This window comes from Hylaeus volcanicus, chromosome 3, assembly GCF_026283585.1.
Source record: "Hylaeus volcanicus isolate JK05 chromosome 3, UHH_iyHylVolc1.0_haploid, whole genome shotgun sequence".
Classification (NCBI taxonomy): domain Eukaryota; kingdom Metazoa; phylum Arthropoda; class Insecta; order Hymenoptera; family Colletidae; genus Hylaeus; species Hylaeus volcanicus.
This window is the reverse complement of record NC_071978.1, coordinates 3,442,070-3,586,248: the sequence shown is the minus strand read 5'-3', so window position 1 is coordinate 3,586,248 and position 144,179 is coordinate 3,442,070. Positions and strand designations below refer to the sequence as shown.

Sequence of the window (144,179 nt, the reverse complement as noted above, 5' to 3'; positions counted from 1 at the left end):
GAATTTCCTTGGTAGATTCCATAGAGGCTTTCGACGGAAGCGACAGGAAGGAAGGAAGTCGAGGCAGCGCAGTGCAGTCGACAACAGGACGACAACCACCCACGACGCCTTATCGTATCTCGTTCCGAAATATGCGCGTTCATTCAGCCGGTAGCCTCGCATCTGGCGTATGTCGGTTGGACTCGTGCAAACTGCCTACGCTCAGCTGCGTTCCATTGCACTTCCCTCGCTCTCTTTCTCCAATCTGGCATCAGCAACTGCTTCTTTCCTCTGTCACGACGTGCCGGTCGTACAGTCTGGCTAACGATTTCTCGCGGTCTTAAAGTACGCCGGGAGTTAGAATGGACAGGGTCGGCCTTGAAACGGGGAGCACTTTGTCCTTGGCCGACGAAATGATGGTCGACCAGCGGTATCCCCTGTAATCGCGATGGGAAAGGGTGCACATTCGATTAGTTGGACAGATTCCATCGTTGAATCGCGAGTTAAGCAATCGATCCCTGGTCCGATGGCGAAGGTTTTGCGCGGTTTCAGCAAATTTTCGTGCTTGAAATCGTGTAAGCGAATCATCGACGTGTTTACTTTCAGAGGTGAAATCTAACACAGCCAAGAAGGAAACAACGAACTGCTGGTAATAGCGATGCGCACGAGACGAGATAAATCTCGATCTCGTCTCGATCTCGTCTCGATTTCTAGATGCGATTCGAGATCGAGATTACTTGTAACATTCGAGATCGATATCGAAATTTTTCGAAAGCAAGATCGAGATCATAAAAATCTCATCTCGTCTCGTCCCGTGCGCATTACTAGCTGGTGAAGCTTCGAGGAGTCAATTTTGGCTTTAATCCTGTGGACGAGTGCCAAGATGTACTGGACATATCGAATTAACGCGTATATAACAGTCTATTAAGATGGAATGAAATTTGTTACATGGATACTCTGCTCCAAACCTGTTCTGTCTTATCTAGCATGCCTGGTTCAAAATGATACGTAACGCGCACTATTCCAAGCATCGCTAAAGCAAACGAACGCTGATCCTCGTTGGGAAGTATCGAAGGGACTCGTGGAGACAGATTGAGGATACAGGCGAACCGTCAGTGTCCATTAGAAACTGTAGTCGCGGAATAGGAAAAGCCCCGGGACTTATTGGATTAACGTTCTTGGAGTAGTGTAGATTCCTAAGTAATCGTAGAAGACCACGAAGTTACAGGTGCCGTGGTAAAACGTGGCCCGGAAAAGAATTCAGGTCGATGGACTTTCTGGCTGATGCAGAATAGGGCCGACGATCAATACGTTCGCGCGACGATACTATTTCTAACTTGCAGCGAATTATTCTTAGAACGTAACTTCCCCTCCTGTTGGTTCGATTAAGATGCGACGTGCCTGGGAAGCTTATGAATTGCCACCGGTACTTGTGTTTACACTCGAGACGTCTCACGAGATCAAGAAGGGTTGTTGGGTCAAGAACATCATTCGCAAAGTGCATCCGTGAAACGAGATTATTTTTGCGTCATGGATTGGTCCTGGTTTACTGGTACTTGGTGTCACGACAAGTGTATAATTATTTCGATCTCATTGGAACACGTGTCCTGCGGCCTTTTACGTCAAAAACCAATTGAGCTTTGCAATACTCGGCTTTCCAGACGATTCCAGGAAAGATCATGCTACGAACGTCATCGACGCAACAAAAGAGAGACGTCAAGATTACGGTAAATGAAAACCGGTCCTATTGATCAGCGTCTTTGTGGCCGGTCCGCGGTAGATCGTTACTGCATTTTTAATGAATGTTACCCACGTCACGGAGTATAACGTTTTTGTCTGGTTTCATTTGATGCGTTTTTCTCGAGAACGATATTCATGAATATGAACGATACTCTTTTGTGTTTCTTTGAACAGAAATTGTAATATATGCTTATCGTAATTATTCGATGAAGAACGATGAGATAACAGCGACTCGATAAGCGTGGCGATTGATGGAGTCGGCCTACATTATCATCGGCAGATCGAGTTTCCAGGAAAGAAATGAAACTTCGCAAAATCACGATGCCCGATCGATCATGGAATGATTCGTAATTATTCGCGCGAACACGCGCGAGATAAGTAAGTCGTATCGCTTGAACTCCGTTTCAGAAAATGCATGACGTAGCAAGGCCGCGTTACATTTTACCAATTCTGCGGCTTAAGAAAGTCCTTGGTCCTTTACGAGCGAGGGAGCCTTGAGTTAAACGGATGCAGATCGAAACCGTCGCAGAGAAACCCGCGGTAACGTTTGGATCTCTTTTCACCGCGCGATTATTTCGCGCGGCCAAACAAATCCCACGCGACGAAGTGAACAAAGGGAAACGTTGAAAAATCTATTGAAAATTTTCCATTGCCACGACTGAACCGAGAGATAAGTGTCACGAGCTTTCGATTTTTGCTTCGCTCAGAGGCGACAACGCCGTGTCGTTGCATTACAATTCTTAACGGCGCGGGAGTAAATTATGTGTACGATGGCCTCCAGGTTATCGAGAAGCATTATTGTCCCATCTTCGCTATTTATTGCGACAAGGAAGCAACGTGCACATCTGCAACGCGACGCGACTTATTTCTGTTCTTATCTGCATGATTGTTAATAATAACGTGTGGCTATTGGCGCCCGTCACTGAACGATAATACACCAGCTGACCGTCGGCGGGGTCGATGGGAAAATTTGCAGCTTGCAATAACATGTTTGTCATCGCGGCATGTCGGTATTGGCGCCTAGTTTAGCAACCGGATTCGTTTCTGCGCGATTCCGACCGTGTACGTAGGAGAGAGTTGGCTAACGCATACCGATCGCCTATATCGCGCTTCTCCGGTTTCTTTAAAATTTAAATATAGAAAACGTTTGCAATTCCTTTATCGTTACTGAATACACGCTCGATCTCGCGATGATCACATGTACGAAACGATTGAGCAATGCGAAGCACTGGCAAAAAATTGACGGATGATATTTCGTTCTGTGCATGCGGTGCATAGTTCGAACGATCAGAAATGAATGACGCAATTTTATTTTACATGTTTTATATTCTGTAAAATTCTATCGAAATCAAGGACTCTTTCGCGTCGCAGGCTGGTTGATCTAATCTTGTTGATCAAGGTATTCAAAGATGGAGAATAGGAAGACTCGATTAGAAGCTAAAGGCCTATTGGTATCGTAAATTCTATTTCGAACTCCTGGCTGAGCACGATGCAGTTTCTCACAGTCTCGTTACCGGAAGGCATCCTTGTTCGATCCGTGACCAGATCGTTTAGAAACAGTCTCCGTTCTCTACCGACGCCAGATCGTCTACAATCTTTCCATACCCTTATCTAGTTTAAACAGTGTCATTTGAGTCTTGATAACTATGTGACTGCAAATCGCTAACCATCCCCTGGCGCCCACCCACACGAATGGCTCTATTCGATCCTTGACCCAGTCACAACCATTCGGAAAGAGAAATAGCGTCGTGCTATGTCTTCCAAGCACTATCAAAATACGCCAACGGACATCAGAGGGATTAGTCTCGGAATAGAACACGTCTTTGCTCTCCAAAGAAATTTACAAAATATTCCCTGGTGTACGACGTATTCTGTTTCGTTAAGATTTCTCAACAATGTATACACGTTGGAAAGAGTGGTTTGAAATGTAACAGCGAAACAGGATCAGGTTCTCTGTCCCTGGTAATTGTAAAAGCTTGGTGTCCATTGTGCAACGCGGTTAATGTTGATTTAAAGACATGACCCACGTCATGTTCGTGGGTTGAAAAAGAACACTTTAGCTGGATGCGTAGATCCCTGGGCGTTATCAAACGAAGCAAAGGCATTCAGCTTGCTCCTATTCACGCGTATTTTTTTTACCGACGGTTAGCCGGCCAAGCTTATTTCATTTTCATTATTCTCTTCTCTGTTCGCAAATATTTATGCGTATTATGTATCGCGCCCGTGTCACGCTTTTGTGCTATTTCTAGTTCAACAAACGCAACGTTATCGCGTTGCATTTGTAGCGGTAGCTCGTCTCTGTCGGTTCTGCCTGTTACCGATGCCAACGTCATGTTCTCCTTTGAAGCAAGATCCGTGTGCAAGTTTTAGATTGCAAGACGAAAGATCTTGTACCGGCTCCCTTGCGATCAGGCACCGACTTGTGCGCTTCTTCCTCGACGAGTTTATTCGGCGAAAACCGGAAACGATTAGCGGTGGGAATGTAAATCCGTGCGCGCGGAGGTTGAAAGTTGCTATCTTTGGAATGTATGCAGAAAATACAGGCTGATGTAAGAGGGAGGTTGCAGAATTTAGATGCGGTGGATTCCGGAGGAATCGATATGCAGATAATTTTAGTTGAAACAATCTCAAACGCGAAGCTTGAGAGTGCATCCTTTACTTCCTCTTCTAAAGAAAAGAACAAACGGTATGCTGGAATTATGGAGTGTAAAGAAGATTCTCTTTATCCGGCCGCGAGGTCCTCGACGAATCTGTATCGACTTGTGCGTCACAAGCTTACGATACGCTAATCTTAATGTCTCTGCGTACGAGAGTATTTCCATTTATAGCGAACGTACTAATAGGCGCTAATTTCGAACGACAGTCTAACCCGGCTAATAATAAAACTGCTGGTACTTTAAATTATGAGAATACGTAAACAAGTCCCAAGAATCTTACGTTGGATGAGGCGGAAACATCGTTGGCGCAAACAAGCACAATGCTTGGCATAGAGTGCTAAGCATAGTAGAGATTCTAGAAAATCGCCGCGGATTTCCACGAATTACCAACGAGCAGTTACTCAGGTGCAATCGCAATGTATCCATTTAATCTGTATACAACATCTGACTCACAAACACCGCGTCATCTTATCTTCCGCGTCTTTCGGGATATCTACTCATTAAAGATTGCTTCTATGCTATCGTTCCCTCTGTTACAATCATAAATCATCCAAGGTAATTATGCACATTTCCCCAAGCCAGAATACCGGGGCACTTCTACATCGTTCAACAACCAAGTTCTACTCTCGAAACTTGGTAGACGTAGCGATTCCTACGAAGCGTCGAGGATCCGTTGGATAATCGCCCGACATTGAGACCTTTCGCGATGTCACGCGTGAAGAACGTGTACGTGTCCAATCGACATACGCGTCTGTACTTATAAGTATGCCAGTCTACCCTGTTATTTTCGGCGTAATAGCGACGCAGGTCGTCGCAGAGCGCGGCGCCTACGGCGTCGTGACGCGCCGTCTCGACACCCACGTGAACATTTTTGAAGGCGCATACTGTCACGATCGCTGCCAAATTGTTCAGTTCATCGGCAGCTGGGCCTGGGACAACAAGAGACCTATCGCAGGGGCAACGGATGCGTTTGCGTGGGCGTAGCGATTGTGCAGCGCTGCAAGGCCGAGTTACGTTTAGAATAGACAACCAACGTGCTCGATCGTCGACCGGTACTTTTTCGTCCTGACTCTAATCCTTGCACGACCACGCCATTCTAGTCGGCGTAAAGTGTCGCGACGATAAAAATTACTTCGTTCGACGCGACATAGGCGTATTCTTAGATATATTCGAAAATACTTTGTTCCGGAATACAGAGTGTATCGGTTCGGTACCAACGACGCGGGGAATTCGATGCGACGTTCAATTTTCGCGCCAAGAGCGCAGGACGTCCTTGGAGAAGAAGCCAGGGTGACCACGTTAACGAGGGTGTTCGAATTAAATATCGCCTCGTGATTAGATTACACGCCAGATGAAGGGAGCGACGTAATTGGGACGAAGAAACGCCGATTCCTTTCGATTTCGTCTTGTAAATTCAAAGAAAAAGTAACGAAGATGTGTAACGATTTATAAGTATAAGAAATAGAATTATAAGCATCGGAATAGAGGCTTAACTGAGTATAGAGAGTCGCATGTTTCGCGGATATAAACACGAGGATACGATCAAATCCCATAATCCTACGACGGTGGAAAGATATTACAGATATTACAGACTGTTGTCTCGATGGAGTAAAATTATATAATCGATGACGTAGAATCCTGTATTTTTGGTTGCTACGTGGTACGAGACAATAATAGACTGTATTCCTCGATAAGCTAATAAGTAATAACGATACGTGCTGCTGTGACGCGTATTAGCCTGTACTCTTGACGCACGTTGCTTGCTTGGACAGCTGTACGCGCAATTTTCCTGGATCGAATAGTTTACACGTTAATTTACACTGACCTATCCTAGCTCTAACTCCACCCATGAATAGGGCGAATGACGCAGATGCAGAGATAGGCAATTGTTTATCTAAACGATCCTCCTACACCCTTCCATGGTTGCGAATATCGCTACAATTTTACCTCTGCCATGCTATCCTATTTGCAATCGAACGGAAGACATTCAATTTCAGCGACTCGACTCGCGGATCTATCATTTCTTCGACTGACGTGTCAAAGTTGTACGCGTCGAACAGTACCACCTACGAGGTACGCACGCGTGAACCAGGTATGAACGAAAGGGACACCTCAATGGAAATTCGTACGGCCAGATATACCACGCACGTCGAGATTCATAAATATGAACGTCTGTAGTTAATTCAAATTTACACATCGACGACTCAATCGATAACTATTGCAGCACGTGCAATCTAAACGAGGAGAGTACGTGCTACGAAATATGTTTTGAATCTCGTAATCTTACGTCTTCAAGAAAATAAAAAAAAAAAAAGATTGACAACGTCCATTCGTACAGAGCTCGATTTCGTTTGATCGATACGCGTACCCATTTTACACATTTGTGAAGTTGATCAATCGTTGAGACGTGCGCAGTTGGCGTGGACAATTATGTCCGCTTCGCATTACGTTCCCCAATTGGATTCGCGCGTACGCGAGAAGTTGGCATCTGACACTTCGAATTGTTGGTAATATCTTCATAATTGATTCACGATTCTAATCGCGTACAGCAAATAACTTCGATGCCACGATCGTTTATAGACTAGTAGATCCGATCATTGAGTCATACATGGAAATATCGATCGGGTGATCGTAATACGCGTCCGACATGCATTCAACAAACATTTGAACAGAATCCATGTTGGCGTTTGAAGATTGAAATTTCGATGATCAAGTTTCTACCGCTTAAACTATTCAACAATTGCACAACTGTGATATAACAAGCGTATTATTGTTGTTATTATTATATAACAGAAGAGCAAACATAATTCTGTAGGCGCCTCGCTCGAACAGCAGACTATAAATCCGTAACGAATACTCAGATGTTGGCATTTGATGTTCGAACAATGTTCTTACACTGTATTGCGGCGCAAAACTATTGTCTCGGTCATCGATTGAGACGTAAATAGTCGATATCCTCTTCGTCTCTGCAATGACAAATTTCTTCGCATCACGCACGCGGCACGCTGCGCTTCGCGATCGCGCGTAAATTGGTCCCTGAAGATTAGCACGGTCGCCGATTGTGAACAGTTTGGCACGATTCAGACGCGATAAATAGTTAACGGCGAGCCATGCTTATTGCCAAATATCACGGTGCTCGCGCGCAGGCGTGCATGCATTTTTAAATAAATTATCTTGGCCAGCGGCGTCTCGATAATCTCGTTAGCGACGATGTACTTTGTAACGCGTGAGTTTCCTTCGATTCCAAACCCGTGTCAATGTTCGATTCGAAAAATTTATTCCTCCTACAACGCGTTCATTTTTGTCGACCTCGCGGACGAAAGGTTTAGAAACTTGAATAGGAGTTTGAACTTTGTGCCGCAAACAGTTAAGCGATAGGAAGACACGTGGCACTCGCAGAATTGCTTAAGTATCATCGGGCTTTGATCGTGATAGCAGAAAGTTCGGACGGGCTGATAATCGGATCAGACGGTTCGTCAACGAAGCGACCAAGAGGCAACATAATCGGGCGAGGTTGTATCGACCTTGGTACGAGATCTTGTTGATTCTCAGCAAGGACGATATCATCTGGCTGGAAATTCTCCGTTGCCGTCTACCGCGGCCTATTCGCTCTTTTCAAGGGAAACCAGTCTTAGCCGGGCTTCTGCATCGGTTTTCTGCCCTCCGCACAGATGTCGGTGTAAGGTTCTGCCATCAACCGGTTACCGACCACTCGACCAGTTATGCAGCAGTTTAAAACTCTGAGATCGCAGCACGAGCCAGCGTTTTGTTTGCGAGGTATCTTGCAACCGGTTTCGTTATGAATGTCGCATCAGGAAGCACGCGTCCACGGTGATCCTTAGATAATTTACAGAGAATAGAATGCCATCGGTTCGAATCAATTGAACCACTTTTAATACACGAACAACCATCCATCGACGCCGAGTCGATCAGGATGAAAATCGACCATCGCTCTCGCTTACATATTCCTCTCCATAGAGTACACTACGTACGTTATTTAATTATTCAATGTTTCGGTTATCTTCAGGAATATAATCACGTGTATTATTATATAAAGATTTCCATTCTTATCCTTATATTAATTTTTCATCACCGATATCGTACTTTACCTTAAGGTTAAGAATGAGAATCTTTATATATTGATACATGTGTATACATATATTCCTGGAAAAGGTCACGAAATATGTTCATATACGTTTTCATTTTACTCTAGAACTCTAATGACATTGAATTGTACCGATAGACGCCACGTGGACAAGATTCCAGATTAACCATTCGAATCTGTACATGTTCTTCTCGTATTTCAAAGAAACCTCTTCGATTCCCCGTACTGTCACGCCTTGCAGGCAGATTACATTGCCTCGCGAACATAAACACCGAATTCCCAGTAAACAAAGATCGCAATGTACACTCCACGTAAATAGACTTAACGGAGCGGCTTTTGTTTACATCCCTTTCTTTGTCGAACGATAGATTCCGTTTGTTGCGAAAGATGACTACACCTTCAATTTTATCGTTCAATTCTGTAACCGTCGATACAATCCGTTCCTAGTCGATGCGCCGGCGCGTCGAGCTTAAGTTTGCTAGACGACTTTTGAGGAATCATACATTGCGTTTGCCAAAATTCCACACCGATCTAGGCTAAACATATCCCTCAAATTTCAATCGGTTTCTATCTCTGTTTCATTGACAATTTTAATCATGTTGCATCTATAACTTAAGTAATAAACGATCTATGACGTAATATTGCGTTAGCGGTATCTCGTGAGGTGGTTTCTAGAACGAATTGCAAAGAACGGTACGCTTGTTCAACTGCAATGTTGTAACGGTTCCGAGTACATTTTCTTACAATTTTTATTTAAATACGCAGAACGGAGTTTTCCTGAATGAGAGCACCAGCCTGGCCTCCCCTCCGATCACCTTTCTACCGTATCTACGTCGTACTCAAATGACACTGAAAGCGCGGATGCAGAGAGCTCCGACCGACCGAAATCAATACCACGTTGGCCTACTACGCCGTGGCCTTCTTTTCATCTAAATCTGTTTGCCATGGAAGACAATAAAGGACAACTAAAACGGTCATCTGTACTAATTTCGTTCAAGATTTCACCGAGTCTCGTCATTGAAATTCTCGTTTAACTCAATTTAGGACAGCTATAACAATTGTTTATCTTTCTCCACTCTTCTACGTATCAAAAACAAATCAGATTACATCGTAAATTATTCGAGAATATCCAGCGTCAAACTACAGTGTTAATCGTTGCTTATGCCAACGGTATTTGAATAAATTTTTAATATCGTGACTAAGCGAATACTTGCTAAGTCTAGACTCGTGTGACTAATCTCTGCCTCTAAATGCTGATCATTCGTCGATTGCACGATTCGCGTTGCCGAGGATTGAGTAATTTAAAGATAAGAATGTTACGATGCAGGGATAAGCAGATCGAAAGCTTCCAATCATTAACGTAAGGTTTCTTTGGAGAAGCTCAGTCGAGAGCTTACAGAAGATCTAACAGAAGCGATGAAGCGTACGAATCGAAACTTTCCAATGAACAAACCACGAGTAATATTAACGACGATTACTCTTTGAAATTTCGAAACAAATTAGCGACAAGGAATTATATATTGCGATCCAAATTCAAATTCTTATCGTTCCTTCGAATGAATCTGACCGTGTACCGCTTTGAACGTAGTGTTGTTAATCAAGGAATGCTTCGGGAAGGTTAAGGAAGTAAATACATGGAAATAACACGACTACGAGCGGTTATTATCCTTTCCCGCGCCATCGATCTTGGTCAAAGAGTCGCATGGCTAGGAACGACGCAATAGCAGGACCGTCGTCGCGACGTCCTGGCGCCCGCGACAATGTCGTCGAACCGTTTTATGTAATCCAATTAACGTCAACGATTAGTGTTATCCTTGAAAAATTAATTTCATCCGTAAACAAAATGCGACACTACCTCAAATATTGATTTTGTTTCGCAAGCCGATAAATGTCCCTGAGAATTAGGATCGCTTTACCTCTATCTTCTCCCACCTTTGTTTTACCTCGTGTTATCAGGCCTGTAATTAATTACCCAACGACCCTTTATTTGTTACGTTCAAACAGAAAAAGACTGTTTCATTAACTTTATAGTGGATATTTCAAGCGACCTCTTTCCAGATGTCGTGGAAAGATATGTGAAAAGTATTCGTCGATAATCGAGAATGGGAACATTTTCATGAATATTTAATAACATTCGATCGTCCAAAGATGTCGAAGAGACATCTATACTGGTATATATAGATTACTGGTATATAACCCAGCCAGTTTAAAACGTGGATAATAATAAGTTTTCATTGCCCCTAGTATTGTAAACAATTTTACACGAAGGATGTGACCGATCTTGGTGAAAAATCGTGTTCTGAAGTTTAGAAAATTGTAAAGAAATTGCGAAAATAATAACTGTTCGTGTTATCAAAATAATTCAGTTATTCAAATATTTAACGAGAATCTATTTGAATAAAAATAGGTTCGTAGATTGTTTGTACGCTCCTGAACCTAGCATTAATGCAAGGTGCAATTTTCATTCATTTTCAGAATAATTCCATGGTTATTGCTTACGATTTGAAACTCCTCATTGTTTAAATAACGAATCGAGTAAAAGGTAGCGACCCCTTTGGATGGAGTTACCCGTTAGGTAACCAGCAAATTACATTATTGCTTAGGTAGGAGGCATCAAGAGCTCCTTGCATCCAGTATTATTCCATACGACCGGGTCGTATATTATTAGAATACCCTAAATAATTACTTTGGCTATGAATATACACTCTCGTCATCTGTTAATTGTCAGCTTCATCAGCAGTTATATGCACTCGCAATGGAAACACACATTTGTTTAGCAATATTAATAAGACTGAGTTGTTAATTACAAACCACGTAGATGACATTCGAAGAATCGTAATTGTGCAATTGTGTACGTAACCAGTGGTAGAATAGGTTAACTCGTTACTGTCACTTTGACAGTTCGCAACTATAATAAAAACATACATACCTGAACGACCTCCTGTCCCATAGCCATCTCCGCAAATGGTTTGTTATTATTTTCATCGTCTCGCATAGAATTGTCCTTGTGTAGTTTCTTATTTCTTTTCACAAAACCCACGTCAAACATTACTTCGCCATTCGATTTTTCAGGCAGCGTTCCTCACGATCAACCATCGATCAATCGATACTATCGTTACTGGACCCATCGTTAATTCGATAAATAGTTGACACGGGGGCGCCTCAGTTTAATGGCGTTCGACTCAATAGAAAGTGGTGTTGTCGAATTTATTGTCATACGAAAGCAATTAGATTAATGACATCTGTGGATGATTTCGAGCTCTTCGAGAAATTTAAAGTGTACCGTGATTACCGACCGAGGCAATAGTCAGGGTGTCGCTCGAACGATAAAACGCAGTGGTCGCTCGTGCTGGAAGACAGCCCTTATGCACGTTTTATCGTGCAGACGCGCACTTTCGAGTTCTTTCGGCGCTCGTTCACGGTAGTCATGCCATCATGTGAATCGTTGGCAGGTTGCAGACAGAAAACAGATAATGAAAACGGCGCGAAACAGGTTGGAGACATCCGAAAATGTGCAAGATCTTCGAGACGTCTTTACTTCTGATTAATTAGCTTAGGACTCCATCATCGGCTAGACAAGACCACCATGCAGATAATGATCTTAACCTCCAATTCTTTGGATTGTCATCGATACGTTCCAATAGGAAGAGCCATATTTGTTCTTTCGTTGAATATTCATATATCAGGATAAATTTTTACATTCGTATAATACGGTGTTTATTCGAACATAATCGTCGTGTAAAAAGACAATCGGGTCTACTTGAGTCAAGGTCGTCCCAATGATAATCGCACAAATAAATAAGTAAATAAATGCAAGCGTGCGTATCTCGAAATAGAATGTGAGAAAAATAAGTGTATACGACAAGTAAAAATAGCATGGTATGCCATGGCTTATGAATTTACATGAAATCATTTTTTCGGATTATATGACTTTTACCATGTGTCTTTACGCGGAAATACCGATAAGCAGAATGTCTAAATACATTCGTACTCGTAAATGTATGGACGAGTACGTATCGATACGTTCACTGTGTACGAGACAATGGCGTAGCTTGCATTTATTTCGCGGTGCATTTTATTTTCACGTAATTACACTTTTTATGCAGTTCTTCAATTACGTGTAATTACTCCGTCACAATCGCGACCAGTGATTGTTTAGCGCAGGAACAGAAAATAATTACACCCTTGTCCCACGGAAAGAACATTTCAATTTTGGGAAACGTGCAGGTGTTACAGCATCGTATAATTTTGTTGTTTGCTATATTATATAATCGATAGGACAGAAAATAAGTGAAATTAAACGTTAACGAATTCTGGGAGTAGCTTTCATAATTGCTGGCATAAATATTTCCTTGCCCGAGTGTTGCCACGTATGCACGTGGCTGTAATTAACGTTTCGTACACGTAATTCGTACCGACGATACGATATCGAAATGATATTCTACGTGCACGCATGAAAGACAAAGAGTGCACGCTATTTCGTTTACGTAAGCGTCCACTGATCTACAGCACGTCACAGCGGTTCATATTTTCCACGGACCATGATATTTTTAAACGCGACTAGAATAATTGTGGCCAATGTACGTGTGATGAATCATTGTATCCTCTGCCGTGTGTATCTAGCGCAGTAACAGTGGAAAGGATTGGTATCCTCCCTGTCGCATTCCACCGGGACGTGGAGACAGGCTGGAAGAAGCGAGCATTTGCGCACAGACAGTTATTTAAAGATTCTCACTGCATTCAAATTGTGTCACGTGATTGTTGGCTAGCTGCCGGTTCTTTACCGCGGGTACCTCAACGGCTACATGCAGAATACTGTACCATGGAGAAAAGGAGAAATCACGTGCCTACAGGTCTCTTCACGCGAGTAGAACCTACTTCGTTCGTCATTTCTTAGCATTTCGTCAATTTCCAGCGTGAAAGACTCGTTGAACTCTCCAGGCGACGTTGAGACGCGAGGCTCGCCATATTTGTTTCGTTTCACGCTGCAAACTTTACTTTGTATGCGCACTTGCATCTTTTGAAACACATTTGAAAACTGAACGACTTATCGTTAGCTACCTTTCGTTCTTCGACAGACAAGTCGCCTAAATATCTGTCTCATGTTTACGGATGTGTGATAGTTTATCTTTGAGTACGTACGATGAATGATCATGCTGATTAGAGGATCGACAGTTGCTGGCGCCTGCCTAGCCCGTTTGTTAACCCGTGACCTTTACGTCGCAATTAACAACGTGGCATTTTCCATTCGGTAACGTTTCGTATGCATTTTCGGCCCTCGTCGAGATCGATCTAGGGGCAAATGTTAAAGTACTAGGTTGATGTAAAAGTAATTTCATTTTTCCGTGAGATTCCGGTCTACATTTTGATAACAGGTATTATGTATCCTTTATTCTAAGCGTGTGTGTTGGCACATCGACGGTTTGTTTTATCAGCTGGCAAAATTCATATCTCGGTGGGATAACGATGTGGGTTAAAGAAGGAGGGCTGGTGTAGAACATCGTATCGCAGAGTAATTTTATGAGACTAAAAGTTTAGCGTTTTTTTCAGATCCCGATTCCACGAGCAGCCTAGTTGCGAGGAATTCATCGATGACTCGTCAAATTTACCGATCTCGGTCCGCCTTCGATTCGAGGAGTCGCCTCGAGATGGTGCTACCGTCCACTGGAAATTCATACTTAGCAAGAGTTCTGTATTGACGATGCAAAGTAATGGTAGCTGGCACGGAAGGCAATAGAACGACTGTCGCACATGTAATAGACTTGGTAATATTTCCCTCCTCTATTTTACCGAATAGGTTCGAGATTTGTATTCTCCTTAGTCCGTTCAGCCCACGAAACGTATCCGTAGAACTCTGTTCTCCTATCGTTACCAAGCCGCAGCTGTAGAACTGTTTCCTTTCAAAAGCAACTGTTTCCTTTAGTCGAACACGAGTCAAAGATGCATTTTCACGTCCCCGACAGACGTGCCCTAGATTCGAAATACACGCACATTGTGATAGCCCATCTATCGGCTATTATTTTGTTGAAACGCACACTTGTACTCTTTGTTCGAGTTCATTACGTGCCAGACGGCGTAGTTAATATCTTTAGGTAGAACTAGGAGCTCTTATATTTGCGGTAGACGTGTACAGTGAGTCAAGAAAGTATTCGCGCACCCTGTGGTATCAAGATATTTATATTTATGATAAGAAACCAACATTTTATATCTTATATTGTTTAAAAATAGAGTATACGATAACCATTGGTAACTCGTTTCTTGTAAACTACATCGTTAGGCTGGCTTGCTTACCTTTTCAAATTGCATCACACCGTACCAAGTGTGCTCGTACACCTACCTTTCTTATACGAATGCTCCTTATCGCTTTCTTTAAGTGTGGACGCCATTGTCGTACTCCAAGCATTCTCTTCCCTCGTCATTTCTGAGAAATTAGCGCTTCGCGTGAATCTATCCCGTGTAATCATTGACAAAGTATGCTGGACTTATGATGTCCCCACGAAGGGAACATCCCTCCAGTCGCAAAGGGTTAAAAAACTGGGTGTGCAAATACTTTTTCGACCCACTGTATACATTCCGAGTGAGCGATACAGCATTGCTCACATATAAAGATCGGTATGCTTCCAAGTTTATCCATACCAAACATCCCACGTGCGTTTGTTTAAATAAGAGTAGACTGAATGGTAGACCAGTCGCGTTGGCGTCTTTTGTGCATTAGCCATCATTCACGCTTTTGGAGCGCAGAGACGCGCGCATGTACGGTTTTTCGCTCTTCTCAATTGAAACACCCTGTAATCCGGGTGGTCCTCGTGTGCCGTACGTTACGGCACGGAGAGAGTATTGACCGTCTCAGCGAGCACAGTGGAAATTTCCACTGCCCTACCCCAAGACTCTTGGCGACTACTACATACACTTTCCGGTCGCGGTTGTGTGATGTACATGTAACCGAGCCCTAAAGTCTACCATCCGATGTTGAAGACCGTCTTTCAAGCTGTGACGCTTTTAGTAAAAAGCCTTTTACGTATCCCTGTTCGAAGGCAATTCGATATCCCGTCATAAATATCAATGGCGACACTCGGTAGAGAACATTTAAGGTCGATTGCATCGGTCTGTACGTGAAATTGTGTTTACGGATAACACACATCGACGTTCGAGTAATTAGAATGAATAATTTATACTAGGTTTCTCAGTTACGTATCAAGTTTTAGACCGTTGTCGAAACAAAGTTCTTTCGAGCGATTACAGGCTTGGTTAACTATTTCACGAGCATATCCACGAAAACGTGTACAATTTTACAGTGTCTATGTTCTTGATATCGATTATCGATTTATATTTCTACGCGTAACGAATGTATATAATAATGCTCGCCGATGTCGTCTGCGTATCGATTTATCGGGCATTTCCCGCGCGTATGAGAACCACTGGCAGGTATGCGGGACTTCCCTAGTTAGAAAAGGTATCGGGGACTTGGGTAGAATTTGTGATGGGTCGCTTGACCTTGAACGAAAAACTGCAGAAATGTAATACACGGGTGTTTCGTGTTTCTTTCGCATTTTTCGACGCTAATCGTGGTAAAGAAAAGGGAAACCGAAGACTGGCGCTGATTCAGCGAGCTTGGCGAGAGAAACACGAGATAGCGGTCCGTGCTCACCTATTTTTAGCTAGACGACGTCCTTCGTCTTTACGCAACTACATAAAAAGAATGTATTTCTCGCACTCTACTGCATTGTCGCTTACGAATTACAACATGTTATGTAAATGTGTCCTTTCAGTATCGATAATCGAACGATGATCGTCTATGGCTATGGGAATATTTTGGTCCAAAGAGTATCGAGTAGGCAATAGATTGGCGAAGTGTTACTAAAATATGGGCACGGAGCGAGAATGAAGTCACTAGACTTCATTTTTATCGATTTGTGATGTATACACCGGCTGTGGTGAACGAAAGATCATAGATAACTATGTTCAAGACAACTATAAATATTACTGCCTACCGATAATGTAATCTGCGATCGACGACCTTGCTGTTATCAACGAGGTAACTCGACCGCAGGTAAAGTTGCTCAGACTGATTGAAAGTATACTTTATCGAGCATAAATAAAGTGGATCTCTCGTGATCAGCAAACGTTAACGAAGTATAGAACGGACAAACTTGAGCGTTTTACCGCCGAGGGCGTTGAGTAAAGGTCGTGAAATTAGTTCAGTTTATTCGCCGGTAGATGGCAAACTCATTCAATATTTAATCGAATGGCAATTTGAAATTAGAATGATTGTTTCCCATAGATTTTTAATGTGAAATCAGTGAGAATACATTCCATGCATTTTCCAAATGCTAATGTTACGACATGCAAATTATTGCTATTATATTGCTGCTATATTTTCTCTTCTATTTCAACATTAATAGATCTAAGAAGTTACACTTTTAACGCGCGACATTCCACGCACTCACTTTTTTTTTATGTTTTGCAGGTTTTCAATTGGTCAGATTTTTAGACCGACCATTGATTAACTCCGAACGTAGCGATACACCAGCGGCCGTTATTTGGCACTCGTTGGTCGCATTTGTAACGCTATTCAATGATGTTTGCTGTGCTCCTATCGGTTTTTGTTTGACTTTTATTCGAGCTCGAAAAGAGTGGACAACAGCCCAGGCTGCACTTCCACGGTATAGGAAACGTTTGTTTGCGGTGAACTGGCAAGTTTCGAATTACGAGTCGGTCGACTGGTAGCGTTGACGAAACGGACTGCTTGCATTCCCGCAGACGTATCGAGTAGAGTTTCCAGCCCGTGTAATCATTAATTCCCTTTCGTTATTTAACGGTCCTCGCGAGTTTTTGTAAGGAGTATCAGAATGATGCAAAGTTACATTTTAAATAGAAGAGCGGCGAGAGATACAGCGATAATCACCGATGTAACTCAATTTAGGGCGCCTTCTGCATTTTCATGAATTCGACGAATCGTGGATTTAAGTTAGCCAACGTAAATAAGCGAGCCGTGGCCAGCAGAGAGTATAGACTAAAATTGCAGCTAATGACATAAAATATTCCAATATGATTAGCAGGTATACGCGGCAGTATACACAGCACGCTATCAATCAGTGTCCGCAATCAAATGCAGATTTCATTCCGCGAGCGTTTAATTACTGCCTCTTGTCTACCTTATTTGTTCTTTGGGTTTCTTATTGCAAATTTACCTTTCAGCTCCGCTCTCGTCAAATTTTATGCCGTTAATAACGCAAATATTGACACACGTTCGAGCCAGCCGAGCGAGCGCTGTTTTCTTTCCACGCCAGTCGCCCGAAAGGAATATTCCACCAGGAATTCGAAATTAGCCAAGTTAGATCAGCTCCCCCCAGTTTGAAATATGACCCGCCGGCTTAACCGTTGCGAAGTCTAAACTTCTCTTTCTGTTTGTTTGCAATTGCACATCCTTATGTCGCATTTCTATATTTTCATGCTTAAACAATTCGTTCAAGCTAAAAAAAAATTACAGACAGGCAGGGCGTGTGCCGAATCAATTTATGGTTTCCGAGTAGTGATTTCCAGAGATTTAAACTGACGAGAAGTACTGCAAGGATAAAACCAGGGATGAAGGAGATGAAGAGGATAAAAGAAGAGACGGGAGAACGAAGGAGTGACACACGGTGGGCCATAAAGTCGAGAATAAAATATGTTAAACGCGAACTTTCCTGTATGTACGTATCATATGCGATTTCCTTATGCAAAGACAGTCGATGAATAATGAAAAAGAGAAAATGTGGGTGCGTGGAATGTCGCACGTTAGAAGTATAACTTCTTAGAAACAATGGTGAAATTTTATTAAGTCTCTCCAAGTATTTGGGAGATAATACAAAGAACTTGCGATACAATGATTTTGTCATCAAGGGAGTCTCTTAATCGGATTATTAGCATAACGAGTATCATCGTCTGAAAATACCACTAGAAGAGGGGTGGATGGCCGACGTTACAAAATAAACTAGCCGGCGAACGGTCTTTGGCAAACTCTGGCCAAATAGGGCCAAAGACACAAAAGAGAAGATACGGTTACGTGCACATTGCCACTCGAGGAGAGCACGCCACGTGAATATCGGCTTCCAATATAACACCCGGGATATATTCACTCCCGCTAATTCCAAATATCGTCGATAGCTCCTTGTAAGATTGGAAATACCCTCCCACACAGATACTTCAAGGGCATGCCCGTAATACATTGGGATGTTACACCACCGTCACCGCTGCCGCAAATCCGCACGATCCGTATAATCCTGCGGAATCGGACGATACGGTTCCACCACTGTGTAAACCACCGATTGGATTCTGGATTATCATAGTTTCCCAATGTCTACTTTTCCGTCTTCCACTGTAACGACTTTTCGCTGAATCGCTGGATAGCTCTATGCCCTGCGTGGATTGATCGAAGATGCCTTTAACTCGCAACGAGAAAATCGAGCGCTCTTTCCGCAGGAACGATCAGCTCTGGAGTGATCGATTAACCCCTTAACCGCGGAAGAAAATCACTGAAATCCGCAACGCGATGCAGAGGAATTTTCTCTTCGCTACGATGTAAGTGAGTAATTAGATCCATGATACAAATCCTGACGATATGGTTCTCCGAGATCTATCGGTTTTTTATTACTATCAACGAAACGAATTACCAACAATTTTTCACGGAACACTTGCTTCATAGGAAATCAATATGCACTTTTCGATTAATCCTCAAATGGTAGTAAATAGGAAACGTGTGTCCATTCAAGTGGATGCTTTGGATGTACATAGACGCGTATCTAATTGGATACACAAAAGAGTAATTCTGATTGCCGCGAAGGATGCTCTCTTTATACATGCTTTAAGCCGCGTATACGAGAGGAGCGTCGACGGTGCTAAAAATTTTCCAGAAACGTGTATTTCTGATAAATGGCATCAAAGCGTTAAAAATTCACCGCATCGATCGCCCTTTGTTGGCTTCCGCGTCGGAACGACTGGCGAAGGATTCATCAGTTCCGTTCAAGTGGCATGCTTCCGACTAAAAGCTATTTCTCCTTTTTGATTCATCCACCATTGATGAACAGGAAATAAATTTTCCTTTTTTCAATTTCTCTCCCTTTGTCTGAAAGTAATGAAATTGTATCAACGACTACAATAATAAACGCGTAGATCAGTCATGGTGATCTACCGATAATAAGGACAATTAGACAAATCACGTATCAGCTTAATATTTAAATAGATCGTGTAACGTATTTTTCGGCATTTAGCGAAATGGATTCGGATCCGTTCGGAGACGAACGTTTGTCGTTCCTCGGTAAGAGCAGCATTCCTCTTCCATCCTCTCAGTCTCCTCCCACGTTTTTTCTTCTCAGTCCGCTCATGTAGTCGTGATAGCCAAAGGTGTACTTCGAGCCAATTGTTCCACGCTCGGTTGATTATTGGTTTTATATTAACGTCGGTTTGTATCCCGCTTCGTTCTGTTTTCATGCGGCCTCTTGCTTCTTTTTTCCTGCTGTTTTCCAGCAAGGAACCTTTTTCCCTCTCGAGCTATTCCCGGACACGCGCGTACCGCACACGGGACGAATAAAAATCGCTCGACTGTGTAGCTGTGCTTATCGAACGCCATTTGTGACAAATAGTCGGTGAATTATGGACCAGTAATGGTCAACAGGTGCAGCGTTCCATTTACCAAAACCATGTTCGTTTCCAGTAACCAAACTAGCCTTAGCGTCCCACTAGCCTCGGGAAACAGTCTTATCGACGAATCCTCTAACGCATCTGGCACGAAACGCCAAATTAATTTGCGATAACCGAACCCGTAGCTTTCTTTTTGCTGTACTTAAAGCCGATATTAGTTTTCATTGTCCACGAAAGCATCCTTCGCGTTGATCTTGGCGCGCGATGCGAATGCTAGAGGGAAACGAGATTCTTTAGTCCGTTGAAGGCAGGAGTGGATGAAACGCGCCCGTGACAGGTTGTTTTATGGCCGTATTTGATCCAGTTTCCGTCATAAGTGTACTTCCGTCAAGTGCAGAACCCGAACGTTGCAGGTTCGTTTATTACTGTTTGTCGCGCGAATCGTTTCGAGCTGTGCGGTTTTTCAATTAAGTCGGCCGTGTCGTTCCATTGTGCTATATTTACGCGGTTGTTTCAATGAAAACTGCTCGCCGAGATAACCGCATCTAATACAGCCGTGGAAACGTCTCTTCGAGCTGGGAACACGTCATCGAGTCAGACCTGTGGCCGGGAGAATCGATGTCACACTTTTGTGCCAACGAAACGAACTTTCTGGACTGTCGCTTTCTCTTTGCGTTATAATTTTTCCCGACAAGTGGAAATTGTTTTCGTTTCCTTGGAACAATGTTTTCTCAAATGTTGGACACGCTATCGTGGAATTTATTCCCCTCAATTTACGTTCACTCATCAAACTGTCAACTCCAAATTTATGTCGACCTTTTTGTTCCATTTTCTTAGCATTAGAGGTCTCCAAAACGCAATTGTTTTTAGAAAGTGTTCGAATCGATTCGCGTAACAGATCCCTCTTAAAGAAATCGTCCAATTTTCGAAACCGAGAATCAGACGGATCCCATAAAGAGAGAGACTTGCAAGGTAATTTTAAATACTGATAAATGGTCGAGCCATTAACCCAACTCCGCGAAAATCTCGGCTTTTATTACAGCTGAGCTTCGCCTCTTTCGTTCGTATCCTTAATTAATCCTCGTTTTATATTAATATACACACATTTTTTGGAATTATGATCTGGATTATTATTAGACATTATTTTGTACCAAAGACGAGCCAATTCAGTCCATATTCTGTCTAAATTGCTTGTTTTAAACAGTTGAAAGAATCGATATCTCATCTCAGAGAACGATATTTCATGCGAAAATATCGGAAAATGGATCATACAGCGTATCACGGATTTCGTAAGTTCGTGGTATCGGAATATAGCGTGTATAGAGAAGGTATCTTCCCGTCTTTTCCTTTTCGGATCGCGCTAAAAGTAATTCCTCTTATCTGCGGAAACTAGATGGACGAATCATTCGCGAAAACGAAAAGTCCGTTCGAGAAGCTCGCGGAACTTGCAATGAAGAGAATGATTGACCTATTTACTTACTGCTCTCAGGATTTTGCACGGCGGAAAATTCGCTGTGACATTACCGCTTCTTTGCATTTACATGTTTCGAGCCTTTGCGCTAACGTAGCATGGAGCCTCAAAGTCAGCATATTCTCTCTTTTTATACGGGACATTTTTCTGCCGTCGTTTCTTTCAGTCTTCCACGATGAAATAAAGGGGGGGGGGGAGGGATAAAGGTTTCGAATGTGCGATGATTTCAATAGCCATTTCACCAGATTATACCTTACGAGATACGTAATGGTCCCTTTAGGTGTGATTTAAACTGTTTCTCCATTATGCTTAATTTTCGCAGATCGATGTTAGGTTTTTAATCGAACCCCGAGCGAAACTATAATAACCAGATGGAAGGAAAATCTTCGCGACAACGTTATCTTCATTTTTCTTTTCAAGAAGCAACGTGCCATGAAACTGTTTACCATGTTCATAGTACCAGCTCGTAACGCTTCGTAGACGATAGTTAGAAAGGGATAAAAATAGTAATTCGACTTTTTGTAAATATTCACCGAAGTATTGCTAATATTTAAAACGTGGTCGCACGTTCAAGTATTAATAATCTTTGAAATGTAACTGCACCGGTCCATGTTGAAGTATTTAAGAAACCGCAGTGCGGCATAGAATAGTTCCCATTTTTGCAGCTTGTTGCTAATGGATAAAAATAATCTCTACCCGACTTTTCATTCTTCGTTGGGTAAATAAGTCAGCGCTCGTTAATCCAACGACGTAGCGACAGATTAGTGATGTATTAGCATGGATTGTTCCGATTTTAATTTTTAATGAAATTCTGTTTAAAAGTAGCAACGAACGTCACGAGGTATCGTTTAACAGATACGTAAAATAATGGTCATCCGTGAACAGCGGATAGCACAAACTAAATGTAACATTGTAAATTTATCGAGGGATTCGCGCAAGTTGCCGTTGTTATTAAACGTGAAAATTGATGAAGCTTACGTATTCCTTACTGATTTGTATCGCTAAGCGGATCTGTGCGCAGGGAAAACAACTCTTCGCTAAGCTTTAGATGAAAGATTCGCGCAAGGATGCATCTTTTTATTGTTAGCTCTTTATATCGATCTTTCGCATGGTGTTTCATTAGAATCCATCGTGTTTTGCGCGCTGAAACGTCGGCTTTACCGCCTGCTGCATTTATCGGAATTTTTGTAAAATTTATGCAACAATACCCATGCGCTAACACTCTTTGTCCCCCCCGTTACTTCGCGCCTCTATCTTTTCCTCAGTAAATTCGAGTTCCCGTTTCTTCGTTCCATTATTTATGGCTGCTTTTCTATCATCATAATTTCCATCGCCCCGATATTGTAAATCGAAACTCCCCGTGTATTAGAAAATGCGAGAAGAGGAAGAGGGAACCACAATGGTTTCGATGTTGCATTTCGACGTTCCATTTTTCTGCCTAGATTGCGATGCGTTACGTTGGATTTGGGGACGATTTAGGTCACGGTGTATGGATCGATGCTCTTTTTTCTCGCGGTGTCTGTGGGATAAAATTGTACGCGACTACACGTCACTTGGAATTGTTTTTAAAAAATGAAACGAGCAGCATTGTCGCGGTGTTATTTCAGCCATGGACGACGAACGTTTCGATCTTTTAATAGTAGTGTTTATCGTTTTACTCGTCAACCTCGTAGAGTAGTATTTTTGAAGCACCTACTTCGCTAATTGTTGCAGACTCGTGACTTTAGCCGCCAGAATTATCGAAACATAGCCTTAGAGCCTTTGACGCGAATAGAACCAAAGCTGCTTCGATTTTCCGTTCCATCGTTCCCGGCAATATGCTCGTATTACGACCCGGTAACACGTATCTGCTTTCGACTTACTGTTTACCAGATACTGGATATTACGCATTATCCGCTGGGTTTTGATTAATCGACGGAAATAAGCCGCGCTTATGGAAGAACTTCACGTAAAGGTCGCAAATCGATTGGATGGCGCAAGTAAACTCACCGTTGCGTGTGTTTACCGATACTAATGGATTAATGGGATCGTATGATTGCGTACGTGTTTAAAACGGTTAGGTTACGCGGTTCTCATTGGCTGAAACTCGAAAGCCGACGAGAGCTTTCAATAATTGAATCAACGATTTCTGTAACGACCTAACGGAGTGATTTATTCTCATCGATTTCGGGGCTTCGGGTTTGATGAGATACCGGCCGTAATTTTCATAGGCCATAATTTTCACGTTAAGCATCTCGCAAGCATTTAAGTGGTAATACGCGATTGAGTGTGTTCTAGGCGGAAGATACATCTTCGCTGTAGGGTATGCCCTGGAGACGAGCAGGTTATTACATTCCACGGGTCATGGGCGAAATTCCTCGGGTTAGAATCACAGTGACACGAGAAATCGCGCCTTGTGGTCTCCATCAGGCTCGTTCCTTTCCCATTTAATCCTGAAACTTTTAGATACTAAAATCCTTGATACTCTCGTGATCGAAGACGAAAAATTGACGTTACTGAGGATTTAATATCACCGATGACCGTGATCTGGCATAATCGAACTTACCTCTTTCAAGGAAGCGTTTGTGCATCTCGGTGGTGAAGGAATTACTTACCGACGGATTCGAAACGTTCAATTTATTTTGCACGCTGCGATATCGTGAGGATGAAAACGTAACTCATTGTTCTATTTCTCAACTATACTCCTACAATTTACACAATCATCGAGAGACGACGAAAAGAAACATACTTAAACGTATATATTGAAATTCATCTATATTGTTATTAAATTAATTAATCTACGGGCGTCGATTAATACAGGGCCGGTTTCGAAAGAACTTCGAAAGAACGTCCTATCCATAGCTGAATACTTTTTTGACGTATAAATGGATGTTTTATTTGCGTATAATTTGAAGGGACGCTAGTAATTCTAGCACCGGCTCTGAATTAATGTAATTCTGAATATTAAACTTCAGCTAGCAAGAATCTTATAACGCTATAGATAGCGAGCACATCGATTTGTAAGTGTTAAACGACAAGTCTTTGTTGATAAATTGTTAATCTAGGTAGAAACGTGTACACTGGTTGGATAAAATGTGCAATATTTCATTGGATGTAAAAGGATACGGCAAAATTCTTGTACCTTGTGGAACGTTTTTTCTTACACGCACTTACGCACTTATAATTAACATACATGTATATACACTGATCACATTAACACATCGAGTGAGCATTTTAGCGTTGCCTGGAAACATTGATTGTTTTCGTAAGTCGATAAAACGCTTCTTATCGGTTCATCCCCTTGAATAGTATGTGCGACGAACGACGATTGTACTTCGTAATCGTTCACCGAAGAATCGACGTATCCTTCGGTCCTTCCACGAGCGGAATTTTCGCTGTCGACCGTATTGTGCGTACCGTCGTGCTGATTTCACGTTTTCGCCAACAAAAAGCACCGAGAACTTGAAATTGAGCGACAGTTTTCGAGATACACCTCGGAGTACGGAGATGGTGGACGCAATCTCGCCCGTTTCCCAGCCAGACACCGAATTTCTGATTGTAACTTTCCACGGAGGGGTTGAAATGTTAATTGAAGTGGTCACGCGGTTCCGGAGTACAATCGTTTGCTCGACAAAAGGTAAAATCGTCGGTGGCAACGTGGGGCCAGCGCGTTGAAAGAAATTTAAGACAATGGCGGCCAGTATTTACATGAAAAGGTTCGTGAAAAACCATGCCCGGCATTTGCGGCCGTGTGTGAGTTTTCATTCGCACCGGTGTGGTCGATTTGCGAGCTATCCTGTTAAGGTGATATTCTAGTCCAGTATTTTGGAAAAAACAATTCTTTTCTTTACTGTTTTTCGTGGTTTAGAGTCTTCGTAAAATGTTAAAACCGTACCGTATTTTCCCCTGGAGAAATTGACGTAACTTAGCGAGACGTGTATCGAGAACGTTGGGAAGTTCCAAAGAAATATCTCGATTATTCTTGGTCTCATAAAATTCCAAAGATGCTTTAGTTTTTGCGTAGCTGAACTAGAATACCCGTTCAAATAAAGGATCGTTCGAGTTTATCGAATTCACTTTGCGATTCCTTGAACGGCGAAGCACGCGAAGAGGCATACCTCGAGTCTTTCAATGGATTAAATTCACACCGAGCCGAGAACGTCGGACCTTTCGATTCTTCCTTGGCGCGTTTTCGTCGCACCGTGGCAGTATTTTCTATGAATGAATGTGGGACCTTGCCATTCGATGTCTCGCAATACACGGCATCCGGGTTATTTGTGCGAGGAAAAACATGAAACCGGAGAAAGCACGAACGCGTAACACTCGCCGCGTCGGTGGATTCGCTTCGATAAAATGTTTCGCGTTTTTCTCTTAATTGCTAAAGAAATTTGTGGCGCCTCGAGCTCGCTCGTACACTGCAGCGCGTTTAATTAAACGTTCCTTGCGCTAATGAGTACGAACGGAAAGCCGTCCCTGACAGCAAACATCAGGTTACTATCTTACATTGAAGTAAAAACGTTGCCTGCATCTGGAACAGTCGCGAGCAAACTAATTTTCTCTTACGCTTTAAACAAAATTAGTTTCCTAGCATCTTCGTGAGAAAGATGAATCCTTCAGTTTTCGCGGTAATTATAAACTCTTCGACGGGGAAGCTTCCGCGCGATGTGCGAGATAAACGTTATTGTAATTCTCAGGTGATCGTCAAAGGAATTTGCGTTCGTATCGCGCATACATCAGTCTGAACGAAATAAATTGGACAGAAATAATGATTTTCTCGTCGTCTCGTAACTCGGTGGTTTCGTTTTATGTTTCCTTTTCCAAAGCAGTTGTCGAACCGAGGACGTTTCTTCTAATTTGTAACCCTTTTTAGCGAATGGGTCCAGGAGTGCTAGAGTTAACGTATTTCTCTCAAATTAATTCAGCCCTGTGTTTCTTACGCGGATCTCGGCCAGGGAAGTAGCTTCGAGCGATCAATTAATTTTGTCTCGCCATTAGGATCGAAACCCCGCCGTGAAAAGTTCCATTCAAAAGTCTCTTTTGTCGTAATTGCGCGTTGAGTGCTCCGTCGAAGCTCAAATTGCCTCAACGAAATCTGATGTATCCTCGAACCGCGATACGAAACTCGAAACTGTTTCGAAACTTCGCTATGAATTGGCCGTGTCCCGAAAGACGGGAATCCGTCTTCGCGCGAAACCGGATACCGTTTCCTGGTTATTGTTATTTCAAGCTGTCGTTTCTCCGGTTTTAGATTAAACTACCAAGTTTCCGTGTACGCGCGCATAAAATTACCGGTTTGACTTCGCGCGTATCTCAACGACCGAACTACGCAAGAGAGACGTTTCCAGAAAACAAATCTCTGGCACGGTGGCACAACCAGAAATTTCAAACGACGAGCATGCCAATTTACGTCTATATCGAGAGAGAAAGCGATCGCCATTCTTTAACGCGAAATCCAATTTTGTGTACGTTTGATAGATTTTGAATCGATTCAAAAAGAGGAGGTACCTTCTTTGTCTTCCTTCTGCGATATTTTTTTCGAAGGCAGCGTGCCTCTGTATATCGGTGATGTGCCGTTTCGGCCTTCCGTCGAAGCGCATATCGTCGATTATTCAACGCCGCTCCGCGAAAATAAACACGGGTCAGACGAGTGACAGCTAGATAGAAGAGAAAGGTGTCAGAAATGTTCAAATTCTCGTGGATGTTACTAATTTGGTGATAAAGTTGACCGGTGGGCTGGTCACGTGACGTGGTACTGCTGCAGATAAAGACGGCTGGAGCACTGTATACCGAGAAAAGTCAGAAAAATCAACATGACGTTGATGGACGTTCCGCGCGTGCCGTTTCGTCGATCGCCGCCATGCATGGCTGCCGGTTTTTCCTCTTCTAGAAAGAAAAATAACAACCAGTTAATTCTTGTCCTCTCGCGGCTCGAACAGCCAAAGCGTAGAACAACATTCGCGTTGAAAATAACTCGAATACCGCGGGCGGACAGTTTTCACAATCAGATTTCTCGAACAATTACATGAAAAACGAAGAAGCTGGTAAAATCCGTTAATCGACTTGGAATCGCGACGATGATTGAATTGGCAGCTTGAAGGAGGAAGCGAACGCGATTGATCGTAGATTGAGATTCTATTCAAGAATAGAAAAGAAAAGGAAAGTCTTATGAGTTTACAGAAGGAAATAAATTTGACGTGATATTCAGCTAGGAAACTCCCTTTGATGAAACGAATATCGATTGAGTTACTTTTTATTCGCGCGAAATCACTGACCTTCGATCACGTGTATCATGATGTACGCTGGCTTGGCGTTGCTCGGCAAGCAAGTGTAATTAGCGCCGTGGGAGAGTTTCACTTTGTCGACAATCAGAATGGAACCGTTTTTCGTTGCCTCGACCCTAACCCCTGGCTCCTTATCATAATTGATCATGTTTTTCTCTCGGTACCAAAAAATGAAGCTCGGCGCTTCCGCGGAGGCCATTAGTTGGCATTCCAGGCGAAGGCTGGATCCCTGTTTCACGTGAAGATCCGGTCCACCGGGAATCATGGAGTACGCCTCGGTGATGCTCAGACGAATGAATCGTTGCTGAACTGGCTCAGTTTGAATCTGTCGCGACAGAGAACGATGAGAAAACCGGGTAAAGAGTTACTCGAAATCGACGCGATTTTGCAGTCGAAATTAATCAATATTGGTTACCTTACCGCGTTATAATCGACGCATGACCCGTTGCGAATAAAATATAATATCAGGATGACCGCGTTTTTCTTTTAAAATTCATATTTTAACGTTACGCGTCGTTCATTATTTCAAGAACCATTGTGCCGCACGTAGAGCTGCAGTGATAAGGGATTCGTGGCATTGTGCGCGGCTACATTTCGCGGCGTTATTTACGTCACACAACAATAACCGTAGTATCTCGCAGGCTTTTCGGTGTTTTGATGCCCGACGAACTCGTAATTCACTCTTATTTTGTTACCGTTACTTTTTCACTTTTTCTCATCGGTTCTCGTTACCTGGCACTCGTAGACTCCAGCGTCGTCGTGCTGAATATTCTTTATCAGTAGAGTCCAGTCGGGACTGTTTGGAACAACCACGAACCGCCTGTCGATCGTATGGGTGTCTCTGCCCACGGTCAACAGCTGCCTATCCCTCCGTCTGATCCAAGTTACCTGAAACACGAGATTTCCACGTGTTTAACGTCGTCTACCGTCGCAGGTTTAGAAGGGAATAATTTCAAATGAACGCATCGAAAGCGCAACTATTCGCGAGGAATTCTTTCTTGTATTACGTCTTCCTGGCGTAGTTAAGACGAGCGTGGCCCGTTTTAAGAGACTCGAAGAGGTCGGCGCAGTTTCTTCTGAAGACTTTGCGAGCCGCATAAATGTTGCAGGGCGTCGTTCGCGAGAGTTCACTTGGACGAATTACGCGAGTTTAAATGCGGAACGCGCCGCACAGAGAGGAAGGCGTGAAGGACGAAGTCTTGTCCGCGAGCGCAATTTGACGCGGCTATATAGACAAATGAATCGCGAAGGTGCACTCGGAGATTGTGGAACGTTGCTCTTTAAGCGGCCTCTCGCGTTTCGCGCTACCGCGTCAGCTCTGTCGCCCTTTTTAATTCACTGCTGACACTTGCGGGAAAAAAGCTGCTGCACACGCGCGTCATTATCGCTCAAGGACGGTACACAGAGCGCTTAGTAAATTTTACAAAGAGCACGTTAGATGGTGCGTTCGCTTGAATTTCAGTTGAAAACCCCCGGCCTTTTAATCGTCGAGAAAGGAGATTTTAATAAGGCGAGAATCTTTTGACGCGAAAATTTGTCGCCGTTCCATTGAATTCCAAACCTCTTCCCGTTCTCAACGAGAATCGTTCACCATCATCTATTGTGCATTAAGCTCGAGAGGAGGTTTAATCTTTCGACGCGTTGCCTCCAATTTTTAACGATTTCGAAAGGCCCCCTTTCGAGACTCTTGCATTTTTAATACCGCTTCCGACTTGTATCCGTTCTCTAAACAGTAAATATTATACTCGTTTCTAGGGATCGTTACTTCCCCCCTCCCTGCAATATTAATAGTTCATCCAAACTGAAAGTAGCTCCAACAATAAATCCTTTCCTCTTCCGTAAGTACGAAACATCGTCATCCGGCTTAGCCATTCGTAATACTGTTTTCACCTCCTGGCCGACGTTATTCTTACGTCCGCGGTAAAGGCGATTTGCGCGAGAAATACGCCAAGACCGTTTCTCCTTCGCGCATAAATATCAGATTAAAGTTTCACGCGATCGCCATATTTTTCAGCGAACCGCGATCCATGGAATCGTAAAAGAACCTCCGGGTTATCCGTTTGTCTGTCACCGACTCGACAAAGCCTACGTCTGAGAAGACGAGACTCGAAGGGTATCAGGGAAACCATTGAAAATTATTTTCTAGTTGCTAAGTTGCCCTTCTCATCCTTATTCTCGCGTAAGTTCTGATATGCAATCTCTGGGAATAACGTTATTATCGAAAAAAGCTTCAAACAGTGGGCTCGCATTTTTACGGATTTTTTGAAACGCGCTCCGTTCCGCGATATGGAACATTCTCATCCGTAGCTGTCACACGTCAAAAACTAACATTTGATCTTTCTCGGTGAAAAAAGAGGTAAACGCATACGTATTTGAACAAAAATAATTCCTGATAACAAGGGTAAAAATTGGTCGATGCGCAGGGCGTGGTATTCTTGTAAGATACGACGCGTCGACCAATATGCGATGTTTCGTCGTGAATAATTCTGACCAATAGGACCCGCACAGCTTCCAAGTCTCGTCTTCTCATCCGCTCGCTTTGCCACTCGTTTCCATGCATTCGGGGTGCGTACTCTTTTTATAGACATCAACCTCTTTTTTATCCAGGCCTGAGTCTCTCTTGTACACAATTTTTATTTTTATAGTGTACGTTCGTGAGAATATTCCCGATGGAATTGGCAAGGTTTTTCCGACAAAAATGACCTCGGACAAATGTTGTTCGTCGAAGTAATTAATTTTTCTCTCCGAATCAGGAGCAGTTTCTCAAGGTACCGTTCGTTTTTAATATCCTCGAATGGAAATATTGATTTTAATTGATTGAAATAAAAACTACTCGGGAATCCCTTTTCCATAAAGGTCACGAGTTCTCCCATCCGTGATTCGAACTGCACCGATTTTATTTCCCCTTGGACTTTGCATTATTGAAAGATCGGTACTTCGAGCAAATAATAAAGCTTACGGAAAAAGGGGTCAAACGGTTCGCAAAATTTAATGGATTGAGCCGCGTGTTGGACACACTTGCTATAGAAACGTATCCTTTCAGTGTCAGTCACGGAACAGTTTCGTTAATGCAACGGTTGAATTCTGCTTGTCGACGGACAATAAAGCGAAGGTTTGGTCGACGCACAGCCCGGAGCTCGGAAGCTAAACTCAACATGGCAACGGGTGCGCGATAACTCGATGAAAATCCCCCTGAATTACCATAATTGCCATGCTGCTGTGTACGTAGCTCGCGGGGCAGTTGAAATCATCATTGGCAGCGTAGCCAACGGGTGAAAGATATCGGAGCTGTCTGTGTTCTCAGCGATGACGGTGGTAAAAGGAGACCGGGCACTTGCGTGCCTTAATTGTCTTTGTCGAGTGCACTCGACGTCCGTGGCAAGTAGGTTTCTCGATTTTCTGATGCGGGCCTGAAGATCGACGAGCACCGACGCGACGAGTGCACTCGAGCATAAACGAGATGAATAATGAACCGCCGCGACGTATTACGAGTCAGCGTCTATCTTTTCAGCCGTCTCTTAACGCAATCGTCGCGATACTCGATGCTTTTCCATCGTCGTTTCTTTGCGTGATTTTTCGCGAGTCGTCGAGTACTTTCCGTCGACAAGCGTCGACGGCGAGAAATTTCCTTCGCCTCGTTCGCGATACCCTTCATCGATTTCGATCGCTTCCAGGTGACAATTTTGTCCACGTTTTTTCCCAAACCGACGGGAATGGATCGTGTAAAGGAAATTTCTTGCGGCGTTTATATAATCTTCGTTTTCTGACCACGGCAAAAAGAAACAAAAATAATCCTTCTTCCGGTCGGCTAAGCTCCATTAATCAGGCTTTTCTTCGCACGTGTGAACTCGCTGGCGCGATTACATCATCCGCCGTTTAATTAATGTCCCCCTTGAAAGAATGGAGGACACGATCCTGATAAAGGACAATGTCAAAAAATGGTCCTCTTCTACGTGCGATGCATTCGATAACGGTATGCATGAAATGAGACGCAAATTTTATTAGACCGCTTTTTTATTAAATCAAACCCCAAAAGTTTTTCAGAGTGTCTATGTACGTTAAATTGTATGGCGCAGGCCACAGTGGATAAAATGCTTTATCCCACAAAAAATTCCAATACTTTGATATCTGTGATATTACGCCCGTAAAAGGCGTGTTTTATTATACATCGAGTTTGTGAAATTGAAATTGAATTTTGAAATTGAAGTTGGATATGTTAGAAATGTATTCGTCGATCTACCATCCAGCAACGCAGTTTGTATCGCTTAACCGTGATCGCATGTACAACCGGCGCCATTTCGGACACGTATAAAAATAACTTTTAATTATCATCCGCGGTGCAGGCTCACTAATTGAAAAGTAACACGCGCTGGAGTTATTATATTCGACGTGTTAACGAGTATCTGCAGCTCGTAACTTCGTGGAATCGATTCGCGTCGCCGTTGTTCCATGAAAATGAAATGTCAGAGCTTCGACGTGAGTTGTTGGGGCTCGTGTATCCTGAAGATGTATCGACTAAATTTGGGCGCGATGTAAATCAATCGGTAGTGGATTATTAAGACGACATCGCAACGGACTCGGATTAAATTTCAATTACGTTCCTCCGCCGTCAAGGATGATGGATTGAACCATGCTGGAAAGATCGATGCTCTCGCGTGTCCAGATTTTTCAGGTTATTTTACAACGCGGTGTCTTCCACCAGTAATCTCCTAAATGGAAACGAGATTAATACGCTGCCCTTTGACAGAATAATTGAATAAATGAAAATAATCGATGGAAATCAGATTTGGAAGAAACACATTAACGCGATACAACGTAACGCATTTAGTACCGCTTTATCGGTTGGCTAAGGAGCTCGATGGATAAAGGAAATTTCACTTTGTTTCACGACTAAGAAGCGTAAATAGGCTATCGTTAAAAACTTTCCCTCTTATTCAAGCCCTCTAATATAGTCAGTCGAAACGTTATAAAAAGTTTGCGTGCTTTGCAGCAATGAAGAAGATTAAAAGGGAGGAAGACCAGAATCTCGATGAAAATACGAACGTCGGCGCAGAGGTTCCATGAATAATTAATTGGAACTGGTTGCAGTGCATTTTGTGGTTTAAGTTCTTTATTTTCGGTACTGTTATACAAGAGTAGACAATTCTATTCCTTATCTTAGGTATTAGATCAAATGAGAAAAGAAACACATTTCGGAGCAGTCGCGAGATAGTGGCGACATTAACGTAACTTGAAAAGGAGCTTGTGTTGGATGTTTAGCTTTATTATTCGTCGTCAAGCAGATACAGTTTCCGTTGGTACGTGCACGACAGCTTATGACAGTGGAGGGAAATTATTGCTACGGAAATTGATGCGAGACAGCGAATGGTTGCAACGCGTCTTTAATTACGAAGGGAGACGGCTCAGTCGCAACTCCTGGATGCTTCAGGGCACCGTGCACAAGTTGGACATTGTTGTTTCCATTACTATCATTTACCATTATGCTTGGTCCATTGTAATGAATCGATATGAAGCACCGTGTCTTTCCTGGTTGTAAAACAGGCGGACGGTTGTGCGTGAGTCGTAAAACTCGAGAAGTCTCGTAAAGTTAAACGATTATTTCAGACCTCGACCACGGTTTAAAGCATCTCAAGGGGCAACAGAAATTGATGCTTCGAAATGAAAACAACGACAGAAGTCAGGTGCACTCGTGCTTTAACGCAAAGAGAAGTGAAATAAATTTGTAATAAATCGCGTGTAATAGCCACCGGCTTCGTAAATTGCAAATTATTTGCCGTGGAAAGAAATGTTCTTTCTACGATAATTTCCGGAAAATATAGAACACCAATTAAAGAAAGTTTATATCGCGATAGTTGGCGAATAGCTACGGTTGACGCAGTTAATCAACGTTCGTAATCACGTTACAACATATTTGTAATTAATGCACTCGGTATACGTATCCGTAATTAGCGTCGTTCACAGACCGAAGAGTCAAGACGCATACAGTCGAACCTGTACGCGAGGCTAATGAATTTTCCATTAGCGCTAATCGTGCAAAACGATGCACTACTCGTTCAACGGTAATTCATCTTATTTTCACTGCGGAAGGTAATTTCCGAAATTTACCGCAAGGTTTTAATTGGATTCTCGATTGGATACTAGGGATATATTCGCGGTAGAGGGTTTTCTTTTCTTTTCAATTGACTACAAACAATTTCCCTCGTGTTTCATCATCGCCGCTGCCACTCGGGGCGAAAGGGGGATGAAACCTGCGAGTCCTTTCGTCACCGTTTCCTCCGCGCGGGCATAGTTACGTGCTCACGGTAGGGTAGCTACGAACACGCGCATGATTACTCATTCATTAAACTCCAGGCTCGCATCGAGTGGATGCAGAGGACTCTCCACGTTCGCAGGGGGCAAAATGTAGCGCATTCGCGTCGCGTACGCGTGGGGTTGATGCGATTCGTGCGTTAGGACGACCCGACGTCCTACTGTCTCGTGCACTCGAAGCTGCTCGTCCGAGTGAAGAGCTCGGATCGGTTTCTAGATCTTTTGCGATACAGTAGTCGCGTGCGTGGAAGAAAGGGCGTCGAGAAAGAAAGCGGGATGGCAGAAATGCGTGATGAATAAAAGATCTCGGGAAGAGAATCGCGCGAATTTCTGCGTGTGCTCGGTACCTCGACGCCGTATCGATTGCCTCCTTGACACTTTTTGATCTGCTAGAATATACGAGCCGGCTGGACCCACCTTGGGTTATCTTCGGGCCGTAAAGTTACTTTATGAGGTTTTTTCGTACGTTCTCGCGTCCCTGTTCCAGCGCAACCCACCAGTGATTTACGACACCCTCGCGAGTGGTCGATGCTTATTACAGGAAAGGAAAGGAATAGAAGAAGTAACGATATTTATATTGTTAGTACTTATTTCGATTATATTTTAGATGCGTTGAAATCTATAATAGATTTAATAAACGATGAATGCACTTTTGTTTGACGATTTCATTTTACCTGCAGCTTTAGCGCGGGCAATCGTTGATTAAAGGTTAGGAGATTTTAAGCTGTAATCCTGCACAACTCTGCTGGTAGAATTAAAAAACTTCTTTCTCTCTCCGAATCCACTTTGTTCGGCCAGTTCAAGGGGAATTGAACAGAGTTAACGTTTGACAGAACACAGCACAGAGTACCACAGACTTTGATATTGCAAAAGCGGTAAAGTACGTCGTTCTACAGTTTATCCGGTTAATGTACATAACCGATACGCCAAGTTATCCTGTTTGCCTGTAAGCGATCGATCAGACGGTTACGTTAGTGACATGCTATATTGTCGTTGTACGCTAACTCGTTCATTTACCCGTTGATTTCGAGCAATTGCGGGTGTCCATCACTCTGTTATTTCACGTTCATTTTTCACCTCGGTTACGTTACGCTCATTGAACGTTGTAATTCATATTCATATTTTCCGCTGTATTTTTCAATCGTTGTAAACATTTGTTTTCTATTCATTCGACCGTTGTGCTTGGTAACGAGCGCGAATATTGCGTTTCAGTCGAATATACCAGAAATTAATTTCACGTTTCTTCGCGTTCGTTTATTATGTAAAGCATACCGAGGAATTTCGAGCGAAAATCATCGATATCGTACATAATAGGTACCCCATATTGCATATACCATAGGATTACTGGTAAAACGAAGTTGGAAACGAGATATCAATTTTTTCCGCAGTTGTAAACTGGTTTGTTTCGTACTCGATCTGAATATTTCATTGTTTTTGGACCAATTAAAGGGGTTGAGTGGTTTCTCTATTTCGATGCCACGAAACTGGGCTACAATTTTTTGACCCTCTTCCTAAAGGGTTGTGTTTTGAATAGATTCTTCACCGCGAATGTTCTCCTTTGTCGGGGTAGTTTTCACGGGACTGGGATCTGTTTTCTTCGCGAGAACTTGTTGGAAAAGTTGGTCGGTTTATGGGGAAATCGACGCTACGTCCTCCGGCAGCGTCATATCGCCGCCATATGGTACTGTCTAGAATCGGTTCGAGGAAGTAAGGAGAACGAGAGATACACGGACTGGAATTGTTTCAATCGACTTTATAAAGTTTTCGCGACATATCGAAAGATTACGACGTCTCTTTCTCCCAGAATCTGCTTCGAGAAAGAGTTTCTACATTAGACTTGCAGTGTCTCATAAATATTCGTACCCTCTATGTCTAGTGAAGACATTGGTCTAAATTAAATAATAGTTTTGATGTTCCCAAATGAATATTCGTTATAAATATATGTACGCGAAGAGTTTGTTCGTGTAAATACTTATCGCGAAGCATTTATTTGGAAACGTCAAATTTATCATTTACTTTAGACTAATTTCTTTAGCTTTCGTGAGCTTCATTTTTTTCCTCGTTTAATCTGCAATCATCTCGAGAATCAGTAAAGAACAACGACGAATTTGACTAATTAAAAGTGGTTGTCTCCGGGCTTGTTGATTCGACGAACGTGGACGCGTTTCAATCTGTCGGATTGGAAACACGGGTAACGAGCAGTTGCTCGGGAAATAATTATGCATATTAGGTCGATATTCGAATCATCCGTTAATTCGTGTATCAAAACGCGTGTACATCGAACACGAGCTAACAAGACAAACGAGGTATAATTCACAGCTTTCCATCATCCAGTCAACGTCATTTCCATGAGCGGATCATCGTGGAATGTGTTCCGTTGAACAGAAAATAGGTCGATCCAGTTTCCGGTTCGTTTGCGTTTTCCTATTGGCGCTTTAACTAGCGTCGCGATCTCGTTCATTCGCTCGAGCAAAACTTGAACGTCCGAACACGCGCCAAGTATGCTCAATTTTTCCTCCTGTCGTGACGAAAACTCGTTTCGATCAGAGGCAGTTACAATCGCGACATTGACCTAAAATTACCGATCATTAAAGATAATTACTATATCTGGTGATCGATCGTTCACTCGAGAAATTTATAGATTTACCCAATAATTATGTGCGTTGGATAATTCTAGATTGTCAAAACGACGTCTTAGCTTTTCGTGAAATCTTCACGGTCGAAAAGTAAACTCTGAAACTAGTGGGTGGGTCGATTAAAAATTATCCCTGTCCAGTCGATCTTTCGTTCCTCGAAGGAAACTTACAGATTGGTTCTCGGTTCGATTAGCGCGGAAAGGCGGAAAGTAGAAATCACGGGAGTGTCGCGCGACCGCGTTCGAATGTTCCGAAGGCGAAGTTTCCGCAGCGTTTCGGCAACGATTCGTTATCCGAGGCAGAAAATTGGAGAACTTCCCTGGTCCCGTCGGGATTGCCTCTTGGATCTCGAACGCACGTGTGCCGATTTCCGAAATATTCATATTGCTCCCGTCCTCCTGTGGCAATTTATACCCTGCATAGCGGTCGAATATAATACCGCGACGTTCGTATCGACGCGCCGCACGCGCGATTTTGCACCGTTTACGTTGGCCACGTCGATGCGGGAACAATCGCTGGAAGCGATAAAAATATTTTACATCGGGTGCGACTAGACAACGGATGAAATAATACTGGGTTTAAATCGCGCGACTTCATGGTTAATGCCCCCGCGAACGATTTTTATTAGCTTACCGAATTAAACGACTAATCGGTGTATATACCATCGATGCCGATTGGGAGCATCGTCGCGCGTCCGCGAGTATCGTAAAAGTCTTCTGAATCGCGCAGCGAATAGATAAACGTGTGCGCGTCCTCGTGATGCGGAATCTATTCCCCGAAGGTTTTACGATACCGTTCTTTTATATTAAACAATTTTTTTACGATCCTCGCTGTATAAAACATATACGAGCCATTGGTTGACTCGAATTTTCTCTAGCGTGCTGTAACCCCCGTTTAAAGCAACTTTTTACAACTTTGTGCCAGCGGCAAAAGAGGGAGACCCGTACGTTCGTTGCTCCGAGGAATAACGCAGACAGAATACTGCGAATGATCCAAGTTTCGTTTACGTGATGACACACTCGCGTAAACCAACTTTCTATGGCAGGCCTGCTGGTTCGATTCCTTTAGCGTAGAGTTAAACTGTTCGATCTTTCCGGGGGTGGTTGTTATATACGAGTAAGGACGAAACAATATTTATTAATTTTCCGCTGCCGAGTCATCATTCATAACGTGTCCGACCGTCGAATATATGAATAAATATCAGGCTTCCTGGAAAGAAAATATATTTTTCTGTATGCCTATCGTCCCCCTATAATGGAACGTTTCCCCTAACCTTGTCGGGTGAACGAGTCACCCTGCATTTAATACGCGTCTAGGTTTACTGAGAAACTCCACTTCCTACCATCCAATATTTTACTCGTCGAGCCAGAAGGGCTCACACGAATATTTAAAAGCATACCTTGGAGTTTCAAGGAACTTGGAAAATTGCAGATTTTCCAGAATAGATCCACGAATACGAGTATAATTCTCCGCAAAAATATTCGCTCCCCGCAGTCAATGTTTTACCGTCTGCAAGTAGGAAATTCATACTTGGTCAGACGTGACTTCCTGCCTGGGTCCTAAAAAATTTCAAATATCTTCGCATGATCTGTATTCCTCGCCTTTATAGACCAAGGGAACACGTTCTGTTTCTACGATGATGTTTCGGAATGAATCCAGCACTTTCAAATTATTACACCAGATTCCTTATACAAAGGTGCACCAGCCCTCAAGTAGACGACGACGAGCATAAATTTGAAATCGCCAAATTACTACATAGAAATAAACATCTTCAGATGGATATTTATTTTGTTGATTTCGCTACGTTTCATCGAATCGTGGCGAATGATGATAAGGAAGTTTGTTTCACGACCCGCTGCTCCTGATTAAATTTCGTATTATTTTATCTTCTCAACCTTCGGCGTGCCAAACTACCTTCGGATTCCAATCATTGAACTTTGTGCCGCATTGCACGGCACGTCCAATCGAATTTTTTAGGTTTCTCTGTCGTATCAGCAGTTGCGATCAGAGTCACTCCTCGGCGGTTCGAATTGAAATTCTACCCGGGTGCGAATCGATCTTTGGCCAGCACTAGGTGTCCTTTTGTAGGTGAGCGCGCGTCGTGCATTTCCAGTTACATCAGTCTAGAAGCTTGCGCCTCGCCTACCGGGACAACGACGTGCCTCGTTACTTTCAGATGTCACGATATTCCTGAATACAATACCAGGGACCCCAAATGCTGGTGCCATCATTTTATTCCCGACGTATCCTCTGCTTCTGCAGCAAATTAGTGTCGAGAGGATCGGTCTCCCTTTTGGTCTACCACTTAGAAAATGATTTTTTATATTTGTACACATTAATCTAGGCTGTAATTAAATAAGCTATCGGTAGGTAAAGTGTTAACTCAAAGTGTTTGAATTTCCTACCTCTTTATCCGTAGCCTGTCCATGATAGAACCATTTATTGCCTGGCCTAGGTCGCTCGAAGCTAATCGACGCAACCGCCCCAGAATCTATCACAATTACCCGCGTTAATAGACCGTCGTGCTTCCCATATGTCGTGATCATATTAGCGCAATGTACGCGTATTAAACTTGAATGGCTTTTGTACCAGAAGTGGTATCATCGGTTACATCTGTTGCGACGTTCATTTCACCATCTCCTCGTGGGGATCTAGCAATTGTGCGTTACACTCTAAGGCATACGATGCCTAATACTCCGACTATGAAACATTCCTCTCGCGAATGGCGCTCAGGCACGAATTGCTCCCCGTGCAATTACACTTTATTCCGTGCAGCGTCGCATAATCGTGTGTTTCTCCTACCTATGAGCGAGTATTTGACTTTCGATTATTCGGGAAGTTTTGAACAGGGTGAAACAAACGTAGAAGGTGTTGTTCGATAAGTCTGTTGTGCCTTTTCGGTGTTCCAAGCTTGTCTATTCTCTGTTGGTACTTTGATAGCGTTAAAAGCAAACGTTTCTTCGAAATAAGATCTCCCTACGGTCTCTAAAGTGGACTGCCCTTGATGGACACGCCCAAATAGGGCGAAAAGTGACTCCCAAACACATTGACGTTAACATATTGGCCTTCCTCGCGTGCTAATAGCGCCGCAGTCTGTGTACGTTCCTTTACGCTCGACGACACAAATGAGTCTCGCGTCCTTCTCGTCGATTGCTTCCTGGTCCGCAAAAGGGGCAGACAGAAATCACCGCGCCTCAATTATAGAAGGTATCCGCACCGTTCTCGACGACAAAAGCAACGCCGTCGAAGCGATATCGATATATTGTCAAGGATGGACGGTTAAGTGGGCCATTTCCGAGTGCTCGTTCCTTTGCCTATTGTTTCCGAGAGGATCAATTTGCCACCCTCGGCCGCGCGCTCTCGCAGACAGCGTTCGTGTGCAGTCGCCCCGAAAAACTAGGCAAATAGTCCCCGAGGCAAAAGAAGACTACGAAAAAGTACGACGACGTGTGTTTCCGTAGCGAAGGGGCCACTTAGGTGGAGAATGATACGCTATTTATAAAGTGTCAGATTTTTTCACGCTGCGAGCGCGTTGGTTCGTTTTATAGGTCAAAAAGCGCGGACAAATATCCGCCATTCCGAGTAGGATTCTTCGCCGACAAAACGGATATTTTCCGAAGGAATTTATTAAATATTTTAATCTCGTCCGCCGCGTGCCTGCTCCTTTGTGTTTATCAAATTTGCCGGATCGGTACATCCAAGGGAAAGTGACGATATTCGCGCACGCCATGCGCCAGATTTCATCTTGACGTGCGATATATTTAAAGAGATGACAACGAGAAGCGAGTGGAAAAAAAAATTTATTCCCCGATCGTAAACATATAGGACACGAAGATTCGGGTCATGTACGCTGGATATTTACTGTCCCCGTTCGCAATTTAACTGGTACGTTCATCGTCACCAATGGAATGAAATGAAATTGTTTTCCATCCCGCTTTGCGATATTTTATCCTTCGTCGCGACGGTGTCGCGATATGGTAAAAAAATTCATCGTAGATCTGTTGCAAAAGAGTTTCCATGCATCTATATGTTACGATGGGGCCATAACGAGTTGGAAGTTTCCGATTAAAACGCTTTTCGAAAAGAGAGGGACTAGTAGAGGTAAAGAATGGTTAGAAGTGGATCACGAGAGAAAATGTGTTGAGAAACGCTGTTGTACACGGCGTTTACCGCGAAGAGGGTAGTTCGAAGTTCTCGGTTTTCCAGAGATTCTTCCACAAGACTCGGTCGCGGAGGTCTCTCGTGAACATCGGAGAGTTTCCGTGCAATTACCACCGCGGAATCGCACCTTCTCGCGAGAATTGGGTCGTGCAAACGTTTAATCTCTCCCCCCCCCCTCCCCTCCCCCAGCCGTGTTTCGAGGTGTACGGGGGTCATCCTGATTAGCGAATACAGTCGCGAGTTTGTTTCCGAAAATGATCCGCGGGGCGAGCCAAGCGTTTCGTTTCCAACGTGTAAGTCCATTCAGTCGAACTTCCTAAATCGCTGTGCTTTGACTTAGGGAAGCAGATAAGTGTTCCTCGTGCCATTGCACCGAGTCAATGGGTTTCTCCCTCCAGCCTGTCCAACTTTCGCTCTTATCTACCGCGTAAATACCTATTTATCCAGCTTTCACTCCCTGTGCTGTTCAGAGTCGTTTAACGAAAATTTACATAACATGCAATTTCTCGTTTCTTGATCGTGTAATGGATTCGTCTACATAAATCCTGATTTTTGAGCGACGAATTCAATTACGCGGAGCAGCTATCACGAACCCGCGGACGAACAGTTAAGAGTTAACGAAGCCATTAAACTTTTTCACATTTTCTCGGCACACGCGGCGTTGATGTGTCCCTCGAGAAGCTCAATGCGCGGGACAGGCCATAGTTTGCGAGAACACGCAGCTTTTCCGTCGTTGGTAGCGCGAAAAATCAATCTTGCGTGACCAGTCCGAGGGGTATTATTACTGACCTCTTTGTGTTTGTAATTCTGCTTTATAATCGGAAAAAATACCTTCTACTTTTATTTACCTTAATTCCACCGTTTTCATTCTTTATCGAAACTATGGGTATAATAGAGACGCGTATCGATGGTAATAAAAATAATTTCGCGAAATTTTACGTTCGCGAGGTATCGATCATATTTGGTAGACTGCAGCTGAATCTAAAGTTCGTCGAATGAAAGCATTGTATCGCGTGAATGGTTGATTATCGTCAGTCGTTATTGTCGCGCAGAATTTCACACAATCGCGCGTGTCTTCAATTGAATTCGTGCGGCGGACAAAAGTCAATTACTCGGATCCGTTCATTTTTCAGGCGATGCACGGCGAGCGCTGGAGCAAGAAAGATACGGGGCGTGCTGGATCTGTGTTAAATCGCGACAGGGGCTCTGGTACGCAGCTGATCCATTCGTTATTATATTAATAATAGAGATTTAGATCGATGCTCGATAAGCAAACAATTTCACGCGCAAGAGTTGCGTCGAGCGTATAATTCGATAACGTTTCGACCCTTTGTTGTCTGTTCCCTTCGAACAAACTATTGTTGCTCTATAAAAGGAACATTTACACAGTTTCTATTCGAAATCATTAATGGTCGTATCGATTGCATCGCAATGGTGAAATATGTTCTTCGACGTACTCCCAGGACGAACAGGAATTTCGAGGGAACTCGAACAATCGCTCCAAAGTTGCCACGAAGACGTTAATACCCTTGCTCGAAGTTGATGAAGCATCTCGACCAACCGGGGACAAAATTGCGTCATAGCGGAACCATTCCGCCCACCTACGTCCTGAATAATGCAGCATGAATCTTAATCGCGCTCTCATTGTACATACTCACGGGAAATAGAAATTTTCACCCGTAATTTCAGCGCGTCTGAGTGGCGCGGATCGAGCCGTGGCAGACGGCCGGTTGCAGCTAGGAGACTGCGGTTCTCGGCGCGTTGACGCTTGCAACATTAATACCGAGAAATTACGTTCCAGCCCGAGAGGGGAAGAGTTTTCAGTCCCATTGGACGGTTCCTCTCTCTTTCGTCCGTGCATTTCTCGGTTTCCCTACGAGCCGCGGTACTAGTTTGACCCGTTGCGTGGAAACCACCGCACGGCTCGCACCCTTCTCGAGATACGTTTCACGATTTCCGCTCTTTGCCACGGTTGACCTCGGCCCCGAGGCTTGCATATGCCAGCACGGTGTTCTCGATCATTTATTAACGAGCGTACCGCTCGCCAGGGCGGCTAAGTAACGCGAGTAAGACGAGTTCACCGAGTGTTACGTCGTTGAAATTGCGGAATTTCGGCTACACGCTCAGCGAGTTGGATCCGAAATGGCCCGTTTGATCCTTTACAGCGTGTTTCGTTTAATTATTCATTATCACGAAAGAAGGCTGCACCTAGAGGTCAGCTCGTAAAACCACGTTTTAACGCCATGTAAGACCCAACATGGAACACACTGGTCGAATGTGTGCTTCTCTTTTAAACTTGCACGTTTTAACACTCTAGGGAAAGGACACCGCGAAATTTACACTTACACGCGGAGTCGAGTACGACTCGGCTGGCGCGTCTGGCCATCGATGATAACTACATAGCTTGATCCAGTTGTTGCAACTGCGTGGATGATAGAGAAGCGAATGAAAATCGAGAAATACTATACCACCATCAGAGTTTATACATATCAACGCGAGTGGAAATAACGAGCGACAGTCAGACGCGTTAGCGAAGTTGGACTCGAGCTTGTGTTTTAATGCATTCGATGTCCTCCACTTATTTTTTGACGTGGAATGTTTAAATTCAGTATTTTGCGAGTGCTTCCATGTTTTCATCGGATACACTCGTCGTTAAAAACAATTAAGCAAGCATCAATTTTATTAATTTGCATATCTCGTCGCTATCGTGGTAACTATTACAGTATATTTTCCTGAAAATTTGCATTGAAATGTATTCGAGCATCGCGTGCTACTAGAAATCGCGGCGACAGTGGTCGAACAAAATATTTTATTAAACCTTTATTTCTCGCGATGATAGAAAGGTCTCACGCGAACCTCTCCCAAGATCGTAACCAGCCTTTCAATGTTTTTTCAAAGGCGTTTCAAACGACGCGAAGCCCTCGAGGCATTGAAAACACGCGGTTCACGTGGAATGAAAATTTCCTCCGAAACAAACAGGATGAAAGACACGCGCGCAAGTCCGCCAAATGAGCGTCAACAGTCAGCTAGTGTCCCCAAAGGCATATGCGCGCGGCGTTTCACGCGCTCGGTTTCGGAATGCGCAATGCCCGTGACTCTGTATACGCGCAATCTGCAACACGGGTGTTTATCGATGTTCCCGCTTTACACAATAGCATGCAAACTTGTGTACAGTGTGCATATTTCCTTGGTGTGCATTGGCCCGTGTATAATGCGTTCACGGAGTCCAGGCCTACAGGTTGTGTGTATACGGGTCCACTTGTACACGGAGCCGTCTCCTTGTATACATCATCTAGAACGCATATATTTGTCTGTATACATATAGCTGTACTCACTATTCCGGGGCCAGTGAATCTACAGGGTAGCATAGCGTTGCCGCCGGTCTGCGCCAGGACATCCTTGACAGGTGCAGCTACCGAAGAAAGGACATTATTCTGATTCCGAGTCTCCTCGCTGGCCGGTTTCTCGCCGCGAATGGCACCATCTGGAAATATTGAAAAGCACCGATGTACTATACGTCTCGGTTCCCTCAATGGATCTGGGTTGCCTGGAAAATAGGCGAAGGAAATTAACGCGACGCTATCACACGCGTGTAAAAAGACCCGCGCGAGTCGAGGATGCCTGTCGTTCTCTAACTACGGACCACACCAAGAGGGCTATTGTCGAGACTTGTTTGGCTGTCCTCGTGACGTACATCGTGCATTTAAATTACGTTGAATTGTATTAGTACCTATGGGTTGTCCAGAAAGTTCGTGACAATTTTCAAGAAAAATTCAAGGGCATATTTGATTTTTGATATACATTTACTGAGTTATGTAGGTACCATTTTGTTCTTTGTTTTCAACCATTCTCATATATTCGGACATGTACCACCTACCAAAAATCGACATGGACTTTTCAGACTACCCAATACATTCGTAAAATATGTACGGTTACAAGGAGGATAATTCATTTGAAATCGCACATTCACTGTGTTAACATGTTGGGTAGTTTATAGAAGGTTCCTATAAAAAGCTCTCCCTATAGTTTTAAACTCCTCACACACTCATGCCACGTATCACCGTCCGCCTTGAACTGCGTGTGTATTCTTAGAATTCATTCACTCTTCCCTCGCAACCGGTATCCCCAGTACAAACAGTCACTCGATTTCCTCCGCATTGAATTATTCATACAAAAGCTTGTGGTTTCATCGAGATTCAACGGGATAAAGTCAACGATTGATGCAAACTCGATAACTGCAATTAAAACAACCATACTCGTTGCAAATTATCCGAATTTTGCCTACTTTCTCGATAAAGTCGTCGAAACTAATTCATAGCAACGGTTCCGTTTCCCTTATCTAGAGAAACTTTGCATGTATGGCACGCTAAAAGTTCAGGAAACCTAATCGAGTCAATCGAATCGAATCGCGCGCCATCGTGTTCCACGTTCTATGCTAATTTGGACATTTCACGGAACGTCTACGATGTTCGCGAACAGATTCACGGACGCTAATTGCGCAAATTGGTACACGAACTCAGAACGGAGCTTTCGCGAATCTTTTTATCGTCGCGAAAACAAAAAGTGCCGTCCGTTCGTTTCGACAGGCGGTTAACGAAGGTTTCGAACGGAATGGAATTCGAAGGAATTGTTTCTGTTTAGTAACCAAGCAAGTCGGTGAAGTTGAGAGTAGGTGGATAGAGAAGTCCGACGTGGACAAATATATTTGTCTTGTCCCTCTGTATGAAAGCACCGGTCGTTACGCCTTTATCTTTCTCTTGTTTTCCCCGTTTTTATAGTTCCGTCGCAAATACGGTGTCCCGATTTACACCAGCGCTCTTCTTTCCCCGGTGTTTTAAGAACAACGATGTCGTTCCACTGTGTACCCCGGGAGTTCTCGTTGGACACACGGACGCTTCAGGCGTTTCCCCAGGACCGAAGGTCTCCGCTATCGAGTAACGTACGTGTAACGACTTGGAGCCAAGCCGAAAACTCAAGAAATTGCATTACTCGAGAATATCGTACGGCGATCGCGAGGACCGCAGGAGTCGTTGCACTCGGCGCTGATTGGACGGGCCGGAAAGCTGTGCCAACCTGGTAGCGGACGTTAAAGTTTCACCCTTTTATTAAACCCATTTGTCGTAGCGATTCGTTGCTAAGGTTCGCGTACTCGTTTCGGCATAAGGATCTCGAAATAATGTTTCCCGTTACTGAAGCGTTCAGCCCTTTGCACTCCTATGTCGAGTATGACTCGACATTCTTTTATGTCTGAAGCAATAGACGTCGCGCACACGTTATGGTTAAAATAAATATCAAATAGAACACTTGAAAGTGTTGGGAGCTGCTGGTAACGAAGTTGTAATATAATTCAGAGTGCAAAGGGCCAAGAATGTCTCCAGAAATTCCTTTTTGCCTTGAATCCAAGGGAAGGAAATGTAACGCGTCCATTGGACCGACGCCGACGGTTCCTTCTGTTTTTGACGAGACCGCGTAACAGAAGTTGCGAATAAGTCTGACCGAGATAAGCGGAAACGCGAACTCTCGGTTTCCTAGCAGAAGTATCTCGGCGTGGGCGCGTTATTCACGGTCTTGGCCTCGAAAAGTTGGCCCCGCTTGTCAAATCGGTGGCACCGTATCAAAAGTTATCGTTTCGCTCGGTCCCGGTCAGATTCGAAACGCTACCTTGAGCGTCATTCGCAACTAGGTCGTTGGTAATTACCGAAGTTATTCACTCAGCTATGCAGTCTGAAGCGAGGCGGTTGCGGCAGCCGCAGAATTTAAGATTCACTCTACGTACACCACTCAAGGGGTGGGTCTACGGTTTGCCCCTTTCCACTGGCCATCTGCCTACGGTCCTGCTGGCATCCTGGTTGACGAGCTTCTTAAATTGCATTACCTATTAGAGCGAGTGCCTTAAAATTGTACGCTCCTCTCTGCTCCAGGCGTGACTGTCTGCCTGCCTGCTAATTTGCACCGGCAAAGAGAGGGACCCGTAATTCGGGGTTAGCTTGGCTTATCTGGCCAGCTGCAATATTCGCAAAGAGGCTGCAAACCTCTCCTCTCCGCTGTCTCCTGATTAAAGCGCCGATTTTTTGACTCTAAGGAGACGAAATTATGGAGCGCTCCTTAAACCGTCCGTAGCAATTCGAATGGGAAGGTATCCTTGTTCCGGATCCTTTCAGGAAATCAGCGTCGAGTGAATCGTATTCAAACTGTACGTCGAACGAAAATTTGTCTGATGTAATATCGGTACAAATTATATATACATATATAGTCTCTTTTTTTTTGCTGAGTGGGACTTTTTTTCGGGGAGTTTATCTTTTTGACACTTCGACCAGTAATTTCGATCGCATCAACGCGGCAGAACCAGATATTTACAAAAGTTCAAAGCCTGTATTTGTTGCTTTCGACTACATTCGGCTGGTCAGAAATTCGTTCCAACGATGAGCCTCATTAAAGGTTCGAGTCCTTTCACACGGATAATTGGAGCTTATGCTGGCCTTATGGCTGAGCGACAGTCATTAGAAAGATTGAAAACTCTAAAGCTCGGGGTCGCGCGCTGTGTACTTTATAAACTCGATCGATATCGGTGTTCGAATCGTTTGAGTATAGTTGGTGGTACTCTATGCTTTCGTTGCGAATAACTAGACTGTAATATGATGATATTTCAAACACAACGGTATGCGCGTGGTATGCGTTTGCCAGCACGGGTATTACAGCAACGTTGGTGCGCACAATAGAAGACAGAGCAGCTTTAAAGCAATTCAGGCCTAGCACCCGCAAAGGTATGGGTCTTCTTGCCATGAGCTTGCAAGGGATCTCCGTAACGTGCAGTTTACTTTGTGGATGAGGAAGGTGCACCGCCTGCAGATACGTTCCATCGACGTCGCTGGTAACGTTGCTGGCGCGAGTTGCCAACGGGTTAACACGGTCTGCGATGAGATCAGCAATGACCGCAGCTACTTTCAAGGAGCAAAAGCACGTATGAGCAACGTGCTCCTCCTCCCTCGAGTCTTTCCTTATCACTCGAGGCTTTCGCGACGCTCTAAAAATCCGCCACGACTCGCGATTGGATTTACGAACAGCGAAAGACAGAATTTTAAAAAAATCCTGTTTCGGATCGAATCTCGAGGAACTTTTCCTTGAGGTGATTTTCTTTGTTCTTAGTCAAAATTAATTATACGTGTGCAGACGTTGCGCCAATTTACACGCACCGTCGTGTCGTCATGCATCAGAGGTTGCGCGGAATAGACAGCTAAAGATTGCGTGGTGTTCGAGCGATTAAGGATGCACGGTCCTATGAAATCAGACAACGCGGATCAATTTGCACGTTAGCGATCTGGTTACAGTTCGAACATTGTATACTCATGTCGAGCAGTGTCACTCAATATGGTTGGAACGGTGAGACAAAAGCAAGGGTGTAGCTGTTGGACGTAAATATCGTCAACGGAGTATCAATGCGGCCATACGTGATATATGTATACGTGTGTCAGCGATGGTCAGCCTCATAGGTACAGGTTTCAACTAGTCACGATAGAGCGAACGCGATCAATGCTTAAGGGGCTTTGACCACCAGATAAAGGTCTGAATGAACTCCATGAATCTGGCTTGCAGCGCTGGCTGGTATGCGTTAAATCGATCCTGTCAAAACATAATTTCATGACTGAAAAGTGATTATTTACCGAACTATTTGCTGTACTCCTATTTTCAGCCGGCTCGATACGCTTATACTGCGGCGTTTTAGCAACCCAAACGGATTACGTGATTTGCTTGTTGGAAACGGCCGTACTTTGTAAACGCGTGTCTATATTTTTTGCTCGTGAATACTCTCTGTTGCGAATTGTTGTCCAACCGAGGGGACGCGGGTTAAAGTTTGCTAACTAGCTCCTTTGACTCGTTCGACGTATCGCGTAACACAGCTCGTGTTCAATTCCACTACTTTGACGATATCTAACGCTAAAATGAAATTGGTTCTGATTGGCTCGCGGAATTGTTGAAATTCTACCCTCTGACCGATACTGCTTTAAGTGGCACAATCGGTGCTTTAGGAATTATTAAACCGTTGTGGTTGCATTGCGTCGATTCGATAGTGCTACTACCATTGTTCACCGTATCGCAATAGCATGGACTGTAATGTACATATAGTTCAAGTGTTCCACTACCTAAATTGGGGAAGGAATAATTCTGCCTTGTTTTAATAATTTATTAATCTAAGATGTTACGAGCTCGCATAAATGAACCGAAAGTTTAACGAGTGGATGTAAGAGACGTACTGTTAGAGGCCCGGGAATATTCTTTCGTGACTTATCGACGGAAATGGTTGGAGTATCTCCAAGAAAGACACGGAAACAGAGCTGCCTAAGGGGAACGGTGGATGTTCTCCGTAATTGGACAATTTGCAGAGATGAATTTTGAGGTGGTGTTCGAACTTGGCGATCTCCAAGAGCAGTCAAGGGTGCTCGGGCAGTTTTTCTTCGCGACTACCGAGAGGTTGGCGCACGTCTTAGGAAAATTGAGTCATTCTTACAATGCACGAGCAGGATCTTGCGCCAGTGCTCGAAAGCAGCCAATAACGATGCAAACAAGTTTCCTCGGACCTCGGAGCAGAGAATGCGAAACTATTTCTTTCCGATAAGGGATAAGAGTAGTTCGCGGTGTCGACATTTTCCAGGAAATTTCTTTCGACGTCGAACCTCCGTTCGGTTCTCTGTGTCTGCCAATTCCTGTTGACGTTAACGTACATCCTTCGGAATAACTTTTCGCGGAAGGGAACTTAGTAATGAGCAACGTTTGCATACCTGTGCACACATTTCACTGGCGTATCACAAATTTTTCTTACTCATTCATGCTGACCAGAACTCTTTCAATCTTAAAGATTCAATCAGCTTCTTAAGCCTCAGCTACGATTGACCGTGCACCACTTTCAACCTCGAGTATTTGTCTCCAATGCCTAAGCACGGTTTAAATTAGAGGTGTCCCCACCGCGGAAAGTGTTCCTTTTATTTCACCGTGTTCATAGCTTCCCATAAAGGGGAGCCTTTGGCGCGGGAGGAACAAAAAGCCAGCAACTCAATGTACCAACTTAGAGGGAAGGATATTCACCCCCCGTTCCTTCCGGCTTTCCATTTTCTTGCTCGCAAGAAAATTTTCCTTTAATGGAAACGACCGCGCTTCGAGCATCTTCTTTGTTGCATCGTCCGCGAGGAAAACGAAGATGCTGACGCAGGAGTAATGGTCGAGGATTGCAACGAGAAGAATATATTTGGCCTTGTACGCGCTCAAACTAAGTTTACTCATCGTTACTGCGCCGACTGAATTTTCGTTAAGGAAGACGGCGAAAACGCTATGCGTCTTATACCCATTTGCAATTTCTTTACCAACTTCCTCAGCGCCAGCGTTTCTCGAAGTATAGTTGCCGTTCACCGACGTGCTTGTAGTCAGCAAAATTTCAAACACTGATCGATTGTGCTCGAGATTCAAATTCTTTAACAAATTTCCTGGCGAGATGAATTTGCTCGCGACTCGACAATGGTTAAGAGATTTTCGCAAGTTTCGAAAATCCTCGTTGCGCTGCTCGTCGACGTTCCATCGGGTCTTCTTTCTCGTTTTAGTTTGCAACGCTTGTCCTGAAAACTCGGCAAAAACCAGTGTTCCACGTTAACGTCACGCTCGCGAAATTATTTCCCGAGATTTATGTACGTCGTTACAGGGAAGAATAAGCTACGCTTCTTGGTTGGAGCTTGTTTCGGGACGAAGCAATACCTTTATCTTCGTTAAGCGCATTTCGCGCAGTTTCAGCCCGCCCGGCGAACATATTTTACTGCTTATATCCTCTCCGAGCCGTCAACTCGCTCTACTTGCTAGTACATCAAAAATCTGTTGTTGGGGGCATGCTAAAGGTTTATAAACATTGATGGCGACAGTTACGGCCTAATAACAGACGAGCATGACACCGCTTCTCGAGCTTTCGCCTGTCTGCGTACGTTGTACGTCGTAATTTTAAGTGCTCCATGGACCAGACGTAAATCAATCATGGTAATACGCTACGATTACTTTGCTCGATGATATAAATCTTTGATTAGCACGTTTAGGAAATAACTCGTTCCAACGAGAATAAAATACGTTTTTTTTTTCAGCTTTCCTAAACGCACCAGTTATCGTTGGCAAATGAATCATCCTTGTTCGTGCGATGCTAATGAATTGGCGACGACTGAATCCCTGATTAAAGGCTTAACGAATTTCGTCCGAGTTACTTTACCGTTACTTGTGAAATACTTGAACGGATCCACGGTCAAAGAGTTTCCGTGTCCAATGGCTTTCGACGGGCGAACTTCCGTCCGTAATGATTCGCTGGAGATATCGACGATCGGCCAGCCGATTCCGACCGTGATTTAAAGGAACGACAGTAATTAAAAGCGACGATTCTAGTCGGCTATCCCCCAGTCTACCTTTCGGTGCTTTTAAATGCCGACGAGGACGCGGACAAAGAGTGAAATCGACGAATTACGAAACTCCGCGAGAAGAGAATTAAGCGAAAGGGGATCGTTCGAAGACTCCGAAAGGAACCACGCGAAAGAGTCCGAGGAGAAAGTGTTGAAGAGAGTGAGAGGAGAAAGAGAACGGAGCGTAGGCGAGTCGAGCCTATCGGTCTACTCCATCTTCGGTCCCAGGTTCATCGTGAATACGAATGAGCTCCTGGTCGATCGAGCTCGAGTACTAATTGAGAAAGTTCGACGAAGTGCGCCCGTTGGTGTTTCCTTTGAATGAAGATAACCGGCCACCTCTGGGTGTAAGTCTCTGCATCCGTTCCTCTTCTTCGTGATTAAGGCTTGCTCCTTCAGGTGAACTCCTGTGGACGAGGAACACTTCTTTGTGGCTCAAGCCGTCGCATGTCACCGCCAAACAATCTTTTCACGATTACGATTAAACAAATCCACCGTGTTATCCCTTTTTATTCCGCCTCCATCTCCGAGTTCTCGGTATTTACGGTTATCGAGATAGTCCTTATCGCGCGAGAAGAAGAAAAGGTGGCTTTGTCGCCACGGGATGACTATAAATCGCAGTCCTCGAACAATGCAGTTTCTCTCTCGCTTTTGGAGTTTCCATCGGTAGTTCGGTCTGATATCGACGAAGTCTTGGTAGCATTCGAAACGTGCATCCTACACGATTAGGTTAATAAAGATTCGCGACTCCAGTTCGAGAATTCCGCGTCTTCTTCGTCCTCACGGTTTAACTTACCGCCTCGCTTTCGTAATATTTCCTGTCGTTGGACAGGTAAAGTAACTTGCAAGAGATAAGGATACGGGCAAAGACGAATGGAGCTATTTGAAAATGCGCGATACCGGATCTCGACAATTCAACGAACTGTATTTCGTGTTTGTAGTCTCTCGATTATCCACGCGGTATTACGTGTAATCCCTTTCGCTTTGTCCAATTAAAATTTGTTATGTTATCATTAAGTGTGCGCAGAGCTTGATTTCGACCTGGTAATTGGTGGAATAAATAAATAAATGAAACTTAACGGTCGGATAGGCATGCGTAAAATGCTTGAAAAGCATCGTTAGCGAAATTAACTAACGAATAATTGTTTTTAAATTTTTCAGGTCGGACTAAATCTTCTTCTGGTGCTCGTTAATATGAAAGCTTGACTCACCGATCGGTTGAACGAGGTAGGGCGACGATGCCAGCAGCAGGGGGATCAATTGGAGCACACCCATGATGGCTTCGATTCATGTGTCCATCGCGCGTTCGTCCATGAACTTGTCTACAATAGAAAAATTTGTATAGCTATACGAATTGTTGCTTTTAATGCTGATATCTATTGTCTACACCAACGTGGATACAATATTTTAGTCAACGACGCAGCGATCGTTAAGAATTATAATTATAATATTATTTAATAACTATCCATTGACAATTGTATGGGTTCACGTTCGATTAATTAATAAGCGACGAAGTAACGACTCTAAGAATCTATTCCAACTGTTTTCGAATAATAATTTCTTCAGCTGTGATACATTGCTAGAGATGATTTGCGTTTGAAAGCCGCGATAGAGGCTGACTCGCTAGCAATTTCTAAACTTCTTGGATCAGGTTGGACAGTGAATTAATTAGAATCTAGTCCCTGCGATCCACGGAACAGAGCGTACGGTATAATGCAGAAACGGGGATCTCCTCTGGCGAAGTTCCTAATTAATCCGCGATACGCGTATCGCTGATCGCAAAGCCTTATCGCGGATGGAAGCCGCCTGTATGTACATTGTTAATGCCGATCGATGGCTACGATTCGCGTACATCCACCGTTGCGGGCATTCATCCGTTGGAGCCTATAGCGACGCAAGAGCTCGTTGGTTTGGAAAATGTGTCCGGGATTTCGCGGCGGTGTATGGAGTATCTCGAATAATCCAGGTAGACGGCAGAGTGCCGGCTACTCCTCTTCGTGTACCGGTTTCAACGGGCATCGGCACGGACCACGGATCAACCGTGTTGCGAAGCTATTCGACCGATCACTCTCATCCCTCTCGGTAACAACGTTAACTGTAACGCCTAACCGCGCCTTTGCCATCTCTTTTGTCGATCGTCTTTCTTCGAAGGCTAGAAGATCCCTTCTTACATATATCCACGAAAAACTACACGGAATAAACATTCGTTAGATCTCTGCGCGAGTCTCTTCGATCCTCGATGTCGTGGAACCAGTCGTTGCCAGGCAATTTGCTACAATTTTCAAGTAAGTCCCGTCGTCGAGTGTCCAGCGACGGAATTTAAAACCTTGTACTCTTTTACAAGTTCGAATTACGTTCGATGGCGTATCCGTTGGAGCGGTACGCTCGCGTCGCAATTTACATTTTGGAATTGGCAATTAACGATTTCATAATCGCGTTCGAGGCGAATTGATAACGGAACAGACGCGAAATAAAACTGTGAATCGTGTTATGCGTTACTCGTTTCGCGAGATCCGATTAATTCGTGTAAACTGGCGCGGCTATGAATATTTATCTCCCGGGATGCATTAACGAGACGTATTTCGCGCATTCCGGGGCCTCTCGAACGACAAGCGCGATTAAACTGTTTTATAACGACGTTTGTTTGATCCGGATATGGATAATAATATCGCGTCCCTCGCAAGAAAAATTATGCAACTGGAAACGTACGATTGACGAGTTACGTCATCGTCCTTTGATTATTTAATTAGAGAAATGGGTCATGTACCTTTTCAAAGCGTGGTATAAAGCTGTCTCGGCTGAAAGGATTCAGACCCGAAGAAGGAATGTTTTTACGTCGCGTCTCTCTTCCAGCATTAGTGCAACATATCAGGAAAGAATTTTTTAAGACGAGTTAAATATTCTTGATCGTCAGTGCGACGCGTGTCTACTTTTTGCCGTAGCATCGAGACGATCACGGTCTTCGCGTTGGTCGTTCTCAGTTTGCCGTGTTCGCAGCTTGGACCGAAACAACGCGCGGTCCGGCTAATTCGCGAGTTCTCGTACGAGCTCGTAATTTCCCTACTTAATTAGACGGTGCTTTAACTTGCAACTACATAGAGCGGTAGAGTTGCATGGCCGCGATGAAAGCAACCGGTAGGTGGTTACGGGTATAAATAGAGGCGAGCGAGGGAAGAAGAGACGGGCTTTGCCTTATCTGTACGCTCCGTTGTCCCGCGACGATGACTGCCGCTCGCCTATACATTTAAATGAATTCCTAAGTTAGTAATAAGTTTCGTGAACGGTCAGCATATATCAGTGTCGCATTTAACGAAGCGTAGAGACCACTCGGGACTATAGAGTCCTGGCGAGCCAAGGACCTTTGCCTCCACCCACGAAAACACTATTCGTTGCTATCGAACGAGTTTGCTACCCTGATCTTGTTTATTATAGTTTCGCAAGTAAGAATACATCGGCGACATCGTAATACTGTTGGGAAATAATGTACGTTGCACCGATCGGGAAATATGAATATTTATCGTCGCGAAGGTCTACTGTACTTTAGAAACTCGAAGCACAGATTCGGTGGTCGTTGGAAATGAAGAAAGGTTCTTGGGATAAATATCGGCGATGGGAAAAGTTGCGATTAAGAGCCATGATGTAGTATACCATCGTTCACAACGATCCCCTTCTGCCATTTGTTAAGCAATCGGTTATCGAATACAGCTCTTATCGATAGGGAACGTTCTATATAGGTTCGTCTGAGTAATTCATACGTACCGGTTTGATAGCTCCCTCGATAAAATATATAGATCGGCATTCGATACTGTAAATAACGACGAGTCCGAATATTCGTGTCGATGGAAAGGATGACCATTGATGCGTGCTTTGCAGACGAGTTGTGTAGTGGGATGTACACCTTCATCGAGGCATAAATTGATACGTATTGATCCGGAATAAAGAACGGGTCGAGTCTTCACGATTATACTACTCTTTTCATCCATTTTCGTGTTTTTTGATCCACGCTCATATTTTTTCTCCTCCCGTTAATTCAGAGTATCGAATAACGAATAAGCTTATATTCAACAAGGGGAAAAATAACGATCGTCGCGATAAATAAATTTCTATCGCAAGAGATTAATTCAATTTCCGATCAACGTTTTATTGATACCATGGCGCGATGTGACTTACGACGGCCATTAGACCCGCCACAAACCGGATTCATTCCTCCCCATCTCTTGTTTTACGGATATCGAATGTTTGGCATCGAACTGTATTTTAGATGTTTAATGATTCGCCATCGCACTGGATTACCCGCAAATACATCGTGTTTAATAATGAAAACGGAAAGTATTTATTCTATCCTTGAGTGTTTACTATCCACACAATTTCATTTATTCTAAAATTTTTACAGCAAATTTTTGTACGAAGATATTAAACATTCATCGAGAGAACGAAAGCTTCGTGTATTCACCTCCGATTTCAGTGGTTATTTAAAAATGAGAAACCATCGGAACGCGTTTTATAAGTAAACTCGTTGCGTCTATAACTATAGAATGCTGTTGAATTTATTCGGTAAAATTCCAGAAGCTTTTAGTCGATAAACAACCCAGATTTTCCGCTGTAATTTCATAACCATTTTATTATATCGGATTCCAGAACAGTGGTCGCGATGGGGGGTACGCAGGGTCCAGCCGAAAAAAGTTTCCGCTCGAGTTTGTTTTTCACGGGAAATGCTTAAATTACGTTAGACATTTATTCGATGGTACGTTGCGGCGACGGGATGTAAAACATGTAGTTTCTTCGAACGGGAGGGACGGTCAGGGAGGAGTTTCACGGCGGGGCTCGAGAGAACCAAGAGACACGAGAAACGGCCAAATTAGTGTCAGCGCAGAAAGCAGTAGCCCGAAAACCTCGAGAGGAAGAAATATAAATGTGGACGCTCCCATCGCGGGTCACGTACTTTTCTTTCTTCCATTTGTCGCGCTTTTCGTCGCTGCCGGTGAAGCAAAGAGGAGTAAAGGAAAAAAAAAGGGGGAAAGGAGACGAAACGGTACGTGGCCTTTTCGGTGAAACGTGCCGCCGCGTCTACGAGAAGAGCTACTCTCCTCGGTAAATGCGGACCGATGGAAGGAAATTGAAGAGGCTGCAAAAGCTTGTTAACATCTTGATGACGGCAATTGAGGAGTTGAAACGGTAAGTCATGTAAATGCCAGAAGTGAACATCCTTGGTACATAGCGGATACATGTTTACGCGAATTTTGGCACACGCAGGACGATTCCCTTCCTAGGTTCCCACAGATGCGGGCAGAAGCTGGTTTGGTCTCGGTGTTACAGCATCTGTGAGAAAGTAACGAAAGAATCACCAGCGCTTGTCACCTCTAGAGGGAAGAATTTTTATTTCTTCCGATTAGAATTCCACCGGATAAATCGACCAATTTGGGGCGCAATTTGTCATCATTTGTTCGTTGGGCTTTCGAATCCGACCCGCGAAACAGTGGATGCCGTGCATTTACGCGAAACTGGGAAATATGTTCTCTCGATTTACGTCCACGCGGTACGCGCGATAGAATTAACCGTATATTATCGTTGATGCGTTCGCAATATCGGCTGGTATTAACATAGGGTGATTTGTTATGCATTTTAGCGGTGCATCTAAATCGGTTATATTTACCAATTTATTTCTGCCCTGAATTTCTCGTCGTTCTTACAAAATAATCGAACTTTTACAATGCACCATGGTTCATTTGCCTTTATATTTACTCGAAATGAAAAGCAGCCGTGACCGGAAGCGCGTAACTGCTGATTTACGCAAACTGGTACGGACAGTGTCGTACGGGCTGCTGCGCAAGGTGTATCGTCGATGTAATATTTAATACCCCTCGCAGTTTTTCTCGCGGAAGAGGCAGCCTTAACACCGAATCGTGATTTACCGTTGAGCGAGTCGAATTATCGATTGCAACGGCCGTTCGATATATTAACGGCGATACGTTCTCGCGGCGCGGCTGATACCATTGTTACGGGGGTGCTATAATATCCTACACGCTCTCGGTATCGTTTCGTTTCTTTGCCGCGCCGTAACATATGGAGGGATTATTCTTCTTTCGCCTTTCGTTCGCTCGTGTACTGGGTGTATCGGAGACGACGCTTGGCCGGATAATAAATGGCTTTCGAGAATTCACGTTAAACAAAACACGTTCAAGCAGATTCGAAATAACGAAGATTTCCGCGCGTATTAACAGCGCTGGAATATTGAAATAAAGTGTAATCGAAAGCTGTAGGAAACTACGTGCAAACAATTATCGAAGGGTGTAACTGGAAGCCAAAATTTCTAACGAGCTGCGATAAATTTTGAAATACGACCGTTCGCAAGTTTCCTCGAAAGGGGGTGGTTCTTCGACGATAATTAGTCAGCGTATCCTTTGTAAATCCCTTACAAAGTCCGAAGGAGATCCGGCCAGGCACATCGAGAACGCTTTGAACCGATCGTCGGCGAATAATTAGACGCTTACACAAGCCAGGAATAATGAAGCGGAATCCGGATGGAAGGTGTTAACGGGTAACGGGCGAGCTGTTACGCCAGGCGAAAATTAGGTTTCCTTGGCTGCCAGTTGCAGAGTTAAAGGAAGCCCTTCCGCCTGGAAACGTCTGCACGTGGCGGAGAAGCCGCACGTGTGGGATACTTGAATAATGTATACAATGCTGTCAGTCGGCCGTCTTGACGATGTAACGAGCTGTCGATGTCAAGGGAACGAAAGGGCCAGCAACCCTTTGCCTGGTGAAATTTATTGCCGCGTCACAACGAACGAGGATGCTTGTTCACGCCGCTAACCCTCGCCATCTGCGATTCGGATCTCTTCATTTAGAGGTTACGGAACACCCTCGTACGTCAGCAGGTTATTAGCTAGGGTTGCAGGTCGCGTGTTAGACGTTTCGATGCCGTCTACATCGCGCGCTTCGCGATGCTTGTACAGCTTCGCTGTCCACGGAGGGGAATGTACTGTACCAGCAGTCGGTCTCTTCCGACCTGTGTATTACTACAGATCGAATGTCTGTCTTGTCGTCTAACAAGCTACGACGACACGCGTCGGACAGTGTTTCTGACACGTTGGACAGCCGTATATGGGTAACGTTTGCTATTACAATTTCTAAACGCGTAGATGCGACAGCGATGCGAGTTAAGCTGTGGCAGCTTCCACTGTCTCGCCGTTCCTTTCCTCGTTTACTTATTCGTCCGGATGACACGAGCATTAAATATCTAACCCAGACACTTTCGTATGGAGCTTTAAATTTTAAGAGCTTTAAGCGAGGTCTCGCCGTACGTGGCTCATCGTTTTACTCTTGGAATCTCATTCCCTTCTTGCTAGACTTTCGAATGCTCTGCATACGCTTCACCCATGCATTCGAAATCGGTGTTCCTCGATTCAGGAACGGTTGCATCCCCTGGAAACGTTAGAAAAGTTTTGCAGCGAATCGGTAACCGTTAGCTCTGTTTAACGATTCTGATGCAACGAGCAACGCAGTTATTCCAGTTTCCCTCGAAAACTATCGGGCTTGCGCGGTATCGTGCATCCGACCAGTCGATCCAATTACTTCCTCGGTGCTTTCCTGAACGATCGGCGCGCTCGTTTTCATTAGGAAGCTCGCAGGCTATGTTCCAACGCATTATGATCTTGCTTGATTTTTACCAGATTCTTTACTAATTTCTTCTATTATTAGTCTACGTTCGTTCAAACTTGCGGTGAATAATTAATCACGACCAAGAGCAAGTTGCATCGGATAAAAAGTTACACGTTGTATGTCAACTGGGGCAGAGCTACGTTTCGATTTTTATATTTTAATAGATAATTAAAACACACACAGAGAGTTTTAATTCGAAACATGAACGAGGCTCGCACTGTCCAGGCATATATTTTCATATTAATGAACCACTTCGCGCCCCGTAAATAATTCTCTACTCGTTAGCTTTATTTATTATACGTTTTGACGATTCGAGCTAACGATTTGCCTTTCGCGACCCACAGAGTTAACGCTGGACCAATTTGTTGTTTCTTCCACGGACGTAACGACTCTTACCTGTACTGTATTCGACTTATGTGAAAAGCCGCGGAAAGAATTGAGTCGCGTAAGTCGACAACTTCCTATAGAGAATTTAACGCGATCGCATTGCTACCTCTGTCTCAGGATTATTCCTCGATCCTTGACCCAAATATAAGCTTTGCGAAATGAAGCCATGCCGTGGACAATGCGTCGCAATGTGCCGGTCGAGCAGCGCGAATCAAAGCAGCCTTCGAGTAGCAATTTCAGTGAAATGTACAATTGATACGTAAGTACTTTATCGATCCGCCATCTCGGTCGCTGTAATTGCGCTATTACCTTCGTCGCGAACGTCGCAATCTTTTACATTAAGTCACCACCGTCCCCATATCGGGTGCACATTCAGCGTTAATCACGCTCAGAAGCACCTGGAGCTTCTCATTCCAAAGAATTATCTCGAGCGTCCTTCTAAACGATTTTTGGCGGAAACCGAATGGAAAACTCGAAACTGCGAGCAGGTGGCAGGTATCCGAGGAACGTTGCCGATCATGGCAATGTGTTCCAACGCGATTGCAATCGGGGCGAGCGATGCCAACGGAGGGCACGTCGTGCAATTACAATCGCTCACGTGCACGCCGGGGCTCGCAACTGCGCTCGTTCGTTCCGCCGGTGAACTTTTACATCGTATCGAGGAAACTTTCGTCTCCGGAAGTTTTATCACTTCCTCGAGTTCTCTGTTTCTCCGTGAGGGCGCGTTAGATGTTGTAGAAACAGAAAGAGGGTGGACTGGGAGACTTCGAGGGACGGGTGAGGACAAAGACAGCGAAAGAAGGAAGGACGAAGCCCGAAGACTTTTAAATTACCGGAAACGCCAACGGGATAATCGCTGATCCTGCGTTGGGGTCTGGAATCGAGTTCCCCGCGACATTTTTCTTCTTTTTCTCGCACCGTGGGTGGAAAAGAAATTAATGGACCGTATCGACTATACGTTGACGCTGAAAGTAATCGTTATCGTATACACTCCTCAATTTTACACTATAATTTCAATTTCATATTTCTTCTAATGATATTCGCATTATCATTAGAAATTATGAATCCTTTATATCTTTTCGAGATTGCACATTTTGGTCTTTACTTTTGTACTTCAAAAGCTTCGCCACCGACATGTTTATTATTTCTCTTGCCTCGGGGATTCATCAACGGTATCGTCGATCGCGATTCACGGATAGCTCTCGAACGGAGTAGAAATGTGACAGCGAGGAAGGTTGTCCTTCGACGTTCGTTCCTGCATACCCAACGTTACTTTCCGTGCCTCTGCTTTGCTTCCCGACGCGTATAGTTTGGCGTAGCAGTCTCGTCGATACGACGCCGACGCCCCGATCCCCCATTTTATTTGACAAGCGACGTCTCGTTAAGGACGCTGAGCAATCCTTCCGTCAGTTCTTGTACTTTCGTTCTCCATCGTGACTTTTTCCTTCCTTAAATTCCACCCGGTCGTGGATTCGAAGGGATGCGTACCCTATCAATGTCAAACACGGCGCGGGGAATTCTCGAGATTGCGGTTCGACGAATCGACGATGGAATGAAAGACGCGCAAGGAAGAGGACGAACCATCGAGGTTGCCTCGGCGTCGTTCACCAGCGGATCAACTTCGACGAGAGTCGAGCTTGGTACGTTTTCCTCGATCCACCTCTCGATCGCACGAGAAGCCAGGAAAACGAGAGGAGGAAGGAAAGTGAAACGTACCTCTCTTCATCATTCCTGAGAGGTTCATGAATCATGGCGGGGAATTCGACGTGGCACTCCTCGTTCGTTATCGGTCGGCTAATAAAACTCTCGCGGCTTCTGATCGACATTGGGGTTTCGTTTTTACTGTGCTTTGTTACAGCGGCTCAATGTTCACGTTTTACTAAGTGGATTTGAAATGAAACACGAGCCATAGTTACCACCTATATGCTCACTGTATCGTTTTCGACACGCGTCGGGTTTAGATTACTTTTATTGTTGGTACGATAACGAGTGTTTCTTTCCTTTTTATGGGTTACATTTATGTACGTGTCTACTTTTCGGAACACTATTCCTTCTCTGTGACTCTCACTTCTATACGACTCGACGATACTCGTATCGAGACTGACAAACATTGGTGACGATTTCTTAACTGTTGCATACCGTATCCAAAGAAGAATTTCTTGTATATTGTCGCTCGTGAATTGGCCATCGAAAAGGCTTCTCGAGGACAGGGTGGACAAAGTACGCGGGACCAAAGCCCGTGATAGGTTTGACGGGATTTAGTGCTTGTAATGGCAAACTCGACGTCTGGTGTTGCGGTCGGCTTTGGCCGACGTATTAGGGAAGGGTCGCCTGGATTACGGGGGTGGGGTAAACACGGCCTCGTTCTAAACTGCGCGACATTTTGAAAGTTACGTTGCACGGTGCAACCCTCCTAAACGCATTAAAACCTCTTATACGTGTATGTAGCTTGGAGGAAGCGTCCACAACGTCGTCGAGTAACACGAGGATTAACTGCGATGCGCGTAAACGACAAGCGCGCCGCGATACGCTTAATCGAATGGTCGCTCGGGATATCAAAACTGGCGGCGGCCATTTGCGAAATATCGACTGGATACTTCTTTTATAGACGTTTTTTTATTTTTATATTTGAAATACTACGGTGTTATATTTTCAGTTGTCAAAGAAATATTTCTTATCGATCTCCATTCCCCGTTAATTTTTCCAGCTTCGAATGGTCCATCGAAAATCCATCGTCGAAATAATTCAAACTATGTGGGCACATCGTGGACCATGGCAAAGTTTTAGAGAGCAAGTTATTTACGATTTCCGGGGTACATACACTCACGTGCTTTCGAACGTGTTTGTTAAAACAGATTTGTGCACTCGTAATAACTACAACGAGAATGGCAACTACCAGGCGCATTGGAAAGAGTGGAAATACTTCGGATGGTATTGAAATCGATCGAATGGAATTTTTCAAGCGGAACACAGGGAAAAAATTATTCGAATAATCTAGCGGGTGTATGCTAGATAGGAATAAAAAGGTAGCCAGAGGATACGAGGAGAAGAGGTGGAGCAGTAATGGTCGATAATATACATATGGATTAAATTGTAGCAAGATTATACCACTCATTTGAACGAATCGAAACGATTTTGTAAATCCCCCCGAGCTGGACTATCGCTGCTTTTTCCTCCGATGTTCGTACTCGTTGGACAGTGCACGCTTTAGACTGCAATTCCGGCCGCGTCGCATATTCGATTGCCATTTTTCGAGCCCGCGCTCATTCGAGCCTCTTTCGTATTCTATCCCGTTCGAAAGGGCTGCATTATAGATCGTGTGAAATCCAAGTGTCTGACCCCAATCGAATGGCCGACCCGCGAGAGAAACAGAGGGGTAGACGGGAAGAAACAGAGATAGATTCTGATACAGGGAGAGGGACGGAGCGAGTCGTCGTTGAAATCCCATGCGAATCCGATGGCTCGCGGAAGTAGAGTGTATCGATCAATAAATCTCTGTACAGATAACGCTTATGTAAACGCTAGAAACGTCGCCGTCAGGTGGGCAATTCTCGTATATCGATATTACCAATTATGAACGCATACTACATTCGTAAGTGTTCGTGCTTTGTCCACGATCCGTTTTATTGCGAATTGCACGCGTTATTCTTCGATACAACGTTTCGACGTTATCCGTTTCAATGGATTTATAAAATTTCAAGGAAAATCAGTGGTTCTGGATGCTTGCGGTAGACATCTCTCAGCAGCCACGTGCGACCGGACGTGCGAGCGTGCAGACTGTGACATTAAAAAGTTTAGGAGCTCGAACGAGTTTTGAGAAGTTTGCCGAGGATGCGGCCGCGACTGGGTGGTCCAGACTGGTGCAAACTGATCGCGGCCAATTACCCCTGGCTATTTTTCGTTCAAGGAATTTCCAGATGTCCGCGAACCGGAAACTTCTTTTTCCGGCGCAAGGAAAACGATAATCGAGGGGAGAGAGGACCCCGCGTTTCCGTTGTCGTACAAACGCAATATCCTGAAACGAACATAAGTAATCGTTAGCGCAGCCGCGTCGAGGCGGAGGGAAAAAGTTTTAATCGATCCACTGGGGCGTGAATGATCGCAGCAGGGAAATCAGGGATGGCGGGAAGGAATTTCAATACTGTCGTTTATTGTACTTTACGGTCATGCGGCCCGTGAAATCAAGAAAGGAACGGTGCCTGGCGACTTTTAGGTTTCGCTTCAGGATTCCCTCGAGCAGAAAATTACCGCCTTATATTGAATTTCCGTTCCTTTCTTAGAAAGAAAATCATTCTGACATTAATCTTCGAACGTCGCGTATATACGCGACTTATTTTTGATCACAAAGTTAGGATCTTTCGACTCTTCTATCGTTTTCATAAACGTCACTCGTGGTACTTACTTTCGACCCTCTTTTAGTTAAACTGTTCCAATTTATCGAGGAGCTTAATTACTCCAAAGCTTGCCAATAATTATGTGCTGTAAAGTTTCGTAATATATTCTACTCGTTCGCTCCTCGTTTCGAGGATCTTCGACTAATGTTGTTTCACGCCCTGCAAACATCGAAAGTTTGAGGAGAAACAGAAACACGAGGTGTTCACGGCCTGATTTACAGAAATCCGTTTCCGTCGTTTTGCCGAAGTTGTTCGATAGGGAAGTTTCCGCATTGGTTGCTAATAAAGCATGCAGCAGCTTGCCTCGAACACTCCTAAAACGAGAAATGCTCAGTGTAAGCAAAGGAACGTCGTGTCTCGCGTCTCGACTCGTAATACAGAGTAGAATATCGGGCGATTCTGCAATTTACAGCCAAGTTATGAACGATGGAATTCGTAGACCCGACCCGCCTGTTGGACGAGGACGGATTATCGAGGTGAAAAATATTCCTTTGTCTCAGAATCGTCCAACGATAGATGAGTCTGCTCAGACAGCTCGAGGATCGCGGGGATCTTATTGATAGTTCATTCTAAAGGCGTACCCTTCTTGTCGATCTTATGCAAATCGGATCCTCTTGAAATTTATCGCCCCATTGTTACAGGGAGGGGGTCGAAGTGGGACGAGGGTAAACGACGAGCTATAAAACAGCCAAGTCTCGGATTTACGTACTCGAGAGTAATATATCAATTCGAGCTCTTGATTTTTAGCAGTGTAACTTTAGTCTGTCTAAAAATAATTCGTCGTAGTAATTGCATATTTCATTCCTTCGAGTTACTCTTTGACTCTTTGGTCGTGCTAGTTCAAATATGTCTTGTCAATGCAAACGACAAAGTAGGTCAGGTGAATATTATTTACAGAACGAAATCAAGAGAGATCTCGCAACGAGGACACAAGTACACGCCGAAACGCGGAATCGAATGTAAATTGCTCCGAATATTAAAAAATCTGCTAATATAAGGAAAATAAATATCTCAATGATTATTATTATTATTTCGTTCGTTATTCGAAACTCATATCCAGATATGAATCGCGCCCATTTCTATTTGCTGATGACGAAATATAATCTACGAGAAGGAGTTGAGAAGCATCCGGAAGCGTCGCGCATACGAAAAACGAGGAAAGAAGGGTCGACGAGAGACGAGGTACAAATACAAATTGTTCGGGAGAAGCATTCCGTAAATTGGACCAGGAATTCTTCTGCTGGCTGTGCAACGAATCGCGTTTATTATGATTAAGTAAAATTTCGTTCTGATATTATTGCAATTGGCCGCATTTTAACGCTTGAAAACTATATTTCGAAACGACAACTTGGCCCTTACACTGTGACCATTAAAACGCAAAGGTAGGTTGTACTACATTTCAGCTGAAGCTTGGTATTTGAGGAAACATAAAACTGAAATGGAATTCCTCATAGTACATTGCACGCATTCAGAATTAAATTGTACGTAGTATATACGCCAGCGTTGCTTGACGGCTGTTTATCATTTCTTCACACGGTACGTAATACCTTGGTAATACAAACTCTACTTTATCATGGAGAGGGAACTCGGAAAGCAAAACATGGATACATATATTTTTAAATACAATTGGAGAGGTTTTTCGGAATGCAAACCAGCTAGTCGAACTCGCGGAGTGTTTTACGAGCTACTCCGTTGTAAACGCAATTATACAAATGAGACACAAACGCGAGGTGCTCTAATTATTTTCAACGAAATGTTTTCGGCTGGTCTTTACGTTCGGTAACAAATGATCGTAGGAATTGCGTTTTTAGTTTGATTTTCTAATACGCATATTATATATATTATTATTCTAGACATTTCTCACAAATTCGGTTGTTGTAGTCAATTGTTGGATTAGCGAGGCCCACATGTGGGCTTCGAGCATATTAACATGCGGGACCCATATGCGGGTTCCGAGTAACGAAGAGGTTAATCGTCCCGTTCTAATTTCTTTCCGGATTCAAGTGTTTGCTCTCGTAGAAAATGATCGGTAAGCCTTAACGAGTTCTTTCTGGACTAAACAGGCGGAAGTGTTCGGTCGTTAGGCAGAAACCTGGGCGAAGCGAGATGTAGGCTAACGAGTACAATGAAAATGGTCCTCGGTGACCGAATTGGATTCGTCACAATTTTCTTGATTGAAGTTAGATCCGATCGCTCGAAGGCGAAGGCGAAAGTTTGGAAATTTTTCTCAGCCGCACGTGCCGGAAACGAACGACCTGCCCCTTTCTGACGTTTTCTTCTATCACCGCGAACTGATTCGTCGAACGATTGCTTTCCTTCCCGTCGTTCTTTCAGTTCATTCCTCCTTTTACGTTCGCTTTGTCCCCTTCTGTTGCGGTTTGTCCCTAACGCGGAACTTTCTGACTCTCGACGCCGATCGTTCTAACTCGGAACGTGACCATTCTCTGCTAAAGAATCGGTTTCTCTCTCTGCTGCCTGTTCCTCTTATTTACACATTATCCGACGAGTGTTTATCTACAGAGTCTAGCTCATGGTCGACGCGACGCAGTCATACACAGAACTGTAGAAGACTCGAATCGGTCGATACGGAATCGAGCGGTAGATCCATTAACTTTGGACAGCGGACATCGAACATTTCTCGATGTCGACGTTCTTCTTGTACGCATCTTCATTTTATATGCGAGAGCACCTTCAACGATCGATGAATCATAACATCGTTAGGTGGGTTCGAGTTATGGGCGAACGGAAGTCGCAGAAGCGATCGTGGCCATCGTTCGAACGATCGGTTCCTCCCTTCGCCGACAGTAATCCACGGGGGTTCGTTCTGTTCGCAACTTGATATCCATTATCAAGATTCCGAATGCCTGGTTTAGGAGTGTTTACCATCCGGATTGTCTGGCCGGCTCGTCCGTTAATGGGAAGCTAACGATTTTCTGCAGCGCCATTATTCATCGTCGTTAGTACCATAAAGTTTGGCCACGGTCGGTCGGGCTAATGGCGGGGTCGCGCCCAAGTAGCGGCCCTTCCCTAAATCGAGTATTAAATCGTTCTGCTAACGGAGGACGATAATTTGTCGTCGAGAGGGCAAGTGTTAAGTTCCACTGGACTTACGGTCGCCTTCGCCTGTTTGTCTTTGGCCACTGAAAACTTTATATCGACATCGCTCCCTCGGCTGCTGCGATGGACGACCGATTCGACTCGAGACCGACGCTTGTATATTCCCTCGGAGCTAAAATTATTTTCGCTCGAAAAGCAGTTTACGCTGCAGCGAACATTTGACGATGTTTACGCGATACCCAGCTTCGCGATTTCATTGTTTTCGGGTGAGTTTATTGAAAGCGTTGGTTGCTACGTTTCGTTGGATAATATGGTGGATTCTGATCTGCTCGTAGCGTATTTGTAATAAATTCTATATGACGTCTCGGCATGACTGTTTAGACTTCTCTTGCACGTGCGTAGAGAGCATTGTTATGTAAATTCAGGACTTCAAGTCCCGAAAGGATTGCTCGTAGGCACGCGTACGTCTATCTAATTCAAATTCTGGAACGGAGTTCTGGTAATCCTTGAAATACTGCTGGGAAAACAAGCGAGGCAACGCTTAGGGAAGAGTTGTCTAAATTGTTCCGCTTAACCTCCTCCGTACGCGTGCGATTAATCCGATGTAAAATATAGCTTTGGTATTCAGTGTTTTAATACTACGGACTTTGAAATGTAATTCGTTCGCCACTTAGCTTCGCAAAAGAGCTACTTGAATATGCAGTAAATGAATTTTCATCCGTATTCTTTTGTTCTCAGTGGGGAAAGGACGATTCCCTTTCTTCGTCAACTATCGGTGGAGGTTCTCAGGGTACCAGTCTCGGTTATAAACCATCGGTAATGTCGCGGTAACGTTGGAGGACAGATCGTTGTGTGGCCGTGCGACCCTAGAGAGCGGAACTCCGCGGTTACCAATCGCGGTCACGCCAGAGGGGGTAGAATCGAACGCAAATATGGGCGCAGTACCTCGTCAAAATTTGCTCACCGCATATTTGTCTTGACGTGGCCGGTTATTATAGGATGGCCGAACCATTGGGCAAGTCGGGGGGCGTTTCGTGTGGCCTGTGTTCAAATAAGTGCCGACTGTGAACCGTGATCCAACGATGTTCTCTGGTATGTACCATCTACGCTCTGGGGCACGTATTCAACGCCGCAGATGCGTGACATTCCGTGTGCGCATCCTGCAATTTCCCTGCAACTTCGCCGATTGCAATTTACGGCCGATTCGATTAACCCATTCGCCGCGACACGCCGCGTCGATTATAATTGCACGGATTCTCTGTCGTTCGTTTCACCGGTGCCGCCAGATGTTTTTATCCTCGTTCCAAAAGCGTTGCCTCGCGTACTGTGGTACCACGTTAACGCGTTAAGTTGCCGCCGAGTCAGATACGCCTCGAGATATACGTATTTTTGTTGAAGTCCACCGCGTGATACAGAAACGGAAAGAGAAACATAAGAGTGATATCCTGCCGCTGAACAGAGCGGAATTAACGGTGCTGATATTCGAAGCCTAACTCGACCATTTCGATTATTTTCGGATTTCAGTGTCGCAAAGGTAGAACAGTAGAGGGGTAGCTGATTTAGATAGCCACGGACTCGCGGAAACATTATGCAGCGTTCGCTGACAAGTTAAAACAATGTCGGCGCAATTTTTGTCCGCGGTAACGAAGCTTTATATTACGAGGTGGAAGAGGCGACTGTCACCGGAGTGGCCGTACGAAATTTATGTTACCGACGGGGAACGCGAGTCGAAACAAAATAACAGAAATTCTGTTCCGCGTATCGCGGTCCCGATGCAACACACGATATTAATAAATCGATTTTCGTAATAAATACGTTAGCTGGGCAAATGAAAATGAACTTCCGCGAGCGAAACGTGTACATTGAAAATAATTTCATATTTGGCAGCGGCGAGGCTAAAACGCACGCTTTTCAATCGCGGAATCGGGCCACAGAATCGTTCCTTTTTCGCGTCTCGATATCGTTTGCAGCGACCAATGAAAGATTAATTCGAAGTAATTGAACAGCGCATCCGTGTAGCCCCGACTATACACGGTTGAAAGCACGAAATGCATGATTAATAGTAGAAATGCGGAATAAGCTGAAAAGAGCTCGAGGGAAATGAATGATATTCAGGGAAAGCGTAGGACGCCATGCCATCGCGATCCTGCAACTCCATCGAGCCGTTTTATTTAAACTCTGCCACCCTCTACGATTAGATACACATCCCTGACACGAGTAACATGCTACGATGATTAGCCTGAAGTTCCCGATAACTTGAATAACAACTGCCTGCGATGTACCCGCGTCCCTGTGCATATGTGCGATCAGATAGGAAGAAACGAGAGAAAATTCCGAGGCCGCGCTTCACAATAAGGCGAGCAAATTTTTCTACCTATGTATCACGCGTTCGAAGCTGAATATACATAGTTATAAAAATCTCCTCTGGCTTATAATTCCGCGATCAATTTACATTTTAAGTATATTCATGGAAAAATCAATCACTCTGATTGAAAGGTTGTTTGATTAAAATTTTTCGAAGGGGAAATTTCCCTCTAACAAATTTACATACAATAACCCTCCACATGGTTACCTAATATAATAACGTTCACAAGCGGATTTATAATAGAGATCGAAACGTTGATCAAAGAGAGCACCCTGTCGATAATCTCGCGCATCCCGCGTTATCCGCGGAGTTCGCGAGACGCGTTTTCGCCGAACGTGCCAACTCACCGCGAGCGACGCAACACGTTTTCTCTTAAAGGAAGAGCCAGAGTTTTCCAGCTCTCGGTCGTCATTGAAATCCCGTGGGCAAGTGGCCCGTGACCCATTTAGCCGCCACACTCGGCTTCAGCTACGGCTTTATGTAACGGCCCGGCTTTGTGCAACGTCTCGTTTCAGTTTTAAGGATCGCGGATCGATACGAGGAATCTCGAGGTATCTCGATCGAATCGCGTCCATCAGGCGCGGAGGGGCTGGCGAAACTTTGGCAAGTGTCGTCCCCCGATGGGAATTTCCTGTTACAGCAACGTCACCGTGAAAATCTTCGGGAAAACTCTGCAACGCGTTTATTCTTCGAAGTCGTCGGATTACGACGAGGGAGGGCTCGTTATATCGGAATGAAAATCTTTCAGCCGTAAGACCGATGTACCCTGTTATCGATGCTCAGTTTCGTTATCGCGCCCTGGCTACGACCTGGCTGCCCATCCAAACACCGATTCTCGCTACAGATGCTATTTATGATAATCTAGAGCCAGATACGGATCATCCGGTCGAGGGTTAACACACAAGGGTTGCAACTTTGCGTACGCACGGCACGTGACCTCTAGTTAGGGACCCCTGGCCGCGTGCTCGGAGATCAGAGGGGTTGATAAGTCTAACTACGGATCTTCTGCTTTAACGTCGGTTGTACGGATCCGTTATTGATGAGCTCAGGCGCGATAAGAAGGAATCTCGGACGGAGTCGACGAGTCCGAGGGAAGCGCCCGAGTCTATTCGGCCAGCCTTTTGTAAACGTTTTCATTTTCGCTCGCCACTTTGGGGGGGTTATCCTCATTCACCAGCGGAGAAAGAAGGTGTTCTCTGTAGAACTTTTTGAAGGAAAATTATACCAGCGAATAGATTGAAGTTTTAATAAAAAAATACGGGAAAGGCAAACAAGAGTCTCGCGTATATTTTGGCTCTTTTTTAATTGACAAACACGGTGGAAAATATGCGGGTCTCTGTTGTCTATTTTTTTTTTACCCGTATGCCGATTTATGGATCCGACTATATCGAGTTACCCAAAGTACTCGCGTTCGTCGCCATAGATGCCATCCTATTCTTTCGTGGTTCGATCACAATCGATGCTGGTCCGTTCCAAATGCGTACGAATGACGCGGTAGAATGCAACGAACCGCGAACGCAAGTACAAAATCGTGGAGAGACCCCCGTCTCGATGAAACTCGTTTCGTATTATATTCGAGCGGTCGTTCCGTCAAGGTCCATTTGCCCGGATCCCGAAATCCCGTGGAATGGTGCAATTTTTTTGCAAGTTCCATGTTCCGAAAGACGACTGCAGCGGACAGCTTGGGAGACGATTCGGACCGCGTGCAGGCTACGATCGTCGTATACGTGGCCATCGAGAGGGGGGTGACTTAAACGATGGCCTCGCTGAATCGAGAGCGGAAGCGCAAAATCCGAGGGAACGGAATATTCTAGCTGGATATTGGACGGGACGTGGAAACCTCCGGAGAAAATGATCGTCGCGCGTCTGTTGGGAACTGTGACGTTCGCAGTCCTTCCATTAGAACAGTTGCGACAGGTACTCCGCAATGGAGAACAGCCGAAAGTAGTTCTCGATCGATGACGGAATTATGTTGTACACGTACGGAATTAGCTTCAAGATCGACAGCTGGAATTGGTGATGGAACGAGCTCCTTAAATGGTAACCGGTCACTCGACATCGGACCAACCATTTTATATGCGGAAGGGACCTATTTTTCGATGCCACGCGTCACTAACGGAAGCACTGTCATTCATAAAGCTGTTAGAATCACTGGAGACAAAACAGGATTATCTATGATGAGAAATTTCATTACCTCCTAGCCGAACATCGGGAGCATCGTACGACAAGCTTCTCAGCTTCTTGCAGATAGGAACGATGGCTTTTCTATGCACAGACAACGAGATTCGTTTTATAAGACTTTCAAATGCGGTGTCGTAAAACGTCACTGTCGGAAACGGACAAGGGTCCAGGCGAACGACATCGGACGAAAACAGAATATTCCACTCGGTCGGATATCGAATGAACGGAGGCAAGGCTATTCCAGGGAAACGATAACCGAGAACGCCCAGTAAGGTACTGCGCCACATGGTAAGTCCACAGGAATGTTTGCTACGCACGGTTCTTTCCTTACGACTATACCTTTCCGGCGCAAATAGAAAATAGAAGCGAAACTCTTTCCTCCTCCAGCTCGAGCCTGCGCAACCTTGCCAACCTAATAGCCGCAATCCTATTTTCGAGTTGGCGTATGCAGTACGCTGCAACCGAGAGCTCGTAATCGCGTGCTTGACCCGCGAAATGGAATGTTAAATCAACGGTAACGACACCGTCGAAATTCGAGAAACTACTCCATCTACTTTGGATTTTTCGAGTGTTTGTCCATTGTCCAAACTGCTATCGAAACAAATCCGTTTCGATAAAGGAAGATGATATAAAAACATGTACCTCTGCGAGTGGTGGTACAAGTGGACAGAGGGTGATTCCACGCGAAAAGGTGTTATAGCTCCAGAATTTCCAGCAGAAAAATAAAACGTTCGAAATACGTCCTTTTTCTCGATTTTTCGTGTCCTAAGAAAAACCTTATGACTCAATATCCGGAAGTTGGGCCGATCGAAGCATCTGCTGGCTGTTACGAAGTTATGCCGTCAGTTTTTCGCGGCGCGGAATTGGACGAATCGGGCGAGGAGGAAGGATCCAAGGAAAACTCGGTGGACTCTAGCAAAACACAGTCCTTCATAGGACGCTGGAGGACAAGGGAAAGGCGGTTGTCTGGCCCGCGGAATAGTTGAATTCCAAGCGAGGAGGGTGAGAATAGAAGAGGCATTTGGACCGCAGATGTCGGGTTGTCGTGAGACTGGCGGTGGTTCGAGCTGGTCACGGCTTTTTACGAGTTTCCAGCGTGGAACTTGCATTACTTCTCGAGCGGAAGGGGTCGGAAGGAAGACAGGAAGACGGAGGTGCAGAGGACGTGCCGCGAAGGGGAGGGAGCGTGGTTTTATTCAAATTTTCTCTGCCCGAAATATCTGCTTCCTTCGAGCTTTTCTCGGCAGTTTCTACGTTCGAGTAAACATCTGTCATTTATTCGAATATATTCGAGGACGAAATTAATTCTCACAGGTTCGATGCCACGGAACGGTTATTAACCTTCCAGTTATCGCATCGAAATCGATAGCACTGGGCTCTTCCACAGAATTCCAGTCCCAATAAAAAGCAACGTTGACAAAGATGCTCAGGATTTCACGGCTTCGGTTTAGTTCTCTCTTCTTGGATCGAACCACCATCCCCCTAGTTTTTCCTGTCGTAGTTTCTGTCGCACAGAGGATGAAAATAACGAACGTTTCGCGTCGAGCGATTAAAGGAGGATCGTTCTGTTTTTCCGACTCGGAACAAACAAAGCTCCACGGTTGAACGCAGATGTCGAGTCCGCTGGTGCTCGTGTTTTTCCTCCGAAAATCACCGTTTGGGGGTTACAACGATACGAAGCGGGAGCTAAAGGCTTCTCGAACAAGTTTCCACGGGCTTAGACAGATTAAACGCGATTATTGCGAACTTACAAATTGTCTGATCTTTCTTTCTGCTTGGAACACTTGAAAGACGATTCAAAGACAGATTAGAGACGAAGAATTTAGAGACCAGCGTCGTTCAGAGTTACTCGATTTTTCACGTTATCCCATCGGCGAAGTTCCATTAGGAACTTGTCACCCCGACGAATCTTGAACGGATCGCCAGCGGTAAGGTATTACTTCTGCCGTCCTCAGATTAATGAAACGGGGAGCAGAACCGCTCGTCGCGAAACTTGCTGCAGGATGAAACTTTACCACCACCCTGGTCGGACGATGGAACTTATAGAATAGAAATCCGGTCACGTAGAGGACATCGGGCCAACATTATTAAATTGCGGGACCCTCCCGTGCCAGGAAATAATGTATTTCGCGGTTCCATCGCACGACCAGGCGAATAAAACGTGGTTCCGAAACAAGTTTTCCGTAAACTTTGTTCGCACTAGTTGCAACGGTTCGCCGAATTGTCCGGTTCGTTATCGAACATTCTTCTCGCGCTACAGTGATTCAAAAACGTATCTGCGCAGGCTCTTTTTTTCAGATATTTTTAGACATAAAATCTTTCTTCCAACCATCTTTCGTCTAGCACATTTTCTCTTCATATTTCTATTCCTCCATTTTTTTTATTCGTTTTATTCGTGGAGTGAAATATACACGGTGTTGCGGAATTGCAACATACATTCTGGTTAAACGGTATCTAGCGTTCTAATTTAATACACGGCAGGTTAGAAATAATTAGCCGGCCAACTTTACGCGCCCAACTCTCGGTCTATTACACGTTTGGTATGTTCTGCAAGGGAATCCGTGCAAACGTTTTAAGTCATTATCTCTGGAGCGTAGTTATGCTATCGGAGTTGTCTCATGTGTTCCTGCGCCGTTGTAATTTGTGGTGCAAAGTTTGCATTCTATGTAATTGCTGCGTCAGAATGCTCGAACGGGGTAAGTAGCGACGTAAGCGCGGCGATAGGGTAGCGAGATTTCACGGAGACGGTCACTTTGAAGCTAATTACGGTTTGGAGATCAATTTCTTCCTCCGAATAAAGTCTTTAATATTGCTGCACCCTGTCAAGGGTGCTCGTGAACGTCTCGTTTCGTTAACTACGGCAACTCTGAGTTCTCTTTCGAAGTTGCAAGTGATTTCGTAGGTATCGAGGTGGCCTCTATTTCACGTTTATTTACTATACTAATTGTTGGCTAATGAATAGTAATAATAAAAGGATAAAACGTTGACAAGAAATTATAGGTCAAAATTGGTGAGTAGTTAGATGTCTTACCGCTTATCGCTCGACGGAATCGTGACTCGTACTACGACCAGGCATTATTCTTCTTGTTATTCCGTAGCGTGTGTCGCACACAGCGTCCCACGTGGAAACTTTATTTGTCCACTGTCTTACTGTTTCACGGACTGCGATCGAATTCTCGGTTGGAAGTCCAGCAGTTTGCGGGAATCGAGTTTCAGCGTTGGCGCGATCAAAATAATACCACTACGGGAAGGGGAGAAAACAACTGAAAACTACTGTTGCTGAAACGGCAACGAACCTCACGATTAGAACGTGGATATAGCAGTTTACAATACACGATTCGTGAGTTCTTTGCGGGACAGCTTGATTGAAAATTATTTGCGGTGGCTCTGGCTGAAAGGGTACCGTGGATATTTCACTTCGCAAACGTTCCGCGGGGAAACGTGTTTGCGAGTTGCTCGACGATCCTAAGATAATTATGGTCAGATGAATTTCAATCCAGCTGGTAGCGTCTATGGGGGTTTCGTCGCGCTGCGATTGGCAGATGGGACAATGGTACGAAATTGTGGGAACGAATTGTCTACGTTTATGAAAATTAGATTCGAAGGTAATAGAGATGGTAGACGGTAGATTTTCCAATACGACGACTGGTAGATGGATTGGAAGAGCAATGAAGTTTCATTGGAATTGAAATTCTTCCGACCTGGAATCTTGATTTCTAATCGAGTATAAAATGGACATAAAAATACACGGTTTGGCAATTGAGTTTAAAGACTGTAAGAATCTATAGAAAAGTACATTTAGCGTTTTCTCAAACCTGTCTACAATAACAGAGAAGACTCGTATGTCGAGTCAATAGCTTCACCGCCACCGCCGAGATCCGAGAGGGATCAGCGTCCTCTTCCCTAAAACAGCGCTCTCGGTCGACGATTTCTATCCGAACGATTATCGTGGGTAGTTTCAAACATCATTGTCAAACCACATACACGTAAGACCAATGCAACAAGAAACCTTCTGCTTTGAAAACTGATGGATAAATTAACATAGGCATAAGGGCGCGGCTTTCAACTCTTGTCTTCGTCAACTCTCAAGGAATTCTTTTTGACATCCGCGCGCAATAAGATCCTGGTGAAAAATAACATCCTTCGCAAACTCCACGAGAAACGAATCGACGAATCGGTACTATAAGAGCGTCGAGTTCCGAGCGAAAACGAACAGGTTCACGAGTCACAGAGAATCAGTCGAAAGAAGCGTGACGGCGTTTTGGCGCGGAGGTGGTTTTGCACCGCGTGGCAAAGAGGCCGCGAACCCACGCGTTTCAAGTTCGCCCGACGACTGACGAACGTTCCTGGGCTCGACGCCTGCGTCGCGAGGTTCGCGGCCACCTCGGCGCCGCACGGCTCTGCCGCGCGCATCACGCCTCGACGATGTGTCCGGATTACTCTCCAGCGTACCTGTTAAGGCTGCGACGAGCCGATGCTCGCAGCCTTGAATATTGCTCAAAGGGCTCCTGACAAAATTACTCGACCACCCAAGGGACACTTTGGACACAGAGCTTCGTTTCCAGCTTTCCTCTAAAACTTCGACACTGGTTTCAAAAGCTCATTCTCATTCCAAGAAGAAGATATTACATTTCTTAGCTTGTGTAGTACTTAACATTCACAAGATGAAAACGTTCTTAACACGTTCCATGCCACGTGTACCACCGATGACGTATTTATTTAATTCGCTGAAAACATATACTTTATGACAAACTTAATTCTGTAAAATCTTTAGTCGAATCATCAAATGGCCTGATCGAAAAGTCGGGCGAAAACGACTTAACACGGAACTTGATAAATGAGCGATTCTTCGAAAAGGACTGGCTACAGAAATCTCTACAGACTCTTCGTGTCCTCATTATTTACCCAACGAATGTAAGCAGTCAATTCGAATCAACTTCAACCCCCTATAAGTTTGGATCCGCCATCCGAGGTCACGTGGGAATACATATCTCTCAGACGAATGGTTTATCGCCGTGGATTTCGTGACTTCGTCTCCGCAGTTCTTCCTTTATTCCCGTGACGGTTTGCTTTTTATTATTTCGCGAAATGAAACCACTCGCGTGCGAGGGAGATCGTGTTCAGCGCAGCTTTAAATATTTAATAAAGGGGAAGAACAGCGAGTTCGCGTCACGGTCGTAAATGTTTATCCATGCGCTTAACTTGCCTCTCGTGCTCGATTTTCTCTCCAGAAAACTCGTGTCATCCGACGCTGGAGCCCACGGCCGGCTGAACGGAAACCCACGGATGAAATTGGAGGGAAGACGAAACGCTAGGGAAAACGGACGACGGCCAACTATTGTTTGAGATTAAAATTAAGCCGTGGTTCGTTTCGTCCTAACGAGACTGTGGTTCTTAATTGGCACGAATCTGGCGAAAATTCTTACGCGACGAAGCATTGTCAATCCACTTCCGTTGTCGTTCCCATCGACAAAAGGCGAGAGAATTACGCTGCGTGTAATCCAGAAATAATTCTGATTAGAATATTGTCGCGCTGCAGCTTCTGTTAGAAACCGTAGCTTCGCTAAAAGCGTAGGTGCCGGTGTCTCGGATATTAACGAAGGTTTAACTTGAGAACGCGAGTCCGTAAAATTTCCTTTTCGCTCTGTTCCAAATTGTGTCGCGTAAACAGGGGAGAGAAGACATCGCGCGAAGTAAGCGGAAATCAGTAGATGAAATCTAGGTGTCAGTATTCAAGAAGAGCAGGGGTTGCGAATCGAGAGGGAGAGTCCAGCTTTCGAGGAAGGCGCGAAGCAAGATGAAAGAGGGACGCGCGTGAGAATGCTCGTCCCTTATCCGTCGGTGTTTTCCTCTGTTGAATCCGCGCGTCCGTAACAGATTGGCAGTGGAAATGGCGGGTCAGCGTTTTCCGGGCAGGTGCGGAGAGAAGTCGCAGGATTAAAAGGCTCCCTTCTTGGCCGACCGTAATAAGAGTCAGCATCTTTTTCTGGGCAATATTTCACGCCATTACACACCATTTCCTCGCAATTAAGATTTGAGAATTTTCGGCGGGACGCGGTTTATCGAGAGCGCGCCGACCTCTCTCCTTTTTCTTGAGTCTTATGCCACTGTCGACGCAGTCTGTCGCGACCCCGTTTCGCCGCCCTTATATCATTCTTCTCGCTGCATTCGGATAAAGTCGCGCCAACGAATCGCTCGCGAAATTTTACATCCTCCTCCTTTGCTTTCTCTTCTCTTCTTTCTTTTTCGTTTAACGCTTAATAATCATACACGCTATGAGTTACCGACGTAGATTCTGGTGCATCAAAGGAGCGCACGTTATATAAAAGCGTAGAGACAAAAAGCTGTACAATCGTTTCCTCTCCGTTGCCTTGCTGTCTGTAAACTATTGTGAATCGTAAATTAATTAACAGTACTTGTACAGTTACCGTGAAATTGATAGTTTATATAAACAATAAGTGGTCGAGTTTACAGAGCTGGTGGATGTCCCCGTGAGAAAACATCATGGGTCGATCGCGTGAAATATTGCCAACTTTGCAAGGATTTTCTTTACTAGGTTACCAATCGGGTACATCGCGCGATAAAAGGTCAAATACAAAATGTATCACCCAGTTCGGATACTTTGGAGCTCGGGCGTTTCTCGCTCATGAATCCCGCAAGAATGGAAAATTTGAAATCCCTTGGAAGAGACAGACGGAGCTTTCGTTGGACAAAATACACCAGCGAACGAGAGTTTCGAAACTCGCCGCATACATTTTGCAGAATGCGCGCACATTATCGAAAGTGCATTTTGTTGATCGTTTCCTGGAATGTAACTTGCGTTTTTCGACGTAGCTTCGAGCAATCGAAATGCATGCCTTTCGACACTTTCCAAACTTTTCCTGAAGCGACGTACATAGAAACAGGTGAACTCATTTTTTATGGTTATTATTTTTCTTGTATTTCCTATTTGGTACTGATTCGTGCGCAAATAGATATTGAAAGTAGCGAGGTGATCTTTAAGATACCTGGTTTTAAATGCACATTTAGCAAACAACTGTTAAGGTGTCGGTAAAACCTTATCGCGTTCCAAAATTGGTACTCGTGCTATTTATTTTTAGTCCCTCTTCCAAACTGCGCTGTGAGCTTACAGAGGTTAAGAACAGTGGCGGTGGTACGATGTTATCTGCTTTAACTGCTTGTCCCATGGCAGAGATACCATACCTTCGTTACCGTTTACCGGAGACGAGCAAAATTCTTATCTCGATTAAAAACTTTTTATCGACTACTCGTTCGATGAAACCCAGGCTTTGAATTGTAAAATTAAATATTTCACGGTGGACAATTAACATATATACGCGTTCAATTATTACGAGAATGAGTTTGTTCGCGTCTCTGTTGATCAGAAACTATAACGCAAGTAGTAGTAGCGAGCAATGGTCAGATGTCTCAGTCGAATACTCGATGACAAGTTTTCCAAATAGTTAGAGCACAATTTTAAGACAGCAGTTGATGAAATACACGTATTTCTTTGATTCTCTACTCGATATCGTTTCGAGGGATTACTTTTCAATACCCAGAAATTAATGGTTCGACATCGAACGGAGATTTACAAATTTCCTTTCGGGAACGCGTTTAGCCAAATTATCGAGGAATCGCGTCGTAGCAGCCAGCTATGTCCGAATGGCGAGCGTGTGATTTATATATCGGAGATCGTCGATACGTCGATGTCCGTTCGTGATCGCGAGCGGTAAATGGCTTCCCCGCGCGTTTCATGCTCCAGCCTCATCTTTTATGCGCTCGCGTATACCCACCAATTTCCTTCGTCTCCCAATCGATGTGGTTCCTTTTACTAGCAATTAGAAAGTAATGGACGCGTCAGCTGGCAGTCGCGCTGTCATTTATAAATCATCGCAGCCGGTGACGCCCATTCTAGTCCGATCGAGCTTACGCCACTCTAATCGGATCCACCGGAACTCATCTTCCAGGCGCAGGGGCAGGGATAATCCCATTGATCGACGCGAGAATCGCTGGCGTTAGTTTGCAGCATTGGCCGCGAGACGTGGCATTCCTTGTAATTCGATCAAATCTACTGAAACGTTTACTGGACTGCTTAACGAGAGAAGATCGCGCGTCGCCACGGAGAATCGCGTTATTCTAATTGTTGACTCGCGAACATTGGACCCTTCGGTGTTTGAATACGCTTCACGTCGTGTCGACAGTTTCTATTCCTGTAACGAGTTGCCTGTGAACTCGATTCGAGCAGTTACACAAAGAAACGTGGGTAATAAAAAAAAAACAGTGACGATTCGAATTCCAAACGTACGTCCTTTGACCCGGATGGTGGTCGTCCTCCTGGCGCCAGATTTCGGGTGAAGAATGCGGGCGAATAATGAAGTCGTTCCACGGTTGAGGTGTCCTAAAGGGTTCCGTATATAAAACCACTGGAAGGTAGGGAATCGCGAAAATTTTAACGTCACGACGCCAAAGAAGTGGCAGCTGAGCCATGTGTGTTTACAATTTTCGATAAGTTCATCCGTTTGCTTTTCATATCGAAACGACCAGCACTGACGTTTAACGCTTTAAAGCGTTACGTATCGGTGCCACTGGAGTACCTAGAAATTGATTCCCAATCGATGTATCGTTGCGTTAGGACAACGGTTATTGAAACGTATCGCCTCTTTGACTGCAGATTCCTCCACGAAGAGGAAACTAACCTTGAAAGCGGAAAGTTTTTCAGTCGAGCGAGGGAACCCTGAATAGAACGCCAGAGAGAGAACTCCGCTAACGAATGGAACGATCCAAGGATACGTCGACCGACCGCGAAACTTCCTGCGGGTTTGTAGGATGTGAAATTCCTGTAGAGTTGCGCGTGCTCCTCGAGTTCCTCGGGGCTGCACGCATCGCAAACTTATCGGGACTTTGGCTGGGAAACTATGCCGTCGTTGATGAAAAGACTTCGAGACCCTTTTTGCCTGGAGAAATTGAACGGTAACAAGCTTACGACCAGATCAACTCTGTGAATCCTTTAAATGCGACCAGGGAAATATCATGACGTTTGTTAACGCCATGATTACTCCGTTACTCGTCCTGAATCGCTGAATTCTTATTATTCACGCGGACTACGTATATAAATTTTGCATCGACTAAGTGAAACGAACGAACCAAATGAATCGTATTGAATATTTCTTCTGGTCGCGGTGGCTCGAAATTACAACGTTGAAAACTCTGTAATGAAGTTTGTGCTTGGAGGGGCACGAATGACGTCAGTTTTTGTTGCATGCTTTTTTGCAGACGTGGACTATGCATCTTCGCGATGTCGCGGTGCCTCGGGAGAACCGATGCAATTCGGAGATTAAACGCACAGGGAGTGACGTGACCGATGACGTCACAGGGTAACGGCACCATAACCTGGAAACACGGCGTTACCTCGCAGCGGGCACGTTTAACGGCAAAAGTGGCTGTTTGTCTCGAATACGTCGCAATTCGTCCGCGCCAACAAAGGTGACACGTCGCAGCGAGAATGCCGCGAATGAAATAAATAATAAGTCGCGAGAACAGTCGGGAGCTACCTGAACGGAGAATCGGAGCAACGTATGAAATGGAATTTCTGTCGGTTGGCTTAGACAAACAGTCGCAATTTTGCTCCGTCGACAGTAACCAGCCCGAAGAGTGTGTCGGAATGGAATACGTTGCATTCGTGTTCATACCTTCGCAGCTTGTTTTGCTTTCTGTCTCCGACACAAATTTTCCACGTCCATTCGTTGCCGAGAATGGTAAGCTTCCCAAGATTTAAATTAGATCTCAAATCGTCTGTAACAAGAAGGATCCTATTCTCATTCACTTAGGCATGAATAAAGAAAGAATAAGAAATGAAAGCAACGAGGGTTAACAATGAATTTTGTTGGAATATCGACAGATACCGATAGCCTTCCCTGTTTTAATAAAGCATCCTATCATTTCATTAAAGCTCCCGCTAATAGTATAATTGCGGATTAATAATGGATACTTGAATAATTATTGGAAATGGTTGAGCGGATATAATTTCAGTTTCACGTCGGTATGCAGGCGGACTCGAAGATTTCTCGAGCATCCGGGAAAAAGCAACAAAGTTTCGCGTCCTTTCAACAAGTTTTTTCGAAAAGTGACTTATCCTCAACTTTAAATGGCCGCTGTGACAATAAGTCGCGGGAAACTCGTGTCTACGCGTGCAGCATAGTTAACCCCGTGTGAAAGTCGGGAAACCATTTCGAAAGTCGTGAAAACAGAGTTATCGGTACAGCAGCCTCGAGCGATAATTTCGAAAATTCTTTTCTCGAGCGCCTCGTTCGAAATTTCACAGTGAAATTGCGAGTTACCGCTTGACGAAAGTTTGTCGTTTCAGTTTTATTTGTCGTACGATAAATCATCAAAGATATTGCGATAGGAAATTCTATGACAACATGTCTGAAGACTAAACAGTTACACGATGGTACGTAATATTTAGGAATCGCGGAAATCCACATGAATTATATACAGGGACATTTACGATCCAGGTTTAACGATTTCAACCGTTTAATAAACAACAATTCTCTGCAGGTAGCGTTTCCATAGTTTCTAATAAACATCGCACTGCTGCAACGTGTATACACACCAGTTTCCTCGGGTACATTTGTACCGTCGACTCATGCGTCGAGTACGATACGCGTGTTTACAGTCAGCTGCGAATGCGGTTGGCGAATTATCATTGTTATCGTTAGCATATTTGCGTAAGTCACCTCCGTCTATTGACGTACCGCAACATAAAATGCGATTCCGAGTTGTTCGATTCTCCATTAGATGTCGCTGTTTCACGGTTGCTTAGTCGCTTGTAGAACAAATGCTTTGTTATGGAAATTCAATATTTAGTCATGTTAACATAGTTTTCGTAGGTACCTGGTCTTCTTCTGTCTACTGCTCGAATAACCAGGAGGAACTATTTTTTAATTAGACTTACAATTCGATAATCACACAGAGAAAGCAATTATACGGTGAATGAATAATTAGACCATGCTTCGGCATGCCAAACTCATCGGTTGATGGATATATCGATACTATCAACGCAGAATTCATTACAAAATCAAATTCTCCGTAGGGACCAGATTTAATTCGCGTTATATATCAGGCATTCGATTTTACCAGCAAAAAAGGTTGGGCGAATTAACTAGCTGCCACGGTAAACTCGCGTATTCGCTTCGGGTTTAGTCGTCGGTTGGAAAATTGAAATCAATGATTATCTTTTACCGAGAAGCTTTTCGGAGGGGTACAATTAGCCGGTTGGTTTCGTCGCTACCTAATTATCTCTCGGCAGATTTACACGAACGAATCCAAACGAAAGCTGGGACCAAAGCTCGAGGAGCTTTCGCTCATCCCTCGATTATACTGCAGGCCAGCACTATACTCTTCCCGAGTGATAAATCAAATCCTTTTGTGACTGATACGTTATTTCGTCTCGTTATTTATCGTGCTGCTGGACGACATTTCGAATACTATTTAAAATCTCAAATAAAAATCCATTTGCTCTTTGTCGCTTTCATTTTTCAATTTTTCTGCTGAATCTACAATCGTCACTTTCATTTGGCTTTCGTTTCCTTTGGAATTACACAAGTGTTTTCAATTGAACTTCTACTTTCATACTGTGTTCCATATTGTGCGCCATTCCACGATTTAAGAAACGTCAATATTACGTATTTTATGCAAAAAAATTCTTGGCGAATCGAAATAAGCGATACTCGCAGGAAAGCCGTAAATCTGTCAGACTGTTCCAGCGTTGCAGTTCCAGAGCAAAAAGTTCTTATTAATTATCTATTAACCAGACGCTTTTTTGCAGTTTCTCTGTAAATTACGGTTTCTTCGTCGGTGGTCGAGCTTTCGTTTTGCGCTGGTTCCTTTTTACTCGACGTTGAGCGACCTCTGAAAAACACTCGTCGCAAACACTAACAGGAGGGACGAAATGACGAGGCGAAATATTTATCGCCTCGTATCGATCATACGTTCATCTTTACGCATGCTATGGTCACGCGAGGACTTTCTCCAGAGTTTCTCGTGATATTCGACCATCGGTGACTGTAGCTACGTATGTGCTGAATTGTAGCTACAGTACGGGTTTAGCGATCCCGATGTACCCGAGCTATGGGGTGGCTACGGGACCCCAACAGATTATTGCAATCCCTGAAAGATGGAAATTTGTAGTTGAAGACCTATATATTGATCATTGTAAACCCATTCGCTGTTATTGTATGGATATAGCTGCATTCGGAGAACACGCTGATGCAAATGAATGAGTTACCTTCGATACATACGCAACGAAATGATTGATCCCATTTTTTTTTCGGTTAATTGACTTCCATACCTATTTTCCAACGAATTCTGTCGCTGCAATGCTTTTTGCGGAACATTTTCCGCGATATTTTGTTCGTTATGGGCGTGTTGTTCGTAACGCTGAAAATATTCAAAGCGTTAAAATAAAATTCCAACAAAATTGGGCGATTGTTTTCTTCGATGAATTGCTTCTGAATGCTATCGTTTCATCTGCTAACGTAAGAAAGTTCCATTCGGTCAATGTAGTACACCGTTTCCAGAAGCTGAATCGCATTTTTCGAGATAAATAAAGTTTCTTTGTCTTCCGAATGTTAGAAATTTCGAAAGAAGGGGTGGCGATAAATCGGTGACGATAATCGGAATAGCTAGGACGACAGACGTCGCGAAACAAGTGTATCGCGAATCTACGAACTGTCCGTTACTGCAGCGACCGCATCCGGTGCTAGATATTACGGAGCAACGAGTACCGGCCGCCAGTTTTCATCGCGGCAGCGAAATGGAGGCGTCTTCCAATATTTTTTCGCCGTTGTTGCCGGCTTTCCGGTGTTTTTTGCTACGAAATTTATACCCGCGGGTTCCGGGCACGAAAACGGCGAAAATTACAAAGAGCTCGCGAGGAAGAGTCGACGAGAGGTACCTAGGCAGCGCTCTGTGCTCGGATATCTTCGAATCTGGTCTAAAGTAACGTTTCATCCTTCGATGTCGGATATTAGAGATTGGATGCTTACTACCAGTAGACTTCTAGGGGAATTTTAGGCATTTATGAATATTTGAAAAACATATACGCATATGTACAAACACGGAGCATTTTTCGGTTGTTCAGTTACAGAAGCTTCGATAAAAATCGGTGCGTCACGCGTTACGCGATCCCCTCGTAAATGGAGGATAGCAATAGGGAGAAGTAAAAAATGCAGCGTTCATGTTAATGATACTTTTTACGGCGACAAACGAGCACGGGCGATAAACGTTGAGAGGCGGCGAGGAGTCGGGGCGAATGACGGTCCCTGGGAACAGGAAAGGCGTGCGCTATGAATAATGATCATTCGCGGTGGGCACTGTTGCGAGGTATTTTTAATTTTAGCATGGCGTTCTCGGGGTCGATGCTTAAAGCAGCTGTAACGCGATAGACGCCGCGACCGTCACGCGATAAGAAGACGAAGGAATGTCCCCTAGAATGTCCCTTCATTTGCTTAGACGTTGTTAAGGTCGCATGGGTGGACTTGCTTTACTAGCATGGTACGTAGTTTTTGGGTCACGTGGAAAATTCAGATTTTTAATAGATAACAATATTAGCATTTACCTGCTTCTAAAAATAAGATATTCGTCGTCGATTTATATTTTCTACCCTTTGCTCTATTGATCAACGACTACTAGCTCGAAAATACATTAGTCAATTTTTGGAGTTCGTGTCAATCGGGACGAAAATAATGCTCCTTCATAGAAGTCGTAAATAAGTCGATGTAGCGCCAATTCTTAGAATAACCAATTGCATGAATTATTCAAACAAATTCTATTAAATACATGAACGTGTACCATGGTATTTTAGCTACCTGGGGTATATATTTAAACGCTTATTTCGAGTTTGATATAGGTGGAAGGTAAAGAAGTATGAATACTACCGATGAATTCGACGAAACTTTCTCCCGAAATGAATAATTCATTCACCCATGAAACTTTCTTTTTTCATATTCCTCTCGCGTTTCCCTTTCAGAGTATTCGGTGACTTAACGACGTACTCGCATCTTTCTCCACTCGAGACACCAATTAGCGGGAACCAGGGAATCCTCGTACGGGTTTCTTCAGTGTCCATTGAAGAACACCCTTTCCATTTACCACGTACACGAATCCTCCCATCAATCCTTTTCGAACGTTTTCAAACGTTTAGCACGGGAGATTTAACGCGTGGAATCGTACGATGGAAAATTGGTCGGTATGAATTTTTCAAAGCGAATTCCCGTAACGAGGAGCACTCGCGGTCGAAAGCGGAAGCACGCAGCGTTAACTGGAAGCACGAAGGAGAAATATTCCCAAGACAGTGGTTTGCCGTTGATGCGAGTCATCTAGTTATACGCTTCCTTTCCGTTTCTTCGTTGTCCGTGGCCACCTATGTTCTCTGTTTTCCGTATATCCTTGTCGAGGTTCTTTCGCATCCAGCAGATTCTCGGGGACGCAATTTCGGGATCACGCGCGTTCCACGAGCAGGAGGGACTCCCTCCTTGGCGTCGCGCGAAACAGATTCCTTCGTTGCGATCCATTCAGTGTGGCACGTGCTCTGCATCGGTGCAACGTCCCGTGAATTTAGCATGCATCTCGTACAAAGCTTTCAGCTTACTGTCGCCCGCTCGCCTTTATCGAGGAAATGTTCGCGCTTTATGCACCGTTAATGCCTCATGGTTTCTTACAGAACCGGCGGACGGTATTTATTTCTTTCCTCGAAGTACGTGTGCGCGGGAGCATATGTAAGCACTCACGTGTTGCAACTGCTATTTTCTTTAAAAATTAGGTTCTCCTGGTATGGAGAACGTCGACTGCTCAACAATTTGTTTTTTCTATCCCCATCACGCCGCGTCTCCCGAGAGTCAAGTTCTTCGAGCACGTGGAAAAGGAATTTGTTTGATTCGAGGCTAAGTAACGGAAACGTATCTAAATCAGAGCATTAGTAGATTAAGATACTCTTTCGTCGGCTTATCGCGCCGCGACCATGGAGGTAGCGGTGCGAAAAATACAAAAGTCTCGCGTGCATTCACGTAGAGAAATAGACGCGAAGCACGTGCTACGAAGCCACGAAGCTTTGTTCCATTTCTCTGTGGCGCCCCAGGTGGCTTCGGTATCGTAAACGCTACTGTGTATTCTACTTCCCGACCGGCTCTTTTGTGCGAGACAATATATCTGATAGCGTTGACACAGATCCTGCTGGACAGATCCGACACCAGCGGGTGTACTCACCGAACCCGGTTCGACGTCCACCGCCATCTCAAAGCTAAGGAGACTTCGTCTCGATCCCCTTGCTCCTCGCGTCGGATTTCACTCTGGTACTTTCTTGAAACGTTCTCTTAGTTTGCTCTCCGTTTCCTGTTTCGTTCCATGAACTCTCCGAGAGCTTTTTTAACCGTTTGCCTTGATCGTATTTGTTACAACCAGCGGTGATCGCAATTTACGCTGGTCACATTTTATCATATCTGATAATATTTAATCAGGGATGAGTGAGATTAGCTTTCGTGTCTCTTTTAGTCGCAGTAGAGAAATTTCAGGTATATTTTCTCTTTCCTCGGTATAAAATTGCAGCCGCATGTGATGTAAATTTCTCGCACACTGCAGCCACGTTGAGCGCATCGGTTCGTCTGCGACCGCCCATCGATCTCTCGTCGTCTGTTGACCGTGCGAATCAACGTTAGCGTACAGTATCGGAGCTAGGAAGCAGGTGGATCGGAGAACCGTCATAAAAATATAAAATAAAAATCCCGCGTCAGATCTGGACGGTACGGATCAGCTTACTTTACCGACGACACCGACGAGACTTCCCTCCTCGCGATTCATGGATTGTTACTCTTTTCCTTGTCGTGGCTTCCGCTGTCGTATTATCTTTTATTCTTGGATTAGTTTGAACAGGAAAAATTGATGTTTTATCGTATCAATCAGACTCTCTTCCCCCAGCTGCCACAGATATTTCGTGCTCCGCATTGTTTGGATGGTTTGGATTTAGTGGCTGGAATATGTGGCATCACTGTGGCTCGAATTCAGAAGCGTGGTTCTCTGTTGAACGTTGCTCGATGGTCGAGCGAAAGTTCGTCTATCGTGGCCGATGCCAGCATCTGCGAGGACCCTCCAGTGACCGAGCGAACTTCTGCAAATGAAATTGAAATTTCCAGGTTACACGGCGGGTCCGCGAAATTGCCCTTCGTTCGAGGAAGCGACAGAAGCTGGTCCGCGACAGGATTCGCGAATCGTTTCCTTTTCGGAGTGAGGAAATACCATCGCCAAAGTTTTCAATTAGACGGTTTGCCGCCGTCTCCTCCGCCTCTTAGTTCGTTATTATCGTCTCGATAGGTTTTTTCGTCGTCCCTGTAATATTAATTCCGTTGAAATTTTCTGTTTCCGTTATTGCCCGGTACTACTCGATTATCGAACCGAAGTGCAAAGTTTTCTTGGTTTTCACGAGTGGTCTACATTTTTTCTCTACTTACATGCATTATTTGAACATTTTTTACATACCTCTGCATAACATTATAATATTTTAATTCGTATTTTCATGTCCTGGGAAAATTGCTTCGAAATGAAAAAGATTGCTTCGCATCGTGCTCGTAACCACTTGTTGCTCGAAAGTGAAGGAATTTTTACGCGTTACAAAGGTCATTGGGAAAAATGATTAATTTATAGGCCCTTCATTAATCATTAAAAAATTAAGAAATGGAAAATATAGTGGGATATTCAACACATAATAGCCGCCCGAGTATACTCGGGCGTGATCTTTAAGCGGTTAATATAGAAATATTTCATTTTCAGCTCAAATTAATTAAATATATATTCCCGTAGGTAATGCACAAATTAACGATTTTTTAAATTTATTAACCGTGTACTTCACAAATTCGTGAAGTAAAATTACGTCAACGTAGATTGACGTAAAATTACACGAGATGAAAATTCATACCATGGCCATGACCATAATTTAAAATAAAATACAATTACATCGTCAACCATCAGCAGGTTTAAAAATGACGTCACCGGCTGGAAATGTGTTAATAATCTTGAAAACTCTCTCGAAAGCGACGTAAAAACGTTCGCTGGAGTAAAAAACAGTGATTGCTGCCCCGTTGCGCTGTGAATCGCTTGGCTGCGCGGGTAAAGGTTGTTATTAAAAAATGAAATACTCTTTAAAAAACGTCGAGCGTAATGTCAAACGAGACTGGGGAGGGAGTAGAAGCACGCGGTTGCGCGATCCTTTCTCCCTTGCGGAATTGCGAAACGCAATTTCTGCGCTGCGTAAACTGGCTCTCTTCCGCCCTCCTGGTGCCTCTGTGTTTCGAATTCTGTGGCATTAGTTTTGTTTCCGCATTGGCTGGTACGTCGGGAGTGCACCTGACCCTAAATCGTGGTCAAACATAGAGAATGTGGCAACGGAAGGGCCGAGTGCAAGCGTCGTTCTCGTTGCATGCGCTTGTATGCATGTATCGGTAATCGGGCTTTGGTATCTATTAATATTAACTGAGAACATCGACACCATAAATTTCGCCGAGCCAAACAGCGACCGCGATGCAAATGAACGGGAGAGGGCAGATGAAGAAAAAGCGAACGTCGACGCCCCACCTCGAAAAATCAGCTTGTTTTTTCTTTCTAGCTAATTAATTGTTCTAGCTTTGATTGTTCTCTACTTTTACGATGGATAAATAAGATAGATGCAATATAAATTTTGGATACCGCGAAACCAGAGCAAGCGGAGAATTACACGACATATTAATCGTTATAAATTGTAGTAATGTATTAGCGTGATCGCATTAGTTAATTCCGTTCACGGATGAATTAAACGAACGAATTACAAAGCCAACGCAGAAAGGCATTCACCTAGTTGTCGTGCGGGCAAGTGCATTGTTCTAGCCGAGTGTAAGCGCTCGCGGCAATCGGAAGAACGCGAGGGAAGCTCCACGATTGTCCCCGTCCACGAGCCATTATATTGCCGTCGCATTTGGCTAAAACGTTCCCATCTAACGGGGACGAATGATCAATGAACGGTGAGCGAAATTGAATTATCCTCGGTGTAAATTCAGCGAGTCGCGCTAACAAGCCAAACGCAGTGGAACGAGCAAATGGAAGAGCAGACAGCTGTCAGCAGGAAGGAACATTCTCGGAAGACATGGGAACCTCGACGTTGGGGTGGGTCGGGGACGGGGGAGGGGGTGTTCGAAGGGATGCCGTGATTTAGTCCCGGGGAAAGGCTCGGGGTCCCTTGGACGGTTTACAAGCCGTTTCCGTACACCGAGGTGGATCCAATTAGAATTTATGCAGCCAGGTCAGCCGAAAGTGGCCGATGCATATGCATCGAATGTAACGCGTTTGCTTAGATTCCGGGGATCGTGTTGCGGTCTTCTGGCAGTTTGCAGTTCCTCCGCGATAGCGGAACACTTTCCTGGTTGCTCGGATCTTAGAGGTTTCCCTTCTGCCGTTTAACCGTCGCCTTTGTCTCCTGCGCCCTCTAGTCGTCGTCGTCGTCGTCGTCGTCGTCGTTGTGGTTGCCAATTAATTGATTCTCAGGTTTGGTTTCACGCGCGCTTCCAACGTTTCCACGTCGTGATCGCGGCTCTAGGAACCCATCAAGAGTGGAAGCGGGGAATTTCACGAGCGTAGACGTAACGTCGATTCGGAGTCGATTGGCCTGGGTTGGGTCGTCGATTGGTATTCCGTTGGACGAACGGGAAATCTTCCCCTGGAGGATTTCGCTCAGTCTTGGCGAAACGATCCTCAAGATTTAAAGGACGCCTTATTTTCTTAAATTGGTTACGCCGCGGATCCTCGCGGCTCCGTCCTTCGTTGCTATTCGAGCAGCTTCTTCGCGGCTGCTAAAATTCACCTTGTCGAGTATTTACATGCGGTAATTGCGACGAGAATATCGAGGATGTGGCGAATCGATTGTACGAACGCAAATCGTCGACATTTTTCGTGAAACAGTAATCGTCCTCTGTCTATTCGATTATCGAAACGAGAACGGACCGTGCGTCATTCGGAATTTCATTAAACTGGTAGCTCGCTGTCAATAGAACGGTGTAATTTGGCAATAATAATTATAGCACGTCTTTTTTGTGCCAGTATACATTAACAAACTCATCATCGAGCAAACAAACGAAAATAACCATGTACGAGCGCAAATACATGGACTTAATTCTTTACAGTTTCTTATCCTCCGCGTGTTTGAATTAATTGTTAGTCAATTGTCTGATCGCGTAACGGTACATTGTACAATTTGTTCCTATAATGTCGGTGACATTAAGTATTGTTTGCAAGTGCATTTTTCTGTAACACGAAGAGAGCGTATGGAATAGTAGTTGGTCTTGGAGCAGTCCTCTCTCGAGAAACGAGGATCAAGGGAGCGGCGTCACTTCCGTCCCGTGAAACCCCTCAGGAAATTGTTCTTATCCCTTGATCCCTTAAGAGTTTATCCTATCGTCGCTTCCTGTAAAGTTAGAGCGGCCATTCGATCGTTCTCGCTCGTTCATCTCGCGAAAGCGATCTACCGATTCCTCTCGCGGAGCTACTGCGCTTTTCTTTCAGAAGAGTTTATGGAAATTCGGAGCGTATAGCGTCCACCGAGGCCTCGTAAACAGGAAAAGTAGGTTCTCATCGACGAGTGGGGACGCCTTATTCATTTTATGCCCCCCCCATTTTCAAACGTGCAACGGTACTCGACTCGTTAGAAGATAAATGGAGAAAGTAAACAAATAGTTGACACTTTTGAGTACTGAATTGTTTATCATACGAACGAACCAAAGGACGGAACGACAGAAATTCTCTATTGGAATGAAATAACGTTCGTTGTAGCCTTGACAATAACCGTGAAAAAGTGTGAAGAGAGAAATTGCAGTTGCGCTTATCGTTTCTTTGGTTTGTCGATGCAGAGAGAATGGACACGGTCTCTCGGTCCATGGAATATTATGTCGCGATGCATTTATTTCGCACTGTTGGATCATAAATCACTGCCTGCGAGCGATGCAGTCTTTTTGTGTAGACCGGGGTCGGACCAAATTGTAGGGAAGCGGCTTTGTCCCTTAGCAGTGACCTTTGACTCTTCGTGCACGCGTTGTAATTATCTCGACGAGTGTGGAATCTGTTTGTTTCTTCGATCAAACGTAATCGGATATTATTTAAGTCGCTCCGCATTTTGGCGATCGAAACTTAATGTTGCGAAGAAGTGGCATAAGATTACACAGATAAAATCGATGAGTTTATTATGTCAACGCAATTTTTAATCTTATCCTGGCAGGGGGAGGGGGGGGGGGATCCGGAGCCCCTAAGGCGTATCACTTTCTATATTGTTGCAATCACATTTGCAATTTTGTTGTCAAGGACACGTTTATACAACGATGTCTTGCGCATCGCGTGACATCGTTGCATAAACGTGTCCTTCTTTAGGACAGAGATGGATCGGACACGTTACGAAAATACCTGTTACGGAATATTCACGAACGCGTGAAATATATTTATATATTCCTATATTTTACTCGCGAATTCAACGTAGAACCGTCGGTTTGTAAATGAAAAAAATATAAAATCGGTGAAACGGCGACTTGAACTCCCTCTAATTTCACGCGAACCGTAACATATTCCAACGCCATGAAAATCTTTTTTCGGGGATACGGCGAACGATCAATTTTGAATCGCAACGACCGCTACTCGTTTCGTTCGCTTCCGCGCCAATGTGCCTTTAATTGCCGTAATTAAAATGGGCGATGCGTGCGACGGGGCTCGGTTTAATCAGTGCCAGTTATACGTCGTAAAGTTCCGACGTTAAAAAATTCTACGAGGTCGCGTTGCAATTATCGCGACGGTTTTGTCAACGAAGCGAGGACCGTTTTCGGCGTTTCAATAAACTCGGTCGCGCGAAACGAGCTCGCGGCACGTCGAATCAGGGAACAAAAACAGCGCTGGTACGGCGATTCCCCTCGATGTTTGCGCATTCTTATCATGGAAAAGCCGGTGTCGTTAGTAGCCTGTAACATTGGTAGTTGCTTCGCGATGCGAACGACGATGCCAACGCATTGGCGTTAATCAGAGCCGAAAAAATGCATCGTCGACGACGGTAGGGATTCCGAGGTCGAAATGAATTGACAGCGTAACGCCGAATTGAATGACATTTAGCGACGTTGGAGGTCGACAAATATTCGACGTACAAATTTTCGTATTATTTGACATGCGCGTTCTAGGAGTGAAAGCTGTGGATACAACGCCTAACGAATTAGGTATTTTCTGATTCTTCCATTATTTGTACGCGAGCTGAAACTCAACTTTTTATCATTTTTTTTTTATCTTGAACTAAATATTCTAACCTTCGTTTGTGTTAATTTTCAAAAATTTACTAGACAGGCGATTTCATTCGCAACATCGAGGATAGTTTCCATCCCTTAAACAGGAATATCAGCCTACGCAGGAAATGTGCGAGCTTTTCAGTGGTATATCCGTGTGCAAAGTTTTCCGGAAAACCGATGAAAACGGTAGAGCCGATTTCCGTGTCGGACGGATGTTAATGCAATCGCGGGGTAGTTTGACGCTGCTCGTGGAACCGTCTCGCGGAAAATCCCGAGCGAAATGCTCCATCGCGAACTTCGATCGGCAACTTTTCCCGTCGGAAATTCAATAAACGATCCGTGTACGGAGGTGATCGCACGACAAACGAGCAAATGTAACGCTCTGCTGCCGTGTTGCCTATAGTTTAGTAACTATTATGTCACGCACCGCGCTTTATACCTAGCTAGGAATTAACGGTTTCATGTAGCGGTTACGCGCACTATTCATCCTCGAAACGACACGTCAACCACCGAATTGCGAGCTCTGTAACTGGTTTAGGAAAATTAGTTCAGATCGTGATATATGTTTACGCGTGCAAGTTCTTCAATTTTCTGATCTTATGGTTGATCGACGAGAAATAATTATTGAAGAAGAAACTGAGAAATTAATTCAGTATGGAGGTTTTATTCGTCGCTGATTATCGCAGCGAGAGGGTGCTCAAATCGATCGAGAAAACTTTAGAAGGTTGAAAGGTGAAAGATAAAAGACCTAAACGAAGTGTGGAGGAACGACCCGACGACAAATAAGCATTTCAGTCATGAATTTACGTCGAACATCTTTATTTGGACTTCCAACGATTTTCTTTGCAGCAGAGAGAAATTAATTAAGGAACACGTGAACGCGCTAATCATAATTCACCAAGGATGTGCGGTGCTTTAGTAGATCCTGACGTAGGCTGTCTCGGAACACTAAGTAGTCCACTTTTCTCTGAAAATATTGTTTGGGTCGTTTCATAAGTCGTTTATACTAGAATACGGATAAATCACAAATATGACATTCTTCTCAGAAAATGAAAAACCAAACAATTTTCATTTAAATTGTACTTTGAACTAGCTCGCGTACTCGTACATGGAAATTCGCGCGTAATTTCCAGGATTTGCGATAATATTGACGCGACACTATCGTCGATTACTATCGCGTATTAACGTCTGCATGGTTCATCCGGCAGGGACAGGTAGCCTCGGATTCCAGCTGTAGCCGTGTTCGCAGGGTAATTAATTCATATAGTAATTTTCGGCCCATTGTCGTGCGCGTAATGGGCTCCAGGATTTAATAATGGCGTTTCATCTGCTTGTTGGGGGATTTCATTGTAGGAGCGGCTGCCTTTTAATAATCGGTAGTTTCATTCGGCGAATATTCATGCCAGGAATGAACGGTAACCGTGAATCGTAGGCGTTTTAATTGTGCGAATTTTGGAATGCGCATTTTTTGCGTGCAATGAAAATGCCCGACAGAATCAAATTTCGCAGGTTGCATTTTTTGTTGTTAAAAGAAACAAAAGAATTTTCATAATTCAATTACGAATTTTTAATCAACAGCGATATTTCGTTAAATATCAGCTTTTAATAATGTTCCAGTTAAATGACGAACATTGACTATAGAGACCCCAGAGTAATCGTTAAAATTTTATTACAAAAATATTTCTCCGACATTTAACGACCACGTAATTCAGTTTTTGTCTCCGATTATTTATACGAGCGCTACGTGTATCGTTCCAACCACGACTGTATTCCGTTTACGAGAAACTTGCGGTCCAGTATTCTCTCGTTGCGCTTCACGATTCTGCCTGATTAATTATGATCCCTGTAATTGGAAGAGCCAGCGCGAGATGACGCGATAGCGTAAGAGCCATCTAGTTCGTCTGAAAACGTATCGCGCTTCCAACTATTTCGAGGACTCCGGGGAACGATTACCGTCCCGGCGATAAATTTCCAACTTTACATCCCTCGATGAAGTTTCCCGGACATTGGAAATCTGACGGAGGTCGATCGATAACCCGAACAGCCGAGCCAATGACTTATAAAGATGCATTGTGTAAAATCGTGTAAAAGTCTTTCGGGAAAAAGCCCCAAGATTCTTTCAGGGAATGGAGACCCAGGAACGGTAGATCTAGCGGCGAAGAATTGCCAGAGGAACAAAAGGACATCGGGGATGAAGCAACCGAATGGATTCAGGAGACGGTCCGATTGCTTGTCGTGGCTCTGACAACCTGTTCGACCATGGAGAGACACGGAACGTCGCGTACTTTAGCGGATAACGATTATGGCTGGTCTGTTCCTTCGCCACCCGATGGATTTACGAGCTCGCCGGTTTGATTCGAAGCGTACCTGTGACGAGGAAAACGTTGTCGCTGTTCAATGCAGAATTTTCGAACGCTTTCTTTTTCAATTTGAGGTGTTTCATAGGTTAGTTTCATTTCGCTGCAAATACTTGGTTAGTTTTGGTCGTGGAAACGAAGTGGATCCTTGGAATGAGCGGAAGCTGAGGCTCAGGGAAAGAGATCTAGTATTTACGGGGTCGCTTGTATCGGCGACACTTTTGTCGGTTTTTCTCAACGGTTAAAATGGCAGCTATTTTCGTAGGTGCGAGTTGAATTTCGTTCCTCTTGAAAATCTCGAGGGCACCGCGATAAAATCCGCGCCCGGTAACCACTCTCTCGATCCACGTACACTTTTACGATCTCTTTATCGCGCCGCCTCGCAGCTTACGGCGACTCTTATGGAGGAACGAGGACCCGTTGGCTGATCATGTTCAATGCCTTTTCGTGAATTACGATAAGATCGCGAGGCGGGAGCGTTTGACGGCAACGATTCACGCGATCTATTGTGCTCGTTCGCCGATCTCTCGAGTCGATATTCCCATTGTAGCTCGTGTCGCGAGAACTTTAACGGCTCAATTTTCGTTGGCATTAGCACCATAGAGACGCGAGGCGCCGTTACTTTTTATTGCGGAATCTCCTCGATAGCTCGAAAGATCGAACATCACGGAAACGTTTTCGCGGTTCTGGGCTCTCCCGACGCGCCCGCTGTTTAGGCTTCTGCTTGCACTCGATGCACAATGTTTTATGTTTTTTCTTTCCATTTGAAGGCAACCAGTGTTCCAATTAATCGATGAATATTACATATCGATCGTTCGACGCTCCTTTAAATTCTAGTCCATCTAGAATATCTTTAGTATTAAATTTCCGGCATCCAATTTAGCTTCCATTCGGATCTATTCCTACTACGACTATAATCAAACGGTATAGTTCTATCAGGTCTATATTTATCTGATATGTACCCGATCGGGCAGTGAAGCTTGATTCATTTCTAGCAAGAGAGATCGCGTAACATATCCATCGCTGATTTCAAATATGTAGAAATACAAGGTTTCCCACAATCGCAGAACCTACGATATCGACATCAGCTTCCCGATTACCGCTTAATTATGTTCGTCGATATAGTCATAGACAGGCAGTTTAACGATGGTAACTTCCGAATAGTTGTTACAAGAGGGCGAAGACGGTGGAGACGTTTTCGTGGCTTCGAGGATGGCCTAGCGCGCGCTATTTACCCAGCCGGTTCGGTTCCTACCTCCGTCGAGGTAAATATGAATATTCAACGCATCAAATATCAAGAAGATTAAGCGTATCGATATACACGGACGCGTACGTATTACCCTAATAAAACGGATGCACGTAGCGGCTGTAATTATTCGGGATAATCGCTCCCGTCTCATTTCCGAATACCGCGGACACACCGATACGCAGATTACAGACGATCGAGCGTGCTAGCTGTTTGGAAATTCAGGCACTTGTAGCGGGGTCGAATGGCATCGTAATCTCTCGTCGAATAATATCAGGATCGCGCAGGAGAACCAGGGGTACTCGAGGATTCCATGGGGATTATTCTAGGTTGGTATGCAAAGGAACAAAACATTTTCTTCAAAATGAAGATAACCACGTTTTTGAAGCCCTTATGGTATTATTAAACGGTCGATTTTTCATCCAAACAAGCACGAACTCTTCTTGTACAGAGACTAGCGAGCGCAGTCGGTTGCGCAAAGCGTTGTTCGCAAATTGTAAAATGCCCCGAGGATCGGTCGATTGATGTTCGACGGGGCGGGAAATTTCACGCGAGGTAAATTCCGTAAATTTTTATTGGTCGGCTAGTTTTTCGTGCGCGGCGCGCGAATTAATAATTCGTAATGCGACTTCGCGGCCGTGATGCACCCGACACCGAGATATTATTTTGTCAATAATGCAGTTGTCATCTGCATACGTACACGGGTTTCGTCGACGTTTCGTGGTGTTTCGTAACGGTTCGTTGCCTACGGGGTTAGCGAGGTTACCTCGAGCGAGGTTCCGGCGACTCTTACAGCGAACAACGCGTCGGCCGGTTATTAATTTATTAATTGCAACGCGCATCACGTACGATGACGCGCGACATGGGAGGTATCGGTGCCGTGGCCCGTTAAACCTGCGTGCCGCGTCGAATCGAATTTGGTTATCGTCGCGTTGGGAAACCGGTAATAACCTTTGAAATTGTGTTGACCCTTTGTCATCGTGTCGAATAATCATTTTATCGGCGCGTAATCAATAATTGTTTACCACCATTTCGCTCTCGTTCTTTTCCTCGCTGTTTCGTCAGCGGTTGGAGAGGAATTATTCACTTCCACGCTCATGGACGAAACGACGCTCGCCATTTTATCGAGTACAATTATTCATTTAAAAAGCATCGCGAGCGTGTCGTCTCCGTTAATTTTTCTGCTTTGTTTTTTCCTTTAACCGATTGAAATCGACACGTCTGTCTCGAACGGACGCGACTTAGTTCTCGTCCGGCTTTAATGGAACAACGGCTGTCTCTCTGATATACTTATTATGCAAAATACTTAACGGATATTGACCCCGTCTATCAATCGACACTTTTTTTCTATCCACTGGGCACGTGCTACATGCTCAGCTTTGTCGATTCTGGAAAAGCCACGTGGTATCGATTATTCTGTCCGCGAGATATGCAAATCGCGCCTTCGTTCGTCTTTCTGCTTTCGCACTCGCATACTTTTGCCACCTTATCTGTTTCTCGAATTCATCAGACGACTCTCTTCGACAGTGGCGCATTTAGATATCTCCCGAGAGAGTAGCAACTAAAGATTAGATTAACATATAAAGTGTTCGGATGGACGCGTGCGATTAAATTTTGAGAAATGATCTAATAAAGGATTCGAGAAATGGATGTGTGTAGCAAGAGGGGTGCGATTGCTCCCATTCAGCCTTCCAGGTTCGCCAATGCCCCCCGCAGAAACCGGAATGCGTCTGTCACGTGATTTACGGCGTCGAAAAATAAAAGATCGTTCCTGCACGCGCGCAAAAGAAGATAGAATTAGCGAACCAAAGAAGAAAGGGAAACACAAACGCGACGGAGGAGGGTAACCATACTAAATCTCTCCCGGTGCTCTCGGATGCCAAGGTTCGCGGACTCGCCACTTATCACGCCGAAACGGTCCTCTTTCGAGCTGCCTTCCGGCTCCCTGCCGTTTCCTGCCTCCTTCGGCTTTCGTTTCATCCATTCTTTTTTTGTCCCCAAAGACGGAACGGAAATTGTGGGAGGGACAACCTTCATCCCTGCTGATTCCACTCGCTTTAACATCCTTAGACCCAAATTTTTTCTCTCGCGGAAAAGTAAATATTTCTCGCGTGTTTCGAATTGTTTGGAGTTCGATGAACGTAATCGAATCAGGAAATCAAGATACAAGTATTCTTGCTATGTAGCAGTAGCGTCTCATCAACTTGCTATGCATCGAGATGTGTTCGAGCAGATCGCCGTAAGAGAAAGAGTATGCAAATTTGCCATAGAAGAATTCTCGTTAGAATCGTTTTGATGTAAATGCGGATTGGGGGCTGCGTCGTTGGCAAAATTATCGGATTTACCGACGTTCCTTAGGACGAACGCAGATTGGAACGATTTTATCGACAGACTAGCTTAAAGAATAGCGGTGGGGCTTTATTCGCGAATAAATGCATCGCTGACGTTCCGTGATCTCGTAACCATTAATTAGCGAGCCTTATCGGGGTATTTGCGTTGCGAGAAATCTACGAGAAACACACTGGAAACACAGAAACGATGTGATCAAAGCCCGATGAAATCGATATTACATATTTTCAGAAGACAGGTGTATTTGGCGACAACGGTGACCTGGATAAGAATATTTTACACAGACCGTATTACACATTTTGACAATGAAATTCCTCAGAAATTTTTACATCGATTGCTCGTTCGAGATGGCAGTAGGAAATACCCAAATGTCCTTGGTTGGCGATGCGCCCAATGAATACACAATTTCCGCTTGAATTTAATTTTCAACAAAATATCGCATAAACGTGCAGCGGCAGCTAGATGAAACAACTTGCTCGAACATGTGATATTCGCACGGTTTGCAGCATTTCAGCTTGTCCCGTATCCATCATTTTTCGTTATGTTTCGCCGACACTGCTGTTGTTTTATCAGGTTTCGTTATTGATCGTTCGAAACTAATCTAATTAACGCGGATTGCATTGGAAGAATTTGCAAGTAGGAAAATTCGATGTGCGATATCGTTAACTTTTTCGATTTTCTTTTATCGCGAAACTTCGAGTACACTGTCTTCTTTCTCTTTTTTCCTCGTTTCTTCCCCTTTGTTCTTTCCTCTCGTATCTTTTTTTATCTTTAGATGTATTAAAAAATATATCTAACTAGCGTAGATGAGACGTGCTAGCATAAAATATGAAATAAAATAACATAGAAGTACAGTATCGTAATGTAACCGATAAAAAACTCAGCCAGCTTGGTTCTCTCAAGATTGCCAGATGCCGCGTAATTACAAGGATGTAAAACGGGTCCTTTGAGAGGCGGTATCGACCCGTTTTGTAATTTCGCGCGAACGTCCAGTGCCTAGGACGATAAAAAAATCCATTTTAATTGCGAGTGACGTGTCTCCCATTGCCAATTTAACGCGTTTCGCGCTTGTCCAGCTGATGTTCACATAATTTCGGAAATTACGTCATGGCATTAATTGAATACGGTGATAAATTATTTAATAGTACGTAATCAGGAATTGATTTCGTTCGGTACCGTTAGTTGCGCGGCGATGCCCAGGTCGCAGGGCTCGCACAGAAATTTATTCCCATCGTAATTACGGGATAGATTTAATCTGACTGCAGGATTAATCTTCTTTTCGTACGGCACGAAAATGCAACAGGCGTTCCCAGGGCCGTTGCAAATAATTCGATGAAATTAATTTCACGCGTTCCGCTGGAAATTTCTTACCATCCGATACGGTTTATCTGGCACGCTACAGTGCCCCGGCTGCGTTTTCGTCCAATAAATTATTGTCACGTTCGCGTTGTATTCGTTCCGTCGAATTCGTTTATCAGTGAAATTAAATTATTTCGGGGAACGTTGCCTGGACGTGGTTATTACGGTATCGAGCGATTTTAAGAAAAAAATCATTGCATCGAAGCAACGCGTATTGGACGTCTGATCAAATTTGAATCTACTGCGTGCAAACTAGAACTAGATGCAGCCAATGCACAGCGTTCACTCCTAGTCTGACTAGAACTGGCCGCGTCTACTGAACGCGTGAATATTCTCTTGCGCACTTACTGCAGGTCTGGCTAGAGCAGGACGTACTGCTGTGCGCCAGTGAATGCTCGCACGCATTAAGTGCTCGTCTGATTTCAAACTAGGCGTATCTACTGTTCATCGGGTCCGAGGTGAACGTATATATTCTTGGTTTAACTAGTGCTGAGCGTAGTTATCGCTAATCAGGCTATAACTGTACGTACATACTGTGTCAAGACACTCGTAAGAAAAATATATTCATGTTAAAAAAATAGAAATAAAATAATTGTCCACTTGGATTAGCGCTCATCGAGGCAAGGTAGTACCTTGCCAACGCGTGTCGCTTCTTCGTCGTTGTCGTGTTTCGAATATGCGAATCTATCACGTGGCCCGAGTTACTTTGCAACGAAACGGAGTTTATCGAAGAAGGAGCATGATCGATGGCAATGCCTGCGCGTTCTACGATAAACTTTCCATCATTCGCCGCAAAATTGAGCCGGCGAACAAGATGTCAACAACGTGGATAAAAATAATTTGGAGTTTCCGTCGCTAGGGGAATAAATCGTATCGGTTCAAGTGTTCCATTCACGAGACGCGGAAGAATAACGGGGTTGGAGGTTTTTGTCTACAACGGTCTCAAGTATCTATATTTCGCGACAGGATACAATTACGATGTCTTGGTCTATTCTTATTTTTCTAACTCGGGGACTACAATTGAGATAAAACAGAATTTTAATATCGAGTAAACAAGAGCTCAGCTATGCTCGCCATTTTATCCGTTATATAGTCTGAAGAAAGTTACGATCGAAACCGTTTAATTTCGTTATTTGATCGTACTCTGTTCACCGTCGTTCGCGTTCCAAAATATTGACGTCCGGCGTGTAGATATCGAAACATCCGCGTTCTCCTGTTTTTCTCCGTCAAACGGGGTTATTGCGTTCTGTTATTATTTCACGTGCGGGAATTTATTTGAAAACACGATCTTGGCAAGAGGACCGCCAGCGTCGAAGAGGATTGTGAAAAACGTTGAATGTTCGCAGAATTTACAGGCGAACGAGGGAATCGCGTCTAGTCTATTCTCGTGTTCGTTAGACGTTCTTGCGACGCCGCGCGTCGTTTCCGGTTACGGCGAATCGCAAGTACGATCGCAATAGCGCCTGCGGGTTTTGCGAATCAGCCGAGGGGACCCGAGATCCAAACTGCAATAATAAGAAATCTGCAAGATTAACTCGAGATGGTGTCCCCGCAGTAAAGAGACTCGTTCAACGTAACATAAAATTCAACGACCGTAAGAACGAACCGATGGACTATCTTCTTTTACCTCGAGACTAATATATACGAAACGAGGTCGCTGGCCGTGCTCGAAAGAAATCTTTCTATGCGACAAGATGCGTTCCAACTAACCGCAGCGCATTGGACTCGTCATCGAGTAGCATCACGTGATCTTACCGATACTTTTTGCTCGTTTCGCATACTTTTCTTAGGCCTCCCTTAAGTCTTCAGTTCCAAGGATACATAAAGCAATAAAATAAAATTGCTTCATACATTTGGCGAGGGAACATTTATGGAGTTACACGAAGAATGGCTGGGGACAAACAGGCCCGTTTATTTTCCACTAAAATTTCGATCGTTCCCTGAGCCACGTGAACCGTAAAGGGAATTAGTCTCACACACGCAACGCTCGCGCGATCACGGACGGCGACCCTCGCTCTCGACGCTTCGGTGACCTAACGGGCAATAAAATGAAGACGAACAAACCGTGTCAAGCATCTTTGCGGAACCGAGGACACGATAGGGAGATATTTGTTTCTTTGTAGCGAGCACGATCCGATTCGATGCCGCTTCGTGGTTGCTCAGGACTTCTTCTCGCGAGCAATGGGACAACGCCGCGTACATTATCGTTTTCTCTTGTCCTTCTATTCAATTTGCTTGGCGACATTGTTACGTCTTCGATGTAGAATCCTCTCAAGGATCCGGATTTCTTATCCCTGGCTCGCTGCCTATTTTCATTCGAATCTCTTCCACGATCTTATATTTTTCCTCTAAAATCCTATGGGACCAGCGACGAAGACTCTTTTTCCTTCTCCCCGCCCCTATTCTGCCTCTTGTCGCGGCCATGTAAGAGATCTCCTCGTTATAGCGAGGTTTCGTTACCGAGAACTTCGGTGTTCATTTCATCGGATACTTTGACGTGCGCCTTGAGAGCTCTGTCTCGCGGTAATAGTCTTCGAGCTGCTCAGAATTGCATCTGAGGTTTCCTCGAGGAAATCTTTTCTCGATTCGAGTAAAATTAATTGCTTCCTAACGACGGTCCATTAGGAAACGGCAAACCAAGACGAGAGGATAACGCGCGTTATCTAGAGGAAAGCTGAAATAACAAAATACACAATATAAATCTATGAAATGTAAGAAATTGTTTCAATAATTTCTGTACGTTAGTCTCCTAATAATTTGTAAAAGAATGCAGTACTGAATTACGAGTATTTCATTGATTCGAGAATGCTTAGGCCGATACGGGAATACGTAGAGTCCGATTCATAAAACATTTGTTTCTAAGGCGATACCATTCACGTATTCGGGAATTCGGATAATCGCGAGTTCGGCTAAACAGCGTTCGTGTAAATGAGGACCCTCGACACATAGAAAATTGAAATATTCACGGGTTTATCGATGAAACGTAGAATCGCTGAATTCGTAACTATTCGAGCCGAATTGTTATGCTTTTGGCGCAATGCACCGTCGAATACTCATTAACGTTAAATTAGGTATAACAGCACCGCAATCGAAACCGGTCGGTCGAAGGCACAATCGAGATATTCAGACATTCGTATCGCTGGGAATAAACTTAATTGGATCGAAACTGGATTTAATAGCTGCGTGAGCGTTAGTCGATCCCAATAAAAGATACCTCGTCCATTCGATGACACAGGCTGACTATTCATGAGCGAGAATAAATACCTAATATTGGAAATGTGAATTGAGACTAATTAGGGATGCTAAAGTTAGGTAACTCATGAATTGATATTAATAATAAATTCTTGAAAAAGACTGTTGTTGATTCATCGAGCAATCTTCATCCAAGAAGAAGGCGTTGCAAAAGTCTCCGCGATTTCTTCAAATATATGGTATTAAAACAACAATCGTAAAGAATACCCGTAATCTCTTTCGGGTCCGGTAATGCTTCTGTCGATTTCGATTCGCGCGCCAATTCTCCAATGCGGTCACCCTTCTTGCACGGGCGATAGAAACTCCCCACGCTGTTCCCCGGCACTTAAACTTTTATTTATCAACCTCGCTCGAGCACCGCATTTATCAAGTTCCCGGCATCCCTTGAGTTCTCTCTTTTTATTAAAGCCTGCCGTCAATGTCGAAAATAGCGCTCGTAGATCCACGCGGGGCGAACGTATTCTTTTCACTGTCCGGCTTTTCCAGCTCGCGTTTTACAACGTTTCTTTCAGGTCGGTGTACAGTCGAGCCGCGAACAAGAAAGTAATGGTGTTCAAATGGGACAGAATGGGAGAAAAAGTACGCGAGAAAAGAGGAGCCGGAGGAATCGGGATCGACGACGGAGGTACGCGAGCGTGGCATTGCCGCAGGGTGGAACTGCGAGACGGAGGATTCCACGAGATCGCGTGACAAATTTCCTCTGTTTCGCTCGTTGCTTGTCGGCGGCGATACGAATAAAAAATATCTTTCCTCGCGTGAAAATTTCAAGTAGCAACACCGAGTAAAACGGGTGTAGCGGTTAAGTACAATTAAGTACATTTATTTATGTTTTCGTAGAATGCAATTACACTTCTAATACGAACCTGTAGGAACCGAAATAGCGTCGGATATCTGGCTCGAAAACATCCAGTAGGATAGGTTTTCTGGAGACTGGAGGTTGTCTGAGGGTAGAAGTTGAAGATAATTTGGCTAGAGTAGTGCTGACGGTGGTAGGAAGGCCTTACCATGGCTTAAATGGTACCACGAGGGCTGACCGAGTGGGTAGACACGACTGATCATTCCTCGGTCCCTTCGAAGCTTCAGGGATGGCTTAGCCGGTCGATGAGGTTGGATCACTCTGATGGGATTTGGCGTCCGTGTATTATGGGGTAGAGCGATATCCAACCGTGCTCATACGTAACGGATACAACGTGTACCAAATCTAACCTTCCCGGTCTTAACTTTAACAGAGATCTAACCTGCTAGATTTCATAGTTCTCGTAGCTGACCGATGAGATTGTATCCTCCTGACGGTCCAATATCTCGGGGTGAAGTTTCGATTCGTCGTGTGTGTTGCGGTTAATCAACTCGCGCACCGTCTTCTGGAAACGATAGGGATTTCGAAAGGTTTCGCGGCAACCAGTCTGGTTACATGGATCTTGCAACTTCCTATCGCATTGCTAGTCTGTGCTCTGCGCGCTGATTGGGTGTATCCCAATCCCAGACCCATGAGCACCGAAGGGACTGTCGCGTTGAACGCACACCGAGAAATATCGTCTATTACCGCTTCCTAGGAACTAAAGGAAACCAGCTGACAAATTGAAACATACTTGGACCGCGATATCGAATACGAAACTATCGAGATTTACTAATCTTCGATGTACAATGAAATACAAAGAAAAATAGGAAAAGATTCTTAAAATCTTCCAAGTTCATTTGGGATTATGTTTCACCCCCATTCGAGCCGGATTAAATTCAAGGAGCGTCCCAAATAATCCTCGGGAGTCAGACTCCGCGGAAGTTATACTTGGAGTAAAAAAAAAATTAGGTTCATGGATGAAAAAGTACAAAGGGGAAAAGAGATACAGGACGTTTCCTGCATCGTTAATCGCAACCAGGCCGAAAGATCGACCGCGGGGCGTCTACGTGCGCGGCGAACTCGTGTGGGCGAGAAACGGGAGGGTGGCATACCTCGAAGATATATTACCTAGCTCAACAACCTTCCTAACAATAATCTATATCCAACTTACAGTCTCCCCGCTGGGTCTGGTGTCTTTCCCTGGCTCGCCTCCTTCCACTTCTCTCTTCTGCGCGACTTCCAGTCCAAGTTAGCATGCCTCGAGGCCTCGGTTTGTCGCGCGGACGCTTATACGCTCGCAGGCTCTCGTTATATCGCGAAGTTGAACTACCTCCTAGGCTCCCACTAATTCACCCCGACTCGTGTCGACCCTAGGAAGCGTTTCAAACAAGAACAGACACCCAATCCTGCGACTGATCTCGTACATGACGTGCAACGTATCACGAACTCGACGTACTCGTCTTTTAACATGAAACCCTACCGACAGGTTACATATTCACGCGTCATATGTCAAATGGTATCGATTAATCGATTGATCGCGAGTACGTGTAACAATAGCGTGGAGGAATAATACGCGATAATGGCATGAACTGTATTCGAAGTGTGACAAATACGTTTGAACTCGAAAACACTGTCTCGATTCGCATCCCAACTCTTTCCACCTCGTCTTCTTTAAAGGACACTCATTTCTCGCATCCACGAGCGAAAATAAGAAAATATTTTCCTCCAAGTTTCACTCGATGCATAGACGATGATAAATGTCTGTTCTTTGAACATATCCCGCAGAGCTTCATGGAGTTCAACGATCGGGAAACAGTTCGACATTCAGTAGAGGATTTTTTTTTTCAAAAGAAAACCTCGTCCCTCTAATTACGCGCAATTAACGGAGTCTAGGGCTTTCAATCGCGAAGCCCGATCGACTTTATTTCCGCGCGTTTCGCCTCTTACTATCATCGTTTCATATTCCAACGATCCACATTATGGTAGGCATGGGTCATCGACATCTGGATACATTCGGTCTGATCGATCGAGCCATCGAGACTTTGTTCTGACTCGGTGGACCGAGAATTGACCGAAGCATGAGTTTCGTCGCGCATGTATGGTTCTTTCACGATTTCGTTGCATTGATGGGTACGCGTGCGGAACATTTTCAAGGAGACGGGACGTCGTCGAGCTCGTCATTGACGTCGAGCCTCGTTCCCGTCACGACGACCCACTCTTTGAGGACGTTGGGGAAAAGGATACGCCGCGAAAGAGAATCCTTTAACGTCGATGAGTACACGTTCGCGCCATTCGCCAGAGATGCCATCGCACTTACGTCATTCAACCGGACGGGGATGTTCGAAGCGACTACGGAAATATTTACACAATCTTCTTCGTTTTCTGGATTCTTCTACCCGTCATGGAAAATCGTGGCCATACGCGACGTGTTCCTATTTCGCTCTCCAAGCTTTAATTTCGATGCGAAACAATTAAAACACGCATAGAACACGGACACCGTGTATTCGCGGCGTTATCTTTCTCGCGAGAATCGGACTAACCGTTTTTCCAAGAAACGAATAAAAGTAACTTTCTAAAACAGCAAACCAAATATATAGGCACGTCCTTTAAGACTAATGATTCGTGCCGAGCGGTCGTTTGATAAATCTCCGTACCTTTTTCTCTCTTGAAGAGCGTTTACACTCGAAAGGAGGTTCTAAAGAATTTCGCCCACCTTCTTTTCCGAGCGAGACGCGAGGTCCCCGTTTGGAAAAAGTCACGAGCGGTATGACGGAACAAGGATCATCAATATTTGTCTTCCTCCTGCGACGATTGCGTATCTTCGTTTCATTCGTCGCCTCGTCCTTTGCTGGATGCACGGGACGAGAGAAAGTCCACAGAGTTTCGACTGACTATTTACTCTATCATATCCAGACTGCTCATGAAGCGAATACTTGAAAGAGCACGGAAGCTCTTTTCGCGTCGCCACTTTTGCGCGCCCTGCTCCTCGAGATAGATCGTATTTATTCCGCGAATTTCCTCGTCTTGCGCTTGATTAACCGGATACCACCGTAATTATTTGCCGTTCTTCGATTAGATCCAAGTAAAACTAAAATGGGAAACGTTTCCACTAATAACGTGGATTATTGTCGCACTTGTGCATGAAAGCGCGCAAGATGGAGAACGTAGAAGGTGCGAAAATGGAATCACGTACGGTTTCGCGCGCAGAATCGGCGGTAAATGCTAGGACGAAACGCGTCGCCATAATTGGACGTAACGCGTCCGATTAAATTTTACGCCCGCGGCTGCGTTATATTGCGTTATATACGCGACCCTGCGCATCGGTACGGTCGTCGATGCCCGATGCCGATTCCATTTATCCTGCGATACGCCACCTGTGTTTTACGACCGCCTTGCACGACACTTACGAGTTCGTTCGAACGAAACAGGTTCCTGAATCTTTTTCATAACCGCGGAGAAAAGCTTTGTTTGAAGAGTCGATTTCCTGGACACTCCGCGCATCGGGAACAACGCGAATCGTATTTCCTCAAGCGCGACAATGTATCTCAGGTTCGATTGAATCGATGGTATCGCTTGGATTGGGAATACCTGTAACTTAGATGCGATTCTCGATTGTTCTGAAAAATTCAATTAATTCTGCCACGAACTATCTTGGCGACGAGTATTTTATCGAACGGATGATGAGAGAATTAAGCGGCTCGAAAAATCTGTGGGCTGCTCAGTTTTCGAGCAGTGGCTGCTCGCAGCTCGGTTGGAGATCGACGCGCCAAAGCTGAAATCAAAATCAGAGAATGAACGAGGCGTTTCGCGCACAGGAACGAAATATCCGCAGGAAGCGACACGCTCCGGAGTTAACAATACGGATGCGAACGAGCAGAACGCGGTTCTGTTCCCGTTCTCTTCCAAGCGGGATGTTGATCTTGCTCTTCGGTGCATTGTCCGCGATACATTATTAATACCGTGGATGTAACGTGCAAGCGAAGAGATACAAAATGGAACGGTGTTGTCTCTCGAACACACAGTGCCCGTTTGCGGATCAACTTCCGTCTTTTTACGAAATAACAGCCACGCCCGAGTGTACGCGGAGATAGATCGCTCGTCGTCCGCGAAGCTTCGTGTTTGTACTCCCAAAGTTACTCGTCTTGAGAGCCTTCCATTTCCGTAACCCGAGTAGTCCGCTTCATCCTTGCGCTAACAAGGGGAGGGTCGCCAGATTTCAATGAAATTGCTATCGAATGATAGCCCTATCCTCGAACAGATCGTGTATACGATATTGGCTTCGAATGATCATCGATTTTTTTATGACAGAGTTCACGTTACTAGGAAGGAATTTATCGAAATACATTTTATTAAAATATTCAACTCAATATTCTTCTACGTTACTAAAGTATCCCAGTGATATTCTTACATTGCAACGAGATATTCAACGTTTCATATTGTCTTCCGTGTGTCTGATCAAATTCCCCTAAGCAATTTCGATAAGTGCAAGCTTTTTATCCCGTCGAAGGTTTTCGTTACTCCCGAAAATCTGGTCCCGGTTGTAGGTCCTTTTCTCGAGATTTATGCTACTGATGACGGCATGGGAGGGATGGAAATTTGAATTCGCAACCTCCTTTCGCGAGAAACGCCGTGGTTGAATTTACGTTCGGGTAGAAAAAGGTTTTTACCGAGGAGAACGAAACACGATATTGGATACAAAGGCGAGAATCGCTTCGGAAAGTTAACTGCAGAAGTTCCATTGCGGTGTCTTTCGCACTGATCGTGCATTCTATGTGCTGTGCCCGAGGACAGTACTCCATTCATAGACTATAAGGTCCTTGTCACTTTCTTTACTAACGATACTTATATTCCTACGTAAAACTAGAGGAATACGTTTTTTTTTAATGTAGCGAAAGTGTCCTGTTAAAGATATAATGTAAAAATGAATCTCTCTTGACTTTAATATCGTAAACATTTTATGTATACCTATCAGTTAATAGTGTCCAGAAAGGAGTCTATTAAATATATCTTCTGGCGCCGAGTTGCTTTCAAGTGCATCCCCTCGTTGTTCCAAGTTCAAAGCGACCGCGAAACTCGAGCTCTGTAAATTTCTGCTTAACCGCGAAGAAGTATTTATGACTACGCATTGTTGTTGGACTAAAACTAGTTAATGGACCGCGAATCCTTCGGACAAGTGCCAACTTTCTAGCGGGAAACGCGAGTGCCGGTTTGCAACGTTGAAGAAACAGTTAGCGTCGTGCACCTAGGATCTGTGATTTGGCACAAGCTTCGCTTCAGCTGATACGTTATTTTGCCAGTTGGGTCGTCGTAGCTTCCAACCATTTGTACAGAAGTTTTCGCGAAATATCAATGACGCGATAAGTATTGTACAAACAGCATCTGTTTTAAAGTAGATTCTATATAAGTTTCAGAGCTATTCCTCCAAGTGGACGATAATACGCGCGATTCCATTGCGAGCTAAAGAGCGACGGTGCTCGTGAAACCCTTGAAATCGCTCGTATTCGACGAGCAAGCGTGGGTAATCTTGTAAAAGGTTGAGCACGAATGTAATCGCGAAGCAAATAATCCCAGTGTACGGCGGGAAACAATTTCATAAATGATCAAGAGTGTGTGCTCGGGGAAATACTGGGGGTCGAAAACCGACGCCCGTGAACTATAATTCAATTAACGACATTGTTCCCTCGCATGAAACGTATTACCGTCGAATAACCGCGCGCAGCGCGCAGAGCACGTCGGTGAAAGAAATCGTGGAAAAAACCCAGGCATTTGCGTCGCGTTGGGGGAAAAAATGTTGATTTCTGTCGCTCGCTCGAATAACTCGCTCGAATGTTCGAAACTACTCTTAACGTGATTTCGTGTTTGTCACGAGCTTGGAAAACGTTCAGCGATCGGATAGAGTTTGGACGAGCACGACAAAACTCTTTCTACGCGGGTAAATCAAAGTTTTGAGCGGCCGTGCATCGTGATAATGGATCGTCCTCGTTCATTTCCGATCCTGTCCCGCGTCGTTGCAATTAAAACGTAATTAAATGTCACGGGAGGAAGATGGGCGAGACGAAACAAGGTGAAATCCTGTTTAGGCCGTTCATTATGAAAGTACGGACATGTATCCTTCGAGATATAACAAGTTCTGCCTTTTATATGTCGACGGAAAGTAATTTATGAAATACAGAACTTTGATCATTTCATTCTTGCATCGCCCAGTCGATATACACTTTACACCTTACACTTTACAAGTTCGCAGCCATTAGGTCGGTATTACTCGTATCGAATGATTGTTCTTTACGAATAATACCGATTACCAGGTCTCACCACGTGGAGGTTGCTGCGATTGGAGACCCGGAGATACAAGGAATCAAAGTTCCTTCGATCTCCCGCTACATAGAGTATACATCGATACATACTCTATATATGGTAGAGTCGACGAGCTTACTGCATGTATCATAAATGAGCTTCTTTATACGCAAAATGAACACAATTCTCAGACATTGCTCGCAGAGACATAAACAAAGCAATAAACGAACATACACCAATTTTGCAACGAATCATTCATCCACCTCCGACATGGGTCAACGGTAAACCATAACACGGCTAATTGGTTGGATAATTCCGTCGATTGAAACGCAAATGAGGATGCTCTATTCCCGATACACGATTATTAATATAAATTGAAATTACCAGGATGGCGGGAGCATCGAGGATCATGTGGATCGAAGAGCGGTGGATCGATGGATACCTGGGAAAAATTAGCTTCGTTATCGTGTCGCTTTTCGCGAACAAAGGGGCAAGGGAGGCGGGGACGTTGCGTAACGAGAATGCGAAATTTAATCAGGTAAACGATAACGTTGATTTGTTCGTCCAAGCTCGCTGGTTCCCTCAGCGAATATTCGCCATTATTCGCGGAGTGCTAATATCGATGCGATAAACACGACAGCGCATCCACGAAATGAAGGCAATTTAACGAAGCGGCCAGTCCCGAATACGGCATTGTAAATTACGTCTGATCGGGTGCTCGCGGTCCATCATCATTGTAATGCGAATCGTCATACAGACTTTACGCGTGTTTACTCCGAACGTCGCTTCCGTTATTAGCCCGATCGCTCTTTATTAAGCCTTCATCTCGCCCCTGGACAATAATGAGTCTGACTCGTTCGATTGGATATTGGCGACGAACGCAATTAATTTTGCTTTTTTAGATGAGTTTACAGTTACTCCGGGAGTGACCTTACAGCGGAAACGTTGAATAAAGCTTCGTACTCGTTTGGATTAAACGTTTTGAGAGACCAGTGTTACTACACGTCGTTGATTTCGAAGAAAGAATCGCCACGCGTTAACAGCTATTGCCATGGTGTAAATTTCCCTCGGTTTCCATCCTGTCGAGTGTCTTTTTTCTTCTAATTTTATTAACGTGTCAGAGAAGGTACCAGCACAGAGCGTCCGTCTCCTTTTCCTTCGTCGTTCCGTGTAACGTCGCGTTTTTGTACCATTTCTCGCCGTTGTGGCCATTTTTTCCGAGAAGAGTGTGCTCCTTTTACCACCGTCGCTTTCTGCGAACGTCAAGAGCATAAACGTTAAAACACCTCGAAATATTATTAATTCCGTGCCATTTCGCCAGCATTACCCGTAACACGAAAGAACCGCGCGATATTTCGCGTTGCACTTACTTCGTTCATTAGCTTCATTTATTTCGTGGCCCTTTGTGTCGTTTCTTTCGCGAAATGGCGTCGCAATGAACTACTCTTGTCAGGAGAACGAAATTAACAGGAATCATTGGCGCATACAAAAATGAAACGGAGGATGGCCCTAATGCGTGCTCAGTGCAACATTGCGACTATTATTAAACATTTTCAAGTTCGACAGTTTTCAAGCTGAATGCTATAACCCAAATCTCTGATCGATTCGATTAGTCTCGTGGCTCTGATTTGTATAATTTGTATCCAAAGGCTTATTCGAGAAGGGTTTTGAAAGCTTAACGAGGCTGAGAATGTATCGATTGGACCATAGCATAAATATTACAGGAACATTTTTGCGAGACGAATTAATCCCTTTCTTCAAATAAATTCGTGTCACGGTCGATATGTTTTCAATAAAAGTCAGACTCGTTGCAGCGAAAAATTTTCGCTATTCGTGGTACCTGGACGTGCGTGTACGTGTGGCGCACGCGCTAGCTTTCCATTTGTACCATTCATAGGGCACGTACACGCGTGGTAACGATTGAAAACGCGTTTTGAAATCGTAATCGAGTACAAAATCTTCTGTGCGTTCAAACGCTTATCAGGATATCTAGGAATCTACTTCCATTCTGCTATCTCTATCTATCGACACCATAATGCGCTCCGCTTGAAAACTCGCGTTACGAGTTCATTCGTTATTTAGTAAAATATCTAGCTTAAATATTAAACGAACTTGAATATTAAACAAAATTCATGATACGAATCTTAGTTAGTTCATCCGTTAATTAGCATTGATATAATAGAATAATTTTTGAAACCAGACAGTAGCGTAATTTCTCTCCCGACCAAGCGAAAACATTTACCTCAAACGAGTCGAGTCCAGATTGGAGAGTTTGCTCGGAAGTTCCGCGATTAGCGCGAATAAACGAGAGAAAATGAGGCTTCCCTTTTTTTTTTTTTTATTTTTCCGCGAGGCCAGAGACAACGGGCCGTGGAAGTCGGAAAGGAGAGTAAACGGCGCGAAGGAGGGAAGAGTCTCTTCATAAAAGTCTCGCAGCGATACGGAGTCGAGGCAACGTTAGGCGAGCGCTCGGAGGAAGGGCCGAGCAGTCGCCAGGAGAACGTAATTTGTATTAATTTCGCGGGAATTAAGAGTTACGCCTTGGGCCGCAATTAAAATTTGCATAAACAAATTTTGCTCGTCGCTTTAAGCTCGAGAGAAAGATGGGAGGATAGTTTCGTCCTTTTTCTCGCCCTCCCTGCCTTCCGACTTTTCCTCAACCTCTGTATCGTTTTATCTACAGATGGTAGAAAGAAAGACGAGTCCTGGGAGGAATTACGCCTTGTACTTTCTATCGAAGTTTATGATGATTAGGGAATCAACAGTCACAACACCACTGACAGTTTTGTATACATTAATTTTTTTTTTTCAAATTTTTCTTTAACTCTCTCAAAAATATATAATTTAGTATCCGTGCGTATACATTGACAAAGTTGTAACATTCGAACCGGAAACAGGGCTTGGAAGCTCGGACCCAAAAGACATAATTTTCAGCAAAGAATCATACGTAACTTGTCTACTTTAGGGCACGTGCCCAAGGGCGACATAACTGTCGCAAAATTTTCCCTATTTCCTTAAATATATAGATTATTGCCGATAATCCATGTCGAGAAATCCAATTGGTCTGTCGACCCTCGCCAGAATTTATCGACTTCGATAAAAAATGTGTGAGCAGGGTGGAGGTTACGGGGGACGTAACACCACATTCCTCTTAATCCAGGACTGACCTCTCTTTTTCCCAATACACTAACATTCTATAGACATTGTCGGATGGAAAAATATCGTAACGTTCACTTGCGTTTCAGCGCCGTGTCGCAGGAATCTACCGAGTCTCGATAACCATTTAACTTTATTATAATATTTTTATATCCATTCTTGGACCCAGTTACAACTTCATCCTCGTATTCCGACGGATTAAAATTTATCGGATAAAATCAAAGACATTTTGTGGTTTATTCGCTCGTAGGGCATGAAATGGAAGTTCTAATGAATTATTTTAAGAAATTTTTATTTCACTTCACCTGGCATTTTACATTTATTTTTTACGAGTACGTGGTTCGGTGTTTTTGTTCGAATCAGTTTTTCTAATTTCGTTGGTTTCTCGTTTATTAAAATATTGGTGTTTTCTCTCGAGTACTAATAACGATAGGAATAAATTCCACTTCTATTGAATATTCATTTGCGAAACGCGAGCCATTTTTTAGCCCCCAGATCGATCCAATCTAATTTGAAAATTCCCTTTCTTGACGAATTTCATCGGAATCACGTTCGTGGAACAAGCTTACGCTACAAACACGTTTCACGCGCTCTTGTCGCGCTCGGTACTTACAAATCGCGCTATCGCTAAAAATTTGATAATGAAGCGACCGCGCATCGTCTGTGTCGGATGCTTCGGTGAAAATTTGATAATTAAGATACCGCGATGTTTGCCGCCTCGCGCGATATAATTATGAATGCTACAGATTCGTTTGGAGTGCTCATTAAGAGAAAAAGTGGACCCGATGGAAGAGAAATTGGGTCGGAGAGAATTGCGCCAAGGTGTCGCTCGCGGTTAAGAGTGCTCCGCGTTAGCCGCAATAAACAAGTGTGAACGCGACTCAAATTATATCTCAAATTTACTCGAATCGAGAACGGAAACAGCTCGTTCTTTGTTCGTGCCGTTCCTGGTCTCGTGTGGAATTTTACACCGTTTCAGGAGCATTGGCTCTCCGTGTAGTCGATTAGAGTGCGAATAAGGCTTTCAACATTTTTAACGATTGTAGTAGACCTCCGATTGCAGCTGAAAGAGGGGGCAGAGAATTTCTGTAATGATCAACATTCAGGCAATAATTAACCAATCCCAAAAGAAGGAGTACAATACCCCGCGTACAATATATCTTCGGTTCTTCTACTCTCCATCTTCACTCGTTACCAAGTAACCATCCCTTCCATTTGACCACCCAGTAAAATCTACGAGGGTCTCGTACGATAATCGAGGTTCTAAGGGTAGACGTCACGCGCGTATAATTCTTTTCCCCTGCGAGAGAAGTTGGTATCGTCGAAAGAAGGCGTTGGCGTCGGACACGCAGCTTTCAGGTAGCCTTGACAGCCGCAGCGAGTTTTAATGCATCGACTGTCGGCAGCTAACAAAGATACCGGATGCCATTATTCTCTCTTTGAAAATTATGACGAACAAGCGGCAGGACTTGGAGCACGAGGGGCTCATCGCTTTTTATGCTTCTGGAATACCCTTAGGGCGGTTGAAGGGAGAATTAAGTTTCCGCATTAGCGTTCGCGTTCGTCCAGAGTTGAAGTTCGTCGAAGAAAAGAGGAGCGAGAACAACGAGGCTGCTTCGACGGGGTAAAAATGGACTCACAAAGGAGCACGCCGTGCGCAAAAATGGAGACGAGAGAGTTGTGCAAGATCGGGTGGGAACCGCGGGAAAAGGATGGTCGCAGGGTGAAACTGGTACAATGAAAGGTACACGTTCCGAAGAGCGCCACTTGGGCGACTTCAGTCCCGATGGGAGCACGCCAGACCATTCCGTGCGTCTAATTAAGTGCAGACATGTTCCACGTGGAAGAATTACGACAGAGGATCGAGAGTTCCGAACTGAGACGCCCGGGGAACAATGGGGACGCGAATTTCTTCTTCATCGCGACGTTTTCATGGTTGCCCGGGCGTTTTTCGCGAAATTTCGCTTGCAATTACCGATCTCCTCGACTGGGCTCTTTCATCGTTCGTCAATTGAAACGTTTCACGGCTGATTGCGACGTCCCCCGCGAAGTATTTGATTTCAATTCGGCTAGATTTCGATTGGCAATTAACCGTTACCGCTTCGGGAGTAAAAAGTTTCGCCGTTTCGGAAGACAATACGACTCTTTTGGAGTCAAATTAAATACAGAATGTTCTTGAAGGGCGATCGAAAAATTCGCGAATCAGATCGAATACAAAAAATGATATTACGTTATATATATAAATAAATTATTTAATTTCGTTTCGTTTGCCGGCAAGATAGATCACTGCTTTGTACCACTTTGGAAGTTGAACGAGTTTTCCATCTCGCGATTCTCATCGAGAACAGTTGTAAGAAAGATTCAAGAATTCATTTGATCTTTTTCTGAATACTTTCCGTTCAACGTGATTGTGCTTTTCCTCGAAACGCCGTAGTCCGTAAACTTCCGCTAACCGGTGGAATCCAACGTTCGCGAATTAGCGCTGCAGGGTCGATGATGATTAAGGTCTTAATCCGTCTAAAATTTGCCGATTTCTTCGGTGCCCCCCAGACCAAGTTAGCCCAGTTTCCGAACCACCGAGCATCCGATAACGAATTTAATTCCAACTCGAAAGAAACGTAGGGAAAAGATTTAGAGAACTCGAGTACAATCGTGGAAAATTCGTTCTACTTTTACGCGCGGAAAGGAACGAGCCAAGATGAGTGGACCGAAGGACTCTGCGACAGAGTATCCTGTAGCATCGAACACATTGCCAATGAACGTAAGGCGAATTTTCACAAGCATGTTTTCGGTGACCGTGAAGTATCCCCGTCGAGCAACTTTAATCTCGCAAAGGCTTTTCTCGAATATTATTCATAGCATAGTTTAATTCTTCTTAATTCGAATAAAGCGAAGAATACATTTGAAACGTTCGTTCTCTGCGATCCGTATCCTAAAATATTTTCGTTCGCGCACGAATAAATCTGTTTCTCTCTGGGATCGTGATACTTTGATCTCCTCGGCTTCTCCAGATTAACACATATGCGGGCAGCGTTTGTAGTTCGAGAATACATTTGAATGTACCAACGTTGCATTTTTATGCGAACGCTGACGTATAAACGGTATCGTAACTTATCGTATCAGTATGATCCCTTTGTTTTAATATCCGTACATTTATTATTGTTACGTTTCGGATCGTTTGCGGATACTCGTGTGCTATCTGAGGAGAAGAATTCTTCGTGAATAGGAATATTCGTGTTGTCTTGTTTGATTTATCTCGTACAGGTTGCCGGGCGATGTTTGAAAAATGTGGAATCTTCTAACTATGCGTATAAATAATTTTCCATCGGAAAGTAGAGCGAGCTACAGTATTTCCCCTACTGCTATGTCACGTTCGCTTTGTTTTAAATTTAATTGTTAAAAAGTGAATGATCGTGACACTCACGGTTGCGTCATTGGGTCGAAGTAAATGTCCGTTTTTGAATGTACCTAACAGGCTCACGAAATATACACACAGTATTCCGTCGGTTAGCTCTTGGCTTTGTCGCTTCGCTACGAATGTCAAGGGAGAATACGGCGGGTTGTTTCGCGCGTCAAGAACACGCACGTGATATCTCTTCGTCGTTAATACGTTGATATATCAACGTCCCCGGTGCAGCAACCTTCGTTTATTCACGCTTCAGCCCGCCCACGGGTTGAGCTCGTTACATCGCCGCGAGGAACGCGAAAAGTTCCATGGTTGCGCTGCACCTGGAAATGCAAGTAATTATTCCCATGTCTTCCAGAAGCAAGCGGCATTATCCACGCGGAATACATCGAGAAGAAGGTTTGCAAAACAGAATTTAATGAAATCGTTCGCGTTAGAAAATTACGAATAAACTCCATCGCGAGTTCTTCTACCTCGACTCTAGCTTTCCAAATTTTGTTTATTTCCCAAAGTTGTAGAATCTTTTGCAACACAACGAGCTCCAGAGATAGAACTAATTATTCCGGTGTCTTTCAAAGGTATTACCCGCGCTGGAATGCGTCGAAGGAGAAGTTTGCGAAAGAGAATTTAATAAAAACGGCGCCAGGTGAATCGCGCGCAACCCTCCATCCTTGAGTGATTGATATTACGCGTCATAAATCTTCTCGTGTCGTATTAAAAAATGCTAAAGAACGCCTCTTAATCGCACTCCGCCTCCGATGCCAATTCTCTCTATCTTGGCCCGCTACCAACGCCCCGACGAGAATTTAAAATTGTCTCGCAACTTCTTCGATATATTCATCGAAAGATCCTCGTTTCTTGATTTCTCTAGCCGAAAACACGAAATTTTCATCAGAACTCAATTCCCACAAATTATATTCGCAATTTTGAAACTCTTTACTTTGGAAACTGCTCTCGTTGGAGTTGTCGAGAGAAATGTCCATTTGTTTCATCGGATAGTAACGGTTCTAGGTGTAGGTATTACCTCGAAGACGTCAAAGGAGTCGAAATAAAAAGAGCAACAGTTGGCGACGACTGTTGGCAAGAAATAGAATCTTTATCGATGGAAAAACTCACTGAGTAGGAGATAAGAAATGACTGGGTTGCGAAATCTGCATGCAAACGAGTCCCGCGAGACTCGGCACACGAGGAATCTACCTTGGAATTATTGAAACGGACGACAGGAGCGATTCCGCGGCAAGAGGTGCACGCAATAAAGAAGAATCGTGTCCGATTCGTGTGTAATACGCCTCCAGGGGCTAGACAATGGGTTAATCTTACCCGAGGCTTCATTATTCCCGCGTTATCTGGCTCGGAGCAGCCGCCGATAATCGATGTTTAACGACGCTGTTTACAGCCTAATGGCCTGCCTAATTTGAATGAACGTCGACCAATCGAGTCCTGGCGCTCGCGAGTCTCTTTCACGGCAAGGTGCACGTTCTTCGTTACACCGTACCTAAATCTTTTTCACCAATTTTACCACCTCTCGACGGTAGCACTGTTCCTTTGAATACGAAAACGTTTCTTTTTAATATAAGCGGTGAGTAGGATCGGTAGTTAAATGAAATGAATGTTTCTTGGCGTTCTAGTTTAAGTTCGTCAACTCCTCTTTGCTTGATTTCTTCATTTGTATTCCAAACGCGTATATGACATGAAATGAATTGTATTTACAGGTTATAACTCTGGTATAGTAAGGGGTTGAATATCGAGGGTAGTTGAAATCTACTCTGATTAATAAATGCTATTGAATAATGAATGCCAGGCGCAAACATTTGTGGTAGAATTAAATTCTAAATAATGGTAATGTTTAATCTGGGCCAAAAGGCGATCGACGAAAATGAAACAGCTCGCGTTTCTGTGCCACGAGCCAATGGCTATTTATCACGATCCGCTCTGCAACAGCTGTTTTGCGCGAGATTGCATGCAAACTGGACGAACGCTCGAGGAAAGTTCCACGCGCTGACGTCACGTTTCCAGCCGACGAAATAGAATTCTCCAAGGGAGCTCCTCTCGTTAATTATTCCTCCTAGGAAATTTTCCTGTAACTCAGTCCTTGCATATATATTGGACACAACGCGCTATTTCACATTTCGATAAATTTATATACTACAGATATTTTGACAAGATTACTCCTGATAACTTTGGACGCGCAAGAAATATTCCTTTCCCGCGAAGAAAAAGGTTTCAGGATCGAAGAGATTAATCCGAACCCTGGCTTCTATAATTCAAATACTATCGGTTTTCTGTTTCCTAGCACGTGGAATTATGTTCTGGTTCGTGTTCAGAGGGGATATTCGTTGCCAGGTAAACCCGTGCACCTCCTAGACGCGGGAAAGCTGTGACGCGTTCAACGGGTGTTTACACGATACGTTGCAACTGTAACGAAGTTCTTGCATCGCGTCTGCACGCTTACAGACGTCTTCGATGCTGCCGAGGAAATAACAGCGTGTTTTCAGTCGCCTTTTTATTATCCGTAGAGATTTCATTTCGTTGGGAACGGAAATAATCAAAGTGAGAGCGCGGAAAGCATTGCTGCATTCGGAAATATTAAAATCTCCCCAACTGGAATGGTAAAGTAGATACCAAAGCCGAAGTTATTTAAAGCAACTCGAATGTTTATAGCCATATCTAATAAGAGGTGATTTGTTCTTGGCCGAAGAAAGCCATGAACGTCTCATAAAGACGAATAGACCGCTTGGAATGACATCGTTGGCTAAGAATTTTACATCGAGCAACAGCTTGAATTATTATCAGTTTCATATTTCTTCGGAGTGTTCCGACAAGCGCCAAGATTATTTGCCATTCAAATTGTCTTCGCGAATGAAATATTAGCGAGCCCCACGCGTTTGACTCTCGTCGGCTAATACTACTGCAGCGAGAATTCCACTTCGACCCCCGTCGCGAAAATCGTATCTATCAAGGACACTGCGCGGTAAAATACACAATGGAACGAGGTGACAGTGGAGTTATCGGTAAACCGATGGCTTTAAAGGCGAAGGTATTTCATTATTGTCGGTGTCGGCAGGTTGATGAGAATCTGCGTTAATCTCCCAGCTATCTTCGCCAAACTAGCTCGGCTCATGCTGTACCCGCTGAAATTATAGGGCGTGATAATTGTCACGTGATAACCAATTAGCCAGGGACCTGTGTAAACGCATTACCAATTTTCAGGGTGGAACAAATTTCGACTGAAATCGCGAGAGTATGCTGACTCGGATACACGAAAACGTGGCTATTTGCATTCATCTCTAAGAACTCGATACGTATTCCCGACTCTCTCGGCGCTCATAATGTAATAACAATTTCGGTAGAAATGGTCGGAGAACTTTGATATGAATTTCCGTAATGATTAGAGTTTGTTACAACGACATGGAAACTTAAATATGTCTACCCCGACTGCTTGGATCCACAACTCTCTGCCTTTGTAACTTTCAAGTTTCCATTTACGTATCACTCACTTTGTCTATGCTTTGTTTGCTTCCTCCCGCTTCTATGTCAAATATCCACTTCAAGGATCGTATTCCGACGAAGTAGACGTTCATGTACTATATATCGTTGTATTTACCGTTCGCTTAGTTCCTTCAAACTCCTTCTACGAATGTAGCACCTCTGATCAGTTAAAACTAAGATACGGCAGGGGATAACAACCTTCGTTTCGAGCGCGTAATAATTGTTACGCTTTGGGAAACATTTGATCACGGGAACGGTGTTCTTTCTTCAACGAACGGCGCAACCGGTGCGCGTAATTCAAGCACGTTGCGGCAATTTGAACTCGATTTGCTCAGCTCTCGTGGCTCCAGTCTTCGCCGAGTTGTTATTTCGAAAAATTTCAACGGAAGCGTAGAATTTCCGTAGAATTTCCCGATTGAAACGCGCTCGGAATATGTTAAATACGTTCCACGAGTGGAAATTCTTTTGCATTCATCGGCTACTACTTCGAATGGGCTCGTTCGTTCGTTTCCCGAGACTTTCAATTGAAAAATTACGCGACAAACCGAATTTTTCCAGAGTTTCCGCCATGAAGCGGCGAAACGACGACCCGAATTTGAAAACTTCTCCCAACAGACAACTAAGAAGGAATCCCGAAGTATCCTGCGAGCTTTCTCCACGTTTTGTTTAAACATAGTGATTTCACTTAGCAGGAAGCTGCGAGTCTTCGAAGCTTATTTGTTCTTGTTCGTATTAGGTTTATTCCTTGCAGCGCACTCCCAGCTGCTGGTGTATTCTAGTGCTTTTAATAAATGAATGGAATAAAATTCGAAAAGAGCATCACGCGAATGCGGTATTAGAGGATGAAAGCCGTGTAATACGTTCGGGAAAAGAATTAAAAATCCTGCAGCCGTCGTTGCGGGAGTAACGCGTAATTGTAGCGGAGGGTGTAGTGTGCGGGGTTTAAACGCGACGCAGGGTTGAAAGAGGAACGAGTCGGGGTTGGTTACGCTAAGCAAGTTTCTCAGTAAATTCAGCAAGTTCAGCAGCTGTATAGGGCTGGAGGTCGGCGAGCGTTAAGACGTACCCTGCGGCCATCCGAAAAAAATCCTCGAGAAAGTTGAACGGCGTCCGCAATTGCGAAAGTTCCCTTCGCAGCTGGAAGAAGAAACTCTCGACTCCTGATCCGGCAACGAGTCGCGAGCGTAAATCTTCTGCGGCGAGAGGAGCTCGCGTTAAGTTCTCCGCGCGGAGGAAACGCGCTGGCGGCCTCCATTCAGAGAGCAGGAAGCATTGCGGAACGTGCAACGTTCCGCAGGCCAAGCCACCGCAGATATCTGTAGCGAAACGCGCCGATAAAACCGTAAACTTACGGGATTTCCTTTCAGAACATCATTTTTCCAACCAAGAATAATCATTTGATATACAAATATTTTTAGCGAATGTCGCACTATTTCAGAGTCAACGAGATGTACTCTTTGATAAAAAGAATAGAAAGTGTGAATGTGGTCAGGTGAAGAAAAAGAAGGAATGTACGCACGTATGCGACAAAATAAAAGACAAACAAGAAAAGATGAACGAATATGTTACAGAAAGGGCAAAAGAGACTAAAGGTTTGCTGTCGCGAGTACATACATTAGTTTACTCGAATTCTCAGGGTTGGTAAATATTACAATAACATATTTGCACCAAAACAGACCGACGTCCATTTAGCGAGACGTTGAGTTGCGTCAAGGTGCGTGATAACGAAGAGGTTAAAGGTTAATTGCTGCCGCCGATCTAGCCAGAAACGGAATCCTCGTGAAATTTCCGGACAAAAATTCAATTTGACTTTCCTACCGCTGAGCCCGGGTTCCCTTTTCCTAACCCTTCCTTTCGCGCTTGCATTACGAACGAGAACGAGAGATAGAACGAATAATCGAGTTACCGTGTTAGTCTCGTTGCTCGTACGTCGCACTACCGGGACCTAACGTTTCCGTTGTACAAATTTGCCAATGACGTTGAGCATGATCTTTCACTGCTTATTACGAATGCTCGAGGCGGACCTCCCGTCTTCTCGCTCGACAACAAAGCTAATTATTCGTGCGTCAGAGGTGGAAACCTCAAAGTGGTTAATTCGATGGCATTCAGTTTTATTATTATCTCGAAAACTGGCGATGGTTCCACAGTTTAAAGATCGATCAAAATTTATAACCAACGAAGGTATTTCGTTTAGCTCTCCTCGTACATAATTGATTCAACTTTAAGAGGAGACAGGTTGCTCGATTTTGATTAATAAAACATTTATCAGCGTTCGAAGCTATTCAGTATTTCGATTTCTAAAACGTAAACTTCGTTAATTTGAAAAGTTTTATTCCTAGCGCTCGTTTTATCCCGTTTCACGGTGGGGGCGTAGACTGGTAACAAACTGCAGTTTTAAAAGCACTTGCGGTCTATCTATAGTTATTATCAAAGAGCGCGGTGATCCTCGGAGAAGTTTAGTTTTAATTTGCAGGAGAAATTCGTCGGGAATATTTTAACTCACTCATCGGTGGGGGACAGAAAGTTTCTGGATATTTAACTTCGCGGAAGAATATTTTATGACGTAACCTTAAGTCGATTCACGAACTTTCGCGAATCGTGATCTTGGAGGACTCCGAGTTCCTTAAACTTGTACGATGTCGTTTCTCATTTTGTATCGTTCGCCGAGGAACGAATCGCGATTCTTTTCGCGAGGCGAGGTCTTTCGGTACTCGAAGACAATATAAATTGTATGTACCTTTGAAGGCGAGGTGTTTCCAGGGGGTCGAAGAAAGAAGGACGATGACTGTTCCTCGAGAGATACATTGAAATTCGAGCAAGTGCAGAGAAGCGCGTTTCGGATAAGTTTCAATGGGACTCCGGTGCCGCGTATCTAGCCGCGACGATCTCAATTGCGACCTTCATCGGTGAATCTCGAAACGGAATCCGTCGGTACGAACAATTTAATCAGCAAGACCGGGTTTATTGGCCGGGACGTCGAACTTAACCTCGTGTTGACCAATTTCGACGGTTTACCCTCTCTGCCTCGTTACCGAGAACCTCGAGAAAGGTAGAGAGACAGCTTCTGGGGACGAAGGACGAAGGGGAGGCCAGGGTTGCATTTACCCCTAACTGTGCCACGAGGAGTTTGCCGTGCTGTAGTTATAGTTAGCGTCGTCCTCGCTACCAGATCTAGGGAGGAGGACTCCTCGATGGCGGAGGTGGATCCCGGATAGTTCGAAGGGAAGTTGCGATGGTCGATATTATCTCTTCAGCCGGTGGCTTAACCCTATCCCTGTCCGGTTGCGGACTGCACTCCTGTCGTCGTTTTCTCCCCGTTCGTCCTCCTGAACCGGTCCTACGCTCGTTCACACCCCTTCTTGTGGCCACCGACCGCCAGATAACCAGCTTGGCCACCGTCCAGAATTCACCGACAGCCGCATTCCAATAGGGTTTCCCCATTGTGCTCAAGGAGCGTAATATATATGCGCAAGTGCGGACTTGGCTTCGCGATACTCGACGAGGGTACCACACGCGACCCAGACACGCATCTTTCCTCCTTCGTCAGCAATATTTCTCCTATTTTTATGCGGTCTGTCTCTTGGCCTTCGAGAATTGCATGGATTTTAGAACCTCTTTCGTAGAAACTTCTTGGATAAATTCCACGCGGAAAAGATACGAACCTACTGTAGGCGTTTTAGAGCGGTTTGTACCGTGGCCATCGCCGTTCGACAAGTGACTAGCACCTGTCGCGATATTCGCCGCCGATGCAGATTGTTAGTGACTGTCTTGCGGTAAGGCAGTTCGCATTTAGCTTTGGCAGCGAATGCACGCCGGAGGATTTCGATTCGAATAAAATACTTTTGTACGGCATTGATCAAACGATTATTTCACCATCTTCTACAGTACAAAATTATATCTTGGTAGGCGTGTTTCCGAAAACCTCGAGGATTTTTTTAGGCGCGAATAACTGATTTTAGTCCCTCCGTGAACGAAACTGCCCGGTGTCCTATTTTTTGTCGCGGACTGTATTCGGAGTATGGGAAATTTGTCTCGTCGATCGTCGATGGCGAGGCTTTCAGTACTTTGAATGGTGAAAGCGACACGCTGCGCGATTTGCCGCGGTCGAACGAGGCTGTGGTTTTGTCGCTGACGCGATAGTTTGATCGTTTCAGGCGTCATCGACAATCTCTGGCAAAAAAGCGAGCTTCGAGTGGCTCGTTGTTCCGAAATCGAACTCGAAACGGCTCGCGAGAAAAATCAAGCGCCGAGTGAAAAAGACCGTAGGTGGAAACTAGAAGCGCGGTGGCCTTCCGGAGGTCAATAATTATATCCACTCGGGAGCGTTGCGGGGTTGAACTTTGATCCTCATGAATTTTCAGCAAGGCTAGGTGCTAGTGAATTATGCTCACCAGGGAAAAACAGGGCCCCGGATACCAGTGTTCTAAAGGCCTTCCCGCAAGCTCGACAGAATATTCTCATGTTTCGTGAGCTTGGTTTCCAACTGGCACTTTCGCGGTAATTAGGTGGATCAAAAATGCTGAGTCGATATTTCGTGGACCTGTCTGTGTTAGCCATCGATAGTTTCCATACAAATCGTCTGGCGATATTTCAGCCGCGAGTATCTTATTAAACTAAAATTTTTTTTCAATTCGATTCGAGCTTCGTTGTTTCCCATATTCCCATCGGAAATGTAACGGACGCAAGAACCCCGCTCGCGAGTTCGGGTTGGAGTTAATTTAGAATTGCTTCGTCATCGCGGAAATTCAAATTGCATTTACGAGAGATGCGAGCATTAATCATTCCCTGTTAGGTAGTTTTAGCGTCGCGTCGTACCGTTTGACGTAAAGAGTAAATCAGAAAATGAAGTACGCTCGAGGATTACTGGCTACCAGGGCGCGTGAATTAATTTGTATCTGTCAATTCTACGATTACGTGCGCATTCCAGATTCCCCTTGAAAGCCAGTTACAGATTGGGAAAATCGCGTAACTTGTTTACCACTATTGTTTCTCTAGCTGGCGAACCAATCTAAATTTATCGTGGCTCGAATAGTACTCGAAGTCACGTTGATATTGGAATTTTTACGAATACAAAAGATAAGGTCTATTAATACATCTGAAGCGGATTTTAACAGGATTGACATGTTGTTTTTCAATTTTCGGCAAGGTTCGAAAATAGCGGACAAAAAGGAATGTCAATAAATTTTATTTATAGATTGATTGGATTACGCTGACTATAAATCTACAACGACAAAAGACCTTTCGAAGCATGTCATTCGCGATAAAAATTTTAATCGGTCGACGAAGAATGAAACCATCGTGCCAGGAATTTATAGTTGTCGAAAAATCTTCGTTGGACGCGGACTGTAGTTCGGATAAGAGCCAAATTACTTTTGAATCAAATGATTTAAATGAGAAAGCTAGAAAAAGCATAGTTTCCTTCGGTTCGTTACATTCTCCAAACTATCGGAACAAACTGAAATATCGTGACGTCTGATTCGCATCTTGGCGAGTATATCACTCGTAATATTCCAACGAGTAGCTCGCTAAAAATTATGTGATTTGAGACAGAGTACTGCTCCGTGGCTCTCATTAATTCAACCGGGGGCCAATCGTCTCCTTTGGGATTGCGTCGCGTAGCACGGGACACTCCGCATTATCTCGCGCATAAAACTCGGTCTAAAGTAAAAATTCATGCTTTATTAGCCCCGCTCGAGCCGGGGCTTTTAATCTTATCGTCCGAAGCGTTCGTCTCATTCCATTAACGTGGTGTATTTTATTTCGCGGGTAGCGCGATACCCGACGCTCGTGATTCTCCTCTGTCCACTGTTTCCCGTTTGGTCGCGACGCGTCGCGACGGACACGCCAGGAGAATAGGAACAACGGTAAAAAGCAGAAAAGCGTGGCCACGGCGCACCGCGCCACGAAACGGCACAGGATACGGAAATGGCGCAGTGTCCTACGGGATACGTCGCGCGATTGTTTTGGCCGAGCTCCCATTTCTCCGGCTTTATGGGCAGCGGACAGAATTTGTGGCATCCCGTGGAGCGGCAACGAGCGGCACTTTTGCTGGCTCGCAGGCCGCGGCTATTCCGCCATTAGTTACAGACCCACTGGCTTTTCCACGATTGTTCTTCTTATTTTTCGAACTTCTCTTGGCCGTTCGCCCTCGCGCCAGGAGCTCGCTCTCTGCCAGCTTTTTCTCTCCGCGCGACTTCTGTACCAAGGATAGAGAGACTCCCGCGAAATACACAGTGTCGAGGAGAAACAAACGATACGAACAGCGACACGTGACCGTAGATGAACTCCGGGAGGATTTTCACGATCTTGACCGACTCGACGTTCGGTTTACAAAATTCCAACCCGGATAATAACAATAATAAAATAGTAAATTGTAATTGGAGTCTTTGGAATGCCGTCGCGTGGAAAGCGTCGATATCGCCGGACAAATATTGCCGCTTCGCAGTCGCGCGTATCCTTCGACCGCGTAAAATAATTTGCCGTGCTCGTAGCAACGTAACGAGGCCATTCGCGATAATATTTTCAATATAAAGAGCAAGCCCGGTATTTAGTTTGCCAGCGATGCACTCGACAACGCGTAATAACGTGATCGCGTATGCGCAGCGGAAATTCCACGGATTCTTGGTCCGTCGTCGTTTTCGAGAAAGGAAGCGTTGGACGGATCCGATATTACTCTCGGGCTATATTAAGGCGCTTAATACTTTGAGGCCCCCTCCCACTAGATCCTAGAGGATAACTTCAAAACATCTTCATATTCGGGGAATTCAATCCCCGTGGATCTACAACGACGGCAGTCAAGTTTCTTCATTATAAATATACAACTCGTGGGACCACGCGGCACTGTAATTTACATGAAGAAACATTGCGCAAGAAAAATTGATTCGCGTTAAGATTGTAACGATAAATCGTATCGCGGTGGTCTTATTAGCAGCGCGAGGGCGCATTTGGGCAAAGGGGGCGGAAAACAACCGCTGAAGCGTTTCCCTCGTTGGAATTTCACGTGAAAATCGAGGAACATTCGCGTTGATTCTACTTAGCCCTGTCGAGAAGCTGCTCGTTTATATTCAACCAGCCGACGAGTTGCCTCGACTTTATGCGCCGTCGGGTCGACGCGTGGCTGCGTGTTTTTCGCGACGAAATGGAAGCAGTAGCGATTTCCATAATCGATACCGCGTCGGGATCACCTCCGAATCGGGGCTGAGACTCTAGCTTCGCCATGGGACCGTCCCTTGTTTCTCTTTTCTCGCCGTGAGGCCGTGTTTTCCTCTTTCTCCGACTCGCTGCCACGATATTTTTCGGTTATTTCCCGAGAGGAGTGTCATCATCCCCAAAAGAAATTTCGACGGCAGACACCGGGAGGAAATGCCCCTTCCGATCGGCTGAAGAGCCGGATCGCATCACGATTTGTTGCGTTCAACGTCCATGATGAAAAACGCCGAGATGATAGAGACACCGAGACTTCTGACATTTGATTTGTCCAAATCAAAACCAAAGCCGTTGTTTCTCGCCGAGGAATTTTCTACGTCGAAGCCAAGAAAACAGATATTCATTTATTTATTCCAATGTTCGATCCGTGGTTTCTTCTCGAATAAGACGAACCCGTCGAATCGAGCACTTGACCTAAGTTTACAATTTGACCTGCGCTGTGCACGTGTCCGCACGTGTCCGCCATTGGGATCGATTCATTCCCACGTTTAGCCAACACACGGCGCACCAGTCAATCGAATGTTTGCGGAGTCAATCAAAAACAAAGCCACAAGTATGCTCCCTGCTCTGGGATGTTAAAGCAACCCCGAACTAAATATGTTTGTCCCATATATCAATGTTACAGTTGACGAAAACAATAAGAGCCGTCGACATGTCGGGTGACGTCGATCGATATCGCAAACCTCGAGCTTCCTTTTTGTTATGCAGACCCTCCATCGAGAGGCGAAATTGATGGGATGCGTCAACGTCGGAAAAATAGTACAAAACAGATCGGGTGAAATCCGAGAGCAACGTCGGGTAATAGGTTGTCGAGCAATGGAGATAAATGAAATACCGCGGATGGACGCGAAAGAGAGCAGACGTCTCTGCCTTGGGGACGTCTGTCGACGATCAACGCTTTCGTAAAGGATAATATAGTATAAATGTGTGGCCATGCATGACGCTAATGTAATTGAATCTGTTTTTTTAATGCAAGATCGACAGGCCAATCTTGTGTCAATTTCTTGAGTAATCACTCGAGTGACCTATTGGAAAAAAGTTCCGCTTTATATTGGGCGGTGCACGTAATTTATGCATGACGATGCAACGCCAGAGCGATCAGACAGTTCATGAACGAACGATTTTCTAACAAGTGGATAGGTCATGCTGGACGTACTGCTGAACCTGCTTCTTCCACGAGCCTAATTTACGCACCCAGTTTTCTTATTATTAAGAACAACTTCTGCCAAGTTGACAAGGGTTCGATCAATGGGACTACTCGGGTAAGACGTTAAGTTGCCTTTCGACGAAGAAAAAAAAAAAAACAGGGAGCTTGAAGAAAATCCGGCACTCCTGGGAATATATATACGGAGACATCATCAAAGTATAGCCACCGCAAGTGTTCGCGGGAAGCGGAAGAAGGACGATGTCTTTTCGTAATTACCCACCTCCGGAGAACGCATTACTCTTTGTCGTCCGACGCTCCTCGGATCTTATCGTCGCCATGGGGGCGCACAGCCTGAAATCCAGGACTTTTCGTCTGCAAGGGACGGCGGGAGACGACGACGACGATGCCTGGAATTTCGTCGGGAAGAGATTCTTCCTTCTCCTGTATTATAGGCCGGCGTTCTTGGAGAAACGCGCCGTTTCGATTTCTGCTCGAGTTCGAAAGAAGTTACGCTACGGGGACGTTCCCGACGGCTGACGAAAAATTCGAGGAATTTTCGCAGGAGAATCAGGAGAGACAGCTCTCTACCCTTTGCCGAGATTTCTGGGAACGAGCTTTCTCTGCGCACAGAACTTTCATTACAAATCGTTAAGAAAATATTAAGAATCGTTAAGAAAGTTATTTTATTCGTTGTTTATCGTTTGTTATTCGAGCGAAAGGCCATGTCTGGTCTCTCGTAGAGAAAGCAACAAGTAGCACGCTCAAACTTGCCACAGATCCAATTCCGTTGTCCCACGTACGAATAGTCAACAGATAGCGAACTCATTAGCGACAAAGGCAACGATTTGGATGCTTACGGGAATTGGCGATCGAGTAATTCGCGAAAGTTTGCGCGCGGAAACGCGCCTCGTAGGTCGTTTTTATCCGCCGTTGGACGTCAATGGGAAATTATGTTTCCTGCGAGACCGAATATTTGATCGAAACAGCCAGTCGGCGCGAAAACCGGCGACGATTTGTTCTCTGAATGACACATTGGAGAATTCGCGGAAATAACGGATGTTAACGACTTCGCGATAAACGCAAAATGGCAATTTCGTTAGGGGTGCAATAATTTGGCCTATTAGTCGGGATAATAAAACGATTCGACAACGGGGCGAACGAAACTCGAATCGTTTGGGAGTGGCGTCGATCGTGCAGGAACGTATCATTTTCTCTTTCAACAGTCCGGCTAATCGATTGGCGACGAGAGATTTTTTGCAATTGACGTCAATTTCGCGGCGCAACTGACACGCGAAAAACTCGATTATCGCTGTGACGAGCTACAATGTAGTCAGCTTCCAAATAAATCAATCTTTCCTCTGTATAAATCACATTGGATCGTCCCTCTGGGCCGGACGGAAATGCCTGTTCACGGTAATGCAGGATTTCCACGTGCGAAGATTGAAAAAAATATTATGAAAAATTGTCGAGGTTGCATTTGAATTCAATGCTTTCACAGAGGCCAGAATACGCAGTAATCCATCAATTAACAAATTTATAAAGATTTGTAGCACATATATTTTAACTCGATTAATAATACTGTACGATACTTTTGGTTGTTATGCTAAATATTTGTTCCGGTGGCAGAGTTTATCAGAGTCAGCGTATCCGACGCGGTTGATTAGTAATAATCGCGGTTTTGCGGCGCTCTCCTGCGAGACCCGTAAACTTTGGTGGAGCGATATCCGCTGGAAAATTTGTTATGCGTCGATGACGCGAGCAATCGATGTTTCTACATCATTACGGAGGAAGTCGAGCTTCGAAATCTTCGAGAATCATGTTTACAGCTGCAATTTATAAACACGCTATGCAGACATTCTTTTTTTCAAAGAATTCGAGCCATCTTCGTTGATTGTAATCCGACAAACTTATAAATACTACGAACGATACCACCGAAATTACCATTTTGAAAGGATTCGAATTGGTCGAAACAAATTCCGACGGATGATAGATTCGTTCGCGATGCATTCGCAACGCGTCCTCCATGCAGCGCAACCGAGAATGCTGTTATCCGAGTTCCGCGAGATCGATTTAGCGACGCGATGTCACGAGCTACAAGATCCTATCGAAGTCCCACGCGCCGCAGTCTTGTATTATACACGAGACGTATCCAGATTAACTGCAACGTCCACGGCGAAACGTGAGTCGGCGAGCATGCATCGCGTATAACGATCGCGTTCCTAGAAAGTTTTCGGTTATAGAGATTCGAGGCTCGTGAATTCCTCTTTGTTCCCGTCACTCGGGACATCGGAATCGTGTTTGAATGCCGATAGGAACATTAAGGACAATCGCTATTTGATAATCTTAAATATACTTACGAGTGGGAAACACTCTCGGCAAAAATTCTCGAGATTGTCGAGAACGCTTCGATTTTTTTCCCGGAAAAGTGTAGTGGAAATTCGTTGAAAAAAAAGACGTATAGTACTTCCGTGACGGGATTCTCGAGTACAATCGTAATCGCGTATGCATCGTGACGCGCTCCACTCACGACTTCATCGAGTTACAGATGGCTTTATCCGAGGACGATAACAGGACGCGATAGACACGGCCGCTCCCTCGCTCGTTGCAAGGCGACGCGCGCTTCCGTCTACGTCTACGTTCGCGTTTTCATTCGGTAAATGGACGGGGTTGCATTGTTTCGTGGCGCAGCGCGGAGCATCGCGGACGAATGGAGCTACGAATCGTCTGAAAGCCTTTTTTGTTTCGCTGTATGCATACATGCAACCACCGCGAGTGCATCCTCCGTCAGAGGCCGAGGGGCATTCTTTCTGCGCTTTTATTTACTGCATGTGCGTCTCGACATAATCGTATTTTGTAACCGTGGCACAACCCGTCAATGTTATTAACTCGTAAATTCCCGTGCTTCGCGACAAACGAACGAACGTTTGCAGTAGACGATGCATCGTCAAGTTCTTTTCGCGTTAAACGTTGGCTGATCCATGCCAAATCGCAGACTGCTTTGCTGAAACTGAAATACGAGATAGTCCGTGAAAAATTGTAAGTGCCGAGGCGTCGTTGTTTTGCTGGTCTATGGACCTTTGAAATAATCAAATTGTTTCTTACCATCCACGTGAATAATTGCGTAATTTAAACGATGTTTGAACACTCGTTAAGCTTTCTCGTTCAGAGTTTTTTGAGACGTTGCGCTTCGCCCAAGGGTTTCTCTTCTTGTAGGCTGGTTAACCACGGCTCTCGCCCGAATACGTTTTTATTTATACTCCGTTGCATTTACCGATCCACAATGGTGGAAGTTTCTTTTGTCAAAGCCGCTTTACCCTGTCACTTTTCTTTCCAGATGCTTTGTCATCATCCTTCTTCGGCGTTTCGTCGTTTTTCCGTTGCCACCGCTTCGAGGTGCACTTTGAAACTGGACGCGACGACGGAGTAAAAACCAAAGGGAACCGTATACAATCGCGACAGAGGAAAGCAACTACGCGGCGATTGTAAATTGGAAGACGTAAGTATCCAGTGTAATAGATTATTATACGAAGTAAGACACTCGAGACAGATGCGATTGGTAACGATCGATTTCGATCGAGTTTTGAAAGGATTAAAAGTAGAATGGGGGTAGAATACGTCAAAGGTAAAAAGCCAGCATTCCGCAGATGTAGGTGACGCAATTGTGTTAAGTTGGAAAATTACGCGTGGATAAAGGGTGAATTAATCATCGTGGGAAGCGGAGTATGACAAACTCAGACTAGAGTAGGAACAGTTTTTTAATGTCCTCGGTCAGGATCCCTTTTAACGAAGAAAGCGGTAAGAAAAATGCATCGTCAGGTTATATTAATCAGTATGCATCCGTGTATCGCTCTACGCTTCCCCGTAGCTTCATCATCGTGCTTCTCCACCATTTCACCATTTCCTTTCTCCGACGCGGTCTAATTGCGCTTCCGTGCTACATGGTGCAAACGGGCCAAATGGGTTGAAAGAGAAAAAATAATACGTAGCAACGGTAGCTCGTAGGCAAGACCTGGAAAAATGACGTAAATACCAAAACGAGAGAATGATAGTTCGTCTACCGACGGTGAATCACGCTTAAATAATTAATTGCCCTCCGAAGAATGCGAACATCTCGGTCAGTTAACTAAAACAGCCAAGGTACACGGCATGTTTCACAGCTTTTAAAGTCAACCTTTCGGTCACACCTTCCGCATCATCGTTGATATTTTCGTTCGTCGATATCAACATTTTCTTTCGATGAAAACGCCCATCGAATCGAGCGAAGTTCAGCTGAAACGTGCTCATGGCAAGGAAAATAAAAAGCCGCAATAGTCGAGAGAATATGCTAAACCAGCTAAACAATCGCCAGTGTACGTGGGAACTGCGACTCCATTCAGTCGTCTTTTTCTGACTCGATTACAGCGAGATGCTGGAGCATCTTCGTCAAGGTTCCTTTATCTTCTTTCTCTTTTCTCCGGGGCGCGCGGTCTGATTGCGGAAAGGTACGTGCTTCCCCCGTTCAAAGAGTTCCGCGAAGTTGCTTCCCCTGGCCGACTGGCCGTGGAGCTCTTTACTGTTTCCGCTAATGCGCTTTTATATTGCAGCGATAATAAAGCTGCATTGCCGCGGTAACTCTCGCTGCGACGATACTACTCTAAAAAAGAGTACCTCGCGTGCCTCCGTTGCGGCTTTTATTGAAATTTATTTCGACCGCTCGTGTAGCTAATCGAAGCACTTCTTGTAAGCGGAAAATTGAAACCCCTGGGAAACGGGACCTCGCTGTATCGAGCCATTATCGACTCTTCCTAAGAAAGTTTCGCCTATCGTGGCTGCAACGCCATCGGTGGATTTACACTTTAATTTGGATCGCGTTGCTACTGTTATTGTAAACGAGTAGTGGCGCGTACGTTACAAGTTTTGTACATCTCAAGAAGATGAATCCAGTGATGATGGTCTGAACGATTTTTGCAAGTCTTTTCCGAGTATTTATGAGCCATCGAGCGGAACAACCCCCACGATCTTGGACCGCCTTCCATGAAATCGGTCGGACCTTTATTTTAATTCTCTCCCTATCTGGATCTGGGGAGCAAAACGTTGGTAGCCGGAATAGAAAAAAGAAAGGGAGAAAACGGCCAACGATTGTCTAAATGGACGCTCGAACGATAACGGTAGAAGAAGCAGCACGGGAGACAGAGATAAGCAGACGCTACCTAGTTTTCGTTCGTTTCCTCCAATCGCCAGTCGTCTGTTTTCCTTAGCTTTAACCTACATGTTATCTAAATCCTCTGTCTGGAATCAACATCCTGCGCGAGGATATCTGTGTCTTGGCCGGAGAAGTATGCTTGGATTAACTCATCCGACCTTTTTATCCAACGATGTGCAGGTTTGTGCGTCTTGGAGTTTCACGTGCGTCCTCCTCGTTTTCCCGCAACTACCTAGATCGCCTATTGATATCTTCGATCTTAATTCGCGGACCGAGTATCCGAGGCATCGTTTCTGACCGTGTACGACGCTCTTATGGTCGAGCTTAGCCCATGTCGATAATACCAGCCTCGTTCGAGGCGTCTACCCATTACCCTCGCTACGCTCCCGCTTAACGAAATTTCGTTACCACTCCCCGGGTTTCTTCCCTGGCTTATCGTGGGAAAAGACTCTGCTATTCTAAAAATCGTTACCCTGTGAATCGTGGATATACTGTTAGAGAAGGACGTACTTAAAAAAAAAGTGAACATCGAATTTTTAGATGCTTCCAATAACGTTGCTGCCAACAACAATAGTCTTGGTGTACTACGAACGCAAACGGTTTCGCGTATAAAGTCCATGGTCAAAGACAAAGTCGATTCGCTGGTGTATAAAGCTGTAGAAAACTTGCACAGATCCCAAGAGGCATGTCTGCGGAAGGTAGAAGCGCCGATTCGTTTACCATGTATTCCGCGGAGAGTTTCGCGGCAACGACGATTTGCTGTCGATATCGTCCTGTTACGGAAAGGGCAACGCAAACGATCAGACAACTATCGAGCACTGGTATCGATATTCTGTCGACGAGAGAAAGGCGCGCCAATATCCGGAGGATATTCTTCCAGTCGCGCTAGGTGCATCGGCGGCATGCTCCCAGATTCACGATTTCCAACTCCGCAACCGATATATTTTTCTACGCCGGAGAGGATCCGAATTAAGGTACGAAACGTTTGTTTAAAATAAACCATGCGCGTTGGAGCTGTATTTGTTAAAATATTTATTTTAAATCACGCTGCAGCGAAACGCGAAATCGCGATTGGAAGCGAACTTCCGATAAAGCTCTCGATTGCAACTGCGTTTGATTGCGATTCAATGATTTTTATGAAGCGCAAATTTGGCCGCCTCGAGCGAGCACTGAATTGTCTTGTTGATTTTACCAGCTTTCATGATACAGGAGTGCCCTATATCGAGCGAGTAATATCAATCCTTTTGATCGATTGATCTTATTATACCAGTTACTCGAACTTCATTTGCTTTGCTTGGATTGATCTCAATTAACAGTGACCTGGATATTATTCTCTATGGCATGTTTGATTTGAGTTATAATCGTAATCTCCCTTTGATATACGTACACTTTAGAAGTAAATCATTGAATTTCTCAAAACTGTTGAACCGGTAAACAAGCTCCAGCACGTAGCTGAAACTAGTCAACATAATAAGAACAAACTTTTCGTTTATCAGTCTTGGGCGCGGAAGTTTTCTCTGTTTCGTGAAACTGCTTTTTAAAATGTTTGCAGACTCTATACAGCGAAATTTGTGTCAGCTCAGCGATCGTGTATCGAGACAAACTAAGCTAAAGTTCGATCCGGCGTACATCGGCAATGGAATTAAACCGTTTGATGCGCCAATTGCGCGACCATCGATATGAACCGCAAATTCCACGATGTAATTCTATTGCGAATGCGCAATACAACTCTTTGGAAATTTTCAACCGATCGCCGATTTTCCAGGGAATGCTTGACGCACACATCGTCGTTAATTATTCACGTTTCAACTGCTAATCCTGTCAATATGCGGCAGGACAGTCGTTTGCCTATTTGCCAGGCATTTTCGGCCGAACAAACGCATTCGAGAATACGCCTGTTAGCGTCAGATTTTCACCTTTCACTTCGTACCGATCGATCGGTCGCTTTGTTCGTCAATTCGACGGATAACGATATTACGAGCCCGCACTGACAGCTTTTCAACGTCCGCCCCAAAATGAACGATAAATACAGTTTAGCAACCACTGGCAAGCTGAATTTTTACGAGGGTCGAATATACTATTGGTTGGTCTTAATAACACTAGAATAAAAACACTAGACTAGCTGAGACTAAAAGTGAGACTGGTTGTTAAAGAATATAAATCGATTACGAATCGATATTAGAATTTGTATTATTTGATTTCTCATAGTTCTCGCCTATTTGGACAAGGGACGTCGCGAAAAAGGACGCATTTTTCCACAAAGCATCATTGCGCCTCGTCGATCACTGGTCGGGGTTAGAAAAGAGCCGCGAGTTGCGGGGGTGGGTAATTCGAGAACGATTAACAGGCGTCGAGGGTCTGACGGTCCAGCGACCGCAGTGGAAATGCCGACGATAATGGCGAATCCACGAACGTTCTGTACAGAGTGACCATCGGCGGCCGGTAGTAGCAGGAGTCCTGGCACCAGCTTTATTGTTAGCGGCCATGTGCGGCTGATTGTGAGTTTCAACCCTGTCGGCTCTTGTCGCGTCTGCGGCGAAATGTAGCGCTCCTGTGTTCGAGTCGGCAGCCTGTCTACACGCGAACGTATGCACGTGACGTTATGTACTCGGTACCGCCGTGATATTCTTCGTGGCTGTCTCGTACCACGGAAGATGTCCCGCGCGTTTTCAGAAACAATTGATGAGCCTTCGGTTCTCGCGAGCCGCTGCAACTTTTATAATTCTTCCGAGACTTTAAACTTTAATTTGCGTTTCCGAGGCTTCAAACTTCATCCCACAATTGCATAATGTGACTGACCGGGAACTCGTTAAAGAAAATCCTTGTAAAGTTAGCCGAGAACATTTTGCGAAACTTGTGGATGATGCTTTCTTAAAAGGGTATCTCGAAATATTCCGATCGCTTACTTTTTAGTTTGCTTATTAATTAATCTGTGATGTCGTAAATAATCAAGAAATAACATAATTTAAATAATTTCGTCTCGTCAGTTTTTTAACATGGGATAAAGTTCACGAGACGGAGCAGTGATTCTTTTTACGATTACGCTGGAGTCTGAGAGGAGATTCTTAATCTTTATGGGCTAGGACATGTTGTAGGTAAAAGCATGGCCCAATTACTCGGTTCCCGTCGTGACAGGAATATAATTATAAATAATAAATTGAAAGGAGTATTTTAGAAATCATAAAAAGAAGATAGGCCTCTTAAATAGCCCGCGAAGGAAGACTGAAATTTTCATCGAAGCTTCAATCGGGATTTCAATTAGGTTACACGCTATAATCCCAGCGATAAGGGCATCAACCTCATGGTGTTTCGATCAATCGATTTGCCGCGGGGCTTCCCTTTTCTTTTGACGTTCAGCAAGGTATACCTTTCGTGAATTGCATTTTAAAAGCAAATGCACACCGGCGTGGTTAGTTGTGCGCGTCAGTCCATTGGCCAGATCGCCCTTTGACCGCCAGAGCGACAGGGAGGAGAAGGAACGAGGAAGGGAGGGCGGTACGGCTGGCGAACCGAGTACGTGGTTTTATCGATTTGTCAATTTGGAACGGTTTCCTGTCGGCGGTACGGAATAATTTACCGTCGGCCAGCATCATGACATTGGGCTCTGTCTGTCACTCTTTCCTCCCTAACTCCGCGCGTACATAAAGACGAATAGATTGCCATCCGACTCCTCGATACCCACTTCTACGTCGTCATCAAACCCTATTGTGCTCGAAGGCTGCCAACAAGTGTTCCGACTGTTGGAAAGAATTTCACGAACAGCTAGGTTCGATGGTTACATTTCCATTCGAAAAATAAAGGCACTCGAATCTCTAACCTAAAATTATTACCCAAAACGGTACGAAGGAAAGATACCCGGTTGCTTTGTATACCCATGGGTGTGAGACGCTGTACAATAAAATAATTTCAGGAATGTTCTATACGATATCACCGGCAACATCGGTTCGGAGCGTGGATAGGAAGGAGGTACGGTTCGTTGCAACTTTTGGCAAGACAGCTCGGTATTAAATTTCGCAAGGGGGCTTGGACGTCGTTCTCGGTTTAACAAGCAAGTTTGCCGCGATGCTCGAAAGCGGAAATTCGTTGCAGCGTGTAGGAGAGGCGAGAGCAGAACGAAAAGCAAAAGAGGTCGCGGGTAAGGAAAGACGCGTAACGGTTCGATGTGGAAGATCGAGGGGTTCTCTTTTTGTCGGAGAGCAGTCTATCGATCTCGACGGACCGCGCACGAGATCCCTCATTCTCGGTGGACCGAACGACTGCCGTAGGATTAGAAGAAGAAAGACGCCCCGTGTTACGTGTCGCGCGGCTGCACGCGAAAAAGACGGAGCGCGAAGGGTATAAGGGTGTTCGCTGGAAATAAGGAGGGAAACCGAAGTAGAGGCACGGGATCGAGACCGCCGGGAGAAGATTCATCGTTGGCAGCTTGCCGTAGTTTTTTCTTGCGGTGAGCAGTTCCTAGCGATCGGATATCCTTTCTGGGCTCCGTTCCGAAGGTCTTCCAATATCGGTCATGCCGTATGAATCGGTTCTTTCTCTTCTTCCCCGTTTCCAGAAACGGCGGCCTTCCGTTCGCGATTAAATTGCTTCTCGTCCAGTGGGTTTTCACCGATCCCTCGATTGATTTAACGACGCGACTGCAATCAGTCCGTTCGAGTACATAAATCCTCCTAGCTGCCACCTGACACTTCTTAAGGACCGATCACGTATACCCAACGAACGCTATCGAGCGACAAACCTTGGGACGATGCGCGAGAGGCGGAAGGTTATCCGATTCTTTCGTCAAAACGAAGATTAGACCGAAGCCGTTCGTTTATGTAAAGCGGCCAAGATCGAACACGCCCCAAGGTGTGTTAGCGCTAGAATTTACCATCTGGTGTTCTCCTCGGTGTTTCGATAAAATTTTCAACTGATCTCGGCCCTCGATCGCGGATAAGATTGAAGGTGATCTCCAAGGTATACGTAGGGATCGGTTTGGGCGCGAGACACGGGCGTTCACTGGAAGCAGCGTCGGAAAACGAGCAACGTCGGTTGTGGCGAGGGACGGCGTCTTCTCAGAACTACTTAGCAACTTCCGAAGGCTCTCGGCATCGACGTTGAAGAGTCAATTTTAACTTTATCTCGGTCGAGTTTGTGGCCCTCTCTCTTTCTAACCGACGCCGAATACGTTTTCTCATACGTGCGGCCAGAAGTGGCGAACAGGGGCAAGATACTGTTCGTAAGTTTCATAATATCGGCTCGAACGGGATGAATCGCGATAGCGCTGATATTGTAAGAGTGCTGACGGGTTATCCAGCTTCGGGTTATGACATCGATACAACATACACGCTTTTCACTGGCAATCGAGAGAGTGAGAAAGAGATGAAGTTCTTCGAAGAGAAAATACGAAGTCGCTTGAAAATTCGAACGCGATGGAACTGGAATTCTGTTCTAAAAATGAAGGAAGCTTGTTGGTAGCATCAACAAATCTTCAGAGCACCTTTCAATATCCTGAACGTAAAGTACTTTGTGAACATAAAGTACTCATCTACAGCTAATAAAAGGGGGAGACACGGTAACACGCGCAACGCAACCACCGTACGGAAATGAAATTTCGCTGGGAGAGGTACACGATTACTTCGCTGTTCAGCGTCGTATCGCCATGGAAAATTGCTGCGTTCGTCATTAATTTAATATAACCGAGATAAGGTTGAACGGAGACAGGGAACGTGCGCGAGAGCGAAGAGGAAACGAGGACGACAGCTGGGAATGCCGAATCTGTTGGAGCGAAGAGTGATTGATCGGCGAAAATTACTGACAGATTGATGGAAATTAATGGAAAGCGCAGGTGGAAATTAATGGCTCGACTCTCGTGAACCACAGGAAAGTTAAAATGCCACTCGATCGACCGTACACGTATAAATTCAGCGTTCGTATGACGCGTATATCGGTACGCGAGTGTAAGTATGATTAAATTTATGTGCGGCTGCAAAGTGTTGGGATTAACGACCGAATGGTTTCGATCAAAATTCCAGGCAGGATCTGTTCGCGGGAACGCACGATTTCTACGATATTTCACGCGCTTGTCGTACGGCATTATGAAAAACGAATATTTGATTTTCGATTATTAGACGGTACACCACGATCGTGAAATTTATATCGGTACGCAATGGGATAAAATCGCTAAGGTGCTATGAAAACATGTAACTATAAAGCTCAGATGAAAATGGATATTTTAAATCGTTATTCAATGTTAATCGAACAATTTTGAAACGTCAAAGAATTTGGCACATATTTTGCTTACTTGGACACTGTCGTAAGCGGTTTACGTTATGGCGATTCCAAAAGATGCTCGGTTGCTCCTTGTGTACGTCTTCGGTTCTTTCGCCACCCAGTTTTCCTCTGTCAAATCGCAAACCATCCCAATTGTTATTCCGCGATTTAATTGCCCAGAAATCATAGCGATACCTCATGCTAGTTTAGTAGAGTTCTTGTTTGGTAACCACCGAGTTTCGACCGTAAGTTCGAGACTAGATTTTGAGGTTGCACACGCGTCTTGTAACAATGCGGTTGCCACGACATTTCCGACAACGTCACTCTTCGTTCGCCAAGGAAAAAGCTTTTCCACGGAGGTCGGCTGCTTTTCAAAGGGCCAAAGGTATCTTTCAATCAGTCCGAGAAAACGACTAACGAAGAAGGAGAAATAAATTCTATTACCTGGAATGAAAGCACCGCTGGAGGTACAAACCTAATTATGACAGTGATCGATGAGATGTAAGTCGACACTCCTTTTAGTCTATATGCGTAATGCTCCGCTTTTTCTTGGCAATTAATCGTGTTCGTGCTGGGAACATTGGCGAAGCGATTATCTGAATTTTAATTGGGTTTCGGAAAATCTGTCTCATCGTGTGACCACGTGCTAGCGATGTTAATCGAAATTAGAAGGAAACATTCGTTGAATTTAACGATATCGGTGACCGATACAGTTCTGCCGCATGATGCATTTCGCTTCACGTTCACGCGTGTAAAAATATCGATCGAATAACGCCTGGTCGGCCTATTAGCCGCTGGAGGAAACAACCAGCTAATTTTTTCGGCAAACAGCGTCACAATCTCGATGCTGTTTCCACCATTCGTGACGATTGGCTGTCCCTTGAATCTTGATGAGTATTTTTTTTTTATCGCCAGTTTTTATTACGAACAGGCGACATCGACGTGGAAAAATACAGTTAAAATTAACTAATAAATAATACTAACTTCTGTCGGTCTACCCTTATATTCTATTATTTTATTAAAAAGATTTTATAAGTTTCTCGTCAATTCACGCGTCTGTTACCCCATTCCTCTGGTCGGCTCAGCTTTAAGGACTGAAAAATGGATCTCAGAGTTCAATTTGCTCATCTGGGTGAAAGCACGATAAATAGGTTTTCATCTCGCTCGTCCTACGAACAAGAAGCCACCTGTACTTTTCTTTTGCCAACGGAAAATGAGGCTACTCTAGCGTCCAACGTGTTGCTTATTTTTATTAGGACCGATTGTGTCGATCCATCTGTGCGACAGAATCGATCTACGGTACGCAGCGTTCACGGCGCCGGCGTACGTTTCAACGGGAAAATAGCTTCTCGCGACGTAAATGACAAAATTGAAGCGCGAGAGAAACTGCAGCATTTTTTATTCCTAGCTTCGACGGTGGTTGGAACCCCTCCAGTTGATTAAAAAGTAACCACAACAGCGGAAGCATTTTATTCCAGTTCGGTAAACTAAAGTTGCGTTTACCTTTTTCTAAGTTAAACTTTCGATGTGGTCGTTTGTTTTGAAATGTTCGGTTGTAGCGTATGAAGATCTAAAAATAGGTCAGGAGATAACCATGGTTACGGGTAACGAGATAGATCTTCGCGACTATAGCAGTTTAATTATAGAGGCTTCTTTTCGTTAGGGTAGGACGGAGATATTGATTTCGCAACGATAGCCCGAAGTATCTGGAAATTAAAAACTTCCACAGAATCCTGCTCGCTTTTAAGCTTCTTGACGGATCTCGGCGAACAAAGAGAGCCGACTTGTCGCCTCGTTGCCTCGGCCCGACCTTTGCAGATCAAGGTAAAGGGAGACGCGGACGTTGAAGCCTCAAAAGCTCGCTCCTACGAGTTGCACGTCGTCGAAACAACCTATTAACGACCAGACTGGAAGAAGAGAGGCAAACCAACGTCTTTTCCACAGAAGACCGGCTAGGAGCTTGACTTCCGTAATACGAATAGTTCGAATTTCGCTGGGCGATTCCTATCTAACTTCTTCCTTTTACAGGTGCAATCAATTTAGATCTGCGTAAATAATTTTCTGGTCCGTTTGACGCGGGGTTCTCGTTCCAAGGCAGGTGGTATGCGACGGACTGAAAAATGCCTCGTTAAAATTGTAATTCTGCCAAGTTCCATCATAGCGACCTGCCCAGGGTGCGCGAACCGTTAGATTAATGCATCCAAGATATTTTATGAATTCCGCTTGATATTAATTACGACACGAATAAATATGTAGCATCAGCCCCCCGCGTTCTTTTTTGTTTCTTATATATTTTCGTCACTTGCGATATTTAGCACCTTTTTGAAAGCACGAGCAAGTTAAACAAGAGCGAGGGTATCTATTAACTTGTCCAAAGCGGACAGTTTCGCGAGCTGGACGAAATCGAAGGTTTACGGGCGGGACCTTGAGGGCCATAAGTTTCCCAAAGCGATCGAACTTGAAATACGACTCGCGTGGTGACGCAGAACGAATTAATCTCTGGCGCGAGACCGGAAGACCGGGTTGGTTATAGAATTGGCCGAACCGGCTGTCGCAGTCGACAGAGCGAAGGGACGATGGCCTGAAAGGACTCGAGCTACAACGGGAACCTTGAATGTCGTTCGGAATGAAAATTGGTATAGACGTCGTTCGCTTGCACGGGCCCATATTGTATGACACCGCGAGATTCCGATGATTTATTACGTAATATCACGGGTACGCCGTAGACCCCAACCCCTTCTCGTCCCTCGACCACCCTCTCCTCCGCAATTTCTGTAGCTCTCCCCATTCTCTCCGATCTTTCTATTGACGTCGCGCTACACTTGGACACTTTCCAATTGAGAATTTTACTGTAAAGGGTCCATCGACTAAAAGAGAATCACCGTGGTGTCCTGGTTCACGAGATGAACATGCTTCTCGCGCTTTCTAACGCCAGCAGCTGACAGGGTTCGCGGTATAGATGGTGATCCTTTGTTACCTTTGTTTCGAGGGACGGTAGTTTACAATAGTAGGCGCGAGTGATATCCGTGCGTTGCGGATGACACGTTTGAGCGTGAATGGCTGGCGTTGCCGCATCCCGTTTACGAGAGCAAAGCGTTTCTTGTCAGGTACAATTAACAGCAGGATAGGTGTAACATGGTTTATACGTGACTCGCGGAACAGAACCTTCCGATTTTTCACGATGAAGCTCCACGTCGATCGTAAATGAACCGTTACCACTATGGATGCTCGCAGTCTACCCTTGGCCGTCCGTGGATACTCTGCCAAATGTGCGGTACTCGACCTTTTTTTCATCCTCACCCTCGACTCAACCACCTTCTCTCATTTTCAGTTTTCCGTTCTCTATAGTTTCCCACTCTCATCCTACGCCAATCTCCACTCCAACTCCAAAGTTTGCAATCGTCTTGCATCTCTCACCTTTGCTTCCCATTCCGACTGCCTCGAATCCGCGACGATCCTCCGCTTCTATTTCTAATTCCAACCGTACGATATTTAGTCAAAGTTTTTACGGGCTTGTCACTTGTCTAGCAACAAAATTTCCGCGAGATGAGAGCCCCTGAAAATGGGGCGCAAAGATTCCGACTCCCGACTCGAAGGGAGGCGCGGGGCATTAACGAGGATCGGGAAAGATCAAAGAGGAGTAGAATCAGCGGATTCGACTGGAAACTTCTCGTCGGCGTTGCCAGCAAAAAATGAAGAGCATTTTCCAATTTTCGTCTGGATATGACGTGGGTCTTAGCCGCCGGAATCCAGAATGCCCGATACGTGATGGCGTTACCGATTTTCCTCGCGAAGGAGGTCGAGCACAGCCGCGGAATGATAACGTTTCCAACGAGTCGGGCCCTCTCTTTCTGTCCTTTCTGTCTCGTACACAGCCGCGGAAAGAGCAACGTCTACGATATGTGCCGTGTCTGCGCGT

The 144,179-nt window shown here is 44.6% G+C and overlaps 1 protein-coding gene and 2 long non-coding RNA genes across 4 annotated transcripts; 2 read left to right on the top strand and 1 right to left on the bottom strand.

The window, feature by feature from the left end:
* Positions 1-2,145: 2,145 nt before the first annotated feature.
* On the top strand, positions 2,146-9,679 carry LOC128874003 (uncharacterized). The gene is made up of 2 exons (XR_008456545.1): positions 2,146-8,153; positions 9,247-9,679. It is a non-coding gene; the product is annotated as an uncharacterized LOC128874003 (long non-coding RNA).
* A 14,531-nt stretch (positions 9,680-24,210) lies between these two features.
* Positions 24,211-75,730, bottom strand: LOC128873996 (igLON family member 5-like). 2 transcript variants are annotated; one of them, XM_054118184.1, is made up of 7 exons: positions 75,217-75,730; positions 74,433-74,680; positions 52,570-52,680; positions 44,273-44,421; positions 28,564-28,719; positions 27,823-28,156; positions 24,211-27,433 (listed from the first exon to the last, which is right to left on the bottom strand). In XM_054118184.1, the coding sequence occupies exons 3-7, from the start codon at positions 52,631-52,633 to the stop codon at positions 27,288-27,290; spliced, it is 849 nt and encodes a 282-aa protein (XP_053974159.1). In that variant the 5' UTR covers positions 52,634-52,680; positions 74,433-74,680; positions 75,217-75,730; the 3' UTR covers positions 24,211-27,287. The 2 variants fall into 2 exon arrangements, with proteins under 2 accessions (XP_053974159.1, XP_053974158.1); XM_054118183.1 differs by having other exon boundaries at positions 74,433-74,642.
* On the top strand, positions 49,977-52,656 carry LOC128874004 (uncharacterized). Its single transcript, XR_008456546.1, has 3 exons — positions 49,977-50,951; positions 51,053-51,705; positions 52,520-52,656. It is a non-coding gene; the product is annotated as an uncharacterized LOC128874004 (long non-coding RNA).
* Positions 75,731-144,179: the final 68,449 nt, after the last annotated feature.

Coding starts and splice junctions, on each gene's coding strand:
- LOC128873996 (XM_054118184.1), bottom strand. CDS start 52,633: ATGGGTGTGCTCCAATTGATCCCCCTGCTGCTGGCATCGTCGCCCTAC. Junction 28,720..44,272: donor GATTCACTGGCCCCGGAATA/GTGAGTACAGCT, acceptor CTCGTGTTTCAG/GTAACTTGGATCAGACGGAG. Junction 27,434..27,822: donor CATGATACACGTGATCGAAG/GTCAGTGATTTC, acceptor TTTTCTTTCTAG/AAGAGGAAAAACCGGCAGCC.